This window comes from Schistocerca piceifrons, chromosome 8 (genome assembly GCF_021461385.2).
Source record: "Schistocerca piceifrons isolate TAMUIC-IGC-003096 chromosome 8, iqSchPice1.1, whole genome shotgun sequence".
Lineage (NCBI taxonomy): Eukaryota > Metazoa > Arthropoda > Insecta > Orthoptera > Acrididae > Schistocerca > Schistocerca piceifrons.
The window spans coordinates 183,364,278-183,508,456 of NC_060145.1; the positions used below are offsets into that span (position 1 = coordinate 183,364,278).

The 144,179-nt window shown below is 41.1% G+C and overlaps 1 protein-coding gene and 1 non-coding gene across 2 annotated transcripts; both read right to left on the reverse strand.

Annotated features, from left to right (window-relative positions):
• Positions 1 to 4,697: 4,697 nt before the first annotated feature.
• Positions 4,698 to 94,534, reverse strand: LOC124712171 (protein sax-3-like). The gene is made up of 22 exons (XM_047242466.1): positions 94,357 to 94,534; positions 86,019 to 86,196; positions 83,121 to 83,251; positions 78,556 to 78,822; positions 67,188 to 67,465; positions 58,486 to 58,690; positions 56,604 to 56,920; positions 55,308 to 55,541; positions 54,363 to 54,588; positions 53,599 to 53,714; positions 50,464 to 50,666; positions 50,212 to 50,372; positions 49,439 to 49,749; positions 48,834 to 49,002; positions 47,371 to 47,507; positions 42,277 to 42,439; positions 40,765 to 40,952; positions 35,428 to 35,623; positions 30,066 to 30,206; positions 25,407 to 25,597; positions 16,858 to 17,047; positions 4,698 to 8,872 (listed from the first exon to the last, which is right to left on the reverse strand). The coding sequence occupies exons 1-22, from the start codon at positions 94,532 to 94,534 to the stop codon at positions 8,661 to 8,663; spliced, it is 4,392 nt and encodes a 1,463-aa protein (XP_047098422.1). The 3' UTR covers positions 4,698 to 8,660.
• Positions 94,535 to 122,342: 27,808 nt separating this feature from the next.
• Trnas-cga lies at positions 122,343 to 122,417 on the reverse strand. The gene has a single exon. It is a non-coding gene; the product is annotated as a tRNA-Ser (tRNA).
• Positions 122,418 to 144,179: the final 21,762 nt, after the last annotated feature.

Here is a 144,179-nt window from a genome sequence, read left to right on the forward strand (position 1 = left end):
CCTGTCTGAGCATCACATTGTCACTGATATGCAAAAGGTTAGCAACCAATGGGTACAAATTAGCTGCACATGTAAGTAGAGGTAATATGATGAGAGGAGGAGTTGCCATATATGTCAAAAGCTTCCACAGTGTAAAAAATTTAGAAACTAAAAAATTTTGTGTAGAGCAACATATGGAAGCATGTGCCACTGAACTAAAACTAAATGATGGCACTTTCATAATTGTAACAGTGTATAGGTCCCCCTCAGGGAATTTCCAGCTATTTCTAGAAAACTGGGATGCTTTGTTGTGCTATCTGTCAGACAGGGGGGAAGCAAATTATCATTTGTGGGGATTTCAATGTTGATTCCCTGAAAGAGTGTAATAGGAAGAATGACCTTGTAGTATTACTTAGTTCTTTCAATTTGAGCTCCGTCATTGATTTTCCTACTCAGATAACAGAGAACAGCAGGACATTGATAGATAACTTTTTTATAGACCAAGATAAAAAATGCGTATCCTGTTGAGAATGGTGCACAGCTAGTTACAGTACATGACATGGCTCCATGCAGTATATCAAATCAGAATTTCAAAGCAGTGTGTTCAATTAACAATATAAATATTGCAAACTTTAGGGAAATCCTACAGCAACTAGACTGGGATGAAGTGTATAAGGAACCCGATGCAAACTTGAAATATAACTGATTTCACGATACATTTTTAAGGGTATTTGAAAATTGTTTTCCCAAGAAAATAGTTAAACATAATTCCAAGAAAACATATAAAAAACATTGACTAACTAAAGGAATAAGAATATCTTGCAACCATAAAAGAGAACTGTATCTAACAGCAAGAGGGAGTACTGACCCCATAATTGTTCAATATTATAAAAACTATTGTGCGGTACTAAGAAAAGTTATTAAAAAGCCCAGAAGCATGTGTATCATGTCTGAGATCAGTAACTCTGATAATAAAATTAAAGAAATTTTGAATATTATTGAAAGGGAAACAGGGCAACCAAGAGCACAGGAAGACTTTAGTGCCATAAAATTGAATGACAAGTGTACTAACAAACAATCAGAAATTGAAAATATTTTCAATAATCATTTTTTAAATGTTGTGGAGAAAATAGGATCTAGATCTTCACTAGAAGAGGCAAGGCTACTAATAGAAGAGGCCATACCTGTGCAATTTGAAACAACTGTATTTCCACCAACCTCTCCCTCTGAAATCAGTAAAATAATAAACTCACTGAAAAGTAAAAGCTCTTACGGAATTGATGGCATTTCCAGCAAGGTACTTAAAGCTTGTTCCCCACAGATAAGTAGGATTCTCAGCCACGTATGTAATAGCTCTTTGGAGCAGGGTGTTTTCCCCGATAGACTGAAATATGCTATTGTAAAATCATTGCATAAAAGGGGGATACGTCGGATGTCAACAACTATCGCCCAATCTCTCTTCTGACAGCTCTATCAAAAATTTTTGAGAAAGTAATGTATTCAAGAGTAGCCTCCCATATTTGTAAAAATAAAGTACTAACAAAATGTCAGTTTGGTTTTCAGAAAGGCTTTTCAACAGAAAATGCTATATACACTTTCACTGATCAAATATTAAATGCTCTGAATAACCGGACATCACCCATTGGTATTTTTTGTGATTTCTCAAAGGCCTTTGATTGTGTAAATCATGGAATTCTTTTAGATAAGCTAAATCATTATGGTTTGAGGAGGGCAGTGCACAAATGGTTTAATTCATACTTAACTGGAAGAATGCAGAAAGTTGAAATAAGTGGTTCATGTAATGTTAAAACAACAGCTGATTCCTCAAACTGGGGGGCTATCAAGTACGGGGTCCCACAGGGTTCGGTCTTAGGTCCTTTACTGTTCTTGATATACATTAATGACTTACCATTCCACATTGATGAAGATGCAAAGTTAGTTCATTTTGCTGATGATACAAGTATAGTAATAACATCCAAAAACCAAGAACTAAGTGATGTAATTGTAAATGATGTTTTTCACAAAATTATTAAGTGGTTCTCAGCAAACGGACTCTCTTTAAATTTTGATAAAACACAGTATATACAGTTCCGTACAGTAAATGGCACAACTCCAGTAATAAATATAGACTTTGAACAGAAGTCTGTAGCTAAGGTAGCATTTTCAAAATTTTTAGGTGTATCCACTGATGAGAGGTTAAACTGGAAGCAACACATTGATGGTCTGCTGAAACGTCTGAGTTCACCTACATATGCTATTAGGGTTATTGCAAATTTTGGTGATAAGAATCTCAGTAAATTAGCTTACTATGCCTACTTTCATTCACTACTTTCGTATGGCATCATATTCTGGGGTAATTCATCATTGAGTAGAAAAGTATTCATTGCTCAAAAATGTGTAATCAGAATAATTGCTGGAGCCCACCCATGGTCATCCTGCAGGCATCTATCAAAGGATCTAGGGATCCTCACAGTTACCTCACAGTATATATATTCACTTATGAAATTTGTTGTTAATAATCCAACCCAGTTCAAAAGTAACAGCAGCGTGCATAGCTATAACACCAGGAGAAAGGATGATCTTCACTATGCAGGGTTAAATCTGACTTTGGCACAGAAAGGGGTAAATTATGCTGCCACAAAAGTCTTTGGTCACCTACCAAACAGCATCAAAAGCCTGACAGATAGCCAACCAACATTTAAAAATAAATTAAAAGAATTTCTAGATGACAACTCCTTCTACTCATTGGCTGAATTTTGAGATATAAATTAAGGGAGGGGAAAAAAAATAACTTAAACATTAGTGTCATGCAATATTTTGTGTAATGTAATATCTTGTACAGACATCTTTTATTAACCTGACACGTTCCACATCATTACGAAGTGTCGTATTCATGATCTATGGAACAAGTATTAATCTAATCTAATCTAATCTGGTACACAACTTTATTGTCGGTTGGATTTCAAGCCTATTGGTAGTTTCTCACTACATTTTATAGTGTCCTGGAAATGCAATACGTGGTGTTTCAAACAAAGTTGTATTCTACAGAATGAAATGAAGCTCTGTGTGATTTTCTGTATTTTGAATTGCACTAGAAACAACAAGTCTGCTGATATTTTGTATTAAGGTGTGTATAAATACATAATAAGCTTTATTTGTATGTTTATTCAGTAAAAATTGTAATTACTGTAAATAAAACAAATAAATATTTCTTAGTATTCCAGTGCTTACCCCAAGAACGGACAGAACAGGAGGATGGGAAACATCACATGTATCAGAAGTTTTTCAGTATCTGGGAGAGAGCAGCATCCAAGAAGAGTTGCTACATCCCTCTTGTCATAGTCTCAGTGTTTACCCATAGCCTGAGTATGTGAGAAAAGTTATTTCAAGTTTTTGGGCAATGCAGCACTGACATATTGAAAATGAGAAACATTACAAACACTGTAAAACATGTTTTCAGATATATATGACTTATTTGACAGGCAAGTTCCATGTAAAAAGTTTTTCCTTTTTTTATATTGGAAACTGAGTAATGATTCAGTAAACTGTTCACACTCAACAAGCTAAATAAACAACTATTATGAACACTCTTCAGAGACACATGTAGTGCTGAGACGAATATTTTGTCATCTTGGAATCTGATCCGTTTCACAATGAAAGAGGGGAAAAATATTTAACTGTAACTGATTATGCCAGTAATCTGGCTGTGTCTGCAACATTCTGGGAAAAAAATGGCATTGCCAATGTTAGGATTGGCAGATCATCATTTTTACACGACTCCTCACAAATATGAGTTCAGTGTGCCATGTGGTTTGGTTATTTTTCCAAATGAAACAAATCCATTTGTGAACAATGATGAAAAAGTATGTAAATATTAAATGGTTCTCTGAGTTCTTCATGGGCAAAGCAGGTGGTAGATTTCAGTTCAGTGGTAGAATACTTGGGATGTGTAATCAGTCTACAAAGGAGATTGCTTACAAACCACTTGTGCAACCCACCCTACAATACTGGTCAAGTGTGTGGGACCTGTACCACACAGAAAGGACTAATAGGGGATATCGAACGTATACATACAATGGCAGCCTGAATGGTCACAGGTTTGTTTAGCCCATGGGAGATTGTCACAAAGATACTGATGGAACTGAACTGGAAGACTCTTGGAGATAGATGTAAACTATCCTGAGAAACTCTGTTAACAAAGTTTCAAGGACTGGCATTACATGCTGACTCCAGGAATATACTACAGTCACCCTATGTATCACTCAATATGTATCATGAGAATGAGATAAGAATAATTAGTGCATGTACATAGGCATTCAAACAATCATTCTTCCTATACTCCATTCGTGAATGGAACAGGAAGAAACCCCAGTAACTGGTACAATGGGATGCACATTCTGCCATGAACCTCATTGTGGTTTGCAGAGTATAGATGTGGATATAGATGTAGATTGCATAAATGTGATAATAGTCCTTTTTTTGCTTCAGCATGAATATAGGGGAAAATTCAAATATTTTTGCTTCTGTACCTCTGTTCTCATTTTCTTCTATTTAAAAAGTGCGTTACAATTGTTAAAAGAAACTCACATTGATATGTTTTACTGGACCTTCTGCCAGATTCGAAAGTAACACCTCCTTTCTTTCTTGTATATTTGTGGTTAAAATTTCCATTTTCTCAAATTTTTCAGTTCAGCGGGAAAGAATGTTTTAAGACTCTCTTAAAAAGAATTGAATTTTATTTTACACTTGTGTGTTTGTTACATTATGTACATTATGTTACATTACATTGATATACAAAAGTCTATACAAAACTTTATAAAAGCCCAGCTTACTAAAATATATAACAAAAGTCAATGTAGTTCAAGTTTACTTCTACAAGAGCATGAGATGCTGACAGTAGTACGAAACATAAACACCCTTTCGGTGTGTGATTATTCATTACTTTTAAATTTGTTTCAGTTAAATGCACCACCATTTCATTAGCAGTTGTTCACTTTTTTGTAATGTGATGCTAGGAACAGTTCTAATGTCAACAACACTATTTATGCACCACAAAAAGTAACAACATTGACTATTATATATATGTATATCTGTTATTCAAGAAACTCATACCTCGAATTGACCTACTGAAGTGGAAGAACTTTTACTTTAGAAGAAGATGACCATGAAATTCACATTTTTAATTATCTGCACAAATATATATCAGACAGACTATGTCAGGACGGCTACATACATCGCTGAAACTATTCAGAGAAACACTGTATCAGTTTATTGAGTTTCACCTTTTATCACAATTTGTCTGATACTATAAAAATTTTTATTTTTCATAAATAAGGAAAACAAACAGCTCTCAAAATATGTTAACAGCTACAAATATTTTATTGCACAAATAAACTGTATGTTATTTATTGTATCATTTTTTCAGAGGGCATTTAATATATTCCATATTCTCAAATATAATTTTGAAAAAAAAAAAAAAAATCATATCAATCCTTGTTACTGGTTTCTTCATGCAGATCTATTTTTGTTGACTGTTCTAAGATGTATTCCTACAGGATTATTTTATTCTGATTTAGAACAATCAAATGTATTTTTTTGTTGCACACATCTGTTTATCAAAAGAGAAAAGGTCTAAGCCTTTAACAGTCATTGGGGTTTTATAATAGGTATACTCTTAAGTTGAGTTTGTTTCTGCACACTTATGGTACATACATAAATGGAGCAGGCAAAAATTGTAATGTATGGTACAATTGGAAGTACCCTCAGCCATGCATTTCATGGTAATTAGTAGTGTATGGATGTAGATGCAGACTTTTGATTGGTTACAACTTGACGTGAGAGTAATGAAGCTGTAAATACAATAGCCAACCCAAACAACGTCCAATGACTGCCTTTCTTCATAGTGCAATCAGTTGAATGTTGCCTCCTGTCAGATAATGTTGAAAACAAAGAAGCAGAAATTTCATGAAACATTATGATGTAAGATTAATTGAATAAAATATACACTACTAAAGGAAAAGAGGGTTTTGTTTTTCATTTTATCCATGAACACAGGCTGAAATTAATTGTACTGTGGAAAGTATTGAAATTTGGCATACATTTAGAAAAGTAACCTTAAGAAACCTTTGCTAAAGGGATATAAGTTTGCTGTTCTTCCTACAGACATAAAATGTCATGGGAAAGTTTACATCTTCTAGTGAAGAAAAGTAAGAAGCATTTTTGTGCTTAAACCTTAAAATAGGTGACAATTAGTTCATGAGATTTGCCAATGTTTTCCAAAGAACATGTTACCACAGTCTATAATATAATCTCAAAACACACAGTGACAAACAAATAATTTTAAGAATAACTTTTATAATTATACATGACAGCAATATTTTGAGGTACCTTTTCATGTCTGAGATAACTAAACACATTTATAAGCTACTGTATTTGTTAGGAAAAATGTATCTGTTCATGTACAGGGCAACTTAATTAGTCACGTGTGAGCTATGAGCAGTAGCTGAGTTAAGGAACCTGTGAACATGTTAGCTCTAGTATTTGTGGATTTTATGTATGATTCATTGGGAATAACAACAAACAATATGATTTTCTGAAATGTTGGGAGAGTGGGATAAATTAAGTGAAACTTTTTGAACCAAGACAATGGCTTCAGTGCTGGTATTATCTGCTGATACTTATCTACTTCCAAATAAACCAATGTTATGTTCACAATGAGTTTTTCATCTTAAACTATTGAATACACAGTAGTACATGATCATATGGTTTATGATACAATCTGTGTCTTTATATCAGAATATATATTAAGTGAGCATCTTCTTATTGTTTTAAAGCACTTTTATTTACAAAAACAATTTAAGAGCAGAGGAAACTTAAACTTGTCGTTAGTAACATCAGCAATCATAATCTGTGTGCAGAACCACTGTCCGAAGTTTACAGATCAGCACATATTTACATTTTGTGTAGGCAATACATCATTCCATTCATACTAATTACTTACAAAAAGATTTTTATGCTGTCATGGATTATTTCTGTTATTTACAATATAATACATACAGTACACTTGAGGTACAACATAAAATAACTGATATGCATGTCGTTCTAAAATGTACCACAGCGTTTGACACATACACAATTCCTCTACAGATTTCTTAAGAGGACACTAAAATTGTTTGACTAGTCAGCTTAAATTTAATTGCTTTCATTATGGTCTATGACTGCACAATGCAGCGGAATTGGTCACTAGTTTTGTGAAAAACATGTTACCAAACCAGTGTCACAAATAATGTATTGTATTAATAGCATGAACTGGAAAACAGGAGATGTGGAACAGAGTTTTTTCATAATTAGATTTATGTTTATTGTGCATTAACTATACTTTAAAATTAATTTACAATCCTTCATCAGTCCCTTGGAAAACAATGACATTAATGTTAACAAAATTATTCAATGTATGCTAACATTGTGAATTTCATGAGCATAAGTAATATGATTGTAAATGAATTCTCTAATAAACATATTGGTTTTCAGGTGACCTGCCACAATACACTCCAAATAAGTTAACTGTTTACTCTCTTTGGCCATTGTTGCTAAGGTTTCAATACATTATCCTTTATGATGCATGTGCATCAATGGCCAATCTTCACAATTGTTTTTAAAAGTCATATAAGACTGAAAACACATAATCAGTAGAATGAAATAACAATTCTAATCATCATTTGTCACATATTTCCATGCATATCATGAACTGAAGATCACCATAATACAATGACAGTATGTTACTTATTATTACAGAGTGATACTTTGTCACTTACTGTCTGTCTGTCCTGTACAGTGTTCCAGAGTATTCTAACAGAACTGATTCCACATATTACTGATTTCTGTCATTATGTCATTCAAAATTAATTCAAGTGCTAAAATACTATGTAATTAACTAAATTAGCATAAAACTTTTATTTGCTTTTTACGTATTATAGACTTTTGAACGAAATCATAGCCGTTTCAATAAATTATTTTAATACAGCCAGTATTCACCTTGATTGGTAGTAGGAATACCAATGATCGTATCTAAATCAGTTACCACAAAATTGCAAAATTTATGACATGTAGACGTAGCCCATTAATCTTAAATGGAGAACATTTCTACTGTGTAATACAAAAGTAGTCAGTGAGACTTTAGTGCACAGTGGCAACAGTACATATAACATGTGTTGTGCAGGTGTTATTATTCATAGTATTTGTTTTATTTGCTATATTAACAAGGAATAATCCAATATGTGGTGAAGATGTAAAGGACAGAATAAATGCCTTTTGGATAGTCCTTTCACAGAATTTTAGTTACAGGTATTTCAGAGGCAATATTATACCACCAATTCTTTTAGGCCTTTTAGGCCTTCAGTATTATTAAATTTTTTTCTGGTTAGACACTCCCCCTCCCATCCCACAGTAGGCCTCTTCTGGGTGCATGCTGTATAGAAATTCCATGATATACCAAATGTGATAAGCTATAGTTGTAATAACAATTTTAACATTTTTGCTACCAGTTCAATATACATCATTAAATACAAAATGGCAGTTAATCAGCTATAAAATGCAGTTTCAAAGTTCTATAAAATGAAAATATAATAAAATTACAATTTAGGCAGTCTTTTAGTTTGGTACGTCATTGCCAACAAACAGTATTATCGAATAGGTTCACTGGCATTTAAAGGCTGTTTCTCATGTTGATCTCCAGAACTGGAACTTGATGCTGAATTACCAAGTGGAAATGGTCCATTAGCAAACATGCTGGCTAGCTTGTTAACTCTCTGACTGCCTGTGCCACTTCCTAAAGTATTGCTGTTAGATGACTGTGACGTGGGATAGTTTGGTTTCTCGTATGCTGGAACATCATCTGTGAAATCAAAAGTTATGCTTTATTGCTGTGTTACTTATAATCAACAACAGTTTGCAAAAACTATAGGTGTGAATAATTATTATCCTGTATGAACATAAAATGGTACACAAACAGTGATTGGTCTCTTTCACGTTTTCCTATTGACCTGACATCAATTGCAGACCTTAGTTGACTGGGTTACTTTAAGAAAGAGAGCACACTAATGCTAATATATATATAACTTTTTATCTTGTTTTTGTTAGATCCTAACAGAAGAGCATCTTCTGCTGTAAGAGAACTAAAAATCTCAGCCAAGTATGAATAGGACTCATGCTCTGAGGGCTCCATACAAACTTAATTATTTATATTGATACTTCATTTGTAGGTCTTGATGAGTTTTTTTTTTTGCAAGTATCAAAGTATGTGATGTAAACGACTTCATTTGTGTTACCACCAGCAGTCCTTCGTTTAAATACAAAAAGTAAATGCTACATCTTAGTGCTATGTTTCACAACAGGCTCTATGGTGTGTCCCACAAGAAAACAGATTTATTTTAATAATAAAACACATAATTTATATGAAAATTGCTAGTTTTATTATGTCAATATGAAACACAAAGACTGTGACTAAACATGAAACAAAATATCAGGCAAATCATCCTCCATTGGTTTGTCTGCATGCATCCACTCTGTGGACAATATTTTTGACAACTCTGGACTAAAGTTCCACTTGAATTTGACCCAAGACATGTCTAACTTTTTCCTCTGAATTGAAGGACAGTTTGTGGATTGTTCACATAAACACAAGTTTTCATATAGCCCCACAATAAAGTCTCATTGCGTCAAATATCATATTGGTAGCCAGTTCTGACTGCCTTTGCGAGAGATGAGGTGAGCAGGGAACCATTCTCTCAGCAACCTTGTTGTTTTAACAGCGATGTGGCAGGTTTCCCTATCCTGTTAGAACCACATATTTTCCACATTCAGTTCTTCCAGTTGTAGTCATAAATGCTGTATTATCATGTGGTGTAACGATCAGAGTCACTGTCACTGCTCTTCCAGTCTTGTTTTCAAAAATAATATAGCCCAATTACTCTGCTAGCTCAAAACCTTCACCAAACAGTGACTCTTTCTGGATAAAGACACTTCTCATGGGCCATGCGAGGATACTCTGGGCCCCAAATCTGGCAAGTTTGTTTATTCACATAACTATTAAGCTGGAAGTGTGCCTCATCACTAAATATTATTTTCTTATGAAAGTCACTACAGAATTCTTGTTTTGTGATTACCCGCTATGCAAATGTTTGATGCTTCAAATGGTCTGTAGACTTCAACTTCTGTGTTAGTTGGACTGTAAAAGGATTCAAATTCAGATGTTATGTCAAAATTCAATGCAAAGTGCTTTTTGGAATCGCTAATTGTTGAGGACGATGGCAAATTGACTTCATTGGACTTGTAGCAGTGCTCTCACTGACAAGAGCGACATTCACTACTGATCAACAAGAACAAAGACATCCAGCTGATTTGATTTATTTATTTTTATTTATTTTATTTATCCACCCGTTGACAATAAATATTGTATGGATGTTGTCAAGGGTACATGTAAGCCATTTCAAAGAAATGGGACACCAACAATATATACGTAAAAAAGTACAAAACAAAATAATACAATGAAATTAATATAGCCTATATACATCCCTGCTTGTTATTTTAAATGCAAGGTCTGTTTTTCATAAGGCTTTAGTTTTTTCCTCCCGAAACGGCAAGTCCTTATATACACAACACTGCTTAAGTATATATTTACATCACACAACAGCTGTCCTTTAAGTATGTAAATGTAATGAATGGTTAGGTACAGATAGAGTATTTTCCATTTTGCCTTTATAAATATCATCAGAAAAAATTTATTGACCTACATAGTCATTTACAGAATAAAAGCATTGTTCTACTAGAAATATTTTAAATTCTGTTTTAAATTTGTTATCATCTTCTAACTGCCTGATGTTGATTGGCAGTGCGTTGTACAGTTTTGCACCGATATGGCTCACATGCCTTTGTGTATTCGTTCTTTTTGTTCGCTGAGTATGGAGTGCTGCACTATTACGGGTATTGTAGTTATGAAAGTCGGCATTTGTCTGAAAATCTGCAATGTGGGTCCTGACATACATTACACATTTGTATATGTATAATGATGGTATAGTAAGTATTCTAAGATTTTTGAATATTGATTTGCAGTGTGTCTGTGGATGACTGTGAGTTATTATTTGGATGGCCCTCTTCTGCAACAGCAAAATTTGTTTTATGCGCTCTGTTGCGGAACCCCAAAATATTATTCTGTGTGTGGCAAGAGATTGAAAATAGCCGAAATATGCCATTCTGGCACCCTCTGAGGTACAAACATTTGCAATAATTATGAGGGCAAAACAGGCTGAATTAAGTTTCTGTGCAAGTTTTATTACGTGGTCATTAAAATTTAAGTTTTCATCCACATGAATCCCCAGCAATTTTGTAGATATCACTCTGTCTAAGGCTTTGTCACCCCACACCAGATCGAGATTTACATTTTGACATCTTTTCCCAAACTGCATATAATTTGTTTTATTTACATTCAATGTCAACCTGTTTGCATTGAGCCAAGAGTGGATGTAATTTAGTACTTTATCAGAAGTGGTTGGTAGCAATTGCTTTGGTGCACTTATTATCACACTAGTATCATCTGCAAATATTATTGCTTTGGCTGCATCATCTGAGGTGTGAAAATCATTTATATAGACAAGAAACAATATAGCCCCTAGGATGCTGCCTTGTGGTACTCCTATTTCTACATTTTTTGTCTCTGATACTGAATTTATTTTGTGGTTGGAGTAAGTTGATGTCAGTCCCACAACCTGTGTTCTGTTTTTTAGGTATGATTCAAACCATTTTTTCCCCATCCCATGTATACCCAACGTTTCCAATTTTTCTAAAAGAATGTCCTGGTTCACAGTGTCAAAAGCTTTGGAGAGGTCTAGATTTACTCCTACTAAACTATAATCTTTTTCTAGATTTTTGATTATTTGTTCAGTGTAGCACATTACTGCTGTTTCAGTATTTTTATGTGCTTGGAAGCCATGCTGATTTCTGTTAAGTAAATTATGGTCATTTAGATATTTGTTGATTCGGTGCTTCATCAGTTTTTTCTAATATTTTTGAAAATGCTAGGAGGAGAGATATTGGGCGATAGTTTTCTACCTTATACTTGCCGCTGTTTTTAAATAATGGCTTCACTTTTGAAATTTTCAGCCTCTCTGGAAAAGCACCTTCACTGAATGATAAATTGGCTATGTGTGCAAAGGGCTTTGCGATTTGTGGTGCTGTCCTTGTTATGATTGACACAGGCACCTCATCTATGCCAGCCGACATTTTGGGTTTCAAGCTTTGTATCACTTTCAACACTTCACCCACATTTGGTGGCTCTACCCTCATCCTACAAGCTGTTTTTGGATATTCAGGTTTTTCTTCGCTTGTGAATTTTTAGCTTAATGAAGTTGTTGCATTTATGAAATAATTGTTAGTATAATTTGGCAAATCTTGTTTATTAATATTGACATTTTTTAAATTTTTGAGGCTAATGTCCTGGTTTTCACAACTCTTCCCCGTTTCAGTCTTCACAATACCCCATATGGCTTTTGATTTGTTTTCAGACTGTCTTATAAAACTATCATTACTCATGTTCTATCCTCTATCTTCAAATTTCCTTACCAGTCTCTGCACTGTTGATGTATTAGCCACATTTTGCTAAGTAAAAGTTACATTAAATATTTTAATGGTCTCTGAAAAGCATGCACCATATTTTAAGTGCACTTTCAAAATCTGGACATTGATCCACTATGTATCATTCAATTTTAGCTGATAACAATATGCACAAATGCCGACTGACAATTAAAATTGGTAATCATGGCTGGTATTGCAGTTACCAATATCAACAGAGAAAATTGCTTAAATTTCAGGTCCAGCAATGTAACAAGCTTAAAGAAGTGCTTAATTAATAAACTGCATTCTTTATGGGACACCCTTATCACATACACTAATCTTCAAACTCTGACAGTTTGTGAAGTGTGTGGTGCTATGTACTAATTTTAGGCAGTAGAATGCATTCATAACATTTCTTAATTTAATTATAAAATACCTCTAGTATCGCATATGAGGACAATGGGAAATCTTTTCAGACTGGCAAAGAGATGGTGTTGACAGTCATTATTTTTGTAATGGTATATGCTGTGTGTAAATATCGCTGAATTTTAAATTTTGGTACATCCTGTGAAATAATGTAAGTAAAATGTCAACTTAATCTGTGGAATGTTTTTTACATATTGTTAGTATATAAAACATTTCTTCACAATGTTTTAACCATTTTATCCACTAATTTATTAATGTAGGTGAGATATTGGTTTACAGCTTTATGTAAGAAGTGAAACAGCAATTAAATCCATGTGTGGAACAGATGGCTATTGCTTTCTGGAATTAAAAAGGGTTCTTCTAACTGGTTACCTACAAAAAGTAAAACAATGACATAATTTTAGGCACAAAGTAATGAAAGAATACCTGAGATGAGCCCAAACTGAAAACCAAAAGAACTGGCATTCATCAGGACAATGTAAACTCTTTGTTCGTGCAAATGGTGAAAGATTTGAAGTACAAATTGTTGCAACAACCACACTAATCAACAAGTTTAGCACCAATTGACTTTTATCTATTCCTGCAGCCAAAGAAATTTATTTAAAAAAAAAGAAGTGAAAAACTGCAGCAACTGTTGAGAACTTTATCGAGTCCACTTCCAGTTTAGGCTTTATATTATGTCATTTTAAAGTGGTTCTGAAAACTGCCGTAATTATGATAGATATATAAACATTGCATATAACAGAATATGAAAAAACACGGCTTACATATATAAAATATAAGTACATATAGACATGAGTACATACAGACTGTAAAACACATTATGCTGCAGAGCAACATCCAATTGATCAAACTGAAAGTCAGGTGGTTTTAAAATGTTATGTGCCCAATGATTGCATGAGTGTAATTTATTACATTATAAGTATTCTCTGGGTTGAAGAGGATTTCTGTTTTCACATATCTGAAATACCAAGTTGCATGTTTTCCAAATAAAAGGCTAAAATAGATTTTAGATTTAATAACAGCACAAAATAGTTGTAGTGGATGAGGTCTCCAGGTTGATGCTAATGCAATGTTCACTTCGCTTGATATAGCAGAGACATACAGAAATATTCCTATAAATGAAACAATTACAGCAATAAAAAATAATTTGCTGATGCACAAGACACTTCCTCCAGTAGCAATCATAGAAATTATTGAATTACTGGAAATTGTTTTCAAATACAACTGCTGTACTATTCATAACAAAAGCTACCTTCAAAAAGATGTATTAGCTGTGGGCTTTCCCACAGGAGGTATACTGGCAGATATTTTTATTAATTGTTTGGAAAACAAATTATTCAAAGAAAACCCTGATACTAACATTTGATAGAATATTATAAACATTATGTTGATGATGTCCTCATCTTATATGTGGCTCACAACAAGAAATGTCCTATCTGCAAATATCTGTAGCAAAATAAATAATAAAACTATCTTGTAAGTCAAACACAGCTATTAATTTTTTAGATCTTTCAATTACTATGAAGCAATGTACACATGTTTTTGGAATTCATCATATACCTACATCTTCTAACATCATAATTCCTGTTGCAGCATGCCATCCTGCTCAACATAAAAAGACATTCTTCTGTTCTGCAATAAATAGGCTCCTTAAACTACCACTAAATTCTAATGAGATAGAAAAGCCTGCTTAGTTGGGTGGTAATGTGCTTGCTTCCTTTGCAAGCGGGCCTGGGTTTGATTTTTGGCTGGTTGGGGATTTTCTCCACTCATAGACTGGGTGTTCTGTTATCATCGTTTCATCCTCATCACCAGCACACAAGTTGCCCAATATGGCATTGAATGAAATAAGACTTGTACTTGGCGGCCAAACTTACCCGAATGGGTCCTCCCGGGCAACGATGCCATACACTCATTTAATTTCATTTCAAGTAGAAAAGAAACTACATTAATTATGAAATATAGCCCATACTAAAAATTATCACAGTGTGATCATTGATCAAATATATAACTTCTTGAAACCTAAAAGGAATCAACTGGCACAGTAGAGTTGCTACATAAAAAAGAATTAGTGTTACTTTCTTTCTATGGTGAGGTCTCATAGAGGCTTAGTAACCTTTTTTTTTTTAAAAAAAAAAACACATAATGTACACATCATGTACAAATCACAATCACCTCTGTTATATTTTTTAATACACAACATTAACAAAACACATGTCTTATCCAAAATAATAGCATATAAAAAATATATTACTCTATTGTAAGGCTAGTTACATCAGACAAATTGGAAGGAATTTAAAATGTAATTCATAGATACACAAAATTAAAAAGAAAAAAAAACCATGGGAAATAAATCCCACCTTCACAGCTCACCTAATACAAGAGAATCACATGGTGCACAGTACTGAAAACCACCTTGTAATCCTTTGTACAATGAAGAAGGAATACTTTGTGAACATACCAGTACATGAAGAATTAGAAATCTATGCCCATCTAAAAATAATTCAAGGAAAAGATGCTCAGTGAGCAATGTACATATAAAAACACCAATTTCTTCAACTTCTGCCACCCCATTACTGATAACTTCATTTACAGTTAGTCCACAAATTTGTTGCTGTATCTACGTGTTTGTAAACATGCTCTGTAAGGAGTCCATGACGAGTCCAAGCTATGCTAACAACCTCTGCAGTTTCCTGGTGTTCAATTTTTGTATGTTAGAGGATATAATTCAACACAAGTCTGGGATGTCCAATCCACTGCAACTATTTTATGCATTTATTAAATCTGCAAACTATTTTTAGCCTTTCATTTGTAAAAGATTCAACTTAAAATTTTTGAAATCCTCTTAAACCAAAAGAATGCTAATAATATAATGATAATATAATGTAAATGGATGGATAAAAAATCTACTCACCAAGCAGTGGCTGGGGAACACAAACACAAAAGGGTTTAACTTTTTCAAGCTTTCAGAGACAGCGGCTACTTCTTCTGGCAGAAGAGTTGAATGAAAGGAAGAGGGGTGAAGGAAAAAGACTGGAGAGGTTTAGGGAAACAGGTACAGTTCAGAAAAGTCACCCAGAATGCCAGGTCGGGGGGGGACTTACTGGACGGGAGGTATACTCATGCTGTCATTGGGTACGTAACATTTTAACCCAGCAGACTTGCACTTCTTTCAATTGTTCATTGCTGTACAGCACAATATAAATTTTATACCCTTATCTGTACTTGTATTAGAAATATACAAGCCTCGATTTTTCATCTTCTATTATTAAGTACAAAGTTTATGTAATTATCATAATTATGGCAGTTTTCAGAACCACTTGAAAATGGCATAATAAGAAGGCAAAAATCTGCAGTGGACTCAATAAAGTTTTCCAAAGCAACAAACAGTTGCTGAATCAGTACATGGAAAAACTAAATAAAGAAATTTGTGGCTGGAAAATGTTCTGAGGTTATGGCAGCTGTAAATGGGTATTTTGCAGAAATTCTAGAATAACACATTGAAGATGGGATCTGCTCATTGGGGAAATATTGGATGGAATGCATTTTTGACCTAAAACTATAGTTTTTCACTCCCTGGCAAAGAAATTTTCATTTTGCTCCCATGGATGTAACACAAGTATAAGTAGTAAAGCTCTCCTTCTCTATCTTCTTTCTACAACATTTTCTCATTATATTTATTTTTGATGCTTGTTAAACTGAGTATCAAGACAGTGGTGCATTTTATTAAAGTATATAAAAAATAAACTTGCAGTTATAACTTTAAAAATTTCTTGCCTTGAATTGCTGACATTCAGTGCCAATGTTGTAAGATGATTTCTGCCACTAACATGTTTCAATCACCTGTTCGTGAATGGTGCTGAGGCTTGTGGTGTGGGGTCGACCTCAGATGTGGTGGGCGAGCACAGCTGTAGCTGGAGTCTGTGCTATAACACGGAGAGACAGGCCTTCGACAAGGAGCTTGACGAGAGCCACCCAACAGGTGGTGTGGTCTGTGCCGCCAGCCAGTAGTATTCGATGACTGACATTGACCCTGCAAATTAAGAAAAAGACTATTCAACTGTCGTATATGATATTGGCTTGAGTCACATTTTGTTTTCTGCTCCTTGCTTGCTCCACGTAGTGTTTCTTCTGGTACTGTAGCCATAAAATATAATCAATGGGTGGTTCAATAATGATTTTAAAAAAAACTATATCATGTCATTCACTGTATGAAGACTTGATTTTTCTTGACAGACTGTTGGGTCATGGAACTTTTTTTTGACAGATTAGGGCTGTAATTAAATATGAAACTCAGTTTTTAAGAGTTGAGGCTTTGAAACCATCTCTGAGATGCAGTTGTACGGGTCAGATTGTAATAGGATTACCAACTCAAAATTATTGAAAGCAGGACAGTGTTTCACAAATAGCAGTAAATATAGAAAAAAAGGCTGACAATTTATTTTAGAAGCAATAAAATGTTTACATTTTACATTTTGGAGTAATAAACATGTTCTAATCTCAATATTAGCAGGTAGGTCTAAGAACACTTTGAAAACCTGCTATTGTGTTAAACAATGGTATTTGTTTGTTCCAGATACAATGCAGTTACCGTGATGCACTTTGCAGTAGTTACCAATGCCAATGGTGTTTCCTGTCAAAGCATATTTTTCAATAGACTGTGCTGCTGAGAGAAGAGTTGAATTGTTATCTTGAAGGATATGGCTATAAAATTCCTCACAAGATACAACCTTGAAACTGTACTTGAACATTAAAATTCCTTTGACAGTGTCCATCAACAAATGATTCCTTTCTTTTGTCCATTGAGGAGGCATGAGAAATGCACAGGTTCAGTACATGCACTGCATCTAGGACTCACAAGGAAAACTTGACAAATTTCTGAAAACATTTTGACCCTTTTTTATCAAAGACCAGCAATGTTGATCTAGTATACAGTTTTCTCCAGCATTGTATATCTGGCACAATTCTTAATGTTGCATAACTAAACAGTTTTGAATCACTTATTTTCAAACCTTTGGTTTGTAAGTACTGAAGACATGGAAGAATGTCCTCAAAGCAAAGGTCCTTTAATCTTTAAGACATTTAAAGAACTTCAGTGCTTCCATTGGCTTCACCCGATTGCTAGGTATTTAGTGTAAGTTCATTGAAACAAGGTACATTTTCCATGTACCCCTGGCTTCTGAAAAGGACTTCAAAGCTTGTCTGACTTTGAGAAGAATGAACATTTTTTTATTCAGTTTTCTTAAATTTCAAACAAAAGTTTACTCACAATTTTGTTTCCATGTCTTTATTGGATCACCAGGTTACAAAAAGAAAATTTTACTTGAAAATTTTGGTAATGTTTATAGCTCATGCTTTTTTCCCATCAAACTATAATCTACAATTTGATTTCACCTTGACTGCCTGAATAAAAATAGTGAATTGAGAGTACTTTGCATCATTAGCTGAGTCTGAACATCTGAAGCCATTTCCACCTGTTTCCACCTAGAGCCACTGTGCTGTTCCTTACGGAGAGTACTTTGTGCCAGTATTAGTGATTTTCTCTTCTATTCCTTTTGTGTATGCACTGGATAATGACTGTCTGTGTGTACCTCTACATGCTGACCATGATCCATGTGCATGATAAACAGTGAACTGTCATACAGTCTGTTCCAGAATAAAAGTCAAGTGCTGGCACACTGGACAGAATGTTAGAGCAGAGAGGGCTGTGAAGAAGATGTCAGCCAATAGTATGCTGACTGACCCATCTCTAAGACAACAGCAAGACAGCAGCGGCATCTACATGAAGAGGACACAAGCGTCACACCACCTGGCTGCAGCCCAGTTCACCAACTTTGACAGTGGGGTCAAGATTAGGCACTTGTATAGCAGCTGCTTAGGAACTGTGTTATTTCACTTATATTAGAAATTGTATATACTGAAGAGATTTTCTTATTTTGTCTGTTGTCATTTGGTTGTGACACATCATTGTAAAGTCTCAAAGTTAAATATTGTCATTTATCTTACTGTAATAAAAATTCATTAATACAATTTGCTTCAGTTGTTGTCTAGCAATCCGAGAAAGCAGGTTTGATAGGCACCCCATATTCGACAAACAGGCAGGACAAAACCCTGCTAAAGATGGTGTAGCAGCTAGTGGCCAATGCTGCATGCCCAACAGAACAACAAACTACACCTTTTCACCAGTTTCATGAACAAGAAGAGGAATGGCTCGAGTGGTTGCAACAGTTTAAGCCTACATAATTCCTCACAATGTACTAGGTACTGTGAAACTCCCCCATTTATTGTCCATGGTAGGAAGTATAGTTTTTCAACTCATCCAGAAACTATTTCCTAACACCACTCCTAGTGAACTTTCCTATGATCTTGTTGTAGTAGATTCACTAACTAACTATTATGACCAACAAGTGAATGTGGTAGCAGCTAGGTATCAATTCTTCAATTGCAAGAGAAGGTCAGAACAAACTTATCATGAGTGGATAACAGATTTGCAGGGTATGATGAGGAAATGCAAATTCAAATGTGCTTGTGGTGCTTTATATTCAGATGTTATGTTGTGTGATGCAATCATGTACAGTGTCACTGATGTCAGAGTTAGATAACAGGTTTTGAAACAGTCTGATCCATCATTTCAATATGTTGTGCAAATACTAGACCAGTACGGTTCAGGTGCCATGTCAGCCAATAACTTTGTGCAGCCACAAATTTGTCAGGTTGAGTCGCCCCTTGCTCACGAAATTGGAAATTTGTGGTAAGGGCTATGGGACCAAACTGCTAAGGCCATCAGTCCCTAGGCTCACACACTAATTAATCTAACTTAAGCTAATTTATGCTAAGGACCCCCCCCCCCCCCCCCACACACACACACACACACACACACACACACACACACACACGCCCTAGGGAGGACTCGAACCTCCGACGGGGTGAGCGCGTGAATCATGACAAGACACCTCAGACTGAGCGGCTACCTCGTGCGGCTCCCTTGCTCACAATTAGCCCATTAGGCAGCAGCAGCAGCTTGCATGTGCCATACCGCTTTAACACTTCTCTGTGCCACATAAGCACTTCTCTAAACATGCGAATGGAATTAAGTCATGCCCACAGTGCTATTCATGGCACAAAAGCCAAGACTGCCCATCAAGACAAACACAGTGTTATGCTTGTGGCAAGAAAGGATATGTACAATCCATATGATTGCAATGGAACAAACATAAGAATTCTGCCCACTCACAAATCTAGTCACAAGGCCCATGTGATCAATGCCTTGTATTCAAAGCCTCGTGCAGGCATTAGCAAAACTAGCAAGTGAACAGTTTCTTCAGTGCTCTGCCAGTCCAACAAGCTTTTTGTTCATTTGCATATTAATGGAAAACAGGTGCCTCTCTTACAGTGCTAAATCGTAACACATATGAACTATTAGGCTCCCCACACCTGTCTAAAACTAGCATTCACCTGATGGCTTATATCAGACAAGACATTCCCGTTCTTGGAAAATGTACTTTGCCTGGCCTGCTATGTGTCACTCGCATACATGAACTGTAACTTTCACTATGCTACAATCACATTGTGAGAACATATTTGGCCTTGATTCATTTGATTTGTTTGGCTTTCAAATTCAGGACAATGAGTTGTCAGTGTCTGCATTCAATGCTAAAGACAGTGTAGTTAGCTTGCTGAAAGAATTCCCTGAACTCTTTTCTGAAGGTTTAGGCAAGGCTAATAATTTTGTTGCACATTACTATGAAAGGCAATGCTCAGTTGAGATTTTGCTGGGCCAGAACTGTTCCCATTGCATTATGGGACAAAGTCACTGCTGAACATAAAGAATTGCAATATAGCAGAGCTATTGTGCCCATACAAGCTAGTCAGTTGGCAAGTCCAATGGTTTTGCTCCCTAAAACTTCACTTCAAATTCACCTCTATGTTGACTTCAGGTCTATAGTCAACCCTTAAACTGTGATTGATACATATCCATTGCCACGCCCAGAGGATCTCATGGACAGATTAGGCACTGGTTGCTACTTTTCAAAAATTGTCAAATACCTCTTGATGAAGAATCTCAAAGAGTGTGTGTAGTTAACTCTCATTTAGGCTTGTTTAAATATTTGTGCTTGCCTTTTGGCAGTGCTTCCGCACCCGCCATTTTCCAACAGTATTTAGAATAGCTGACTGCTTAACTACCAAACTGATATTGTCACAGGAGGTCATACACCTGAAGAACACATTGCAAATCTGTGTGCTTTGTTTCATGTGTTATCTGGTGCAGGCCTAAAGTGTGATTTTTGTTTTAAACAGGAGTTACAGTATCTTGGTCATGTCGTAAACAGCCAAGGCGTACATCCTCTTTAGTCACGTTTGTTACCCATACGTGACCTGCCAGTTTCTCACAATGTCACAAAATTGCAGTCAGTTTTAGGAAAAATGAACTATTATATCTGGTTCATACCAAACACTGTACAAATCACCATTGCATTGCAATGCTTGTGTCATAAGAATGTCCTCTTTGTTTGGACAGAGAAGTGCCAAGAAGCTTTTCAAAAACTTAAAGATGCATTGCTCAGTGTTCGATGATTGGTTCACTTTGATCCAGTTGTGCTGCAAGTTGACGCTTCCTCTTATGGAATCGGTGCAGTGCTTTTGCACAGAACTGGTGATAAAGACAGGCATATTACTTTCATATCAAAAGTGATTCACAAATATAGAGAGAGGCATTGGCTATTGTGTATGGTGTCACCAAATTCCACAATTATTTAACAGCAGAAAATTCTACTTAGTAATGGATCACAAGCCACTGCAGTCCTTGTTTCATCTGGCGAAGATGGTTCCTGTATGAACTTCCAAAAATTGCAAAGCTGGGCTTTGTTGTTGTCTCAATATCAGTATGAGACTGTGTATCATCTGACATCTGAACATGATAATGTGAATGCACTTTTACATCTTCTGATTGGCCCTGATACCGACTAAGACACTTTTGCTGCATCTTGTTGTCACATCAATGCTCAGGATTCTGAATTGCTTCAATCCTTTCATCTGGACTGTAGGAAAATTGCACAGGCCATGGTAGCTGATTCAAATTTGAGCATTTTGCTGAAATATGTTTACATATCTTGACCTTGCTCATTGCATAGCATAAAGAACTCTGTTGTGTGCTGATACTTTGCACATCAGCATAGCCTCACTTTACTGCAAGGTGTGATTCTTGTTCAAAATGACAGTGGACAGTCATGTGTGTTGATCCCCAAAGCTTTGCAAAATGAAGTGTTGCAGTTACTTCACCAGGGCGCTCGGGGATTGTTTGTACGAAACAGTTAGCAAGTCGGCACTGTACTTAGCAGGGTATGGACACCCAAATAGAACAGATGATGTCACAGTATCACACAAGTGTGGAAAATCAGGCTGCTCCACCACAAAAATTCTCTGTTTGGCCTCAGTCACAATTGCCATGGCAATGTGTGCACGTAGACTTTGCAGGACCTTTATGGAGCACTCATTGATTGATTGTGGTAGACTCATACAGCAAGTTTCCTTTTGCTGTGCCAATGAAATTGACATCATGTAGCACAATTCAAGTGTTGTCCTATATTTTTTGTGTTGAAGGTTTACCTTAAGTCATAGTGTCGGACAACAGCCCTCAGTTCACGTCAAATGAATTTGAAACATTCTGTGAAAGCAATTGGGATACAGCATCTGACTAGTGCACCATTCCATCCACAGTCAAACAGTTAAGCGGAATGTTTTGTCAGGACTTTCAAGCACCAGATGGCCCAATTTTGCAATGCAGACACCAGGGATCAAGCATTGCACCTTTTTCTCACATCATATTGTTCACATCCAATATACGGACCACTGCGGGTAGAATTGCTTCACAGCCACTGCCATCAGACACTGCTCCGCCCTCCTCAGCATCTGGAACTGAAGGAAGGCCACAAGTATCACTTCACACCATATGATATTGTGTTTTTCAGGATTTTTTGCAGCAGCAGAAGATAGGCTTTGCAGCAGCAGAAGATAGGCGCAAGGTGAGATCCTTCGTCGCCTTGGCACTTGCATGTCCCTCATTTCAGGCCCAGACAGACTGCAGTGCTGACATCACAATCAAATTTGCTGCTGTCATGTGAATGGCGATCCTTCTGTGTCTCTCTCCCCACATTCACAGATCCTGAGGACAGTGAGGCCACAACAGCTGCCAGAGGGTGCCATCACGACACTGTGGGATGACCTCATGGAGACAGAGCCTTTGCCTACTCTTGTCCTACTGACGGAGCTAGACCCACTCACTCTGCAGCAGCCATCACCTTCTACATCTGGTTATAGGCCTCAGGAGGTGGACACATACCCTTCTGGCCGTTTTCCAGGTGATGTTTCCGCTAGTGCGAAAGCCGGATGGTGAGGTACGATCGGAAGCCTGATGACCCCTGCAGCCAAAGCTTCAAGTCCAGTGCCACATCCTGTCTCCCCTCCCATTGTTGAGCTCCTTATACGATGACAGTCTGTTGCATTGGGGGGGGGGGGGGGGGGGATGTTACGGCATAAAAGTCATGCACCGGTATGCTGACCAACCCCTCTCTAGGACAACGAGACAGCAGCGGCATCTACACGATGAGGACATAAGTAATGTGCTGCCTGGCCATGGCCCAATTTGCTGACTTCAACAGCAGGTTCAAGATTAGGCACTTGTGTAGCAGCAACAAAGGAACTGTACTATTTCACGTGTATATAATGAAGAGATTTTCTTATTCTGTCTGTCACCCATTGCCTGCGGCGCATTATTGTAAATTCTCAACGTGTGTTGTCATTTATCTTTCTGTAATAAAAATTCATTAATACAATTTGCTTGAATTGTTGTCTAGTGATCCAAGAAAGCAGGTTTCCTAGGCACCCCATATTCGATAAGTAGGTGGGACACAACACAGTCTTTCTCAATTAACTGTTCTCTAAATTTACCCAACATAGTTTTGCAGGAATAATGTCAATTTTCTCTCAAAGATTCTCATTTAAGTTCTTTGTTATGCTGACCAGTTACACTCCTAAAAATATGTGTCTCTGAAGTAATTTGATCTCTCTCTCTCTCTCTATCCATCTACTCTATCTATCTCTCTCTCTCTCTCTCTCTCTCTAATAATTAGAAATGGAGCTTTGAGAGATGAAATGAAGAGGGTAGTGAAGAAAAATTAGACAAAAATACAAAGTTCAGCATAAATTCTTGAGTAACACAATTTGATTAATGAAAGGATAAAGTAAAATGTAGCAAATGAAAGAAGCCAAAGTGGAATACAGGCACCTAAACAATAACATTGACTGGAATTGCAAAGTGGAAAACCAGGAGAGGCAGAGGAAAAAAATGCAGAGCAGTAGATGACACTTACAGGAAATTAAAGAAGCTCATGGATAATGGGACGCAACTATATAACAAAGAGTTTAGATAGCTAAGGGAATATTTAGAGGGGCTACATAAAGGATAGGAACTTTATGGCAGTATTATGGAAAACGAAGAGGAAATGGGTGACGATGTGCTTATATGTGTGCATATCATTAAACCATCAGTTTGATAACTCATGATTGCAAAACACTATCACAATTTATCTACACATGTAGACAGAGATGATACTGTTTGTATACTTGTCAGATTTCACATTCCACAATGCTGGAAGCTATATACAAATCTGAAAGGAGTAAGTGACATATTGTAGAGGATTGGTAAGTAGTTCTGTTACGTATTTCTGCAATAAATAATTCAAGCTTCTAAAAGAAACAAATAAATAGCTGCAGTGTCATTTGCCTGGACTTCAACATTTTTGTTGAATGTTTATACAGCTGATTAGTAATAAGTATTAATCATATAATCAAACTACTCTCCCAACTGTGATTTGAACACATCTGTCTTTCTTGATGTACTCATATCCATATGGCATCACTGTATCAGTTGTTTGCATGTCCCCAAATTGCAAAGTCTCAGCAGGAATTGCTGTGTATTGTACAATCTCACCCTTACCCTATACAATATATTGTGCAATATTATGGAGTAAGTGTCAATATCTTTACAGCTATGCAGCCTTATCTAATATACTGAGGAAACCAATGCTACTCTCTGAAGATTGGATGGGTGGATCACTAACGAAGAGGTACTGAACTGAATTGGGGAAAAAGAACTTTATTATGATACAACTTGACTAAAAGAAGAGAACTGTTTTTTTTTTTTTTGGGGGGGGGGGGGGGGGGGGGGTTTGGGGGTGGCAAGGGTTGAACATAGTAAGCACATCCATATGGATGTAGGGTGCAGTAGTTATCTAGAGATGAAAATAATTGCACACACAAGATAGACTACCATGGAGGGATGCATCAAACCAGTCTTCAGACTGATGGCTACTAAAAAATAAACAGCACCTTACCTGCAGAGGCCCTTGTTCACCATGGTCAACAGCACCATCATAGGGGCAGTTGGAATCACTGCATGAGCAACATGTATCACTGCTGCAGCTCCCCCGGTCTTCATCCCAGCTGCCGGCTGTCGTAGAACCGTGCCACCTCTCACAGTCACTGTAGTCAGAGTCTGCACAGGCTGGCTGGCCACTGGGAATGCCTGCACAAAGAAAGATTACATTACTGCGTAATAGAAACATTTTTCTGTGTTAAGACTTCAAGAATCCATTGTGTGTCTACTACATGCGTGTCAGAATTTGCAGCCTTAGCTTTAAAATTATAAGTTGCATCACATCTTATGCTGAACTGTGCTTCTTATTTTGTGGGTAGATGGCTCTGATTTTAGAAATTCTAGTAATTTTTCCTGAAATTGTGTAAGTACTTTCCAGTCAGATAGTCACTGTCTTTTCTAATACAGATGTCAGCTGTGTTTGTTGTTATATAGCCTGGTCCTTCCTGTGTGCACAATTTTCTTCTTTTTTTCTTGATCCTCTGCCCTGTATTGCACAGGGTTGGCATAGTTAGTTTAAGTTGTGGCCAGATGCCCTTATTGTCGTCTCCCTGCACAGGATGGGATATGTGTACCCCAACTGTCTGTGTGTAGTATTATTCATGTGAAAGCAAGCAAAAGTTCTAAATGTTCTTCCTGTGTGCACATTTACTTGCAATATTCCCAGATTTCACATGACAGTGGAGAAACATTCCATGATAGAATTTATAGATAATGTTTATTAACTTGTTTCTGAAGGTTGAGGTTCCACAACAGTCAACAGCTTTCTGCTTATTTCACTGGAGTTTAACTATTTGGCCAAAAATAAAATGCTATTTCATGACAGAAATGAATGTTTTCTGTTTGAATGAATGAGTATTGTCTGTATGGAGTTTGGAAAATTAAGAGAGAGGTATTGAGAGAGTGTAGCTTTGAACCAGGTAATGAGGTTTTGTTGGATCGCATAGTTTGTAAGAACATTTTCCTTAACCCTTTCACTACCACTGGGACATATGTTTCCAATGATAGTTTATCAGAGAACAAATGGAAATCTGCTGCATGTTATTGCTAAGTATCACTGTCTGACTACCAAAAGGGAGTCCACTAATTGTTTGCAGAATTATTATAATTACCAAGTGCACCTGTAGGTTGTGCTATCTTCAAGATTCATTGTTAACCCTCTGTTCACTAAATGTCTTACTCCTTATTATTCAGTATCATAAATGTCTCATATTTTATTTCATTAATTACAGTATTTTTATCATTTGAATTAATGGAAATTACCATATTTACTTGAATATAAGAAGGTCCCCTTTTTTAAAGGCTGCTTGAGAGAATTTTATTCCTAACATGTTCTGACTCATCAAAATTACAAACAGTTTTAATAATATAAAGCTTTTGTCCAAAAAGGTTAACATTATACCCATTCTCAACTTATCCCACTTATTGATTACCTACAGTTTGATAATACAAGGATAAATAAAATAAAACAAAAAGAAATGGTTTACATTAATTCTTATTTTCACATTCCTCTTGCTTACTTTGCCAATTATCTATGGTATCACTATTTTTCATCATTAATGTCATCACTGGTATCATTGTTTGGGATGATATTTTCATCTGACCAATTTGTATTCCTAAATATGAGCAGCAATCAAAATTTATAATCTTGGTTGTCACAAATATTTGTTTTTTTTTTTTTTTTTTCAGAATGTGTCATGATATCTGAGGTTGGGGTTACAGTGGAACCTGAGTACATAGCTATTTCTTCTGAATAAGTAGTGAATTTAACATCTATATTGATGTGATAATGTGACAATATTCCTTCATCTCCTTCTGCCTCGTGCTCTCTCATTGGCTGTGTAGAACCAGCAACTGACACACCATACCTGATGGCAAGCTTTGACATCATTGCTGCATGAAACATGCTTCTATTTAGACGTTTGCTGTCTCCTGCAGATATGTATACTGTTGCCGAAAAAGTCATTTCAGTTCCTACTGCAAATGGAATGGCAGTGAGCACAGAAACAGATTTAGTTGCTATCTCTTTTTTGTCACTACTATGAAAATACTTAGGTTTTGCTTTTGCTAATGTGTAATACATCTAGGTAAAATTGATGTTACATCTAGTTCAGTGGAGTTAATTAACAACTATTACTTTTGTGAAAGATTTTTCCAATCAATCCAGACTAACAATTAACAATAATTCATTCTTCAAAAAATAAGAAAAGTGTCTATGTAGTGTCATGGAGCTCATGCTATTAACATCTTTAGCTTGTGTGACAGGAACAACATCAGACAGTCTATATTCCACAGCTGATGAATCCCAGTTGGTCACAGCACATATTTGCCTCACATGAAATAAAAAACAACAACAACAACAACAACAAGGATCAAGTCCTTGTGAAAGAATTAAGTAAGCTAAATAATAGTCTATTAAAACAAATAGTAATCAAATTAGACATTGGCTGTGATAGCACCAGCAGCAGGAATATGAACACTAGTGTCAGCAATTTTGTGATGCTATGTAACCTTTCTTTATTCTTCAAAATAACTCTGCGTATAACCTCAGTTTCCAAAGCTTCATCTGTAAATGTAAGATGACACTTATACTAATCTATTACACTACATAAAAATATTGAAACCAGCAGCAATAGTTTATTTAGTTTATTCTGTGAATGTAAAATGACCCTTTATTTTTCAAATGATAGATCTGGGAAAAATCCTAGTCATATAATAATGTAAATGTGGTATTTAATTTTTACCTAAGTCATTTACTCATGAGGCACTGACATGGGGACATAGAACAAAAATCTTATGCACCTAGTGTCAAAATGCTTTGTGCAAAGATTGTTTAACACTGTATCACAGATAAGAGGATCGATATGACTGTCACAGGAGACACTCAAATTGTAGTCATAAATATGGTCCAAGTACTTTGCTGAAAATATATATCATAAATGAAAGTACAAGATGATCATTTATTTCATTATCACTGAGATTTATAGATCTCACAACAAAATTACAGTGGAACACACATGTCCCATCCACCCGCTGCAGCAGGGATGGAGGTTATGTTTTTTTTTTTTTCTAAAAAAAAACCCAGTGTATCCTGAGTCTTAAAACAGCTCAAGAGAGCTGGTTTCTAAAATATCTGATTATCAGTTTTTTATTCCTATTATTTCCTGTAGTAAACTTAGAAATCAACAAAGTTTGAAAATTTCTGACTCCTTGGGTTTCAAGATACAAAGAATCAAAATATTACATTAAATAGCCAATAGAAGAAAACTTAGTCCATCTACCATTTACTGCTCAAAAAGTGATAAGTGGTTGAACACTACAAAAAAATCACCAACATTCTTCTATCAGTGTTAATTTTTTTTAAACTCTGCTCAAACATCATGTCACAATCAAGGATCATACCACTATTTGGGCATTGTGAACAGTCAGTGCTAAACAGTGAAAACCGATTTTGGAGAACTCTGTTTTCATGTTGATTTCTCAAGAGATACAGGCAGATAAAGGTGTAATGTGTAGACACAGTCAACAGATCAGCTGCTCTCTATTTTTATTGTAAACTATGAATGAATTGCTAAGTTTTAAGTTTTCTCCTTATATGATATCACAAGTTTGTTGTGGCTCCTCCTGTTCTTAATCTTTTAAAGCAAATAGAGCATTGTATTTCACTGATACTGCACTTTGTAAAATACTTCCAGATTAGGGATGGTGCCATTCTGTAAAATGACTAATGTCTGATGATGAAAGTGTGAAAATGATGGGGCAAGTCTTGCATACTGCATGTATCATCTAGTAGACCACACCACATGGTAACAGGTACATTATTATTCTCAGCAATGCTATACCAATTCTTATGCCAAGTGTTTGTTGCTCGTTTCTGTCGGCATTATTATCAAAACAACACTGATTGCTTTTTGCATTTTCTACAATAACATAATATTTCAAAGCAATGGAAATTTTAGGAATAAAAAGTATTCATTTTTAGAAAATGTTAATTTAAAAGCCAAATAATTTAGCACTTCTGCTGTAGCCAATTGATATTTCAGTTTTTTACAAAGTATTAATAAAAAAAAATAAAAAAATCCATGTTTTGACATGGAAGAAAGAAATATCGAAAAATACCATTCATTCAGAATTATAATACCAGTATTGGTTTTAACTGGGCAGTTTATCTCATCCCTACACTTCAATGAAAAACAAAACAGCAGGAAATATTTTTTTCATATGGTTACTTCTAACTAGGATGTTAATTAAAGTAACCATATGTTAATGTTTTACATTACCGTCTGGCATAAAGCTCTGTCCATCACATAGAGGAGTTTATTTGTCAAGAAGTTTCACTACTGTCAACATTACACAGCACAGTGAACACCACACAACGGTCACAGGTTAGTCAATGTTTCACTCAGCTTTCTGTGATCTGATTAAAGGACTCCAGCTCCTAAACTGAAAATCTAAACTAATGGTGCTTCTTCTGTATAGAGCACATCAACAACTATAGATGATTCAGGATTTTTCTGAAATCCAAAAGCATTTTTGTGTTCACATGGACAGTTGCCAAGACTGCTTTGAGGCAACCTGTTGACATTCTAGTGCAATGGAAAAAAATTGTTTTGTGTACCTAAATCTTTCATCATCTGCTGGGCAATGTTCTGGTGGCACAATCGTGATGACAGGTGCTCTGAAGCTAAGCTTGGTAAGGATGACTGAACACCTCTGTCAATCGCATTATATCCTCCACTTCCATGCTGTGACCCTGTTGCTAAAGCAGACAAAAGGTAATATCAAAATATACATTGGTATACACTGTTTGTTCATACTGCTAAACAGGTTATTTTAAAATGAATTGTAACTAAACACTGAATTTATGGTATTTGGATTATAGCCAGAGCAATATGTTTCAGTGTAGAATACCTTGTTATTACTTTTTATGTCATAGTGTTATGAAGTTACATGTGCATTTTGAAATGAAAAAATATGTTCAACTATTGACTGAAAGTTAATGTTGTGGAGAAATAAATATTACATAATTTATAGGACTTTAGATACCCCTTGAATATTCCTATGTACTTCTTTACAGTTCACACAAAGAATTTTATCCCCTTCCTATATTCTGTTGTTCATTCCAAAAATGTGTGCTTTATTTTCTTTGACAGAAATAACACAACAGTGCAGTGAAACGTTTGAACCATGCCCATTAAAAACTGATTAGCACATGTAAAAGTCTAATAGTACAATAAAAAAGTAGTATCTTAAGTTAAGATCATCAACATAAAAGCTATTTTGAGTGAAACATACTATGATAAGTGGTTGTATTATATGTTGATAAGCTGAAAGATTTAACATTTCTGACTGATAAGCTTATGGAGGATTTGGTGAAATAACTTTTGAATTTTATGAAATAACTTTTGAATTTTATTACCCTAACATAGAACTTACTAGCACTAAATGTTGTGCATTATCCAGTGGATGGCATGACAATGCAGTAACTCTTAGTTAGCTTGTCTTGTTTTGCTGATGCTTTTCTCATATTTAAGAGCACTATACAACAATCTGTCCTTTAAAGAAGAGATCTATAATGATTTCTTTTTCTTTTTTTTCATCTGTTCTATGCTGATTTGACATAGTCAGCGATGGCTTCCTCTTCTGTGCAAATCACTTCATCTCAGGAAATCATATGAACCCAGTTTTTACTACCGGTATCATTTTTTTGTATATTTTCCAGTCTGACTTCTTCAAAATTTTTACCCTCTAGGGGACCTTCTAGAGCCATGGAAGTTATTCCCTAATGTCTCAACATACATAAGCAAAGGCTTCTGTGGCTGTTGTCACTATGAATTAAATTCTTCATGGTATGTGACCACACTGTTAATAAGTAAAAACAATTTGGCCAGCATTGTAAATGGCCTTCCTCAGGGTGTTCAGTTGTATTTCACTGTCAGTCTTAACACGTGCTATCACCCTGTTGCTCCCTCCAGTTAGTTTTTTACACACATGTTCCTTTCATCACCAATTCTGTGGAGAACCTCTTCATTTCTTATTTTACAAGACCACTTAATTTCCAGCATTCTTCTGTAAAACTATGTCTCACATGCTTTGATTCTTTCCTTTTTCAATTTTCCCACAATCTATGATTCACTTCCATCCAATTCTGTACTCCATTAGAAACTTCTTTCTCCAGCTAAGGCCTATGTTTGATACTAGTAGACTTACTTTGGCAAAGAATGTGTCACTAATATCCTTTCTGCTGTCCCTTAATATTTTCATGTTTCTTTGGTTTAACTCTCCATCTGTATTCTCTGTGCTGTAAATGGTTCACCCCATTCAGCAGGACCTGTCATTCTTCATAACTTCAGAGTTGACAGCAGTGTGATTGATATCTTTTTACTCTGAATTTTAATCCTACTTCTAAATTTTTCTTTTACTTCCTTTATTGTTTCTTCAATACAGAGGCCAAAAAATAGAGGAGAGAGTCTGCATTCGTGCCTTACATTCATTTTAAACTGAGCACGTCTATTGTGGTCTCCCATTCTAATTATTCCCTCATGTGTCTTATACATTACGTATACCAGAATGAAAAATACTCCTATCATAGCACAAAAAGGTGACTATATCCTGGGCAGAGTTAGGGGTATAAAAGAAGGGAACTAGCTTTTCAACTCATCTGGCAGCTTCAAAGCCTTTTAAATCAAAACATCTTGACATATTCATTCTTTTTTACTTGTTACTATTTGTACACAGGTAAAGTAATATAATGCGTCATGTAGTCCCTTCTTTTTGATCCCTAATTCTGCCTAGGACATATTCACCTTTTTTGTGCTATATCAGAGTATTTTTCACTCTGATTCCCAACCTTTACTGTATTATAATTTTGACATTAGATGGCCATAACTTAGCCTACCAATATAGATTTCTCTTGACTCAGACTGATGACCATTGCTGTTAAGTCCCATAGTGCTCAGAGCCATTTGAACCATTTGTTGACTCAGGTAACGACTGATCTGATACAGGTCTTTTTATTGTCTTTCAAACCATGTTGCTTATACTGTGGCAGTAGATCAAGTTTTCACAAAACAATGGGATGACCATCAATTGCATGTATTTGTCTACCTTATACAAAATTTGAACCAATTTGTACAAGTTTGAAACATAAAGCGGTGCACACAAAAAAAGGAAGTGGTTTTTGCATGTAGAATCTGAATGAAGCTAGGTTTTTGAACGTAGGTTTTCAATTTTATTGTAAGAATCGATTTTTTATTTATTTGATTCATGTTAGACCATTTCCATATGTTCAGATCATGTAAGAACAAATTTTACATTCTTCATTAAGTTTGACATTGAACCATTGTGTCTCGATAATGGATAAGATTATTGGATTAAAAAAAAAAAAAAATTACTTTGTCTATTTATCTACTCTCATGCAGAGTTTGAAATGACTCTTACAAGTTTAAAGTATAGAAGTGGCACACTTAAAACCTCTCAGAAAATCATGTTACTTGCACATTTTTGCAAGTAAAATAGTGCAGATACATACGGTGCCATTAGCTGATAAATACTTTCAGCCAAGTTAAAGTCTTTTGCAAAAGGAGATAATCAATTCACACAATTTGCCTGGCTCCCACTTTGATTCATTGTTCAAACCCTCCTTAATATACTTAAACATAGCTACAATAAGACAGATGTTTGAATCATTGCAAGTCTTCTAAAACTCTGTCATTCTCATTCTAATATTGGATCCCATATCTCCTGTAAACTGGAGTCCTCTTCTTCTTCTGCCACATTAGCGGGTAAGTCATCCCCCTCACTCTCTCCTGTGCTTTTAAAAATGAAATTCCTTTTGCTTTCTTAATATTGACCTCTTTTATTTGCAATTTCCTGAAAGTTGTTTTGACTTCTCTATATCCTGAATATATCCTTACAACAATGATTTCCTTTTCAATTTCTGTACAGTTTTTCTGCACACTTATTTTGCATTAAGTTCCTTGCAAATCCTTTTGGTTCCATACCTAAGCAACTTACTTTACCGCATTCCTTTCCCTTTTTGAATGTTTTCCTTCTTTATGTTTTGTTACCCACAGTTTCCTTGCAATTACCTTTCTTGTAACTATATTTGTCTGTCTAGCTTCTGAGATTCTTAAGGGATGTACTCCTCATCTGGCCTTCTCATGTGATTCTTGAATAGTGTATTTGCTACTGCTAGCTGAAATTTCCATCAGAACTCAATTAGTCTTTTTCCTCTCTCAGTCCTAATACTGAGCCCATATTCTTGATCCAAACTGCCTTCTGTTCCTTCCTCTACTACAGCACTCCAATCCCTCATAATTATTAGATTTTCATTTCCCTTTCCTTACTGACTTACCTATTCTACTCTATCATATACTCTGAGTATCTTGTAATCTTCTGCTTGCGATGCTGGAGTGTGTACTTAAACTACAGTATATAGCATTGGTTTGGTTTCAGTTCTGGTAAGACTAATCCTATCACTGAGCTGTTCACAGTAATTCAGTCATTTTCCCACCTTCCTAATCATAATGAATCCTAATCTCATTATACCATTTTCTGCCACTGTTGATTTTACACTGTACTGACCTGCTCATATAGCTTTATTTTTCTGTTACACCTCATGGACCCCTGCTAAATCTAGCTTTAGCCTTTGCATTAGGATTTTCTAATTTCCCCACCAAATCCCACACTCTGATCAAAGAATGTTATGTTTTCTTTGCTTCATTAATCTTTTTCTTGCTTGGCAGTCCACTCCTGGAGATCAAAATCCCCTGATCCAGAATATTTTGCCAAAGCAAATACTATTATGACACTGTTTCAGTTACAGACCACATATTTAGGACACAATTTTCAATTACAGATCACACATACTCGGGATACATATTTTGTGCCTTTAATACTTGCTTTCCAAAGCCTTCTGTGCCCTCACAGCACTGAACATTTCTGATTCTTCCACCCTTTAGGCACTGTTTGTCACCTGAAGCACAAATAGTTGCCCTGGATGTCTGTCCACTCCTCTGCCCTATTTTGACAGAGACACTGGCAGAATAATGACGGCTCCTTATACTGGCAGTCTTTGCCACCATTGCTCTTGGTTTTCATTCAAAATCTAAATGGTGGCTGGAATTGGACCAGGGACACAGGGCACTTGCATCAGTAGTCAAAGATGCTACTCTATGTCACTGTTACTATGATTTCCTACAGAGCTGACACTGCACTATGATTCTTCTTCTTCTGAGGTTATCTCATTTGATCTCATTAAAAACTTTGTTGGCTGTTGCTATTTACAATGCACAATTACTGACTGGGCTAAGAATACATTTTGTTCCATCTTCCTACGTAAGTAAAAGTGAATGGTTAGGATTTCAGTAAATAGTATAGCAAAAGGCTGTGGAGTTATTTGATGCGTCTGACACTTCAAGACAACTCTATATATATCAATTGTGTAGGTTTGGAATACTAATTTTTACAATCTACTAAGAGTCACATATGTGAAATCTTCATTTAAAAGAGTTCCAGGAAAGAGAGTGAAAACCATGATGGAGAATGTAATTTAGCTCTTCACATCTAAGTCTTCAAATCTGAGGTGTTAACAGATGACAATGATAAGGCCTTAGAAACACACCAGTCTTCTCCATCTGGTTCTGGCTGCTCACACCTTACAACTTTAAAACCTGATATATCATTGGTCAAGCTTTTCACTTTTCTATATGTTTCCACAGAAGCTGACAATATCTGCATTTATACTTTTAAATTTTAGTCTAAATTTCAGTCCCTGTATATGTATGTCTCATATAGTAAATGTAAGGTTTCATATTTTGATTAACACATATTTTTATTCATTGGATGATATTTAAAGTAGTCAATGTTTACTTTTAGTTTTTTATATTAATATTTTATTTAGTCATTATATAGTATGGGCACATACATAATGAGTTACACATGTTCATCAAGTTAACTTTGAAATGAAATATATGTACCTGAGTTGTTCTGTTGATTGTAATAAGTGCTAGGATTTTCTCCATAAAGAAGAGAGCCACTTTCATATATATTTTCCTCCTGCGGATTGTCACTATATGGGCTTTTACTAGCAGGCTTGTGTTGGAAAGATTGATCACTGTGGTTGCTGCTGCTTCTCCCTTGGTTGCAGTTAAATCCTTGAGGAAAATTTGGTACCTAAGAAATTAACAAATTTATTTTCGTATTATAAATATTTGCAAAATGAAATTTCAAAGAAGCAGAGTAGGACTTAACAGAATGAAGAGAAAAGGAATGAGATGGTGAGAAGTAGTGGAAGGGAAGCCCATGCAAGAGACCAGAGAAATACTAAGATGGTATGAGAATGTTAAAAGAGTGTGAGGTGACAGGATATCAAAATAGGCCCTGCAAATGATAATTGGTGTAGATGGGGGGTTAAGAGACCTAGAGCAAGAACAGGAGACAAATGGATTGTTGGATGTGATGGGACAGGGTGGAGCATAGATAGGAAAAGATGGAGAGACTTATGTTCTAAAAAGACCCAGCCAAGTGTAGGAAACTGTAAAAGAAGAAGAAGAAGAAGATGATGATGATGATGAATGTCTGCATAATGAGAATACAGTTAGTAAGAATGTCAGTAGAATGAATACTTGAAGACCACTTCCACTATGAGCAAAATAAAAAAAATATAAATATTAGATGAAACAAATTACATATCCTGATATTAGAGTGAACATTTAAACGTTGGTATTAGAGACAAAAGGAACAGTTTCAAATGCCATCATATACAGGGCGACTATAATTAATGTTCCAGTTTCAAAAATGATGTTAAAAATAACCACTGCTCAGAATGACATCGTATTTGAATGGAATATTATTAAAGAAGGGAGAAATATTATGGGAAAAAATTAATGAAAGTTTTACCACTAGCTGGTGCTGTAAGTATCAGGAAATGCAAAATGAAAGACTCGAGGTATGCAGCTGTGCCTCAGTTTGCACCTGAGACATTTCACATGATTGTCTCAATGCAGGATCACACGCTTCTGATAAAGCTCTTTTACAAGAACACTGACTGTGTGCCAGTAGCTCTGCAGAAGTTCCAGACACTCAAGGTGTTGGTCAGATGTCTACCAAAGATCAAGAAAAAATGACCGCAAAATTAAAAAAGATAGATTCCTTTGACACGAAACATGACAAGGGAGCAAACCACTTGATCTGATGTCAGTAGAAGATGTGGTCACAACACTGCAGGAGGGATCAGGCAGGTGGTGTGCAAACATGCAGTGCAAGGGGACCTAGCTGAACTTTGGACATTCAAAAAATCCTATAAAACGTCCTGAATTGCTATCCACACAAAGTTACTCATGTTCAAGAATTGTTTCATGCTGACCTGCCAATAAGATAAACATTTGTTCTATAATTTGTTGCTCGCATAGAAGTGAACAATGAATGCCCTTGGAACATCCTGTGGACAGACAAAGACGATTTCCATCTCCAAACACATGTTAATACACAGAATCGTAGAATATGGGAATGGAAAATCTGCTCGCACATCAACTAGTGCCACTTCATTCTGCAAAGGTAACTGTGTTGTGTGAGTTGACAGCACTGTTTATCGTAAGGCCACATTTTTTCGAGGAAGTGTGTCCTGCAAGTCCTTTTATATGTACCATCACTAGTAAATGCTTTGAGAGTCTTTTGCACACCAATGACATTCCAGCCCTTTAATAGGGTGGATCTGTGGGTAGGCTCATTTTTATGGAAGACGGCATTCCTCCACACATTACATAGCCACTGAAGCAACAGCTGTAGAGGCATTCTGGAAATACTAATGTTATCAGCTGTCACAGTCTGGCAGTCCAGATCACCTAAGACTCCTGGGTGTTTGGTTATATGAAAGATGCTGTGTTCAGTGTTCTGATTATAAATGTAGCTCAACTGAAAGCACACATTGTGCAATGCATTCTGGACATGTCCCCTGAGACACTCAGCTTTGTTGTGAGACATGCTGTTTCTCATTTTCAGCTTGTGGTGGTGGTGGTGGTGGTGGTTAGTGTTTAACGTCCCGTCGACAACGAGGTCATTAGAGACGGAGCGCAAGCTCGGGTTAGGGAAGGATTGGGAAGGAAATCGGCCGTGCCCTTTCAAAGGAACCATCCCGGCATTTGCCTGAAACGATTTAGGGAAATCACGGAAAACCTAAATCAGGATGGCCGGAGACGGGATTGAACCGTCGTCCTCCCGAATGCGAGTCCAGTGTGCTAACCACTGCGCCACCTCGCTCGGTAGCTTGTGGTAGAAAATGGTGGACAGTATACTGAACATCTTGTGCCAGTCTCCCAACAATTAAAAACCAATTTCGTTTTGCTTTTTATGCAGATTTGGCCTCAGGGCAGTTCAGTTAAAAACCAGTTTTTCCCATCCTGTGTGATACAAACTTGCCCTGGTGCATAGGCTCACCCAAAAAACAGTGTACAATTGTTGAAAACAAACCTGTGCAGTCATGCACATTGCACAGTATGGCTGGTTTAACATGCAGTTCAGACCATAGTTATCGTAGTGTGATTCATTTGTCATTTATAGCTGAACCCATTTAGTTTATGACACTTACAGTGCCATCTAGTGGGGATATCTTTGTTAACCCATTTTATTTTTTTTTGTTCCGTAACATTTTCCCTTTTTTGCCAATATTCTGTTCAAATTTGATGCCATTCTGAGCATCAGTTCTTTTTTTTACAATGTTTTGAAACTGGAGCTTTAATTATAATCACCCTGCATATGGTGCAAATACAGTGGAGTCACATGGTTTGTTTTTGTACTGCATGAAAGATAAATAACTATTAGAAAAGATGTACAATTTTTATAAGTTTTTAAACATTTGGTAATTATTTTTACACAATCGCAAGGCAAAAGTGCTTCAAAATGTTCTCAGTACCTTCAAATTGCGTAGTGTAGAAAAGTTGTTCATAACGTTCAGTGAGCACTTTTAAATAGTTGAAACATGATACATCCATGATCTAATAGTAGAGCTTAATTTTGTGAAGATATCAGGACTATTTAATAGTAAGGTGCAATACAAACACGTAATTCTACTTATGTAGGACTATTTCTCAATATAATTCTGATGTCTGCCTGACTTTTATCATAATGGTACAACAGTGTTTGCACCCCATACTCGTACAATTCTCTTTACTGTATGGAAAGGTATATTTTAACAGCCATTTCCACTTCTTCAGCAGTATGCTAGCTCTAGAGAAATAACTTCATAAAAATGTGGAAGATCATGATGTAAGACAATATTTTTCTGTTTTAATGAGAGCTGTGTTTAGGCCATAGTGTATGGTTATACATCACTATAAGACAATGAAATCTTGCAAAATAAGATTCATTAACTATAGCCTGAAGTCTACTAACAAAATGTTACAGTCTTTCCAAATCTCTCAAGTTATGTATTGAGAGATTTTTCTGTCTAGCATAAACTTACAGGTGATAATGGGTATAACCATGCCGCTGATTGCTGTTTTGTCTCAGGAATCAAATAAGAAGATCAAATGTCACATCTTATAGCTATATATGTCTTGTACTTCCTTGTTGTTACATGTCAAGATGACAAAATGACTAGCAACATGGAGCTTTTCACAATCTCAGAAAGTAACTTTGAAACTCATGTCATATAATTGTTTCTCAAAGGGTTTCAGTCCTCCACTGAAGAGTCCAGTAAATGAAGTCATCCTATAATTTTTTGTTGCAGGAGCCAACACATCATTGATTACTGAAGGTTAGACTGAATATTGTTTATCCTCAAAATCTTGAAAGATCTCACCTGTCTATCTCACTGGATGATTACTGGTCCCTACTCTCATATTTATTGCTGTCAAAAGCCAAATTACAGTTATATTTCTCTCATCCTGTTGGCTGTTCAGCCTTTCAACATTCCAATTGGACCACAGAAGAAATACGCTACCACTGTGGCCACATGTTGTGTGGGCTGTGTTGTGAGAGGTGCTCAGAAGTTGCATGTGCAGCTTGTATGAACAAAGTTTAAAAAGAAATGAGAGCTAGGCATGACTATAAATGTATTCTTCCAGTTCACTTCTGTTCACTCTTGACAATCAGTTTTTTGAGTTTCATCAGTCTCCATTAGTAACAACATTGACAACATAACAGATCGCACCACACCTGAAGGGCATTGTCTTGGATATTCTAGGCGAGTCTATGATGTTATATGCTGCATGCTTGCAGTGGCATGGCACATTTAAATATGTGCATGGGAAAAGGGGGTTCATAACTGGATCTCAAGACTACTTACACAAGTCAAAGAAACAAATTTGAGTTGCATTTTTATGTCTTGTGAATAATATACATTGATGCAGAAATAAAGACAATGAACACTAGATGGTTTAAAGAATTTCATTCTGACTTAGGTAAGAGTATGCTTTTTTAAAGTGTCTTGTACTCATTTTCAAAGCTAAAACAACTTCAGACACCCATATACTGTACAGCAAGGATTGCAGATTACTATACTTGGAGATACACAGCACAATGAGTGTCTGTTCATTTTATGTGGCATGATGTGCATTACTAATTTGATGGAGTAGTTAAAAGTGGTGACTACCTTCACATGTACCAAACAGCAGTCAATGAAGTAAGTGGCAGATTTTGCAGGCCAAAGTGTATCTATAAAGTTTACGGTTTCTTTAAGAGTTCATATTTAATACTAATTTTTGTTGTTTCTAGGTCCCAAAAAAATTCAACTCTACAAATGACACAGAGACAAGAACAGAGACAAATTTAAAAACAACTTTTGAAATCTGATGTTAAAATGTGACCATTGACCACCATCTGGCCTCAGCAGCCACAGACTGTGGTCATGTGTGTGTGAGTTGCATTTGCATGTGCATATGTCTGTGTCTGTTGTCTATTTCCAATGAAGGCTTTGTTGGCTGAAAGCTCACTTTCTGATGGTCTTTTGGGGTTGTGACTATCTGTGATTCAGTCTCTTTGCTATATGGTGAGTTGCAACTATCCTTTTCATAATTTGACCATTGATATTGACATACTGATTCTGATGCTTACTGTATCAGAATTGTAAGACTTTATTTTCATTATTTTTTCTTAATCCAGTGTTTATAATGCAAGTCACACTATTCAATGAATAACTATTTGCTGTTATGTCATGACCATTGTGTCATATGAAGAGTAATGTCTGCAGTACACTTTCTTGCGGAGGGAGGGAGTGTGTAAAACAGTGATGAAGGTGGTGTAATATAGGTCAAATTGTTGTTATGTAATAGTATTGATATACTTAATATTTTAGTGAATGTCTTCTAAATGCTTACCGGAGGAGGATGTTGTGGTGGGGGCAGCATAGCGTATCGCCCACTGCTGTTTCCATAATCTCCTTTTCCTGTGGAGTTGGCCCCACTTCCTCCCTGCTGCGGATTCCAGTTTGATGAGTAACCATTGCTGCCACAACTGCTGCCTCCTCTTACAGGAGGCACTGGTGGACCATGCCCTGAACTACCTCCTATAACCAAAGATGTCAAATGAGAAGTGAAGTTATAGTATTGGTCTCTGTTCAACTGACTGGCTTTAAATGAGACAGTTTAATATTTACTCAAAATGGAGTGCCTTAAATAATGGATAATGGGGGTCAGAAGGCAGAACACTATTAAGAAGGGATCTTTGTTTTCCATTAGTATTTAACTAAAACCATTTTGAGTGTTTCCTTGGTTTGACAATGTGCCGATAATAGAAATATTCCCTTTGATTACAATATATCCCTTTTATGTAGCAAGACAACACTAAATTCATGCATGAAAGAGAGTGCAGCTCCTCAGTCTTTGTATATTGTGAAGCAGAGAATAATAAACATAAAACAGAACAGTGAAGTAAATTACTTCATTTGGGAATGTGTGAATACTGAGATCCTGTGACAGAAAGTATCTGTTTGGATTCTAAAAATTCAACTACACCTCATTTCATGGCATACTCTAGTAATTACTTTCTGTCACTAGTTGTTCATGTATTTGCCTGAAATTTAAGCATTAGCAAGAAAGCAGCAAAGGGACAGTGCATCTGCAAAACTAGTAGTTTGCATAAAGTAATGCAGTTTCTATTATGATGTAATTAGATTATATTAAATATTATTTATAGATTTAATTCAAGTAGAATTGTGTAATTCTAAGTAATAGCTAATGTAGCATGCTGTTCCATGTTATGTCATTAATTATTGTCTCAAATCACTCCATGTCCTTGAAGATTCTGCTTTATACAAGCTCTTGAGAATGAGAATCACCAGAAAATTTTGTTTTAACAACTTCAGTAATATTCATCATTTGGATTTGCAGCTCCTTATGTTTACCGTGTTTGCAGTTAAAATTGTTGGATGTAAGGTCAGCCAGTTATGCCAGTTTTATGTAATCTGTAATGTGAGCATTTTTATTAAATGATTATAAAACTAATTTTGTAATCATTTAGGAAAAATGTTCACATTACAGATTAAATAAACTAGAAATCCACTGATGATGGCTCATTGGTGCTGGAACATGTTTGGGAACTCGGAAAAAACAGTGTTTTGCATTACTGGCAATTTCAGTAATTATAAATGAGTGAGATGGCATTTTGTTGAAGCACTGGAATCATTTTGGAGGAATGGGGTTCAACACTCGACCCAAGCCATTCATATTTAGCCTTCCCTAAATCATTTAAGATAATCACAGGGATGGTTCTTTTGAAAAGGGCACAGCCAATTTTCTTCCCCATCCCTTTCCAATTTGAAAACGTGCTTCATCTCTAAAGACTCAGTGACTGGACATTAAATGCTAAACTTGCTTTTTGTTAATAATTACCTCCACTTCCATCAGTAGGGTGCAGTTGTCCCACAGGAGTGCCTTCTCTCGAGCAGTTACTACGTTTGCCTAATAGAGGACTGTTTGGATTATATCCTGGTTGATGAGAGTGAAAACTGGGAGAAACTCCACGATTTGTAGAGTTTGTTGTTTGAGTAGGTGCCTGGAAACATACAAATTAGGCAAAAAATAAAATTTTCAGTTTATTTGAGTGTGCTGGTACATTCTGTTAAAACAGCAAATACATATTGCATTATAATGCAGATTACCTGTACATACATATTAGTTATGATATTTGGCAGTTATTAAAGGGCAATTAGAAATCATAAAGGCAAACTAGGAAGTCATTCTAAAGAGAGGTCGGAACAAAATATTATGTCCTGAAGTGAGACCACATTTATAATGTGATACTGAAAATTACCATGTGACAGTGCCATTCAGTTTACAATAGATGTTCAGAGTGGACTCTGTGAGATGCAGTGCATCCACTTACACATGACATGACACACCATCTCACTTGTTTGGATAGGCCATCCATTCTGTCGGTTTACGGTATCACGTGTTGCATAAAGATATTGCTTTTGTCTGTCTATCAACTATTATATTAATATATAAGAACTTCCAAGTGGATTCACAAGCAAAACTTAAGGTTATTTAAGTCTTGAGATCAGGTGGGCCATACACAAAAAGGCTGATCACTTATGGAGCTACTGAAATATCGTTGAATGATAACACAGTAATGGGCTAGCTCTACATCGTGTATCAGCCACATGATGAGATACACTACCAGTAGCACATCCCCAAACACAACGGATAATGTGTTCTGCAGGAATTTCAGTTACATTTGTCCATTAGGGCAACCTGGGAAAACAACTAGTCCAAGTAGATGGTTACCAATAGCACATACCCCAAATTCACTGATGATAATGATACAATCATAGTGCAATATTTTATTGGAGCTCACAGATGACAGTTGTCCGAGATGGTAATGCCATCCCAAACAAATGTTTGCTCAATGAAAAGCATTGATAACAAAAGGACCAGAATGTCAGTACTACAAACATGAAGGTTAGAATTGTTTGCACAAATGGTTAAAAATGGATGAAAAAATTTTACAAGTTGAGTGGTACACTTTATAGCAGCAATATACCTTACAAATCGGTGTGGGCTTCTACCTTTTTCCAATTAATTGGCAGCTTGTAAATACTGTTTAAGCTCATTCGTCATATAGAAAACATTCTGTTATGTGGGTACACTGCCAAGAGTTCAACCAAAACCAATCGTGAATCTTTTAATCCTTTCTCTGCCAGGAGGGGCCTAAGGAAGTTTGTCCCTGTAAGTTCTCTTCACCCCTTACAACACTCTGTAATGGGACACCCTTTTCAAAATAACTTTTTTTTAAGGAGTAGCTGATACCAGGATTAATCCCAAATCTGGTACAGGTGAACATTTTCGGCTGTTTCACTGAAAGAATTTAATTTGATTTTGTATATGATGCATGGTATTTCAAACTAAACTGTACAAAAAAATTAATTTGTTACACTCTGTATGTACGGTTAATATTTTTCTTCTTTTAGAAATATCTGGCTAACTTAAAATCATGTTATTAATTACACAATCTAATACTAATTATTAAATTTGTTTCTGGATTCATTTATTAAATGTTGTTGTAACTTGGTGATGATTCTTCTTTTGTCAAGACAGTATGTAAACTCTTTCGCTTTGTAAACTCTTTGCAATATTGTGTATACTGCAGAATGTGGGTAGTAGTGGGCATGTCTCTGATGAAAGGAAAACTGTTTTTTAATTTTGCCTACAACAATATAATTGATGGTTTTATGGAAATGCAGATTGACAAGTCAATGTGGTATAGATGAATGGGATAAAATAAAAATATATTTAAAAACAAAGATGATGTGACTTAGCATACGAAAGCGCTGGCAGGTCGATAGAAACACAAACAAACACATACATACACACAAAATTCTAGCTTTCGCAACCAATGGTTGCTTTGTCAGGAAAGAGGCAAGGAGAGGGAAAGACGAAAGGATGTGGGTTTTAAGGGAGAGGGTAAGGAGTCATTCCAATCCCAGGAGTGGAAAGACTTACCTTAGGGGGAAAAAAGGACAGGTATACACTCGCACACACACACACATATCCATCCGCACATACACAGACACAAGCAGACATTTGTAAAGGCAAAGAGTTTGGGCAGAGATGTCAGTCGAGGCGGAAGTACAGAGGCAAACATGTTGTTGAAAGACAGGTGAGGTATGAGCGGCGGCAACTTGAAATTAGCAGAAGTTGAGGCCTGGCGGGTAACGAGAAGAGAGGATATACTGAAGGGCAAGTTCCCATCTCCGGAGTTCTGACAGGTTGGTGTTAGTGGGAAGTATCTAGATAGAGGATAATGGAGATACTGTTGCTTGCTGGTGGGTTTGATGTGGACGGACGTGTGAAGCTGGCCATTGGACAGATGGAGGTCAACGTCAAGGAAAGTGGCATGGGATTTGGAGTAGGACCAGGTGAATCTGATTGAACCAAAGGAGTTGAGGTTGGAGAGGAAATTCTGGAGTTCTTCTTCACTGTGAGTCCAGATCATGAAGATGTCATCAATAAATCTGTACCAAACTTTGGGTTGGCAGGCCTGGGTAACAAAGAAGGCTTCCTCTAAGCGACCCATGAATAGGTTGGCATACGAGGGGGCCATCCTGGTACCCATGGCTGTTCCCTTTAATTGTTGGTATGTCTGGCCTTCAAAAGTGAAGAAGTTGTGGGTCAGCTCAAAATTGTCTGTACAATATCAGCAACATCTATGAATTTCCTCTTCAGGCTGTACATGCTTCTATACCATTTTCTCAGAAAGTTTTAATCATCCAGAACCTACCCTTTTGTTTTTCAGCATCTGTTAGCTCCCACACCCGCTTACCATGGTGCAGAAACCTTTCATTTAAATTATCACAAAACATGATATTTTTGTATGTTCTAAGGACAACAATGTAATAAAACTTCATTAAATTTCAGGTATTCAAGATTAACTTCTACATAAACTGTTATTAACATATTGCATACTGAACCATCAGATTTCTTATTTTTCTTCATTTGGCATGTTCTACTCTCTTTCAGCATTTTTTTTTCTCTGCCAAGGCAAAATCTTTTGCAAGTATTCAGTGCTCATATTATATCTTTTTTCCACACACCACAAAATCAATTATGTACATTCTTTTGCAAGTGAAATAAAAATATTAACACGGCTTTCACAAGAAGTCTTTATGATTGTTGCAAATGGTATTCACTTTGGATAACATACTTTTATCTGTCTCTCTGGTTTTGTAGGTCCATTCTTATGTGCATTATGTTGATGACTGATCGACCCATCTTCCAGTTAGTGAGGGTATTAACTTTGCTCACAGCCTGGGCGCCAGTCAGACTGTGAGGTACTGTTGGTGATGTACTGCTGTTTACAGTTGCACTTAACTTTTAACATCTAAAATCTTGGAGAGACATTTACTTCCCATTGAACCATGCCAACATTCTGTGAAATATACATACCTCAACAAAACTTTGGAATATCATAGAGTTTACTACAATGACTTCTTATTGTACACCCAATGAGGTTTGTAAAAATAAACATAACTCCTGCTGAAAACAAGAACAACTTTCGTTAACTTAAAAACAAAAATAGTGAAAATCTTTATCACATGATGATGATCATAAGTCTTCAGTAGTGTCCTCTCCACATCTGGATGAGTTCTTCCAGTCTATGAGGCATGATTTGGATGAGACCATCAAGTTTGTCTGGGGGCATGAGGTCCCACTCCTCAATGGCAGCTTCACTGAGGTTCTGAAGATTGTATTGTGGATTCAGATGTTGTGCATTAGTAACCTTCAACAGGTTTCATGTGTGCTCTATTGCATTCACGTCTGGGGACTGTGCTGACCAATGCATTTGGTTAATGTTGCATCTTTCAAGATACCCAGACAGAGCTGATGCCTCTACTGTCATAGGCTACATTTTATGATAGCATTCCAAAATTTGTTGAGCAGTGTACATCCCATGGGTATTACAGACTCATAGATGAGATGACTGGCTAGATCTTAATGTCTTGAGTGCTACATCGTAAACCTTGTTTAAATTGAAAACCTTTTTATTATATTTTATTACATGCTTATTCCAGTATTAACTTCATTAACATCACTCTCATCTTCCTCTTAATAGATACTGGTGTCAAGAAAGAGAAATTTTTGCAGCAAGCTAATTTTCCTTACATCCCAACAAACACTGCTATATGTATCCCTTCCACGGTGCCTAGATACCAGTTTGATACAAACAGAACCTAAAAAATGCATGTATGCTGGCACAGCAATATTCATTTCCTTCTGTTCTTTGACCCAACCCCCACCCAAGATTTTCAACTGGCGGTCAATTGGATTAGCTCCACTTTGTCCCCAAATACGTACAAATAGCTTGTAGATCACAGACATCTCATTATTTGTTACATTCATTACCTTCCTTTGCTCAGTGTTGTTCTCGAATATTTTCTGAGACGCATGCACTAACAACCGCAACCAAAGGTAAGTGTGACAAGAAAAATTCTATGAAGGGCAGAAACTATAAGCATTTTCAGGCACCATAAACACACTGCTATCATTAGCTAAGAAGGAGCTGAATAGATGTTATAGAAGGGTGAAAGGTTCAGTGTTAATGATAATTATCTATCAATATACAATTTCTGTTGCTGAGATGTCAACAGAAAGTGTAACAGGCTAATACATTTCTTTTCTGAGTTTTCCTCTTATTGTAATTAAGCACCTTATCTTTTTAAAAAATTAAAATATTCAGTTTATGTGATATTTATATAACAGCCTGTCTTTGGATGCTTTCACAGTAGTCATAGTTATGAACTGTCATTTCATTCATTACTAAAATCGAATGATACATTTAACTTACTTATTAAAGAAATGTAACAAAGAGAAAAAATGATGTCGAAATTTCTCACAGATGTATATTTCTGCTAAGAACCTCATCTCTCACTTACAGTATCATTTATGTAAACAATTATTTTCTAGATGTTTGCTGGTGATGATACTTACTTGACCTGGAAGAAGCCTCGTGCTGGCAGAAGGAGGGGAGTGCTCTGGTGGAGGTGGCAAGAATTCGGACCAGTTAGGCAGCAACTCATTCCCACGATGTGACACTGGTAACTTGTTAGCTTGAAGTCTGTTGTCATCTGCATTACAAAAGTGCAATGAATTTTACTGCTACAAGATGAAGTAGTATGATATTTTTTGCTGAAATATTATCAGTAATAGTCAACTATTGCCATTGAATTCCTTAGGAATGCTCACAACTCAATAACTACCTTTTCCTCAGGCTATGTCAAACTGTGCCACATAATATGAGTAATGTGTTGTGCTAATATGGGAATCATTGTAAAAATACTGAGAGGTACTGGAGAGAAATGAATGCAGATGTAGGGTATAACAAGTTGAAGTGTACGACAAATGGATATATATTGATTTTAAGCTAATAACAAATGAGACACACTTCCCAAATGACAAAAGAACTTTTAATTTGAATTTGAAAATAGTTTTATACTGACAAATAGTTTTAGCAACAATATTCACATAATTCAGTTTGTTTATGCCAAAGACTGGAAGAAATTAATTTGTGTTAGTGGTGTAGATCTTCCAACAAACCATAAGTGATGTGAAAAGATGTAGTAGCATGTATTACAGTGCCATAGCATACATGTGAAACTAATCAGCCACTAAATGTTTATCACAGTACGATAAAAAAACAATTATGCTTTGGCCGTACAGGGAATCAAGAAAGGGAGTGTTTGGTAACCCTTAATATTCAGCTGTTGTCTTTGCTGCATACTATGAATTTCAATAGCATTTTATGGAAAAAGTAAATAACATATTTTTCATTTAAAAATAATTTTTAATATGTTTCGGTTCTCAGATAGAAACTTTACATTTCCATAGGAATATAAAATATTAATGAACAGGTAGTGACAGAGAGTTACAGCATTTCCTAATGTACAGTGACCATTTTTGCATACGAAGCAAGCTGGAATGCATATCTTTCTGATGATGCGGTCATTAGAGACTGAACTCAACAAACTGGAAAAGGAGAGGAAAGGAAATTTGTATTTTCCTTGTTAAAGTAAGCACTGCAAAATTTGCTGTAAGTGGTTTAGGGACTTCATGAAAAACTTAAAACTAGATGACTGGATAGGTATTTGAACTTCTATCCTCCCAAAAGTGAGCCTGGTGTCTTACCATTGTGCCACCTCGTATATGTGTCTGCTTTCAATACCACTAAAATTCTCATATTGGTACATGTCCTCTATTCTCATAAAGCAACTTAAATGTGAAAATTTATTTCCAGGAAATTAACTGATGTGGAAAAAATTGAGTAGCTTTTGCAAAGGTTGAGGAATAGCTTCAATTCTTGCTAAAGCTTGTTCTAAGAATCCACATTCAGGAAAACTACTTAATGTATGTGCATTGCTACCAAATTATGAAAGTACAAAGCAGTTACTGCTTACCTGTGTAAAGACTTCCAATTTCTGAACTCATGCTGCTTGATTTGTTTCCAGTGTCTGGATTAGTTTCCATACTCGACAAATTGTGCTTCACACAAGAATCACTTGAACTAGAGGTTTTTGATTCACCTTGGTCAGCCACATTAACTGGTTCAAACAAATGACTGCTCTCCTACAGGAAATAATGTAGACTGGTTTTAATTAATTTTAGAGTTGAAACATATGTGCAAATTTTAAAATCATAAGCATAACTCAAATGATATTGTGCTTATATATTTTATCTTGGATTTGTGTAAAAAAAATTAAGATAAAACTATCAGACTCTTTCAAATCAAATCACAGCAACAACTATCACTTCCTCAAATTATGTGCAAACAGAATTTTTTACTGAAATAAGAAGGAGCCAAGTAAATTGTTTATTAAACAACATTGCTGCCTGATACAAAATACCAATCAAAAATATTTCTGGTAATTTTTACATTGAACTACTATTCACGTACTTTACACGTACTTTAATAACTTAGTAATCACTCTTCTCAAAATCACAGAGCCCAATTTCTACCAGTGTTCTGTACAATCACATAATGATATCTAAGTATAATACCTACCAAATTGTCCCTCCGAGGAAGTGAATTGATGAGAGTTGTTGTGGCATAAGGTGCAGGTATTTCCGGCTGCTGCTGATCCTTGCGGCAATTATAAAATGTGGTCAGGTTACGGCTGTCAACCTCAGCATAATCAGTTGTATTTGAACTGAGCTCATGGTTGAGTGTCTGATTATTAAGAAGCTTTGTCTCCAATAAACCAGATGAATCTTTGTCAGCACAATCAGTAGGTCTCCAGCCTCTATCAATCCACAGTGTTTCCTTGCCATTCATCAAGTTCAATTGAGGAATATCATTCCCATGCACAACAGGAACTGCAATACAACAGAACATATAAGCTAACATTCTTCAGATGATAAATTATAAGTCGATGAACATCTGTGACTGACAGTTGATAACTTCACACTATGTAATTGTGTGTGCGTGTGTGTGTGAGAGAGAGAGACAGAGAGAGAGAGAGAGAGAGAGAGAGAGAGAGAGAGAGAGAGAGAGAGAGAGAGAGAGAGAGAGAGGGGGGGGGGGGGAGGGGAGAGAGAAAGAGAGAGCAGAGAGGGGAGGGGGGGATGTGTGGTTGATTGATTTTTGAAATGCTGATTATTGACAGAGATCTCAAGACATGAACAAAACTAAACAATCTAGAAAAGGTTACAAGGAGTTATCATAACTTCCACCTACAGTGAACTGGAAAAATCAGAAAAATTCATCTAAAATGTGATATAATCAGTCTGTACATTTAGTGAGTTACTCAAGTCAAAAGAAAGATCAATTATACAAACCACTTAAATGACCAAGTTCTTTGCTAAGAGCCTGCCTCCTGCGAAGGTAGATAAAACCCACAAGACCAACAGCCATTGCAATAATGAGGACACCCATCAGGACAAGGAACCAGGTTTCTCTCACAACACCTCCAGCTGCGCCACTTTCACTGGGATGTGCCCTGCCAAAAGATAATTCAATTTCATAACAGTTCAGGAAAATGAGGTTGAACATTTCCTAGCATGAAATTTTTCTGTCTGAGTTTTACTCACCTTGGTGGATACTGGTGCAATAAAGCAGGATCCATTACCAGAGGGGCAGGTGCTGAGAATGGCCCCAGTCCTACCCTAGTGTAGGCTACAACACGTGCTGTATATGAGCTGCCAGTTGTCAAGTTGTTCAGCAAAACTGAGGTAGTTGTTGCATTTAGTGTCATTTGGGCAAGAACTTTGCTCCCTTTCCCTTTTATCTGAATCTAGAGTAAAAAAGATTATAATTCAAGTTAGTGACAAAAAAACTGAGCATCTGCAACCACAGATGGATGGCACATAGACACACGGAAAGATATGAAAATCATCCCCTCCCTCCCTCCCCCCCCCTCCAATCCCCCACCTACAGGTGAGTTGATAGCTACCAGTATTTTGAAAAACCTACTACTGTTCCTCCTCTTCCACTATTAAGCTGCTGCTTTTAGATCCTGGCAAAGTCAAGATCTGCTTAATATAAACAATACATAAAGTTACATTCATTAGTACCAATATTCTGATAATTTGTAAGTTATTTCTACTTGAATTTTCTATTATATACTATGATTGTCAATTTTACAAACTTAAATAGGTTGCTTTATTTCTTTTGCTCACTAAGACCATGAGAAAGAGAGAATCATTATCTGCTAGAGAGAATCATTATCTGCTAGTCTGGCCTTAATTAATTTTGATATTGTCACTTATGTGAAAGTAACTACATTTCTATGTTGTGATATGTAAATTGACATTGGGCTTTTCTTTGTTTATTCTTTTGTGCTGTAATTACTCAGTGTGATTAAGTGTTGTTGGGTACGTAGTAGTTGTTATGCATGTTCTGATTGATTAATAAAATGTTACTTCAGAAAGCTTTCATTTTTTATTGAAAAATTCTCAGCAAAAGCATATGGGCCCAGGCAAGCCTGTGAAAGTAAGGTTTTATAAATATTAAAATTGTGGAAATCTACAGTTTGTTTCAGAAGTTATAAGTTATGTGAGTGCTGATCATTCATTTTTTGTTGAGCGATCATTCGTGTGTGCAGAGTGCAATTTTTTTTTTCCTCAGTGAGAGCTAGAAATGAATGGTTCAGCCCCAACTGGACTTCCAGTGGTTGAAAAGTTGATCGGACCTGAAAATTATTCGACATGGAAAATTGACATGCAAGGGTATTTGGTTCATGATGAACTCTGGGATGTTGTTGAAAACCCTCCTTCGGATCTGATGAGATGGGATGATTTTTGAAAGAGAGAAAAAAAGAGCCATTCCTGGATTATACTTTCCATGGAACAGTTGAATTATTCCAATATAAAGGACAAAAAAATGGCAGCAGAAACCTGGGTGGACTTTAAAAAATCATTTGAAGACTCTGGACTCACTCACAGTGGGTTTGCTTAGATAATTAACCACAACCAAATTAGATAAATGCAAGTCAGTAGTGACCATGTGGCTAGGGCCTCCCATCAGGTAGACTGTTCACCTGGTGCAAGTCTTTCGAGTTGACAACACTTCGGCAACTTGCGTGTCCAAGAGGCACCTTGTATTGTATTGTATGTTAACCAGGGACCTAGAAACGATGGAGAGGCCCCGTCCCAGCCGCAGCCGCAGTGGTCCACAACCCCACAACGACTACCGCAGTCCACTTCACCCCTCCACCGCCCCACACCGAACCCAGGGTTATTGTGCGGTTCGGCCGCCGGTGGACCCCCCAGGGAACATCTCACACCAGATGAATATAACCCCTATGTTTGCGTGGTAGAGTAATGGTGGTGTGTGCATACGTGGAGAACTTGTTTGTGCAGCAATCGCCAACATAGTGTAACTGAGAAGGATTCGCCGAGGCAGATGGAAAACCGGACCTCGACACAAATCTGCTGGGCGGATTCGTGCCGGGGACCAGACGCTCCTTCCCGCCCGGAAAGCTGTGCGTTAGACCGCACAGCCAACCGGGTGGGCTAAGAGGCACCTTACCAAGGGACAACAGGAAGTCTTCAATATCTATCCCAAATCTCCAGACCTGATATGTGTTTTGCTGTAAATTTCCTTAGCAGGTATAATCATTGCCTTAAAACAAAAAACTACTGGACTTCCTAATAGTGGAGCTCAATATATGGTCTTGGCATCGACTATTCAGGATTTACTGTGGTTAAGACAACTTATGTCTAAGGTAGAACCAGGCAGTGTCATAAAGTCACTTACAGTATACTGTGATAATAAAGAAGCCTTCCAGTTAGCCAAGAATCTAGTGACAAACTCTAGATACAAGCATATTAAGTATAATTTTATAATAAGGCATGTTGACTCATGTGTTATTAATGTTGAACATCTGCTTTCTTAAGAAATCTTAGCCAATGCTTTCATAAAACCACTTAGTAATGGCAGACATGAAACGTGTAAGAAACTGTGGCCTTGTGAAATAAGTGAAGGAGTGACTGTAGATTTAGACTTCATACTTTTGTCGATGTCAGTTTATGGGGACATGTTGAGATATGTAAACTGATACCAACAGTTTCTTCTTCTTCTTCTTCTTTTTTTTTTTTTTTTTTTTTTTACTCCTTTGTGTTGTAATTCCTCAGTGGTGATTAAGTATTCTGGGAGTATGTCGTAGTTGTCATTGTGCACATACTCATTGATTAATAAAATGTTATTTCAGAAAGCTTTAACATTTATATTCGAAAATGCTCAACATTCTGCAACAAGATTAAGCTCAAAGGACATTTGGAGTTCATAATATGTAGAATTTCAGTGCCACTATTTATATTACAAAATGAAATATCATTATCATCATTTTGTTGAAAGAATAATGGCAACACTAAAACCTCAGTTTCTCGATGTCAAATGAAACTGACAAATCTATATAGTTAATTTTTGAGAAAAATGAAGTCACAGTTTATTCTGAAATACTGTAACTGGAAAAGTGAATGACATTCAGGACAAAAGGATCAACTGATTCTGTAGCAAGGGTTTTTAATTGATAATAGCAGCTGGTGTGGTTGGGATAGTCAGTGATAGTAAGTATGTGGTGGTAGTAGTAGTAGTAGTAGTAGTAGTAGTAGCAGAAAAAGAAGAAGAAGAAGAAGAAGAAGAAGGAATTAACATTGGCAGTAGTATTAGTAACAACATTTATGTTGATATACGTGGCATTTATAGGAAAATATTTGTAGTACCTTGTATCCAAGGAGAATTCCATTATGATGTTGTGGTGGAGGTGGAGACCAGCGAACAAATGCTGCAGTTGTGTTCAGCATACCAACTTGGACATTGTCCGGTGGAGCAGAAGGTACTGGAAGTTTGTTAATGATAATTGAGACTATATTATATCAATATATATAGTGTTTATTTGTTAATGACAACTGAAACTGCATTATATCAATATATATATAATGAACTGTGAAAAGTAGAATAGAATCTTAATTGAGATTCTCACTGTAAATTACTCAATATAATCTTAAGAAGATCAACACTGCATTAAGGAATTTTATGTAGGCCTACAATTATAAACAGTTTTACTTTATTTTTTAAAAATTTTGGTTGCTAGTCTACAGTCAAACAGAACTACATTCAGATGGTAATACAATGTTACAAGGCTTTTCATGGATGTTTTCTTTTCATGAATGTTTTATTGCAGAGACATATCATAAATAAAAGTCTATGAGGGACAGAATCATTAACATTGCACTCAAATAAAGACAGAAAAGCCACACAATTATTTTGTGGCAGTGGACATTAGGTAGAGAATTACGAGTTCTTCCTAAAATTAATATGTAGTTGGTAGTGAGTCTACTAGTTTTCAGCTTATAAGTTGGAGAAGTTCAATAATTAGAAATTTAATAAAACCATTAAATTGCTTCATTGAAATCCAATTACTAGTGGTTATTATATCAAACTATTTAATTTTAGAGATACTTGCAGTAATAGGAAATTCACATACCATCTTCCAAAGTTTGCACATGCTTTGAGTTTGATGGCTGTCCTTCCACAGATTTGTAGAATGGTACAAGAAAGAACTCATACTTTGTGAACTTCCTGAGGTTCGTCACTGTATTGGTAGTGGCGCCAGCATTCAGAACTGTTACCATATTGTATTTCTGAGAGCCACCAGAGAGATCACAGAATCGGACATACAGTCCTTCGACGTACTCCTCACCAGACAAAATCTAGACAATAAGAACATTATTACTCTCTATTTCATAGTGTAAATGTATCTTGTAGTAAAATTAGCAAATAAAATACTAAAGGTGCATTTGCAATTTTGGAATAATGAAAACTCAATGTTGTATGAGATCTATCAAAACCCTAGGTTCTTGGTGGATGTTTCTTTCTTAATGATATTCACCACAATTATCTACTTCCTCCTCTTTATCTCTTCAGATCTCCTGGTGGTGCTTTATCAGAAAACTGAAAAACCATTAATCTTTTAATGGGACTATTTGCTAAAAGAAAACCATGCCCCCCCCCCCCCCCTGAAGGTGTGCAATAACTAGACTTGGTATGTGTGAGTGTGTGTGTGTGTGTTTTTTTTTGTGTGTGCGAGAGAGAGAGAGAGAGAGAGAGAGAGAGAGAGAGAGAGAGAGAGAGAGACAGACAGAGAGAGAGAGAATGGAAAATAAGTAAGTGACACAGTTAATTTACATTATCATTATTTCAAGTGGACAGAAGTTAAACAGCCCTCACTGTGCTTCCTTTATTTGCACATTGTACTCTTCAATGGAATTTGAGTGATTTATTCATTCTGATAATTGTCTCCCGTTTAATATCATATCTCCAGCCACCATAATGAATCACCTCTAAATTATTGACAAGAAATATTCCAAAATAAAATGTGGCAACAGAATTGACTAGCAGTTTTGATTTATTCTGATTAACTGTAACTTACATCCCAAACAAGTCGCACTGATGTGGAGCTGAGAGGCATCACATCTCGCAACACAACCACCTTAGTACTTAGACGACTCCGGGCTTCATCAAGTTCATAACGAGGAACGGTTCTCTGATCAGCAGAACTCAGTGTTTTAGCTACACTTGAGACAGGGCTTGGTACTGACAGTCCATGGCTATTCTCTGCCCTCACAAGAAAAATGTATGAAGTGTCTGGCTTCAGGTCTGTTACCTGTTTAACAGAAATGCCAATATAAGAAAATACAATTGACAATTAAAAAGGAATAAAGAGCTCCAGCATCATAGATAATAAACATTCTAAATATTTAAAAGAAAACATCTACATCTGTATAGCACAAAGGGAAAAATTTAGATTTCAGTCCAGTATTTTGGCTTAGATACTAGTGTAGGCCAGTTGAATTCGGTGGTATTTGTGCAGCATGCGATACAAACATTGCTGCAGGTAGTCTATTGGCTGTACAAGTTAATTTTTTTAATATGGCTAGATAGTATATTACCATTGTCACAAATGACCCATATATGTATATATATAAACAGTTGAAAATGTGAAATTTAAAAAATTAATCCCAGTCACTCACTTTCTCATCACAAAGCAGGAATGAGACCTTCCCTGCCTGTACGGAATTTTTTGTCACAAAAGTATTAATCATTTTGATGTTAAAATAACTTCCAGAAATGAAAGATCATATTTTTGAAGTTTGTTCGCAATCCTGAAGTTTAAAATGAGAACTGTCCCTTTGGAAGGAAGAGCTGCAAACCCCATCTAGGCATCTTGACTTTTGTTATCTGTGGATTCACTGAATCAATGCAAACATATGCTCAGAAATTTCTTGAAACATCTGTGCTGCATCTGTATTTCACAAGCAACAATGCGGTTGTGTAAATGAGTTAAGTATGTGTTGCTTTAGACTTATCAGTATATTTCTTTTGTTGAGACATTCTTATGAAAGCTTAGAGTGATTATTTTCATATCATCCAGAAAATTTTTTTAGAGTATACCATTATAATTTTGTGATTACAGTAACTTCGGGTATTATGTAGGAATTTGTATGTTGTGAAATGTAAATGATTAATGCTGGATGGCTTGAGTATCCCTACTAGTGTCAAACAAAAAATATTTTCAGATCAGACTTCATGCTACATACAACATCTTTTAGTGAAGTCATACTGATATTCTTGCAATTATTTAAAAACTAATTCAGCATTCTGTTATCAGGACACAGTCAGATTACATATAAAATCAATGATACTTTTTAGCAAGGATGTGACGTACTGTGATAGCCTCTGATGTCACTCTGTTGGCAGCCACAACCCAGCCAGTCTGCAAGTCTGAACTGAAATACTCAATGGTGTAGCCAATGAGCGGTGATGCTCCTGGTCGACCCTGCTGCCATGACAATGCCACACTGGACTGTGTGGTGTTGAGGATGCGTGGCTGAGAGGGGGGCCCAGGAAACGTGCCAGGATCTGGTGTGCGGTGCAGACTGGGACCTGGACTCTTCTCCACAGTGAGAGATGCAGACCAGGATGTCTCACCACTTTCCGAGGAGGCCGTACAGGTGTATAGCCCTGAGTCCGACAACTGGAGGTCTGGTAACAAAGTAAAGTTGTCTCTGTTTTACAATGTCCTGTATTACACATTTACTCTCTCCCTTCCTCTATCAACAAAAATGAGCATCTGTTTAAATACAAACTATTAACTCCAGTTGCTGAAATATGTATGTTTTCTATTGTTATTCATGTATAAATGTTTCATTCTCTCTGTTAGTTTTATTTACAAATAGCTGTAGGAATGCGAAATATAAGTGAACATACACTCTATACTGCATGTCTCAACTAGGAAGTTCAAGAACATTTCTCTCCTTTCTTTCCTTTTTATTGTCAGCAGAATTCTTGGGAAACAACACTTGTTCTACAGACTGTAACTAAAAGGAATCTGGAAAGAAGTGTTCACACTTACAGACTGGGACAGTTAAAGTAAATTATAGGTAAAAAGTAAAGTCCAGAGAAACATCAGACAGGGATAGAACAGCTGAACTGTGAAAATAAAAATGTTGAGACAGTGATGTCTTTCATCTTTGCTCCTTGCCTGTCTCCTCTTATTCAATCAGTCTTCTACTCACTAATCATATTCTGTGTATGCCTCTGTGAAGTATAATCCTCAGAATTGTGGGATGAGTTAAGAAGGGTACAATATAAAAGAAAAAATATATAATTAGTCTTAGGTACACCAACTACAACAATGTACGATGATGTACTTAACAAAATAAATTAATTATACTTTATAATTGTTAATTTTAGCATACCTAATCTAATCATTGCAACAAATAGAAAACTTGTTACTTAGAAAAAAGCTATTTCTTCTTCAGTGATACTATCGTAGCTTCCAGGTGGCATCTTTCCGTTTGCCACCCTATCTCATCTTCTTTCCACATGCATCCTTCATAGACTTTTATGTAGTATCAAAGTGAAACATGCATGATCAAAAATTGTAACACATGAGGCCATAAAATCATGTAATAAATAACAATATATCAAATTTAAGGTTAGCAATGAGAGAATCAGATGAAGCAGTAATACAGCGACAATTTAAAGTACAAGAAAATAATCACTTACAAGTATGTGCAGGAAATTTGGTTTGAATAACTGTGACTGAATTTGAAGTACAGAAGAACACAGTACAATATTTCATCCTGGAAACCAGAAGTCAAGACGTAGGTTGTATGTAGATGGATCAACGGTCTAAGCATAATAATGCTAAGATGAGACACAACAGATAAGAACATTAACAGTTTTGTTCTTATAGACCCAAAGAATAATAATGACAGGAAGCTATGTAGAAAGACGACTAAGACTGGAATAGAAACAAATGAGAGTCACTTAGACTCTTAAGGCATAAGACCCATGGTAAGAAGGAAAACTGACATGGAAATGGCATGAAGAGAAACAACAGAGAGTTCAAATTTTACACAGTTGATAATATTTCTAGGTCAGATGTTCACTGGTTGATGATTGCGATCAGTGATTATAAGTGATGACAGTCTGTGATAGTGGTGAAATGATGGTTCATGAAGTAAACTAAGAAGGTGAAAAAAAAAAGTTGTCAAACAGAATAAATTGCAGATATTCATCACCTTAGATTTGCTGATACTCACTGTCAATATGAAGAGTCCCATTGTCTAGAACATTGATGCGAGGACCTTGGCTCACTAGAGGTGAGCCATTCTTGTACCAGCGCACCCTGGGTGGAGGTGTGCCTGTCGCCTGACACGGTAGTGCTGCTACAGATGACAGGGGCAGTGTCTGATTGGCTGGTCCCATCTCCACAATGGGTGGAGGTACATCAGCTACTGATGTTACCTTTAAAAATGAATTATCCATTTTACTTTATTTATCAATTTATTTAACCTTCCAAGGTTAGAACCAAAAATTCTTACTTACATCTAAGAAGGCATTATTCATATTTTTTACTGTGTCAGTAAAGGTGCATATTGCATAGGAGAGACACATCGAACCACAAGAAAATGTTGGAAACAATCTATGGAAAGTGATATGGATATTGTATTGCCAAGTTTGATCCTCTAACAATTTGTTCATAATATTGGACAAGTCAACTAATATAAAAGCTACTTTGGTTATATGAAGGTGCAAGGATATTGTAAAGCTGAGATGATGAGACATATAACACACATATTACTTACAGAAAATTTATTTATATTCCAGTACCAACTTTGGCTGTTGTATGTAAACACAGTAAGCTAAAACTCTTGTGACTGTAGTGCTGCCTGAGATACATTATTCAGACCAGTATTGTCCATGGTCGAAATTTGACCAATTGTGTTTATAACGAAAATAAACTCAAATTTTTTAAATATAAGTAATTGGAATTTATTCGTATGCAGATACTTAGTTCTTACCTGAACACTATGTAGATTTTTAGGTCTTATGAGAATGTTATGAGGAAAAGAGTAAGAAAGGACGAAGAGATTGCATGAAAGAATGAAAGACACAAATGATGGAAATAATTGCTTTATTGTACAAATTAATGATACGTAATCTCAGTATATTCAAATACTCTTAGTAAATATTCTTTCATTTGCTAAATGTCCTTTCTTGTTATGTTCACAAACACAAAATTTCAAAATGTCAAAAGATCTAACATTACTTGTTGCAGTGCATAACAGACCACGCATAAAAACTGGTTGTTTTAATAAAATCCCAATTTTTTCAAATGTTTGTCCTTGTGACTTATTAATGATAATAAAAAATACAGGAATAATTGGAAATGGCATTCTTTGAAACTGAAAAGGTAAAATAGTAGCCGAATAGTAAGTATACATTGAATCAAAATTCTCTTACATTGTGTGATGCCAATTAAAACTTTGTAATCAACAGCATTATTGTATGGACTTTTGACATGCATTCTTGTTCCATTAATTAATCCTCCTTTTGTGTGTACAGTTCTAATAAAAAGAAAACTGCTGCTGATTGTTAATTGTAATTTGTGTGGTAGTAAACTACTTACAGACACAGAATTCAAAAGCTCTTGTGGATATTATTTATCAATTTTGTATTCATTATCATAAATTTTTTATCATAGCTGTGATAAATTTTTGTTTCACATGGCATACCACTGAGTATATAGTTATTTATTATGGCGCATTCTTTATTTTTGGTGCTAGAATAACCGATTTAATGTAATAAATGTTTTCTGCAAGATTACCAGAAATATTGTTAATAATATTCTTTTGAGTACTGACTAATGCCATGAAATTTCAATAATAGCGTCACCAAACTGTGGAAATTTCCTTGCTTGGCAATTATCAATTTGATTCAAAATTCTACTTCATGTGGCAAAGCCCCCATATTTTGATTTAAAGTAAAATGATGAAATTTATGAAACTCATGCCAACTTTTAATGCAGTTCTCACGTAAAGAAGAATGTGATCCATGTGGAACAACTGGTAAAATCTGTCAAAACTCACTGCACAAAACAACAGTTTTACCTCCAAAAAGTTTATGTTAATTACATTTGTCTGTATACCAATCCCTAAATAATCTGTCTACAAGTTTCAGCACTTGAAGTGGACACATGGAAATTTTGTTGGTAAGAATCAATGAACATGAAATAATGTACTGACCATAGTTACTGCCTGATGTTATTTTGAGCACTGAATTTTGCAAAGTTGGTATGGTCAATGTAAATGCATTGTGCAAGAATGTTCTGTCTCCAATTAGAAGAGCTGAAGCTATGCCACTAAAGACTGTTGCAATGTAACAAAGATTCAGTGAATTTAATTTACAAGTAATTGCAGTTTGTGTGAATGTTCTACCACAACCTGCATGAGAAGTTAAGCAAAACACTTTTGAGCCAGTGACACGGTACCGAACTTCACAAATAACATGGTCAGTTATAGTATGCTGTTCACAATTAGTTCTTTCATAAAGTTAATTAAATTTTAACTCTTCATACGTTGAATCTAAATTATCTACTTCAGGAAATTGTGGCATTAACACAGGAACATGTAACTCAAGTAATCAAAATAAGTAGACCACTCAAAATGTCAATTTCTAGTGGTGCTCTGTTGCATCAAATTTCTTCATTGTATTCTCTTAAGAAATATTCACAAAGAAATATTCAAACCACAGTGCTAAAGCATCTGCTGGTATGTTCAGTGCACCAATTATACCAAATAAATGTCCGCCCCTGGTAGCTGAGTGGTCAACATGGCAGAATGTCATACCTAACAGCCCGGGTTCGATTCCCGGCTGGGTTGGAGATTTTCTCCACCCACACAGCTAGCACTCAAGCTTATTTCAAGGTGGATATTGAGTTTATGTTCAGTTGAAAATTCAAGATTGAAAAATCAACCTGTTACACAGTTTACATCAAGCTGTAAAAATTTAGCTTGAATTAAAATAATTTTCCCAAGCTTGAAATAAACTGTAATTTCCCTGGAAGGCTGTACAGCAGATGCGCGTGCAGCATAGCTTCCATAGACGTCCACAGGAAGCGCCACAAGTGTTTATAAGCCTTGCACTGACTTTGCTAGGTTTACGGCCATTTTACCTTTGTGACGCGCGTTAATGATTGTTGACTGTTGTGGAATTTGTTTTATACTGGAAAATAGTTCGTTAAGTGTGTGGTGTCTCCTGCCTTACTGCTACACCAGGTCTGAAGAGGATATTAGTGTATTACAGGTACGTTGGTGCATTTTTCTCTAGTAGTACGCTAATATTACAAATGTTAAATATTATTACGTAACGTAAAGAAATATCATATTCTTTTACATAGAAAAATTGAGCCTGGATGAAAGTGAAATGGATTACCAGCTAAGATTACATATTAAAAGTTGTTCAGCAAAAAGAGGTTATTTTAAACTAGCTCTCTAGTACTTAATGTTATTTTACCTTTTTAAAATCTCGTCTTTTTTTGTTGTTTTACATTTCAGTTCCACTGAACTGGTAATTTCTTAAATTCATTTCGATTTCATCTTTTATTTCATTTTGATTCAGGTTTACTCACCATAAAATAATTGTGGATAGAATAAAACGTCTACATTTTTCTAAACAGTAGTTTCTTTATAATTCAGATTAAATGGCCCTGAAACTGTTAGAAATAATGATGTGTGGCTTCTTCATGAAAACATCGCAAAATTACCCAAATGTCATCTTTACTTTAAAAATTTCAAGCAAAAAGTTATTTCAAATTGCTTTTAAACTCTTTGGAATGAAGTCACCAGAAGCAGCTGCTTACTCAGTGACATTTATACTAGTTAATGATTCTTACTACATCAGTGAGTTTGAAGTTATTTTGCTAATCTGGGGCATAAATTATATTTTGGTTGATCAGTTTGAACTTTTTACATTTTTTATGTTTAGGTATGGCTAACATTTTCTTTTACCTGTTACAGGATCATTATACCGGCAGAAGTCAGCGATATTTGATCCTGCTCTGGTCTGTGTGCTGGGGCCGGAGGGGCTTCAGAATAATTAAATTTTAAAATAAAACAATTTTAAACACTTTGAAAATAGAAAAATTTAAACATACATGTCTTGATAATTTTTTTTTCTCACACCATTTCCATTCTGATATTTATTTAATTAATTAGGTTCAATAAATTCAGATTAATAATTATGTAGCTTAAAACAAGCTGTAAATACCAGGCTGTATTCCACATGAGTAGATACAGCTGGAGCCAAACTTGATAAGTCAAGCTTGAAATATAGCTTCAACTCTGCCAACTTTGATGTTTGTTTCAAGCTTGAATCCAACTAACAGGCCTGAATATTCCAGCTTTGATCAAGCTTATATACTTGAACTTTACATCTGGAAACAAGTTTGAAACCGGCTTACTGTGCTATCTGGCCAGGGACTGGGTGTTGTGTTGTCCTTATCATCATCCTTTCATCCCCATTAATACGCAAGTCGCCGCAGTGGCATCAACTTGAAAAACTTGCACCAGGCGAACGGTCTACCCAACGGGAAGCCCTAGCCACACGACATTTGCATTTTACTAAATAAATTAAACATTTGCTTTAGTGAATTCAATTAATATGTTTCATCTGAACATTCACAAAATTCATTGTTATTTGAAGTAAAATTTTGTGGTAATGACAGTAAAAGACCACAAAGTTGATCTTAAAGAAAAGCAAGGGAAATAATGATGCGAATAAATAACATTATTTATAGATTTCATTACTATGATACTTTGATGCCCTCTGCTGGCAACATCTTCGACCTAACAGTTGTCGCATTGTAGCTGCCTGGTATGTGTGTGTTACTGCAAATGAACCACGTAACATGAGCCTCCCTACGATGCGATTTCAAGAAACATTGTCGCTTTCATGTGTCATTTGTACTGCAGCACCTGATCAGTATGCTGAGCAGGTTTGTGCTAACATACTGGAGAGTTTAATGCATGATAGAGAAGGTATCACCACAGTTATGAACATGAAAACATGTACTTCCTTTTACCACTCTTACCAGCTATGTAGACACATCTATGGCAAAGTTTGTTCAAATTATGTAAGTTCCATTGGTCTCCTTGTATAATTAATATTAAAAATTGGGGCTTCAATTTTCGTGTTCATATGTTAATATTATCATGATTATTTTCTTTATGAGTAGATAAAATTGACTCTAATTTGTCTTAAGGTATTCAGTTCTTTCGTTAGTGTATTTCACAAAATGTACCTATCAGAATGTGAACAACAAGTAAAAGATTAATTTTCTAAAGATTCTTACATGAAAGTTAAATTTTTCTTACAAGTAGTTTAATTATTAACTGAGTAATCTGTCAAAAATAGATCTTTTCTGAACTAGTTATCATTATATCCAGTGAATGAACAGTGAAAAAGTTATGGTCCATAATTACTGGGAGATTGATCTTCATCTCATGTACAGCCACAGTCTGACAGCTGACTGCTCCTAGTCCTTCCCACAAAGTGAGAAGCCATTTTCATAATGGCATCCAATGTCTAATGTTTCACAGTAAGTTCCTCCAAATTGAAATTGTGAGTCACATTGCAATTATAAAGTAATACAGGTGAACAGAATAGCTTCAGATACAAGCAATTATATTAATAAAACCAGTACAATTTTAAACAACATCATTTTCAAGTGGCAACATATACCTGACTAGCAAATACAGGCTATATACCAGGGATCCATACATATTACAAAATGAATGTATTTATGTACGTTCCACATCTCCTTCTAATCCACTGGATTGATTTCAACCAAACTTGGTACAAAAATCACTTAATCACTGGAAAAAAATTCTGTGGGAGTAAGAACCGCCTACCTCTCAAAGGGGTGAGGGTGATAAAGAAGCATAGCTCACGTCATGCAAATAGCCAGATTATATTCATCCAGTACTTGAGAATGAGAGCACATAGTGACTTGCAACAAACTTTACATATAATTTCAAACCTTTATGAGACCTAAGTTGAAACAAGGCCCCAGGAGTAGACAACATAACATTAGAACTACTGATAGCCTTGAGAGAGCCAGCTCTGACAAAGCTCTACTATCTGGTGAGCAAGATGTATGAGACAGGCGAAATACCCTCAGACTTAAGGAAGAATACAATAATTCCAATTCCAAAGAAAGCAAGTGTTGACAGGTGTGAAAATTACTGAACTATCAGTTTAATAAGTCACGACTGCAAAATACTAACACAAATTCTTTACAGCTGAATGGAAAAATCTGGCAGAAGCCGACCTCAGGGAAGATCAGTTTGGATTCCATAGAAATGCTGGAAGACATGAGGCAACACTGACCCTATGACTTATCTTAGAAGATTAATTAAGGAAAAACAAACCTATGTTTCTAGCATTTGTAGACTTACAGAAAGCTTTTGACAATGTTGACTGGAACACTCTCTTACAAAATCTGAAGGTGGCAGGGGTAAAATACAGGAAGCACAAGTTTTTTTGTACAGAAACCAGATGGCAGTTGTAAGAGTCAAGTGGCATGAAAGGCAAGCAGTGGTTGAGACGGAAGTGAGACAGGGATGTTATTCAATGTGTATACTGAGCAAGTAGTAAAGGAAACAAAAGAAAAAATTGGAATAGGTATTAAAATCCATGGAGAAGAAATAATAACTTCAAGGTTTGCCCCCAACACTGTAATTCTGTCAGAGACAGCAAAGGACCTGGAAGAGCAGTTTAACGGAATGAACAGTGTCTTGAAATGAGGATATAAGATGCACATCAACAAAAAGAAAATAAGGATAATGGAATGTAGTCAGACTAAATCAGGTGGTGCTAACGGATTTGGATTAGGAAATGAAACAATTAAAGTTGTAGATGAGTTTTGCTATTTGGGAAGCAAAATAACTGATGATGCTCAAAGTAGAGAGGATATAAAATGTAGACTGTCAATGGCAAGAAAGAGTTTCTGAAGAAGAGATATTTGTTAACATCAAGTATAGATTTAAGTGTTAGAAAGTCGTTTCTGAAAGTATTTGTATGGAGTGTAGCCATGTATGGAAGTGAAACATGGATGATAAATAGTTTAGACAAGAAGAGAGTAGCAGATTTCGAAATGTGGTGCTACAGAAGAATGCTGAAGATTAGATGGGTAGATCACGTAACTAATGAGCAGGTACTGAATAGAATTGGGGAGAAGAGGATTTTGTGGCACAACTTGACTAGAAGAAGGGATTGGTTGGTAGGTCACGTTCTGAGGCATCAAGGGATCATCAGTTTAGTATTGGAGGGAAGTGTGGATGGTATCACAGAAGGAGACCAAGGCATTAAAACACTAAACAGATTCAGAAGGATGTAGGATGCAGTAGTTACTTAGAGATGAAGAAGCTTGCACAGGATAGAGTAGCATGGAGAGCTGCATCAAACCAGTCTCTGAACTGAAGACCGCGACAACAACATGAGACCTCTGCTCGCTAATAACCCCCACAAAATGATGAAAGGAAAAAAATTTATTGCTTACTACATTTTCACTGTTCGTGCAATAAAACTGCCACATCAAGCATGGCATTTTAATTTATTACTTTGCTACTACTAACCATTAACAACAGATTTTGCAGACCGTATTCCCATATACTGCTGAATGTAACTGCATAAATACAGGATGTTTATAAATGAATATCAGAGTTTTAATGCTTTATAATATTTATTACATTAAACTTACAGTTATAAATGATATCTCAAATGAAAGAGCAATTCAAACAGTTTTACGAAGAACATTATAAGTGTTCAATGTAAGCACCATTTATCACACGGCACACATCAAGTCTATAGCCGAGTTCTTCCCAAACGTTGGTAACTCTGTCTTCAGTGATTGTAGCAACAGTTGCTTCAATCCGGTTCTTAATTCAGGGAGGTATGCTGGTAGTGGAGGCACGTATGCACGATCCTTGATGAAGCCCCAAAGGAAAAAATGGCATGGCAGTAGGTCAGGTGAACATGGAGGCCATGCAAAGCAAGCCCTGTCATTGGGCCCTTTGCGGCCTATCCAGCGCATGGGCTATAGAATTGATGTGTGCCCTATGACAAATGGTGCTCACATTCAACATTTATAATGTTCTTGGTAAAACTGTTTGAGCTGCTCTTTCATTTGAGATATCATTTATAACTGTAAGTTTAATGTAATAAATATTATAATGCATTAAAACCCCGATATTCATTTATAAACACCCTGTATATTGTTGTATGATTCATAGTTCAGGAGATATGACATCATACACATTGAGATGCAAGGAAACAAAACTACTGATGCGGGGATGATAATATGGAAAGAAAGAGGGGAGAAGCAGATAGAGAGACACAGATAAGGAAGAAGGAGGTGGACAGACAGTAGGGGAGGAGGAGATTAATAGAGAAAGGAAAGAGGAGGATATGAACTGAGAGAGGGGGGAGTAGAAGACAGACAAAGAAAGGGGAAAGAATGAGATGGACCAATAGAAAACGAATAAATACATACCAGGGCAACACTACATACTCAGCTAGAAATTAATAAAAAAAATTAGGAGGTTGCATTACGCCATTTCTATAAAAGAATGTATTAAAATCACTAAGTTCCAAAGCTAGAGTAACAGTCAATAACTAATATTTAAAAGTAAGTAATATTAAAAAGTAATTTTTGAGTATTATTTATTTTCAGAAATAATATTCATATATTATGGTATTTACATTTAAATATTGGTACTTGACTGTAGTCTAGGCATACGGTAGATTTTGAAAGCATTACATTATTCAGTGTAAGGCAATCACCCTTACGATTTCTGTCATTCCACGCATACACATATACCCTATTAGTTATCCAAGTACCTTTGGCCACTTGGAAGCACTATCACCACTGCAGACCCAAATGTAAATTGACGTGACTGACCTCTAGGAAGGCCCTCTCAGTTGTGGAGCCAGCGACACTCAAGGCAGAGCAGACTAGGAACCCAGAGTCCTCCCGGCGAACGCCTTGGATACGCAACGACCCGTCAGCAGCAACGTGTAGACGGCCGTATGCGTTACCGGGGAACATGAGCTGCTGCGAACCCTCACGTGTCCAGAACACAGATGGCGGCGGGCTGCCGGATGCTGCGCACTCGAACAGGGCTACGCCATTCAGACCCACTTTCTGGTCTTGTGGTTGCGTCGTGATCCTCGGCGGAGCTACGGCAACCAAAATAAACACACGTGTTACACAGTGGCCTGTGATACTAGTGAGATTAAAGGTACACAATTCAGTCATTTGGCCATGGTAAAATTTTAGAACGAATGTCTTGTCCCATTTCCAGCAGTTTTTGCGATATGTACTGAAATGTTCTTATAATTGCTTCAAAACCAAAATTCACTGGAGGATGAGAGGAATTTGGGAAAGTCAGAAAGGAAGTACAGGTCACTTAAGGATCCAGATGAGATGGAACCTGCCAGCCGAATGGTTCTAGGGGCTTCAGTCCGGAACAGCACTGCTGCTATGGTCGCAGGTTCGAATCCTGCCTCAGGTGGGTATGTGTGATGTCCTTAGATTTAAGTAGTTCCAAGTCTAGGGGACTGATGACCTCAGATGTTAAGTCGCATAGTGCTTAGAGCCATTGGAACCATTTTTTGAGACGGACCCAGGTGGTATGAGGACGCAGGGAGACAATGATCAGATCACAACAAAATGGGAGAAGATCTAAACCAAGCAACACAGGACCAAAACAAGAAAAACATGAGGAAAAACGATCGCCAAACAGAGGGATGATCGCCAAACAAAAATAACAGGTCGCCAAATAAAGAAAGAAATATCTCCAAACAAGGGAAAAGAGTTCGCCAAATAAAAGTAAAAGGTTGCTACACATACATCGCTAAGCAGTGTTAAAAAAACCGCTAAGTACGAGAAAACAAACTTAGAAACAGATCACTGAAGACCTAAAGAAGACCGGCATTTGAGGAAAGAAGCCGAAGAGTTACTGGATACAGTAAACCATCCGACGAAATAATGTGCAGAAAATAGAGAGCAAAACAGAAACAAGACAGTCTGTAAATATAATACAGATAACACTGAAAAACAAATACGACAGCAAAAAAATGGAAGCAGCTCGCTAAATGCAGAAACAACAACAGTCGAACAAGAAATATTGGCCGATGTACATGGGAAAACGATAGCAAAGCAGGCTTTGAAGACCACTACTCAACAATGGGAGTCGACCGGCAAACAGTGAAAATGAATATTATAAAACAAAGAAAAGAAGCAACAGATGACCGCTGAACATTTTTTCTCCCCTTGTCCTCACAGTACGTGGATTCCCTTCACCTAGAGGTATGAGCGCCTGCCCTTCCTTTTTTACCTTTCCCCAATCTATGCTTCTCTCCTCCCTGACGGAGGGATCAGTCGTTCCGAAAGCCAGGGTAATATCGTGTGGTTTTATACTAATAAATCCCACCCCACTTCTTTAAAGAATCCAACTCCCATGTATAAAAAGTCGTATCTGCCGAACTATGTATCGCACAATGGTACAATTTTACACGTAAAATCAGTGGTATATGGGGATACGTCTGCAAAATGTGTTGCCAATGGAGTTAGTAGTAAATAAGTTATAAATTAAAGCGTTATTCCTGGTGCTGCAGTTTAACTGCTTGAACAGAGTGAAAATGTAGTAAGTGATAAACTTTTCCTTGCAACATTTTGTGTGTGACTGTGGGAGGGGGTGGAGGGTGGGGTGGTTAGAAAAAGTTTCCAAAACGTTTGAAATTGTATATAAAGTATGTTAGAAATCACCAAGTACTCTCATTCTCACATACCGGATGAATATAGTCTGTATAATTCTGGCGCCATGAGTTATGTTGCCTCTTAATGCGAGGTCTAGAATAGTTGTCATTGTCATCATTTTTGACTAGTTTGATCCATTACAAAGTTTATTAACCTCCTACGATGACTAGAGGAAGTGCTCACCTAATAAGAATTGGTTCTCATTGTTGTCTACAAGAAGCTGCTAACAATAATTCGCATAAAAACGCACCGCTGCCAATAATTGTTAAACAGAAGATCAGCCAAGAGCCAGGTTTTTCTTCCATTCAGATATTCGGACGGACGAAGGCTAAGTCTACGAATGCTGCAGACCTACACACATGCGTCATATGGCGAATACCGAGGTCCTATATATGATACACGATAATCACGTGCAAAATAATAACAGGTAATGGTTCACTACATATTATTTACCCAAGAGCACTTGCAACAGCATGAATGTGTGGACGCGGATCCAAAGCGCTGCTTGGCCAATATTCACTCGCGGATGCATATGTATCAATTGCGCAATAGTGTTTCCCTACTCAACATTATTTTAGTGTTTGCCCGAGCCCCCATGCAGATCAACATGCAACCACAGTGCCAAGGATTTGAGTGGAGGGGGACGAGGACGACGACCTCATGTTACTTTCGCAGTGAGTGGCAAAATAGTTTGGGGATTTCACGAAAATTGGCTCTGTGTACACCTGCTACTACACTTCATTCATCACGCAGAGTGTAAACAAACACAAACGCGATTACTAGTCAGCAGCTGTGGCATAAGTAGGGGAGAGTGGGGGAAATACACGCACCTAAGGAAAAATCGATGTGAACCATTCGTTACGTCATTAAAACCTACGAAAATAAGTATATACCATACAATGGACATTTCTCCACATATTCCAATCGTCTATAAATAATTATAAACAGTACCTTAATTTTGAACATTAAAATAAAAAAAGTGCATATGCGTGGTATTCCCCACCCCTGAGGGTAATGACACGCAAAGTACTGGGTAATAACACGAAAAACAAACAAACCATAAAAATGTACAATACTTGCTATTTTTATTTGTTTATTAGTTACTACAAATAGTAAACAGTATATTTAAGAACGAAATAATGCAATTCTAGAAACATCTCTTATAATTTTCGTTTTTCACATTTTTTTATGTGAAAAGAGTTCATTTTCTCATACCATACAGCAAAGATCGCACTTGTAACCTTTTGGAGTGTTCCAGCCACTACATTCTTCATGACTCCATCTGCTACAAGAAATACATCGGTACCATAGTTCTCCATCCTTCCCAAACTCTCTACAAACTAAACAGGTATCTTCTGAAATCGTCACGTTTTTAAGCTTTTCCCAAGACGTGGCCCCACCTATTTGTTTAACACCTTTAGGAGCCGAAATTCTCTCGGACTTCTGTATTTATGCTCGGGCTTCTGTTTCATCGACGTTGAACACTCGCCCCTCTTTAAATTTATCAAATACATGTTCTAAGTTTTTGAAATGTGCATTAACCTCTTCGTCATTAAATGCCTGTATTCTATTAATACTAGTTACTTCAGGTTTTCTCATGCTAATACTTGGGTTTCTTTTTAAAAAACAGAGCTAGCCAGTCCTTGACAGCTAACCTAGGGGACTTATCAAAATTGTTTGCAATGTTGCTAGCCTCTGCACACTCAAATGCAATCTTTCGCAGCTGGATGCATGTAATGCCATTTTAATAACATGATCCCTAATCTCATTTTCCCGTTCTGTCGAAAATGTTGGGTTTCTTCCAAGTTTTGGACCCTCGGTATTTTTAACGTTCATTCTCGTTCGCAGAGTAGCTTCATCAATCCCGAAAGCTCTTGATACTTCTCTTATTTTTCTTCCAGATTTGATGGCATCAAGAGCCTTACAAAGTTCTTGCGTCCATTTAGCTTTCTGGTTTTTTCTTTTATAATATCTACCCATCTGAGATTAAAAAAAACTCGTTAGTATTGAAAATATAACCTGCAAGGGGGAATACCACGCACTTCAACAGCTGTGTGGCATTACCCCACTGTAAGTTCATGACTAACCTAAGCATAACTCGGCACCTAATTAAAATAGCGAGACAAATCTACAATTAAATTAAAGGTTTCATCTAGGGTTAGTAGTTGATACGCAAGAATTACATTAAAGGAACTTATAGTAGCACTTACCTTGCAAAATACAGCTGACCAAAATTACATGAGACACGCCGAAAATAAACAATACTTCACTACTCCAACAATGCCACTGGAAAATGGCTGGCATAAGCCGCATAGTAGTTGTTACTACCGCCGGCAGTGTGTAGCACCAACTGGGAACAGCTTGCGCCATTCAAACTGCGTAAATCAGTCTGCGTGGGATTACCCACATGCGTGTAATTCCCCCACCTTCCCCTACTGTTTGTTGTTACGCTCCTGAAAGTAGGTCGTACTTGCTTGTATTAGATATCTTATTGCTGGGTTTCTGAAAATGAAGCTTTAAGGTAGTTTAATGTATTAACAGCTATCGACGTTTTTCTTAATCACATTCTGTTACGTAGTTTTTATTTAAAAAATCGTGTACAGTCTGTGTCTATAAACGCTAGTTGTGCTGTTAACACGTGGCCTACTGTGGAGATGGCTGACGCTACTTCATGCTCCGTAGTAAAAGACGTGCATTGAACACAGTTAAAAATGGCGAGAAACAGGTTTACTTAATGTTTTCCGCGAGTTTACAGAGAAAATCGATCTGTAAGTTTTCAGAAAAACTTATCTACATACAGTTAATGTGTTTATGTAAACAAGGTATCTGCGACTTAACTGACAGCCCTGGAGAATTTTAAACGGGTATTTTGGGCATTGCTGGTTCGAATCTCGTGGGCTTTTCTCCTTTCTCAAGTTTTTTTCATGCACTTCAACTACCTACCTCATTTAAATATAAAAATTTATCAAAGATATGCTAATTAACACGTTTTTAATCATCATTTTTATGAAACATGCACGTCTTCTTGTTTCTAACTATATATCACATGCAAAATTCCAGTTTCCATTGCAAATATAAATTCTTAGTTATCGATATTTTATAAAGCATTATTGGTAAAGAGTGTTAAAGTTAAGTAAACATTACAAAATAACTTTTTGGAGAAAAAAAGAAGACTCAAATAATCTTTTTTTGGATTTGTTTTAATACTACAGATGTGGTCTCATACGAGCCAGAGTGACAAGCTTCGTAGAAACACGGGAATCAATAATTTTCAGGGCATCGATCACCCCGTACAAATGCGGCATTTTTACATTTGCTACCGTACCAACGCAATCTAAACCCAGAAGAACAGATCTGGGTCCAAGTTAAGGGATTAGTCGCGATAAATAAACAAAATATTTAAGCCACCAGACGTACTACAACTAATGTAATATCATCAGTGTAGCAGATGACAGTTCCAGTACTGAATTGTATTCCCCGATTCGGATGTGCAAAGGCTTCATACATCACCGCAAGACTGACCACCTTCAAGTGACTTCAATATTTAACTATATGGCGAAATCTCTGCAATATACTTTTTCGTCGCACATACATCATGCAGAAAAATTACCCCGTGTTTAAGTTAAGATTTTTCATCACTACTGTTACCTAAGAACGGGAGCATGTTATGTTTCCCTAAGAAGCGTACTGCCGGAATTTTGCCGTATATTATCTAATTCTGTTCACAAGTTAATTGACATTGGAAGCTCAAGTGTTGCTCTGCCCGTAACTTTTTACATGTTAACTGCAGCAGTTCAAGTCACTGCAGGTTAGTTGGACCTGCTGGTTGGCCCGTGCTGTCCAAGTTAAATGCGCCGTTCAACCTGTTCCACATTATAGCTGAGTCGATATGTGCGTAACACACAGCATAAAATTACCCTTATTGTCGCACTTGACTGTACTCGAAACAGCTAGGCTTCCACTACACTTGGAACGAAATCCGACGAGATTCCGTCAAACGCGGAAGAACACGTAGTGAAATGTTTACATCAGGTTTAATCGTACGATGAACGCAGTATAGTTGAGCTCAGGGGTGTCCCACGGCCCGCGGGCTGCATCCGACCCAAAGCTGGTATCAAAGCAGTGAGTGTCCGCAGCTCGCGGTCGTGCGGTAGCGTTCTCGCTTCCCACGCCCGGGTTCCCGGGTTCGATTCCCGGCGGGGTCAGGGATTTTCTCTGCCTCGTGATGACTGGGTGTTGTGAGCTGTCCTTAGGTTAGTTAGGTTTAAGTAGTTCTAAGTTCTAGGGGACTGATGACCATAGATGTTAAGTCCCATAGTGCTCAGAGCCAAAGCGGTGAGTAAAAGTTAATAAATAAATTTTCATAAAATTCCGTTTATCAAACACTACGTAAAATTGAATATTTTCAATACGGAACTCGCGCCAGACGATGCTATTCTCTCATTGGTCCACCGCGTTTTTATGTGGTTATTTTTAGTATAGGTGTATTATGTACTGCCCAAAAATACCCGATTGGTTCCAGTGTGGCCCAAGTAAGCTAAACGGTTGGGTACGTCTGCTTTAGATGTTCTGGCAGTCTACAACGTGACACTGAACTGACACACTGTCAGTTTGGCGAAGAGAAATGCGTGTTCGGATTGCTAAAGTTTTCTTTCTTTTTTTTTAGGGAGGGACCAAGTTGTCCTCCCGTGTCCCTCGCTGGGTTTTGCTCTTTTTTGCTGACATCGACTGCCAATCATAACTTTCTTCGGGGAATCGCTTATAATAAGATATTTCGCAGCTAAGTACGTACGTATGAGACTTACAGAACTCGATTCTCACTTTTAGAACGAGCACAAAAAGATTCGCCCGCTATAATAAAGACGGGCGTGGTGTTTTGGCTCTCACAGGCTATAATTGACCTCGAGGGCCGCCATTCGTTTCCACCTGACAAGTGGGAAGCCTCGCCCGTAGTTAACGGATGAAAGAGAAATAGCGCCATTCACGCCTCTAGCAATTTAAAAGCACAATTGCTCATCCAGAAACAACTTTTCTTTTCGTAGCGTGCGAGAGTTGAAGAAATATGTCTACACACACAATAATGAACTTGCACTCTGCCAGTTTAATACCACAAGCTTCAGCAACTGTCGCTTGGTGGAAAAATTTGATCCATGGATCTTGGTCGTTTGCTCGCGTATGTGAATGAGTAGCATCATGACAGAAAAAAATGGGTTTTGTCTTCAACTATGCAAAGAAATACTTTGTAAAGGAGCAACATGTTCTTAAGCAGTGTGACAGAAACCTCATACTAACCTTCAGCAATTCCTGTTAATCACTGATCACGTATATGTTTTTTACAGCATTGAAATAACACAGCATTATTTGCAGTGAAGCAACACATTCCAAAAAAGTATTGTAACTTACACCACTGACTAGTTGAGGTTCACATTATTCCAGAGGACGCAACTGGATACAATGTGGTGTCACTGTCCCTGCTGTAAACTGCAAAGCAGTCTCGCTCGGTGCATGCCATTTCTCAGGTTCCCAGAGCTTGCAATAACTTTGAATGCACCGAGTAACTGCTGTGGTCTTTGCGAAAACAGATGCATTCCGTTTTTGCATTGAACGTGAGCAGTGATACGTGCACGGAAAACCGATGTACAACAGCTGTTAACTCTCCACAAAACGTATTAATTCTACTGGTGTTCCGAAACGTACGCCAAATGCAGCCTTTCAGGCAATAAAATCACCTGCACTTTTTGGTATTACTCGTTACACGTTCTCGGAAAATTTTACTATAGTGAATATAAACGTTGTTGAAATAAGTTTGTGGTCGTAAGTTCTCTGGCAGCCATAATGTAGTTAGTCATTGTCCCTGCAGTTGTGAATGATACGTCTTATTTACATCTACACATACACTATTTGACTGTTAGTACTGCCAGTCGTCTTGTTATCAAACCCAAATTGGGCAATATGAGCACTGGATATACTCGTAGCCTACATGTGATACGTAGCTCATGTTATATATTATGTAACCATGACGACCTTCTACTTTAGTATGTACTCGTACACAACAACAAGAGCGACTCAGCTCAACAGATTATGAAGATGTGTAATGCCTGGTGGTTGATAAACAGCATCTCCGAGGTAGCGATGAAGTGGGTATTTTCCCGTACGACCATTTCACGAGTGTACCGTGAACATCAGGAATCCGGTAAACGCATCAAATGTCCAGCATCGCTGCGGCCGGAAACAAATCCTGCAAGAACGGGACCAACGACGACTGAAGAGAATCGTTCAACGTGACAGAAGCGCAGCATTTCCTCATATTGCTGCAGATTTGAATGCTGGACCATCAGCAAGTGTTAGCGAGCGAACCACTCAACGAAACATCACCGATATAGGCATTTGGAGCCGAAGGCCTACTCGTGTACCCTTGATGACTGCACGACACAGAGCTTTACGCCTTGCCTGGGCCCGTCAACACCGACATTGGACTGTTGATGACTAGAAACATGTTGCCTGGTCAGAAGAGTCACCTTTCAAATTGTATGGAGCGGACGGACGTGTACGGGTATGGATCCATGGATCCTGCATGTCAGCGGCGGGGTTGTTCAAGCTGGTGAAGGCTCTGTGATAGTGTGGGGCGTGTGCAGTTGGAGTGATATGGGACCCCTGATACGTCTAGATACGACTCTGACAGGTGACACTTACGTAAGCATCCTGCCTGATCACTTTCATCCATTCACGTCCATTGTGCATTACGACGGACTTGGGCAATTCCAGCAGGACAGTGCGACACCCCACACTTCCAGAATTGCTACAGAGTGGCTCCAGGAACACTTTTCTGAGTTTAAACACTTCCGCTAGCCACCAAACTCCCTAAATATGAACATTATTGAACATATCTGGGATGCCTTTCAACGTGCTGTTCAGAAGAGATCTCAACCCCTTCGTACAGCCGTGCAGGATCCATGATGTCAATTCCCACCATCACTACTTCAGACGTAAGTCGAGTCCAAATGGTTCAAATGGCTTTGAGCACTGTGGGACTTAACTTCTGAGGTCATCAGTCCCCTAGAGCTTAGAACTAATTAAACCTAACTAACATAAGGACAGCACACAATTGTAGCGCCTAAACCGCTCGGCCACCCCGGCCGGCAGTCGAGACCATGCCACGTCGTGCTCCGGTATTTCTGCGTGCTTGCGAAGGCCCTACACGTTATTAGGTGTACCACTTACTTTGGCTCTTCAGTGTGTTTCCCGATCGCGCCTGTTTGCCCGTTCCTGTGGCTACTATGTACGCCAGGGAAAGAGGCTGTCACCGGCATAGAGGTAGTGCACCGGTCTTTCCCTAATCCGCCTAAATGGGTAGTGACCTGGGCATGCGAGGTCGGTTCAGGGTCGAGCGATTTCCCCGTGGTGGCCAGTGTTTTTGAAACCCAATTGTAGACAGACTTCTGAAAGTCCTGGCGCAAAGTGGCACTATGCTGAAGCGGGAACGGGAAATGGCGAATGAAAACGCCTACATGTGTTAGGTTTAAAGTCTCCATCTCGTACAAAAATAATGTAATACTGTGAAATTGATGTGCGATTTAGATTTCGATTTTATCTCTAATAGTGTCAAAAATCAGTGCTTAAATTTAATTAGGGCCGGAGTTACGATGTTTCTTGAAACAAGTGAAATTTTCGCGTCTGGGAAAGTTTCCTACTTGAGGTCTGACAGGCACAATGCTTTGCGCAGCACAACGGGAGACGACAAGACTAGACTTCCGTTGGTGTGTTGCTGGCGGAAGCAGTCTAGCAGGCTCGCTGCGAAATGCTAAACCAGTTTAAGTCGGTCTATAAACTGACAAATGGACCAAGGAAGTTCTCGCTGGACTCCATAAGATAAGGAAAGAGCGAGAAGCGAACCTAATAGAAAGTTGACAGATGCCATTCAAACATTCAGGAATAACATGGATGTGTATGGCTGAAAACCGTAATAGACGTATAATGTTGGACGATATCAAAGAGTTGATGAAGGCGACTCTCCGTCACTGACTCACTGCACGCTGGCTTCTATACCTACATCTGCACTCTTCAAACTACTGAAAAGCACATGGCAGAGGGTACGTCCCACTGTATTACTTTGGGATTTTCCCCGTTCCAGTCACATATGGAGGAGCGATACTTAGGGGACTGTAGTATATTCCTAGAGTCATCATCTAAAACCACTTCATGAAAATGTTCAAATGTGGGTGAAATCCTATGGGACTTAACTGCTAAGGTTATCAGTCCCTAAGCTTACTCTCTACTTAACCTAAATTATCCTAAGGACAAACACACACACCCATGCCCGAGGGAGGACTCGAACCTCCGCTGGGACCAGCCGCACAGTCCATGACTGCATCGCCCTAGACTGCTCTGCTAATCCCGCGCAGCCACTTCATGAAACTTTGTATGTAGGCTTTCTAGGGTTAGTTAGTGTCTATCTTCAAGAGTCTGCCAATTCAATTTCTTTAGCGTCTCTGTGACACTCTCCCACAAATCAGACAAACCTGTGATCATTCGAGCGGCCCTTCTATGTATACGTTTCGTATTCCCTGTTAGCGCTATCTGGTACAGGTCCCAGACACTTAAGCAATATTGTAGGATGGGTCGTACGAGTGATAGTCCAAAGCATTACATCCAGGTATTTGTATGAGCTGACCGTTTGCAACCATGACTCACTTATACTATAGTAGTAGGATACTGCGTTTTTCATTTTATGAAGTGCACAGTTTTATGCTTCTGAACGTTTAAAGCCAGTTGGCAGTCTTACCAAGACCTGACGGAGTATTTATACTCTTTGTTGCAGACAGTACTTCATAGGGCCGGCCGGAGTGGCCGAGCGGTTCTAGGCGCTACAGTGTGGAGCAGCGCGACCGCTACGGGCCCAGGTTCGAATCCTGCCTCGGGCATGGGTGTGTGTGTGATGTCCTTAGGTTAGTTAGGTTTAAGTAGTTCTAAGTTCTAGGGGACTGATGACCTCAGAAGTTAAGTCCCATAGTGCTCAGAGCCAGTACTTCATAGGGATAACTGTTTCGCCTGTAAAAAGTCTGAGGGTACTATTAATACTGTCCGCAAGATCATCAGTATACAACATGACCTGCAATGGTCCCATACACCTTATGGTACACACCCAATGTTTCCTCTGCGTCTGTCGATGAGCGTTCAAGATAACGTGCAACTTCCTCCCTACCAAGAAAACCTCAATTCAGTTACAAATTTTGCTTGATATGCCATAAGATCTTACTTTTGATAGCAACTGTAGTTGTAGTTTGGATCAAAAGGTGTTTGAAAATCAAGAGAGACTGCATCTACCTGACTGCCTAGACCCAAAGCCGTCAGTATGTCATGTGAGAAAAGTGCGGTGTGGGTATCACATGATCTGTGTTCTCGGAATCCATGCAGATTGGCACGGAGAAGGCCATTCTGCTCGAGATACTTTTGGAGAAGCTGTGGATCAGTGACGTGTGGTACAGCGGAGTGATGAGGGAGGACTTACAGTGGACGGTGAGGGTGGCGCGCGCCGAGATGCTGCCGACGACGTTCTCGGCGTCGCAGATGTAGACGCCCTCGTCGGCCGGCACCACGTTCTCGATGCGCAGCGACTTGTCGTCGAGGATCTGGGCGCGCCCGATGGGCATCTTGCCGTCGTCGCGCCGCCACAGGATGTTGGGCGCCGGGTCGCCGCCGACGCGGCACTGGAAGTGCACCGACTGGTCCTCCAGCACCGTAGCGTCCGCAGGCTCCTTGCTGAAGAACGGCTTCACTGTCGGCACCAACAGAACACGGCATTACGAAAGGGCAACGGCGCTCCGGAGAGTCGCGTCTCAAGGCGCGTCTACACCGCCCGGTTTCTGTGATGGGTTAATGAACATGTGCATTTACAGATTATGTTGTTTTACCACGTTTGTATACGTGTGCTCGCACTGTGTAGCAGCGAGACGAATGTATTTAACAGGACTTACAACGACACACAAAACATCCGTCCTATCCTCTGTTATGCCAGCGTTGCCTGGATCTCCGCCCCCACCCGCATTTACAAGGCCCTCCAAATCCTTGAACGCCATGCGCTCCGCCTTGCCTTCCGTATCCGCCTTCCTTCCCCCACACGGCTCCTGTATGAACTGATCCGCTTCCCCCACCTCCTCCTGTTCTTCCAACATCTCCGCATCCTTTACATTGTCCGCCGGCTTGATCCCCCCCCCCCACCCTCTGGTTTCCTCCTTCCTCTCCACCCCCCGCCCATTGCCGCGCCTCTATCGCTGTATCCCTCCCTCTCTCCATCTCCACACCCTCCATCTCCTTCATCAGGGCAATTTCCAACGCCTCCCCCTCCCGGATGACGAACTTCGCCGTGACATCTACCCTTCCTTCCAACTATAACCTGGCCTTGTTCCCCCCCCCCCCCCTCCCGAAGGCCCCCTTTTTCCTCTTCCCTCCTTCTCCCAGAGCGGATTTTCCTCCTTCCCCCCCTTCCTTGAGACCCTGCACCCCACACTTGCCTCTTTCCTTCCCACATCCCTCCCTACCTGGCCCTCTTCAGCGCGCCCCCCGCTCATCTCCCCCATCTCTTCGCCCCCCTCCCTTCTTCCGGTCTCCCTCATCTTCTTGCGCCTGGCAGATCCTCTGTTTTGATCATCATCAGTGTGCCACATCAGTGTTGTGTTTAGTGCTGTTTCTCCTGTGTGTCAAGAGGTGTGATTTTAATTGTGTACTGCCTTGAGGTTTGCCGTCAGTGTTTGTTATGTGCTACGCCATCTGTCGATACCTTTTATGCTCCAGTCATACTGTGCCTTGTGTTCTTTTAATTGTCGCAGTGAGTGGCTTTTTGTGTGTGCTACTTTTAAACAGTTTTTTATCTCCATTTTACAGTCACCCCGTTTTTTGTCTATTGCCTTCCATGATGTTCCCCCTTTTTTTATATCTATGTTCACCATATTCTCTCCTTTGTTATTTTTAAATGTCTTCTATTGTTTGTTCTATGTCTTTCGGCTGAAGAGCAGCGCATATGCTGCTGCCAGCCCGCCCCGATGGGGAATTGAAATACAATAAAGAAGAAAAAAAAAAAAAAGACACACAAATGTGTCAGCTTACATTACGTTGACATAGCTTAAAGCCACAATATCAGCACTTGATAATGGCCTAAGACCGAAACTGCAATAGTGTAATAAAAACTTATAACAGTCACTGGCATAAAAATTATGCCTTTCAAAAAACTTCAGACATTAGTCGAGCCCATGCCACGTCGTGTTGCGGCACTGAGTCACCGTAAGGTTTATGAAGCTTCTCTTTAATCTCCTGAGGCATTTTGCCTTTCATAAAGTAGTGTTTGATCACCACACGAAATTTTTTTGTCCACTTTTTGACAATCACTCGACTTCCTTGATTAACACGAATGCCAAACACAAAGAAATAGACAAATATGGCTGAAACTTGGGGTGCGTTCTTTCCAAAGATTCTACTAACTAAACACGGCCTCGATACGCGCCAGTGGTGTCATCTCTCTGACTTTGCATGCCGCTCGTATCCATGTCACAAGGCCAGAATCGTGCTGTTGGGGCTTGATGAACATGATTTTGAACTAACGTTGACGTCTTAGCCACCAAATTCGCCTGGTATGAACTCGATGGTTCGCTATCGTCTGCCAGCTTCTCGCCGGTTAACTACCCCCTTGATCGGGAATTGCGTTACCTGTGCGTAGACAGCTGATACTACATCCGGCCGGATACATCCCAAGGACTTGTCGAATCCATGCTACGCGCAGTTGCTTCTGTATTGTATTCCAGAAATTAACCAACACGGTTTTAAGCAGGTCATAATGATGTTGTACTTGGTAGGCGACGGAGCGGAACTGTACTGACAAGCTTCCAGAGGACGAAGTGAGACAACTTCACAAAGGGTGAAACGTGTCGTTTGCCACGGTTCCTGTTTTTCCCTTGGTTTACTCCTGTTTGGAGATTCCGGGTTTTCCTAGGGGGCGTTGTGGAGCCTCCGCGAGCGCGCTGCTAGCGTGCCCGCTGAGAGGAGGTGCTGTGTGCCGTGCCGAGGGCAGACGAGGCAGTTGAGACGAGTGTTTGGCCCTGGACGACCGTTCTGCAGCGGGACGCTAGGTCCCTTTATGCTAAGTCTGGATGGGCCCAAAAACCCGGGGCGTGAGGACACAAGAGGACGTAAATCTGTGGACAACTTTTGGTTTCTGTTCATGGGCTGGGGAAGCTATGAAGTCCGTCTGCGGCCGCCAATAACCTCGAGAAGGTGGTGTCGTCACTGAAAGTAAGATTTTTCATCTAGTTAGTGCAACGGTCGTCGTCTGGCGGGGCCAATCTTCCGGTGTTGCGGGAGCTATTAATAACTGCGCGGCAACGTTTCTCTGCTTTCAGTTTGTGATCGGAAATTGCCTTGCGTGTGTGTTAATGCCCCCTTGCATGATCGTGCATTTGAACGCCATGCTGACTTAAGGGTCGCGTCGCAAACAAACAAAAAAAAAAAAAAAAAAAAAAAAAAAAAAAAAAAAAAAAAAAAAAAAAGAAGAAAAATTTTTTTTTTTTTTTGCTGTGGACCTTCTGCAAGCCGTTGTTTTCCCATGGACGGCGTAGGTCACTGTTTGGATAAGCACGTTGTAAAATGTTAAATAACCTTGTACCGTCTGATGGAGAGACAGAGCTGAGTGTAGCCAATTTTATGGATGTCTGAAATGCGAGATTATGTTAATGTTCGTCAACATCTGTTGTGTTTTAGTACGTAGGCATATTTAACTTGAGTCGTTGTTATTGTGTATATATTCTTGTGTTAAGGAGTTTAGTCCCTGTGGCATTTAATTGCTCTATTTAATTTTATTTAAGGTAGTGCTTGAGTTTCTATTTGGTAATCCGCCTAACCACGACTGCTGTCGGTTGCTTGGTCTGTCTGAAATGTTGGGCCTATTTGGTAGAGACCGTTGTTGACTTGCTCTCCTCAGCTCCGAAGTCCCGTATTCATACTACGGCGGTAGTTCTGCCAGAATCTCATTCGCGGAAGTTATCAGTTCCTGTGAGCACAAATAAAGCTACCTTTGCCTCTGTACTTTTCGTCCGCTGGCCAGCAAGCTTTGGTTAATGATTAAAAATCGCCAACTGGTCTTCGTCCAACCTAGTGGCTCGTGTTAGACGAGTTCCCTTTCCAGTTCGGGTAAATGTTTCCTTCTCCTGGTGGAGCCATCCTCTTTTCCCGAGCCACACTGGGGTAAGAGTTATCAGAGTGTCTATTGCCGCTCAGTGTTCCAGGAGAATGAAATAAGAGGTTAATTACCAACTCCACCGCTGTGCCCAAGGACGGCGAATTAGAGTAGTTCTGGATAACCTAAGTATTGTACACTATTGAGATAGTTCTAGGTTTGGAGAAATTGCTGTTTGGTAAAATTTAGCCATCTGTGTCGGTAGTCCGGCGTATTCCACGATCCAACATTGTTACAGAACTGAAAGATTTGGTTTTGATAAATTTGTTGATTATTTGCTATTGATGTTAATTATTTAAAAGAATCTTCTTTAATTTGTGGTTATAATTAATGAGTGATCGTCCTTAATGGTGTAACATGTAATGTACGTTTGATTGTCCCCTATGTCACCTACTGTCTTCATTCAGAGACTGAAAAGGTGACCCTTGCTCTAGTTCTATTGGACTTTATCAACCGTCGATCTTTATCGTTTATGGTCCTATAAATATGTTTGTTAAATAGGAATAATTTTAGATTCCTATTGTGTATTAAGCAATTCTTAAGTTATATAGCAAATATTACAAGTGCAAATATTCCCTCACTGTTACACTTACTTGTTCTGTGGTTTGCACTGAAGGGTGTGACAATGAATGCAAAATCTAAAGTGAAGCGTTGGGGCGAATTAATCGTTTCCCTTATCATTACTTTTAAAGATAACTGATTGTTTGTCGCTTGTTATTGAAATTGGTTGGCAGAATAGTTTATTGATTGACCCCGCAGAAAGAGTATATCAAAGGGAATTAAAGGAAGGAAGGAACCGCGGATGCGGCGCAGCTATAGCAGCAGTGAGCAGCCTGTGGCAGGGTACTTACCGTGGACGGTAAGCGTGGCCGGCGCGCTCTCCCGTACGCCCACCATGTTCTGGGCGACACAGCGGTACTGGCCCTCGTCCGCCTGCCGTACGTCCGTGATCATCAGGTTACCGCCGTCCACCACGCGCAGCCTGCAACACCGCCAACGCCGCTGCCTCACGGCTGTCTACACGTACTTAAGCTAACGATACACAGGTGGTTCACAAACAAACTACAAGGGCCATTCAATAAGTAATGCAACACATTTTTTTCTGAAAGCAGTTTTTTTTTTCAGGATTCCAATACACGATGTTATTCCCCAATCTTTTGGCTACAAATCTCATTTTATCAAAATAGTCTCCGTTGAATGTGACGGCCTTACCCCACATTACTGGGAGGGACTGTATGTCCGCTTGGTACCACAGTATTGGTCGACGTCGGAGCCAACGTCTTCATAACCTCCCCACCACCCACGTGCAGATTCCTGCGGAATGCATCTCTTATTGGGCCACACAGATGGAAATCGGAAGATGTGAGTTCCGTGCTGTAGGTTGGATGGGAAAGTACGATCCAGCAGGCACAAAACTTTGAGTACCCCAATTGGTGGATGAGTGTGTCAACATTACCAACAGAGACGTCAGGTTGAGCTGCTAGGTGTTCGTCTGTGATCTGTCGATCACCTTGAATTAGAATATGCGCACGTTGCAACGTTGCAGTAGTCACAGCTGTGTGCGACCTGCCAGCACGTGGAAGATCGGAGAGGCTTGCGCGACCTTGTTTCGATTATGGACAGACGCCTTGCCCAACGACTCACCGTGCTTTTGTTTACTGTCATGCCTTCGTAAATTAGACATTCTGCAAGCGCCTATGAATATCCCCCATGCTCTGTCTGGTTTTCCGCCAAAAGAAACTTAGGGACGCTCCCTGCTTGGAACGCTCATCAATTATAGAAGCCATTTTGAACGCTATCTATGGCGGCGCCTCGTCTTAGTACTTCATCAAACTATAGGGACTGGAGTGGGAGTACTCCACAGTGTCTCACAACAAATTTCGATTTTTTTCAGCCGTAACTGTTCGAGGAAAAATGTGTTGTATTACTTATTGAACGCCCTTTGTAATTTATACATGTTTGATAAGTCTCCATGCTTGATGCTGGTTTGATGCTGTGTTCCATTTTTTTTCCTATCTAGTGCTTTCACTTTCATGTCTACGGGACTGCTACACTGAAACGGATGAAATATGGCTCAGAAAGTCTTATTTACTAGTCAAATGACCGTAGTTTTTCGGCTCTTAGCCACGTAAATTTCCAGAGTTGAAACCAATAACCTGCTTTTTTCTGTTCAGGAACCACGAGTTTCAAAAAATGGCTATTCAAAATCTTGGAACGACAATAAAAAATTTTATGCCACACGTTTCAGCAGCTTTGGAAAACATCAGCCATAACCTAAGGACATCAGGTCAATTCAGCTAGTCACTATACAAGGTATGCACCTTGTATTCGATTCCTGGAAGTTGGAAGTGCTGAGTCTTCACAATTCTAACTACCAGTAATCAAAAGGTAATGAATAGTACACCATTCCTTGCAGACACATGGGACTATTCACGCTGAGACACCATCAAAACCGCGCAGCTTCATTCTAGGGCTGTTGATGTTTTTAACAATATCTGGAATCCGATACATCGATATTTAAAAACTGTCATTGTCAGCCGTCGATATATAGACGAAAAAAATATCGACCTATCGGCTGTACATTGCATATATACTCCCGGTTTTAGATCTGTGTATTTAAATATTGATTTATTGTTATATATTCTGTACGTCAACTACATAGTTGTCTGCCTATCCCCCTTAGAGCAAGCACTGAAAGGAAAATGAAGTACGTTCACGCTTCGCGATAACCACTTTGCTGTCAACGGTAACTGAATGTTGGTGGCACAATAAAAGTTGTCAGATAGGTCTGTCGTTCGGTTTCGTCACATATTGGATTTGTCTGGAACACTTCAAGCAGACTTACCTGTTATTCATTTCTGCAAACGCTAGCGACTTAGCAGCTGTAGTGTCAAAATTGCGTGGTGAAGTTAAACGTTGCAGTTTCTTTTGTTAGCGTCAAGCGCCGATTACGTCAGCACTTCCCCCAACTTTTTTTTTCTTTGAAGGATGCCAATGTGAAAAAATAGTTGCATTAGAAACTTACTTTTAAGCAACTGGTGTACTATTTCTCCATATCGGAACTCTTGTTACTCAATTCACCCCCCCCCCCCCCCTTCCCAGTGCAACAATCGGATTTCTTGTTTGTGCCACCGGTATAAGCTTCACACAGTGAAAGAGAAAGACTGGACGTGATGGGAGCTCAAAAAATAGTAAGATTCCTTCACACAGTGGAAGTAAAACTGCGCTCTATTACAATTTCAAAACGTCAATTTCATACGTTTCCCGAAAATTACGAAAAAATATAATATAAAATATCGGCACTCGATACTGCCATTTCGACTACATTTTCAATGTTGATATATAGATTTAGAGCAACTAACGTATATCTAAGGAATTTCGATATTGTTAATGAAAAATATCGTTATATCGATATTTTATTCAACAGGCCTAGCTCATTCACGGTGTGGTCGAGGGCACGATTGCTCCTTTCTGCCAGTCTTGTCACGTCTCCACACCGACCCATCACACTGAGCTGATTCCATGCAATCGACTGGCATATGGGTGCCACTCCATAGCAATGACTTACGTCAGCAGTGGAAGGTCACATACGTGGCTGGTATCAGAACTATACTCTCTACAGAGTTCCAAAGCGACCAGTGTACCTTTTTGAGGGAGTGAGTAATATTTTGTCCTGTGAGCTTAACATCGCCGTAACCGAGTACTTCCCGTCTCCTTTTTTTAAAGCGCTCTACGCGAGAGGCACTGACCTGGTGGAGGCCTCGAGGTCGATGGGCTGGCCGTCCTTCTTCCAGACGAGCGTCGGCTCGGGGTGCCCCTTGGGCGGCCCGCACTCCAGCAGCGCCGTCTCGCCGGCCGCCACGCGGGTGTCCTTGGGCTCCGGACGGAAGTCATCTCGCAGGACTGCAACACACAAGCCAGGCCAAGCTCAGACCAGCGCTTGTCACAGTCATGTCTTGTATGCATAATGTCTTTCTATAAGAAAGGCTCTGAACTGGTGCTACGATATCCAATTTGCAGAAAATAGGGACTGCTGGCTTAAAAGATCGGTGGGAGGAGGACATAAAAATAAATCAAAAACTGCGTAAATTTTCAAACGTTACGTAATTACATACTTATAAAATGTTGTAAACGAAATTGCTACACTGCTACAACAGTAGTCAAAAGTACTGTTCTGTTCAGCAAGAGAACCAATAAAAGATTTCCGACACGCTTCTGCAAAAATCAACAAAACACTAATACAGATTGGTGTGACACTAGAAGTCCAGGCCAGTCAATGGCAAAAGTAGAAAAGGGTAGGTTGAAACTCTCTTCAGAAAACAATGCCTTAGCGGTAATAATACAACCATGGAAGCCATACGGCTGAGCGTTTTAGAAACGTACATTTGGAATGTACGCTGAGAAGTCCCTTTAGTTTACTGGCTAATCACGACCTCCTGGCGTACAGTTTTCTAACTTTCTTGGTTACTCAAAAGTCGGAACACTTGGCGTCCCGCGGAAGGTTTATCAGTGACGATTCAAGATATCCCTAAATATCGAGACAGTCCGCAAAAATCGAGACATCTGGCGACATTACTCTGGGTAGACAAAAACATACTGTTCGTGTATTTTATAAAGATTACTTGCGCTTTTCTTGGCTGTGATTTTTTAAAATATCTGCATGCATAGCGTTCAGGATTGAGGCAACAATATATGATGTTCATCAATTAAATTTAAAAATTAAGAGTTTAAAGGGCAAAAATTGTGGAGGGAGACCAAGCCTAAAAAAATATAGTAAGCAGGTTCGGAGGGACGTAGATTTCAGTAGTTATGCAGGGATGAAGAGGGCTGCAAGGGACAGACAAGCGTAGAGAGTTGCGTTAAATCAGTCTTCGGACTGAAGACTACAAGAATAACAACTTTAAAACTACACTGGATAATAACAACAGGTATTCAACATGTGACAAGTTAGTTCAAAGTTTTTTCCCCGATGCAGTAGATTTTACGAAATATGTGGATGCCATGGGAGAAAGTTTAGTGTGTATCCCGATCACAGAGAATCCTGGTTCACAGTGACGAAGTCCGATTCCCCGGTGTAACGAAACTTTTGGACTCCATATGGAAGGAAGTTTTTGTTTCGGACTAATTACTCGAGTTTGGTATACGTCATTTTTTGGAAGTAAGTGGTTGACCACAAGTGGGGGGGGGGGAGGGGGGGGGGGGCGCGTCGCCCATCTGTTTCAGACGCCAACGTCGACAAGGTGCGACAGGCGTCAGCAAAGAGAGCGAGAAAATCAGTGCGTATGACAGCCAGAAAGTTAAATGACATGATCAACAATGCACAAAGTCTCGCATAAGAGCTGACGTCGTAATGCCTAGTAAGTACAGCTGCTTCAGGCACTAAAGCCGGCGGAGAAACCTCGGCGTGAACAGATTAAAGTGGATATGCTGGCCAGGATTGACACAAACATTGAATTTTTTGCAAAAAATTTTTTTGCTCCGATGAGTCAAAGTTTTATGTGCCCGACAAAGTGAACTGTTATAAAGTTTGTATATCGGGATGAGAGAGTCTTCATGCTAAACGTGAAATTGAAAGTAACTGGCCGAAAGTCAGTGTGTGGTCCCAATGTGTGCACAATCATTGGTCCATTATTTTTCAGCGAGCCGACGATCATCAATAATGTTTACATGGATATGTAACAGGAGTTTTTTGTGTGAAAATTGGAGCACCTGTAATCTGATGCCATTCCCAGCAGGATGGGGGCACCATCTCATTGGTCCCTTAATGACCGTCAATTTCTGGATGAAAAGTTTCTGGCTAACCGGTTTGGACGAGATGGTGAGATCGGCCCACCACCGAGGTCACCTAACCTCACACCACAAGACATATCTCTATGGATTTTGTAGATGATCAATATACCAAATCAACGTTACAGACCTACAGGATTTGACGACATGCATTCGCAGTGCATTTTAACGTGTCGTCGTGGGTTTTCCTGAAGTGTACACAGCGAAAAAGTCAATACCGACTGGACGTAGTTCCTGCCACTAGGATTGCACACACTGGCGTGTGCGACTGGGGGAAACAAAACCTTATGAGCTATCCGGTCCAATGTCGAAAACCAGCGTTGTGCACTGTGACGGACTCTTGTACAGATTTAAATTTATCAGAGTCGAAAGTCGTAAAAATTATTTGTGGCCTGTATTTATTTTCCACAGTCTATGATTCCCTCCGAATAAAAGCAACGAAATTTGCTGATTTGGAAAGTAAATTCATTATCGAAGGAAAGAATAAGGAGGATTATTGATGCTTAACGCCATTAGAAATAGGACTTGTCTCAAACTTTGTTGGATGCGAAACAGATGCAGGGGAGCCTGAGAGAAGGAGAGCAAGGTCGGATAAACATGGGTAACGTAGAAATGTCCCTCAACCAAATTCCTGGATAACTGCTTTCGGTATGACAGATGCATGTTAAGTGTACGTTATCACGTTGAAGTCTTCGGGTCAGTTACACTCCACTTATAGCCACCAGACGGCTGAATAGTTGTCCATAAATGTCAGTTACTAGTGCAGTGGCGGATACAGAGAAACCTCAAGGAGGGGACGCTAAAGATTTCTTGAGCTACCTTTACTTTTACCGTAATAAAACATAATCAAGTCACATGCAAAGATTAAGACATTTTTATTTATACTGATTATACACATTACTTATTCATTGCCGGCCAGAGTGGCCGAGCGGTGCTAGGCGCTACAGCCTGGAACCGCGCGACCGCTACGGTCGCAGGTTCCGGGCATGATTGTGTGTGATGCCCTTAGGTTAGTTAGGTTTAAATAGTTCTAAGGTGTAGGGGACTGATGTCCTCAGAAGATAAGTCCCATGGAGCTCAGAGGCATTTGAACCATTTTTTGAACTTATTCGTTCTTCAGTCTTAATATTTCTGCTTCTGAATGTAAACTAGCTTCCTATTCGGCGAATAGTCGGTATTTATAACTCTACGTATCGAAGGTTCTCTGTACAAGAAAACAGTAGAATATTCGCGACTTTTCTCGAAAAAGTGTCAGTCATAACAACGCGTCGAGATCACTAGAACGGCCGCGACATTTCTCGTAGATATGTGCCAGACAGAAACGTATAAAATACGATGACGTGGATGCGTGTGCTACATAGGAAAGTACAACTACTCGATAACTCGATTCAGTCGAGTCGACTGACAAATGAAACGAACGTATAGCGCGCGGTCTGACTGTCGGGGGAGGCGCGGGAGGTAATGCGGGCGGCCCCGCGCGGCCCCCATGTGTGTCTGCCACTGTGCTAGTGTTACATTTCTGGGAGCAATTCACGGTACTCAGTACCTTGTACACCCCAACGGACTATGAGGACAAATTATGTGGCTCGACAAAAACTTGCACTTTTTCAAAAAAAATAAAGTCTGAATCATACTTTTTGTTTTTTATGTTAATGTAAAGTTGCTGGTTTTTCTCTTTCGAAGCAATCTTATGTAGGACTGGCAGATGGTCAGGAGCAAACTATGGCGTGCCATCCAACGCAGTCAGTTCATCAAAATACCACAAAATACTGATACTTTTGTAAAAAAATAATTCTACAAGTGATTTCCTTGACCAACTAACCGAGAAATACCACCATACCCCAGCGATGAAGTGGACAGTGTTACGATTAACGAAAAACTGTGTAAACTCATAATTTATACTTATCGTAAACACAGGGTTTCACAATAATCACCGAGCGAGGTGGCGCAGTGGTTAGCACACTGGACTCGCTTTCGGGAGGACGACAGTTCAATCCCGCGACCGGGATTTAGGTTTTCCGTGATTTCCCTAAGTAGCTCCAGGCAAATGCCGGGATGGTTCCTTTGAAAGGGCACGGCCGACTTCCTTCCCCGTCCTTCCCTAATCCGATGAGACCGATGACCTCGCTGTTTGGTCTCTTCCCCCAAACAACCCAGCCAACAATAATCAGACAAACTTTGCTTTTCAGCTTTTATTTTCTTAAGGCACAGTTACAAATGTCTTTGCATACACAGTCATAGTGCCAAACAATACACATGTACTGACTCGATTATTGACTGGAAAAACTACCGAGCAGCATCGCCGCCTCCCCGCTCATGACACCTAACAATCAGCTTATTATAATGTATTGTTGTTCGGACTAATTAGGGTTGCTGTAGTTATTTTACGTCACTTACATATTCACTACATTGTAAGAAATTTAACTATTTTTACAATTATTGTTTTTGTAATAAATCGGTTTTTATACTATTGATTTTTTAATATATTACATCGCTTTTAATTTTCTCTACTGTTATTAATTATTTCGTTGATATCGGGATGTAGCAGCCGCCCACATGATTTCAATTATTTAATGTTGACTGGAATATGAAATTATCGGACTTCATTATTTTACCCAATCATTACGTTCAATGAAAAATTTTCTGAATTTTCTGTGAATTAAAACTGATAAATGTCCATGCAAAACTGCAGGACAATGCGAAAACAGAAGACAGTAGCTACGAAGCAGATATATATACACTGACCAGTCACATTAATATGAGCACTTCTCAAAAGCGTGAACAACCACCTTTTGCTGCGCGAGTCGTGCAGGAAGAGAGTCAGTGAGGTGCTGGAAGGTACCGACAGGTATATAAAGCCACGCCGACTCCAGTGTCGTGGTCAGCTGCGCTAGGTTCCCAGTTGAGTATCCATGGCACGTACAGCCTGATAAAAGTGATCCTACAGAGTCTCGGGTAGGTTTAAACTGGGGGAGTTTTGTGGCCAGGGGAGTTCGTAAACTTATCCTGGTTCCCTTCGAACGACTCACGAGCACTGCCAACTGTGTCCTCCTGGTAGATGTCATAGGGGGGAAGGTGGGGGAGGGAAGAAAAACAATCTGCATATAGGGGTGCACATGGTCCCCAAGGACAGATGCATACTTGTGTTGATCCATAGTGCCTTGCACAAGGAGATCACCCAGTGAACGCCAAGAAAACATTCCCCAGACCATAATGCTTCCTACTCCGGTCTGGAGCCTTCCGACGATTGTTGCAGGATGTCTGCATAAAACATTAGTCATCCGAAAAGTTCACCTGTTGGGACTCAGTGGACGTACAGTTGCGGTACTGACGTGCAAATTCCAGCCTTCGTCGCCAGTAAACAGCAATCAACAGGGATACCGTTCCTCACAAGCGACTATTAATCAAATCGCCCCCGGTAGCTGAGTGGTCAGCGGGACTGACTGTCACTTGTAAGGGCCCGGGTTCTATACCCGGCTGGGTCGGAGATTTTCTCCGCTCAGGGACTGAGTGTTGTGTTGTCCTAATCATCATCATTTCATCCCCATCGACGCGCAAGTCGCCGAAGTGGCGTCAAATCGAAAGACTTGCACCAGGCGAGCGGTCTACCCGACGGGAGGCCCTCGTCACACGACATTATTATTATTATTAATCAAACTGCGTGTATATGGAGTATCGTCTCAGTTCTGTGATGGATTCGTGATTTCCTCTCAGAGAGGTCACAGTTCGTAGTGATAGACGGTAAATCATGGAGTAGAACAGAAGTGATAGTGATATCTGGCGTTCTGCAAGGTAGTGACATAGGCCCTGCTGTTCCTGATTTATACAAACGATCTAGGTGATAATCTGAGCAGTCCCCTTACAATGTTTACAGATAATAAAGTCACCAGACGATCAATTCCAATTACAAAATGATCTAGAGAGAATTTCTGTACGGTGCGAAAAGTGGCAATTGGCACTAAACAAACAAAAGTGCGAGGTCATCCACATGGGTACTAAAAGTAATCCGATAAATTTTGGATATACGATAAATCGCACAAATCTAAGGGCTGTCAATTCGACTAAATACCTAGGAATTACAATTACGATTAACTTAAATTGGAAAGACCACATAGATAATATTGTGGGGAAGGCGAAACAAGGACTGCGTTTTGTTCGCAGAACAGTTAGAAGATGCGACAAACCCACTAAAGAGACATCCTACATTACACTTGTCCGTCCTCTGCTGGAATGATGATGCGCAGTATGGGATCCTTACAAGCTAGGATTGACGGAGGACATCGAAAAAGTGCAAGGAGGGGTAGCTCGTTTAGTGTTATCGCGCAATAGGGATGAGAGTGTCATTGATATGATAGCGAGTTGGGGTGGCAGTCACTTTGCGGCGAGATCTGTTTACGAAATTTCAGTCACCAACTTTCTCTTCCGAATGCGTAAACATTTTGTTGACTCCCATCTATGTAGGAAGAAATGATCATAATAAAATAAGAGAAATCAGAGCTCGAATGGAAAGATTTAGGTGTTCCTTTTTCCTACTCGCCATCCGAGAGAGTAATGGTAGAGAAGTAGTGTGAAAATGGTTCGATGAACCCTCTGCCAGGCACTTAAGTGTGAATAGGAGAGTAACTACAGGGTGGCGCACGAAATGTGTTACCATTTTGTTTCTGAATATAGACTTTATTGTCAATACAATGTGAAAGGAACATATACTGCATTGAAGAGCCGTCCATGGAGATTTGTTCTAACTCAGCACATGCTCAATATATCCACCATTTCGTTTCCTAACTTCCTTCAAACGAAACTGAAGTTAGTGATTACCCTACGGCACATGTCTTTCGTAATTTCACTGCAAGCTTGAAGAATAAGTCTTCTGAGCTCCATTAAATCACGTGGACGTTTCGGGAAAATTTTTTGCTTTAGGTACCCCCAAAGAAAAAAGTCACATGGATTGAGGTCTGGACTATTGGGGGGGCCAATTCTGTCTGTCATTGAAGCGACCTGAAAACCTGAGTGAAATGATCCGCATGTCGAAATGCTAGTGTAAAATCTCCATTAGTCCAGACCTCAACCCATGTGACTTTTTTCTTTGGGGGTATCTAAAGGAAAAAAAATTCCCGAAACGTCCACGTGATTTAATGGAGCTCAGAAGACTTATTCTTCAACTTTGCAGTGAAATTACGGAAGACATATGCCGTAGGGTAATCACTAACTTCAGTGTTCGTTTGAAGGAAGTTAGGAAACGAAATGGTGGACATATTGAGCATGTGCTGAGTTAGAACAAATCTCCCTGGACGGCTCTTCATTGTAGTGTATGTTCCTTTCAGATTGTATTGACAATAAAGTTTATATTCAGAAACAAAATGGTAACATATTTCGTACGCCACACTGTATGTAGATGTAGATGAACCAGGCGTCTGCTGCGGAGACCCATACACGGCAATGTTCGCTCAACGTTCGTTGAGGAGACACTGCTGGTAGCTCCTTGGTTCATGTGGTCGGTCAGTTTCTCAACAGATGCACGTCAATTCGCCCGTACACATCTCTGCAGTCGTCATCCATCCGTTTCATCTGGGCGGTCAGTTGTTCAACAGATGCACGTCTACTCGTCCGTACACATCTCTGCAGCCGCCATTCGCCCCTGTCCTCTATAGCCCGTAGTGCACCGCAATTGCCACGGTGGCTGTTTTGGGTAGCATCATTTTGCCATGCTCTGTATAATTTCACCACGGTGGCATGCGAACACTTTACAATCTTAGCTGCTTCGGAAAGGCTTCCACCCTTGACCTGAAAGCCAATGATCATGCTCTTTTTGCACGTCAGACATATCGCTCGGTTTCCGCAACACAACAACGACTGCACTGTTTTCCGTGTCTCCCCGGGCACGGCTTTATGTACCCTCCATTTCTAGTGCTGCCACTTGCCGTCTGTGAGTGGTTACTGCACATTGACGTGAAACATAGACGATGATAACTTTACCACGACTGCATCGTATAAGTTATTTATGTATATGGTTATGTATTAGTTTTGTGTATCGTGTTCTACAATACTGCTTGACACTGGCAGTTACATTATAGCAAGCAAAGACGCCCAAGTAATCACGTACTGGTATTTATTGGTATGTTGTTCAGCTAAAGTGTGTGGTATCTGAAGTGAGCTTTTCTTTATGCGCTTGCCACTCCGTCGTCTTTGGCTCACAAATAGCACAGTCCCGTCGGATCTGCAGAGTTCTGAAGTTACGATTCTATACTACAGGGAACAGAGGAACGTAGGCACAGCGGGAGCGAGCGGAGAATGGCGACGTACGACTTCCGGCGAGAGCCGGGAGCGCCGTAGAGACGGAATTAGGCGTGGCGAGCTGCGGCCGGCTCGGTGTTCGCGCTGGACCGTGGCGGGCCACGGCCGGCCGCCAGGGGAACACTTGTCGCGCCGTGCCGGGCTGCACGCCTCCGCGACAGCCAGCCAGCCGTCGCCCGCGCCGCATTCCGCCGCGCCACAACTCAGCCCGCCAGCGCCACAACACACGCTCTGTATCCGGCTCCCGGGACAGCGGGCTTCTGGGCGTATTTCGGGAGGCAGCTCTGCACTCCGTACTAACCTAGCCCGACGAGCCTGCCGCCCTGTGGGACATTCGACTACCGCCCTCTCTGCCCCATGTGTCACTGAAAGGCATGTGATCGGATACTAGCTCTCGCAGTCGTTGGTGTCGGTATCGTAAACTGGAGCCTGCGGTAATTCCCATTACCTGCTGCCTTTCATGCTTCACAGATCGATCGTATTTACACTGGAGCGCCGAAGAAACTAGTATAGGCATGCGTATTCAGTGATATGCAAACAGGCAGAATACGGTGTTGCGATCGGCAACGACTATATAAGACAACGAGTGTCTGGCGCAGTTGTTAGATCCGTTACTGCTGCTACAATGGCAGGTTATCAACATTTAAGTGTGTTCGAACGTGGTGTTATAGTCGGCGCACGAGCGATGCGACACAGCAACTCTGGGGTAGCGATGAAGTGGGGATTTTCCCGTACTACCATTTCACGAACGTACCGTGAATATCAGGAATCCGGTAAAACGTCAAATCTCCGACATCTCTGCGACCGAAAAAGATCCTGCAGGAACGGGACCAACGACGACTGAAGAGAATCAGTCAGCGTGACAGAAGTGCAACCCTTCCGCAAATTTCTGCAGATTTCAATTCTGGGCCATCAACAAGTGTCTGCGTGTGAACCATTCAACGAAACATCATCGATATGGGCTTTCGGAACCGAAGGCCCACTCGTGTATCCTTGATGACTGCATGACACAAGGCTTTGCGCCTCGCCTGGGTTCGTCAACACCAATATTGGACTGTTGATGTCTGGAAACACGATGTCTGCTCGGACGAGTCTCGTTTCAAATTGTATCGAGCAGATAGACGTGTACTAGTATGAATCCATGGAGCCTGCATTTCAGCAGGGAAATGTTCCAGCAGATAAATAAATAAATTTCATGTGACTAGGGTATCCCGTCGGGTAGACCGTTCGCTGGGTGCAAGTCTTTCGATATGACGCCACTCAGGCGACTTTCACGTCGATGGGGATGAAATAATGATGATTTGGACAACACAACACCCAGTCCCTGAGCGGAGAAAATGTCCGACCCAGCCGGGAATCGAACCCGGGCCCTTAGGACTGACATTCTGTCGCGCTGAGCACTCAGCTACCGGGGGCGGACTTCAAGCTGATGGGACCTCTGTGAGGGTGTGGGGCGTGTGCAGTTGAAGTGATATGGGGCCCCTGATACGTCTAGATACGACTCTGACAGGTGACACGTACGTAAGCATCTTGTCTGATCACCTGGATCCATTCATGCCCATTGTGCACTCCGAAGGACTTGTGCAATTTCTGCTGGACAATGCGACACCCCACACGTCCAGAACTGCTAGAGTTGCTCCAGGAACTCTCTCCTGAGTTTAAACACTTCCGCTGGCCACCAAATTCCCCAGATTTGAATATTATTGAGCATGTCTGGGATGCCTTGCTACGTACTGTTCAGAGGAACTCTTCACCTTCTCGTACTTTTACGGATTTATGGATTGTCCTGCAGGATTCATGGTGTCAATTCCCTCCAGCACTATTTCTGTCATTACTTGAGTCCATGCCATGTCGTGTTGCGTCACTTCTGCGTGCTCGCGGGGACCCTACACGATATTAGGCAGGTGTACCAGTTTCTTTGGTTCTTCAGTGTACGATGGGTATCATACACATCATTTTCCATTGGTGGCGTTTTGCCGGTACGCCGTTCCTCCCGTAATTATTTACGTATCAAAAACTATGACTGAAACAATAATGACGAAACATACACAATTAGTTTCAAGTTATTATTTTCATTAAAAAGATTTGTTTTGAAGATATTTTTATAAAGCCAATGTAGAAGATGCCATCTATTAGCAATCTGTTTAACTAACATGCCAGACAACTGAGATGGCATGGCAGAGTAACAAAATTCAGACTAGTAATCCATGAGCGAAAACCTGAGACCAAACCAGCGGCTGATACAATAAAAACTTCCCCGTCACTTGCCAGTAACTTGTTATTTGTTGACGATCGGTATCGAAGTCTAAAGTTTCATCTTCAGGTGCCACCAAATAACTATGGAGACATAGTAAATGTGTGGCCGTCTGGTCGGTCAGTCTTGGGGGTGTTCACGCCCACGTCAAACGCAACAGAGCTTAGGACCAGCAACCGTGGCGCCCCCTCGAGAGCGCGTCTCGGGCCCACCCCATGACTGACTGGCCCCGCCGCCACACATTTATGTCTCCATAATTATCTAGTGGCACCTGAAGATCAAGCTTTAGGTTTCGAAATCGGTCGTGCAATAAATAAAGTACTGGGAACTGAAGCGGATTTTTTATCCTACCAATATTTTCCTCAGTTTTCCCATCGGGAAGTTAGTTTAAAATGAATTGCTATATTTGTACTGAACAGTTAGGTAGAGAAGAAAGCGATCTAACAAAAACGTGTTAAATAATGGCTCATTCCACAGATAAAGAGGAGTATTGTGCAGTAAGTTGCCTTCTGCCATTGAAAAGGATCAGTGCTGCAACAATCCATACTGCGTTAGTAGAAGTATGTGTCACACTGTACCATTAGAAACACAGTGATTAGGTGTAACAGACGCTTGCAGTGTTATTAAACAAGTCTGAATCATGAAGAACGAAGCGGTAGACCATGTCTTTATGATTAACCGAAAATCACAAGAGAAGTGGACTTACACGATATTCTGAATATGACAAAGGGCGCTGCGCGCTGGATACTGTGACTGCTCAACACCTGTTCCAAAATCCAGTCAAACCTAGGCTGCAACAGAAATGTTCCAGCTGTTTCAGATCAACCCCAATGATTTCTTTGGCCGCCTGATCACTGTGTTTGAGTGCTGGTTGTATCATTATCAAAGGAGCAAAGCAGACAGTGGAAACGTGGATCATCAATACCGGAAAATTCGAAGATGTGGCCATCACCAGGCAAGGTGAGGTTGCGTTTTTTGGGACTATCGTGATGTGCTGTGAACAGGTTATACTCATGAGGGGTCAATTGTTTTCTTATAATTTTTGCTTTTATTTTGGAAGAATAAGAATTTTGTTGCGTTAAGAAATGTCATCTGAAAGAAGTACATTTCGAATCCTTTATTAATTGCACTGAATGGTAGAGATACATACACTCCTGGAAATGGAAAAAAGAACACATTGACACCGGTGTGTCAGACCCACCATACTTGCTCCGGACACTGCGAGAGGGCTGTACAAGCAATGATCACACGCACGGCACAGCGGACACACCAGGAACCGCGGTGTTGGCCGTCGAATGGCGCTAGCTGCGCAGCATTTGTGCACCGCCGCCGTCAGTGTCAGCCAGTTTGCCGTGGCATACGGAGCTCCATCGCAGTCTTTAACACTGGTAGCATGCCGCGACAGCGTGGACGTGAACCGTATGTGCAGTTGACGGACTTTGAGCGAGGGCGTATAGTGGGCATGCGGGAGGCCGGGTGGACGTACCGCCGAATTGCTCAACACGTGGGGCGTGAGGTCTCCACAGTACATCGATGTTGTCGCCAGTGGTCGGCAGAAGGTGCACGTTCCCGTCGACCTGGGACCGGACCGCAGCGACGCACGGATGCACGCCAAGACCGTAGGATCCTACGCAGTGCCGTAGGGGACCGCACCGCCACTTCCCAGCAAATTAGGGACACTGTTGCTCCTGGGGTATCGGCGAGGACCATTCGCAACCGTCTCCATGAAGCTGGGCTACGGTCCCGCACACCGTTAGGCCGTCTTCCGCTGACGCCCCAACATCGTGCAGCCCGCCTCCAGTGGTGTCGCGACAGGCGTGAATGGAGGGACGAATGGAGACGTGTCGTCTTCAGCGATGAGAGTCGCTTCTGCCTTGGTGCCAATGATGGTCGTATGCGTGTTTGGCGCCATGCAGGTGAGCGCCACAATCAGGACTGCATACGACCGAGGCACACAGGGCCAACACCCGGCATCATGGTGTGGGGGAGCGATCTCCTACACTGGCCGTACACCACTGGTGATCGTCGAGGGGACACTGAATAGTGCACGGTACATCCAAACCGTCATCGAACCCATCGTTCTACCATTCCTAGACCGGCAAGGCAACTTGCTGTTCCAACAGGACAATGCACGTCCGCATGTATCCCGTGCCACCCAACGTGCTCTAGAAGGTGTAAGTCAACTACCCTGGCCAGCAAGATCTCCGGATCTGTCCCCCATTGAGCATGTTTGGGACTGGATGAAGCGTCGTCTCACGCGGTCTGCACGTCCAGCACGAACGCTGGTCCAACTGAGGCGCCAGGTGGAAATGGCATGGCAAGCCGTTCCACAGGACTACATCCAGCATCTCTACGATCGTCTCCATGGAAGAATAGCAGCCTGCATTGCTGCGAAAGGTGGATATACACTGTACTAGTGCCGACATTGTGCATGCTCTGTTGCCTGTGTCTATGTGCCTGTGGTTCTGTCAGTGTGATCATGTGATGTATCTGACCCCAGGAATGTGTCAATAAAGTTTCCCCTTCCTGGGACAATGAATTCACGGTGTTCTTATTTCAATTTCCAGGAGTGTAGATCAGAATGATATCCATGTAAAAATGTTGAATTCTGTATTAACTTCACCACACCCTGTAAATGTGATATAATTTTCTCCACAAGTTATTTTCAGCAGCAGAAACTATTGTCTTTGGTTTTACTCTTTACTGTTTTACTCGTTATAAATGCTTGTTTTTTTTATAATTACTGTAGGGTGTACTTTTTCATGAAATATTCTCGTATTAATGGAATATAATTATGAACCCTTCCTAGTTCATTTCTCGCTTCATTTATACTTTTGCGATCTGTTAAGAAAATTCTTCTGAACAGTTAATGTAAAAAACTGATACTTAGGCAAAGAAATGGTTAAATAAAGTTGGTTAACTCTCAGACTACAAATTCTTGGATTGTCATATGACTTTTATAAGCCATTTATCACTTCTTTCACCTCTGGCAATGTTTTTCAATGCAAAAAATTGCAAACTGCTATGTGGATTGGAGCCCATGTTAAATTATTGGTCCCCCCATAAGTTGACGTGTAAGTCAATTCGAGGCTTGGAGGAAGGAAAAGGCCTACCATCTGTACTAGGACCATGCCTAGCAAAGTACAGTGATCTTCAAACAATTTTTTGGTTTGCGTAGCTTTACCTTTTTCTATGTTCAAGGAAAATAAATGACCGACTCCTGCAGACAGGAATGCCTTTGGACGCATACTCTATCCTACAGGATAAAGCAGATTTCAGGAACACCTCTCGTGCCCCATCTACCTTTATTTTCAGTGATTTTGGAATATTCAGCAACATTTATAATCTCTTCACGAAGGTGGGAGGAGGGGGAGAAGGAGATTAGCAGACAGTAGAACAGTTTTATCTTAATTAAGATTGTAAAATATTCTCCGTGGAGTATGCAAAATTTCACTTTTACAAAATCTTGGTAAGATGCGTTTTTAAATAATACACATAAAGTGTATGCCTGAGGTATGCGTGCTTTGGCTGAAGTTACATCAAGACCCGCTTCCACAACAGTACCACTTGGGGATTAAACGATATTGGAAGACGGGGTAACATCCCACTGAGTAGAATGAGTGTATCTAGAGGCAGAAGCACCGTAACTGGAGGAACAAAAATATTCGTTCTCTGTGCCCCATGGAAAAAGCGATAAAATTTACGATCCAATCAGCAGTTCACTCCATTTTCGTTACAGCAGAATGGGGGTGCCTACATCGTCTCCCAATTAAGACGGGACGGGTGTCAGGAAACTGCGCAGCCGTAGCTGTGCCGCATTATGTCCGGCAAAGTTTCACCGAAACTGCAGCAGGGACCGCCAGAAATGGATACAGTCCACCCTCTCTCTCCCGTGACGTTTATAGGTCCCCAAAAACGAACTGGTGGCATAACGACCGCTCGCCCGGGCGAGCGAATGCAAATGCAATAAAATCATTAACCCAGCCGGGTAAAAGGTTGGCAGGCGAGGGTTGTGAGGGTGGGAGGGGGTTGTGGGACAGGCGGAAGCAAATCCCGCCGCCTGATAAATATTTATAAGGGTTTAATTCTGAGGGAAATAGACGAGCCCAGGGGTAGCCGTAGCCGCTATCTGTGCTAATGCGACCAATTCAGCCCGGCGACCGTCCTCTGGGGTTCATTAAGGCGCGCAGCGGATCGGCGGCGAGCACCGCGCAGAAGGCGGGCGACGCCGGCGAGGCGCCCGTTGGCACCGAATCAGAGCCGAGGAAACGGCGTCTGTCGGCAAGAGGGTGGGGGAAAGCCAGGCAGCGAAGCGGCGACCAGGAGTGGTCCGTTTATATCGGGCCTGATTCGGCTGGTAGGGTGGGCCGCAGTGAGAAACTCTGGTAGCCGAAACACGTCCGCTGTAATTGGGCTCTTTAGGCAGAAAACTTGGTGAGCTCCTCCACACAGAGTTCGATCGGCTCGCTGTAATGAGATACCGTGTCTTCCCAACGATCACACACTCGCATTTTCCTCCAGTCGTGTCATTAGGTTTTACTTGTGGGCAAAAATTACTCCTTTTAGCGTTCCATACCTCAGTCGCTAGAAACGGAACCATGTAGGATTCCTTTGTTGTCTGTCAGACTGTTAAGACCCCTTTTTCTTAGGAACGGATAGAGCTATCGAATTGAAATTTATGTCACGTACTAAGGTCTACGGTCACTTGGCGAAATAAGCTGCTGGAAAACCATTCTGGAGTGTAATTAGCAGTCTTCGAAAGGGAGGTAAGAAGGAAATGACAAGTATTTTGGACAGGTCAGGAAAACTGCTGGTGAATCCTGTGGATGCCTTGGGCAGATGGAGGGAATATTTTGAAGAGTTGCTCAATGTAGGTGAAAATACGATCAGTAATGTTTCAGATTTCGAGGTACAATGGGATAGCAATGATGATGGAAATAGGATCACGTTTGAGGAAGTGGAGAAAATGGTCAATAGATTGCAGTGCAATAAAGCAGCTGGGGTGGATGAAATTAAGTCAGAACTCATCAAGTACAGTGGAATGTCAGGTCTTAAATGGCTACACAGGATAATCGAAATGGCCTGGGAGTCGGGACAGGTTCCATCAGACTGGACAAAAGCAGTAATCACCCCAATCTTTAAACATGGAAACAGAAAAGATTGTAACAACTACAGAGGTATCTCTTTAATCAGCGTTGTGGTTAAAATCTTCTCAGGTATTGTTGAAAGGAAAGTGCGAGTATTAGTTGAGGAGCAATTGGATGAAAATCAGTGTGGGTTTAGGCCTCTTAGAGGTTGTCAGGACCAGATCTTTAGCTTACGACAAATAATGGAGAAGTGTTATGAGTGGAACAGGGAATTGTATCTATGCTTTATAGATCTAGAAAAGGCATATGACCGGGTTCCTAGGAGGAAGTTATTGTCTGTTCTACGAGATTATGGAATAGGAGGCAAACTTTTGCAAGCAATTAAAGGTCTTTACATGGATAGTCAGGCAGCAGTTAGAGTTGACGGTAAACTGAGTTCATGGTTCAGAGTAGTTTCAGGGGTAAGACAAGGCTGCAACCTGTCTCCACTGTTGTTCATATTATTTATGGATCATATGTTGAAAACAATAGACTGGCTGGGTGAGATTAAGATATGTGAACACAAAATAAGCAGTCTTGCATATGCGGATGACTTAGTTGTGATGGCAGATTCGATTGAAAGTTTGCAGAGTAATATTTCAGAGCTAGATCAGAAATGTAAGGACTATGGTATGAAGATTAGCATCTCCAAAACGAAAGTAATGTCAGTAGGAAAGAAATATAAACGGATTGAGTGCCAAATAGGAGGAACAAAGTTAGAACAGGTGGACGGTTTCAAGTACTTAGGATGCATATTCTCACAGGATGGCAACATAGTGAAAGAACTGGAAGCGAGGTGTAGCAAGGCTAATGCAGTGAGCGCTCAGCTACGATCTACTATCTTCTGCAAGGAGGAAGTCAGTACCAAGACTAAGTTATCTATGCATCGTTCAATCTTTCGACCAATTTTGTTGTATGGGAGCGAAAGCTGGGTGGATTCAGGTTACCTTATCAACAAGGTTGAGGTTACGGATGTGAAAGTAGCTAGGATGATTGCAAGTACTAGTAGATGGGAACAATGGCAGGAGGGTGTCCACAATGAGGAAATCAAAGAAGAACTGGGAATGAACTCTATAGATGTAGCAGTCAGGGCGAACAGGCTTAGATGGTGGGGTCATGTTACACGCATGGGAGAAGCAAGGTTACCCAAGAGACTCATGGGTTCAGCAGTAGAGGGTAGGAGGAGTCGGGGCAGACCAAGGAGAAGGTATCTGGATTCGGTTAAGAATGATTTTGAAGTAATAGGTTTAACATCAGAAGAGGCACCAATGTTAGCACTGAATAGGGGATCATGGAGGAATTTTATAAGGGGGGCTATGCTCCAGACTGAACGCTGAAAGGCATAATCAGTCTTAAATGATGATGATGATGATGATGAGCTTCTAAGCCAATGCAATCAAAGATACGGCTATCTTCTGATACTTGCAAACTCATCAATACGTGTGGGGCATTTCCCGTTGACCTAGAATCATGACATTTTGCAAGAATCAGTAAAAGTAAAGAAAGAAATTCGAAAACTGTTAATTTGTAGCTATATCAGAAGAAAAAAATTTTTTTTGCCATTACGAACTTCGTAGTCTGTCAAAAATCTCAGTGACTACTGCAGGGATTTTGGTCTGGTCTTCAGTAATGGGTAAACTGATTCAAGAGGAAAGTTTATGTGTATAATTTTCAAATATTTCATGCTAACTGACTAAGCTACGATGAACTGAAGTCCCCTGTTACTTTGAAAACGATACCTTTGCCATCTAGCCGTGATAGGTGTAAGGCCGCCCAAATACAGCGCCACGTCAGTGTTAGCATGCAGGTCATTTACGAACTGCTCATACTACTTACTCGTACAAACATTCCCTGGCCGTCTATGCCTTTGGCAGGTACAACATTTGTAATCTTTCAAAGCAAAGTAGTATTTCTAATTTATGCGCGATTGCACTTCCATTGTTTGGGACGAAGTTCTGATATCCAATAAAATATCCGTTGAAGCTACCCACAGAACAATTCGTCACTTACATTGCAATAGCTGTATGGTGCAACAGGGACGAGAGTAGAAGAAGTCAGCGCATGTGCAGTTTCCAACTAGAGTAGCTTGTTAACGTAACTCCAAAATTAATAAAATAAGTGAAAACTGACAGTAGCAAAGGCGAAATTACATTAAAAAATTCTTAAAAGTCTGGGAATTCCCAAGACCAATGTCTTGTCAGAATCGATATCGATAACAGGCAAAAATCATAAAGATTCTCGGTTCCCGGGATGGGAGAACTATCTATATACACAATTAAACTTATGAGGCTTCCTCGGAATGCGGGTCCTGCTTACATTTGTTCACTCTTCTGACAGTTTCATCTCCGAGCAGCACTTGCATCCAATGTCTTAGATTATTATTTGTTGGATATATTCCAAGTTCTGTCTTGTCGGCTCCCACTACTACAATAGGAGTTATTCCCTGAAGTCTTAATATATGTCCGATCGTCCTGAATCTTCTCCTAGTCAGTGTTTTCCACACATTCCTTTCCTCGCCGATTCTGCGCAAGACCTCATTTGCTACCAGCCCACTTAATTTTCAGTATCGTTCTGTGACACCAAATCTCAGATGCTTCGATTGTCTTCTTTTACAGTTTTCTCACAGTCCACGATTCACTTCCATACAATTTTGTGCTATGTACTCATTTTCTCAGAAATTTCTTCCTTGAATTAAGGCCTAGTGGACTTCTTTTATCGAGGAATTCCCCCTTTGCTTGTTCTGTTCTGTTTCTTATACCTTCCTTGTTTCGTCCTTCAAGCGTTATTTTGTTTCCCCAACTTTGATATCAAGTTTTTCACTACTATTCTTTCAGTTTATCCTCATTACTTTAGTCTTTCTTCGGTTTACTCTCAATACATATTCTGTGCTCAATTGGCTGCTCATTTCACTCGACAGGTCCTGTAATTCTTTCACACCTTTACTGAGGATAGCAACGTTACCGGCGAATCTTATCACTGATATCATTTCATTCAGAATATTAGTCTCACTCCTCAATCTCTGTTTTTTCCGTCATTTCTCCTTCGACATTCAGGTTGGAGAGTAGGGAGCAAAGACCGCATCCCTGTCTTAACATCCTTTTTAATCCATATACACCCCTGGAAATTGAAATAAGAACACCGTGAATTCATTGTCCCAGGAAGGGGAAACTTTATTGACACATTCCTGGGGTCAGATACATCACATGATCACACTGACAGAACCACAGGCACATAGACACAGGCAACAGAGCATGCACAATGTCGGCACTAGTACAGTGTATATCCACCTTTCGCAGCAATGCAGGCTGCTATTCTCCCATGGAGACGATCGTAGAGATGCTGGATGTAGTCCTGTGGAACGGCTTGCCATGCCATTTCCACCTGGCGCCTCAGTTGGACCAGCGTTCGTGCTTGACGTGCAGACCGCGTGAGACGACGCTTCATCCAGTCCCAAACATGCTCAATGGGGTACAGATCCGGAGATCTTGCTGGCCAGGGTAGTTGACTTACACGTTCTAGAGCACGTTGGGTGGCACGGGATACATGCGGACGTGCATTGTCCTGTTGGAACAGCAAGTTCCCTTGCCGGTCTAGGAATGGTAGAACGATGGGTTCGATGACGGTTTGGATGTACCGTGCACTATTCAGTGTCCCCTCGACGATCACCAGTGGTGTACGGCCAGTGTAGGAGATCGCTCCCCACACCATGATGCTGGGTGTTGGCCCTGTGTGCCTCGGTCGTATGCAGTCCTGATTGTGGCGCTCACCTGCACGGCGCCAAACACGCATACGACCATCATTGGCACCAAGGCAGAAGCGACTCTCATCGCTGAAGACGACACGTCTCCATTCGTCCCTCCATTCACGCCTGTCGCGACACCACTGGAGGCGGGCTGCACGATGTTGGGGCGTCAGCGGAAGACGGCCTAACGGTGTGCGGGACCATAGCCCAGCTTCATGGAGACGGTTGCGAATGGTCCTCGCCGATACCCCAGGAGCAACAGTGTCCCTAATTTGCTGGGAAGTGGCGGTGCGGTCCCCTACGGCACTGCGTAGGATCCTACGGTCTTGGCGTGCATCCGTGCGTCGCTGCAGTCCGGTCCCAGGTCGACGGGCACGTGCACTTTCCGCCGACCACTGGCGACAACATCGATGTACTGTGGAGACCTCACGCCCCACGTGTTGAGCAATTCGGCGGTACGTCCACCCGGCCTCCCGCATGCCCACTATACGCCCTCGCTCAAAGTCCGTCAACTGCACATACGGTTCACGTCCACGCTGTCGCGGCATGCTACCAGTGTTAAAGACTGCGATGGAGCTCCATATGCCACGGCAAACTGGCTGACACTGACGGCGGCGGTGCACAAATGCTGCGCAGCTAGCGCCATTCGACGGCCAACACCGCAGTTCCTGGTGTGTCTGCTGTGCCGTGCGTGTGATCATTGCTTGTACAGCCCTCTCGCAGTGTCCGGAGCAAGTATGGTGGGTCTGACACACCGGTGTCAATGTGTTCTTTTTTCCATTTCCAGGAGTGTAGTTCTTTCTTGGTCTTCCATTCTTATCTCTCCCTCTTGCGTCTTGTACGTAGTGTAAATTACCCGTCTTCGCCTACACCTTATATCTATTTTTCTGCTTATTAATCCATGAAGGAGAGTAGCTGTATCCTGTGAAATAATTCGTACTACGCAGACAGCTTCGAAATCCAGCTGTATTTTGGCGATTTGAAGATTATCACTGCATCGGCCTGAGAGAATGATTCATTTACCCAATCATATTAAATGGATGAAATATAAATATACATATAACAATAATAGTACGCTATAGAAAACATAGATTGGCTTCATCCAAAAATTAAACGATTCAAGATTATAAAATAAGCTGACGAAAGTTGATGCTGAAGAATTTATTTATCCTCCACAATTACCCTTCCTCAATTACAATACAAACCAGATATACTGGAGAACAATAAAGAAAGTGAAACAGATAAATAAATAATGATAGCCTACAGCAAAGTAAACAATAAATTATCAGTGCCTCCACATCTACAAAGATGGTTCATTAATGGAAAAAGAAGGAAATGTTGGCGAAGGAATACACAGTAAAATTTTCTCTTTCTTTCAAACTTTAGGACCACACTGCTCAAATTTTGAACGTGGAGTTGAAACTGTAAGTACTGCGATAAATTCATCAAACAACATGTCACACACATTCGACAAAGCAGCCATGTTTTGTGATTCCAGAGCAGCAATATCAGCAGTTATCAGCACAGAAGATCGAAAACTCCTTCAGGTTAAAGAAGTTTAAGAAGTAATTAAATCTCTACAACAAAGGAACAAGACAACTATAATTCAGTGGGTACCATCTCTCTGCGGCTTTGACTGTTATGAAGAAGCAGACTTTCTAGCCAAAGAGAGCACAAAAACTAAACGGTCTGGAAAACTAACACATTGGATTCTGCAGTGAAACGAACTATTAACTACATATATCAAGGAGAATTAAAACGATCCAACAAAATTTCATGCGAGGGGAAGGTTCGGAAAAATTTGGACGCCTCAGCAGTAGCAATATTCCGCTTAGCTACTGTACATGGCTGTTTGGCTGCTAAGCTGCATAAGATCATCCTGCCGCCTCCAAAACGTGTTCTGCGTCAGAAGATTCGTTCGATCATCACCAATAAACATTTAGAATGTACAAAATTAAGTGATTGTAATTTAGGTTTAATAACTTTATCCTGGGAAGCAAGAAGGCAAATGGCGATAGGTCAAGTGCCAGAACATTGAAATTGTAATAAAAATAGTAACAGCCTTTCAAAATAAAACAGGCGTACGACAAGTTGACGGCCTATCCCCAATTCTTTTTAATAGTGTGTTAGAGAAAACAGTGAGAATTTTGAACGAAAAACTTATTGAACTCAACATTTCTCCGGTAATGTTAGGAAGAGGAAGCAAAAAGATGGAAATCAACTGTCTTGCATTTGCAGATGATTTTTCTATATTTTCCTTAAATGCGGTGTCTGCTACAACACGAATAAATCTCCCGGCAGAAATAGCCGGGAGAACCGGTTTAAGAATTTCTCTAGAAAAAAAAATTCTTTAGCAAACATTAAGGAAGCTCCAAGATTCCTGAAAACATATTTGGTCAAATAGAGAGGGTAAAACAGTTCAAATATCTAGGGGAGATAATCCAAGAAAATGCTTTGCAAAAATCTGCAATAGAGGAAAGGTTGCATAAAATGGAATGAGCGTATGGTATGACCAAAGAACTATATAATAAAAAGTGCCTATCCACAAATGCAAAAATAAGGCATTAGAGCACAATAGTGAAGCCAGAACGCCTATATGCAAGCGAATGACTGGCATTAAACTATATTTTGGATAACTTAGAAGTACTAGAAAGGCGAATTATAAGAAAAATATTAGGACCACAAAACACAGCACAAGGTTGGAAATTACGAAATAGTGTTGAAATATACCAAAATACAGAAAATGTTTCAAACATAATGAGGAAAAGAAGACTAATGTTTTTTTGAGCATTTATTTCGAATGCAAGACAGTAGATTAACTAATAAGATTTTCAAATATTTGTGTGGTAAGAAGTCCACAAAAAGCTGGGTCAACGACGTGAAACAGGTTTTAGAAATAAACAATATAAAAAGATTAAATGGTTCAAATGGCTCTGAGCACTATGGGACTTAACTTCTGAGGTCATCCGTCCCCTAGAACTACTTAAACCTAACTCACCTAAGGACATCACACACATCCATGCCCGATGCAGGATTCGAACCTGCGACCGTATCGGACGCGCAGTTCCAGACTGAAGCGCCTAGAACCGCTCGGCCACTCCGGCCGGCCTATAAAAAGATTAGATATGAACAACAAAGAAGCCTTTCGGGAGAAAGTATTGAAAATGGAAGGATTCCAAGACTGTTGCAAAGTGGTTTGAAGACAGAAAGAAGACACATAGTGAACAGATGAAAACATACTGGAAGAAAAGAAACGAACAAAGAATGAAGAACTTAAATCGGAACATGGACCTCAGATGACCTATTTGCAGTAAAAAAAGAAAAAAAAAACATAATTTTTTGGGATGTAAGATATAGGCTGCTACATTCTATCAATAATAACTGCTAATTCATTAACTTTAAGCATTCACTGGTGAGCATAACTTAAACACGAAAGCAGTTTTCGCATGATATGTCACTACCAAGTAATATATCTCAATGAAACTTGGAGCACACATGGAAAGAACTGCTGCAGTATAGTACAGAATTGTCTGAAAAAAATATGCAATACGAGGAACAGAAATTACACTTTTATTCAAAGACAGTAATTGCATTTTTTTCTTAGTAGGTTGTGTGATCACCACAGACGGTATTCCACGCTCTGCAACGTGCTCCCATGCTATTAACAAGGTTGACAACTGCTCGATGGTTGTTGGTAGTGTGGACGTACTGCGGCAGTCCGTCTCCAACACGTGGTCGATGGGACTGAAGTCGGAAGAACGGGCAGGCCAGTTCATTCGCCGAATACCCTTCCGTTCCAAGGGCATCCTACCTCAGCCGTTCGATGCCGTCGCACATTGTCATCCATAAAAATGTAGTCAGCACCTAATGCATATCTGAAAAGACGCGCATGGGGAAGGAGTAGAAGTGCCGCAATAGCGTTCACCGGTAAGCGTACCGTGTTCAAAGATTTGGAGACCAGTGCGCCCATGCAACATTATGCCTCCCTACAGCGTAACAACTGGACCACCAAAACGGTCATGGCCACAATGCTGGACGTACCCTCATCCGGCGAAAGACAGAGAGACGTAATGCGCTCAAATACGTCGTCGAACATGATCGTTCTGGTGGCTCATATGCTATGTCGCGGGGAGCCGTAATTTTACATCCCTCTCTCCAAATCGTTGAATACGATACACTCACTGATAGACAATGTGACACTGTATTTCTTTCCGATTTGCGGGTGTACATTCGACCCTGACTTCATTTTTATGGAAGACCGCATCGAACTACGCATGTGGAGGACCTCTTAGAAAGAGAGGATATTCAGCGAATGGACTAGCCTTCGTTGGGAAGACGTACTGCAGTATGTCCACATGCGCCAACAGTTGTCAACGGAACTGGAAGAGGAATGAAGCGATCTACCACACGAACTTCTTACCAGCCTTGTGGGAAGAATGAGAGAACGTCGCACAGCTTGCACTGTCACCCGTGAAGATCACACACCTTCTAAGAACCATATCCCACCACATTAATTTCCAGGGGGCCACCATAAATCACAATGACTTCAGGGTAATTATTGCCTGTTCGTCTCACTGCGTATTTCTTTCAGTTCCCGTCTGTGCTACACTGTATCAGTTCTTTCAATGTACGAAGTGCGACAATAAAGTAATGAGACTGATTGTCTTTGCAAGATGTGGCAACGCTACAGGCTTGCGTAGGCACAATATCTTTGACCTTAGTCTATAAGCTCTTCTAGTCCAAGCGGTACATTGATCCAACTGCTCAGTGGTGAGTTGTGCTGTAATACGTTAACACGTGTTTGTGTGTCTCGTCACGGAAATGGAACCGCATAATATTGTGCAACGGTCAGCCATTTCTTTTTGTGTTAAACTGGGTGAAAACGCGACGACATCTTACGGTAAGCTTCAGAAGGCTTTTGGAGAGGAGGTTATGTCAAGAGTTCAAGGTTTTCGTTGGCATAAAATGTTTAGTGAAAGAAGAACGAATATTGAAGATGAAGACCGCAGTGGACGACCATCAACCACACGGGCGGATGTCAACAGGCCAGGGTGCGTGAACTCGTACGATCTGATCGAATATTATCCGTAAAAATGATTGCAGAAGAACTGAACATCAATTGAGAAACGGTTCATCTAATAATAACTGAAGATCTTGGTATAAGAAAGATTTGTGCAAACATGGCCCCCAAAAATCTCACACCACCACAGCGAGAAACACGAAAAAATATGGCAACCGACCTGTTAGAGCAAACGGAAATCAATCCAGAATTGTTGAGCCGTGTTATCACTGGTGATGAAAGTTGGTTTTTTCAGTACGATCCAGAGAAAAAACGCCAAAGTTCGCAACGGTGCTCACCCAGACCAAAAAAAAAAAAGATCGCATGTCAAAGTCAAAAGTGAAATGCATGTTTGTGTGTTTCTTCCAAGGGAACTGTTCATAAAGAGTGGGTGCCTCCCGGACAAACAGTTAACCAATATTACTACAAAGAAATTTTAGAAAGACTTCGTGAGAGAGTTCTTCGTGTCCATGCCAACATTGCTGATAATTGGATTCTGCGTCACGATAATGCGCCATCCCATACTGCCCTGTCAGTACAGCAATTTTTATCCTCAAAACAAATTCCAGTACTACCACAGCCACCTTATTCACCAGATATCGCTCCGTACGACTTTTCTTCTATTTCCAAGAGTCAAAACGGCGGTCAAGGTACACCATTTTCAAACAACACAAGATGTCCAAAAAGCTGTGACAAGGATCTTGGAGAATATTACAGAAGATGAGGTCCAGAAATGTTACCACCAATGGCAGAAGCGCTGGAAAAAGTGTCTGCAATCAGAAGGGACCTACTTTAAAGGAGACAACAATAAACATGACTGAAACGGTAAGCAACATTTTTTTTTTCACACCAGTCTCATTACTTTATTGTCGCACCTCGTATGGTCAGCATTTATATAGCTATGTTAGTCTGCAGTGAAACTTGCCGCTGAAGTCACTCTCGTCCTTCAGTATTGCACACAAGTGTACTCAACAGAAATCAACAACACATTTCGAGAGACTGTGCTCTCATCATCTGGCTTTTAACCCTCAAAATAGACTGTTCAAACGGTAAAACTCCTAAAAACAATTCAGAAGCGCCATGCAGGAGATAGAATGATAGAAAACACACTGGACCTTTTACTAAGTATTATTTAAGTGACTGAACGCTACCAGATGTTATTGATATTTCGCCGGCGGTAGGCTGGCGCAGACAGGACTTTCGGCGCACCTCGCTTCGAGAAGCGAGCGGAAGGTTCGTCGTTTCGCGCGCCGGGCAGAGAGAGGGCAGAGCCATGGCGCCTGCCCTGTCCGCCAATAAAGCCGGACGCGAGAGCAGGTCCTTCCGCCAGTCTGCCGCTCTCCAGCCAAACATAAAAACGGGGCGCTCCCTCCCCCACTTTGCGTGTTATCAACTTTCATATTCCGGTCGTAAAAAAGGCGTCCCGTCTCCGATAAACGTGCATATTTTCTCTTGCATATATTTAGAGTTATAGCCTTCACTTCTGTTTTCCGTAAACGACCGGTTCCTGCACTAAAAAAAAAAAAAAAAAAGAAATAAGTTTCAGTGCAGTGGAGAGGGTCGACGGCGCTTCAGTTTGTGACAGAAATCTCGTCGCGCAATCGCGAACTGCCCACAACAAATATTCCCTTGTGGAAACATCTTACAGTCTGAAAATTTGCTGCCGTTCTCAGTGGACGAGCGGTTCTAGACGCTACAGTCTGGAACCGCGCGACCGCTACGGTCGCAGGTTCGAATCCTGCCTCGGGCATGGATGTGTGTGATGTCCTTAGGTTAGTTAGGTTTCAGTAGTTCTAAGTTATAGGGGACTGATGACCTCAGAAGTTAAGTCCCATAGTGCTAAGAGCCATTTGAACCATTTTGAAAAGCTTGCCACTGTGTGCGTCTCGGTGGTTAAATGGCTTTCAGGCTGCAAATCTATAAATTCTGAGTTAAATTCTTTGCAGTTCATCTCGTTTGTAACCATATCGGACAATTTTGTGTGTGCTGTTGTTCAACGAATACATATTTTTTCATTATTGAAGTTTTTTGTTCCTGCTCACACTGCCACTGCGAAATTAACCTTGCCATCAGAATATATAAAAAAAAAAGAAAAGCCAAATTGTGCTTATGACGTCATATCTCCTGAAATATATGTCGTACAATGGTATAATTTTGCAGATACATTCTGTAGAACAGAGTGGGCCACACAAAAGTGGATCGGACTTCGGGGCGCTACATTGACAGAATTTTCACTTGTGGAAGATTTAACAGAGGAGGAAAAGGTCTACAGTTACTTCTAACGGGATGGAGCAAGTGCCCATACAGTCAGCCGAACCTTGGAGCACATTTACACAATCTTCACGCCTGACTATGTACACTTTCCCGGCGTATTAGTATATCAAATTCTTGTCGGGTTCCAGCCGGATCAAACTGTCATCTGAACACAATATTTCAGCTGTCCATCTGGCCACCATCATCAGGTGAGAAAAGCTACGCTGCTCTCGCCGATAACTGATTCCACTCGCAAATGACTACACCTTTATATGCATCGGAAGCGGTGTTGTACTTCCGATGCATATAAAGGTGCAATCATTTGCGAGTGGAATCAGTTATCGGTGAGACCAGCGTAGCTTTTCTCACCTGATGATGGCGGCCAGGTGGACAGCTGAAATATTGTGATCAGATGACAGTTTGATCCGGCTGGAAACCCAACAAGAATTTGAAATCTTCACGCCTGACGGAGTTATTAGCAGAGGCCAGTCTGGTCGCAGCCCTAGCTGGCCACCCAGGTCACCTCATCTGTCAGTGTGCGATTACTTTGCTTGGGGAACCCTCAAGTCTAAAGTGTATCACAACAGCCCTCATTGTCTTCAAGAACTGTAGTGGAATATTTCGGATGAGACTGCAGCAATTCCAGCAGTCCAGCTTCGATCAGCCTTCAGCAGCTTGGTGAGGAGGGCCCAAAAGTGCCAAGAGATGAATGGTGGTCACTTTCAACATCTACTACAGTCAGCTTAGTACTGTATTTCCTTTCCTCTGCTCTGTTTCTTTGTACTCTGGAACTCTGTTCTACGGGCCCTTTCATTTGCCTGTATACATGGGTACTGTCTGCAAAATTTGTTGTGAATGTAGTTAGTAGGAACGCTAGCCGGCCGAAGTGGCCGTGCGGTTAAAGGCGCTGCAGTCTGGAACCGCAAGACCGCTACGGTCGCAGGTTCGAATCCTGCCTCGGGCATGGATGTTTGTGATGTCCCTAGGTTAGTTAGGTTTAACTAGTTCTAAGTTCTAGGGGACTAATGACCTCAGCAGTTGAGTCCCATAGTGCTCAGAGCCATTTGAACCATTTTAGTAGGAACGCTACCGGCTTATTGGGTGAACTACACCTCCTGAGGACTGTTCCAACGAATCTCAGTCTGGCCTCCGTCTTATCTACTATTAGTTTTATCTGATCGATCCCCTTTAAATCGCCCTTTCTTTTGCATACTCGCACGCGATTCCTACTGGGAGGATTTTCTAGATCTACATTACTGGCCATAAAATTGCTACACCACGAAGATGACGTGCTACAGCCGCGAAATTTAACCAACAAGAAGTAGATGCTGTGATATGCAAATGATTAGCTTTTCAGAGCATCCACACAAGGTTGGCGCCGGTGGCGACACCTACAACGTGCTGACATGAGGAAAGTTCCCAACCGATTTCTCATACACAAACAGCAGTTGACCGGCGTTGCCTGGTGAAACGTTGTGATGCCTCGTGTAAGAAGGAGAAATGCGTACCATCACGTTTCCGACTTTGAGAAAGGTCGGATTGTAGCCTACCGCGATTGCGGTTTATCGTATCGCGACATTTCTGCTCGCGTTGGTCGAGATCCAACGACTGATAGCAGAATATGGAATCGGTGGGTTGAGGAGGGTAATACGGAACGCTGTGCTGGATCCCAGTAGTCTAGTATCACTAGCAGTCGAAATGACAGCATCTTATCAGCATGGCTGTAACGAATCGTGCAGCCAAATCTCGATCCCTGAGTTAACGAATGGTTCAAATGGCTCTGAACACTATGGGACTTCACTTCTAAGGTCATCAGTCCCCTAGAACTTAAAACTACTTAAACCTAACTAACCCAAGGACATCACACACATCCATGCCCGAGGCAGGATTCGAACCTGCGACCGTAGCGGTCGCGCGGTTCCCTGAGTCAACAGATGGGGACTTTTGCAAGACAACAACCATCTCCATGAACAGTTCGACGACGTTTGCAGCAGCATGGACTATCAGCTCGGAGACCATGGCTGCAGTTACCCTTGGCGCTGCATCACAGACAGGAGTGCCTGTGATGGTGCACTCAACGACGAACCTGGGGCACGAATGCCCGGCCGTGGTGGTCATGCGGTTCTAGGCGCTCAGTCCGGAACTGCGCGACTGCTAGGGTCGCAGGTTCGAATCCTGCCTCGGGCATGGATGTGCGTGATGTCCTTAGGTTAGTTAGGTTTAAGTAGTTCTAAGTTCTAGGGGACTGATGACCACAGATGTTAAGTCCCATAGTGCTCAGAGTCATTTGAACCATTTTTTTGCACGATTGCCAAAACGTCATTTTTTCGGATGAATCCAGGTTCTGTTTACAGCATCATGATGGTCGCATCAGTGTTTGGCGACATCGCGGTGAACGCACATTGGAAGCGTGTATTCGACATCGCCATACTGGGGTATCACCCGGCGTGATGGCATGGGCTGCCATTGGTTACACGTCTCGGTGACCTCTTGTTCGCATTGACGGCACTTTGAACAGTGGACGTTACATTTCAGATGTGTTACGACCCGTGGCTCTACCCTTCATTCGATCCCTGCGAAACCCTACATTTCAGCAGGATAATGCACGACTGCATGTTGCAGGTCCTGTACGGGCCTTTCTGGATACAGAAAATGTTCAATTGCTGCCCTGGCCAGCACATTCTGTAGATCTCTCACCAATTGAAACCGTCTGGTCAATGGTGGCCGAGCAACTGGCTCGTCACAATACGCCAGTCATTACTCTTGATGAAGTGTGGTATCGTGTTAAAGCTGCATGGGCAGCTGTACATTACACGTCATCCAAGCTCTGTTTGACTCAACGCCCAGGCGTATGAAGGCCGTTATTACTGCCAGAGGTGGTTATTCTGGGTACTGATTTCTCAGGATATATGCACCCAAATTGCGTGAAAATCTAATGACATGTCAGTTCTAGTATAATATGTTTGTCCAATGAATACCCGTTTATGATCTGCATTTCTTCTTGGTGTAGCAATTTTAACGGCCAGTAGTGTAGAAAGGTCATTCCAAGCTGAGTGTTGTATTGTCTAATGCCCCTATTTGTTTCGCCCAGTTGCACACCATTCACGACAGCCAGAAAGCCAGTGACCGACGTCAGGTGGAGTGACTAACACCCTGCAGTCTGCATACAGCCGTTGAGGAGTACGGTCGTTGCGTCGGGTCATCGGCTCTGTACGAGGCGTGTCCACAGCCGCTGGGGATGAGGTTGGCACGTCCCAGACCGCTCAGCGTGGAAGGCGCGGCCGTAACGAGGCTGGGGCCGCCGTAAATGCAGATTCCTTAGTGCAGAGTCACGGACTTTAACTGCATCGGACTGGAACAGCTCTTACTGCGCAGATCGCTTTGATGCCGTGACGGAGGTATCTGGTGTCGTAAGAGAGGGGTCAGAATATATTTTCTTGCCATTTGCGGGTGGAATAGAAAACAGTGCATCATCAACTAATTGCTCACCGGAAAAGGACGAGGATCCATGCCGCATCTGTTGCTTTTGGACGTTTCCTACATCGAGTCTCCCAGAATAAAGATCTGACGCTGTGCACCAAACTGATGATGTGTCGAGCAGCTGTTGTTTCGACCCTGCTCTATAGTTGCGAAACCTGGACACTATATCGCCGTGATGTTAAGAAACTGGAACGCTTCAACCAACAGAAGGTTCCATACATTATGAACATCACATCGGATGATTTCGCATCAAGCACTGCTGTTCTCGAGAAGGCAAAGATGCACAGTATAGTTGCCACCGTCATTGGTCACTAACTCAGAAAGTTTGGGCATGTCCAGCGGAAGAGAAACAGCAGACTTCCTCGACAAATTTTGTAAAGTGAAGTGAGCACAGGTAAAAGGCCCCGTGGTGCTCCTCGGAGGCGTTAAAAGGACCAATTCAAGAAGAAGCTAAAGAGTCTAAACATTGAACGGAATAACTGGTGCTGCGCAACAGAAGATCCTAAACGTTCGCCCACAGCTACTTCATCTACTGAGCAGGAACGCCAGAGGCACGAAAATGTGAAACTTTAGAGATCCAAACTTCGCCTGATCCAGCCACGCTCTCCACCCTTTATTATGTGTAATGTATGTGACCGCATGTTTCATGTCAGGATTGGTCTGCTAAGCCATCATATGCATCTCCGTACAAGAAGTGCAATGCAATAATGGAAACGCAGGAGAGAAATGAAAACTCGGATACGATCGAACCATCCATTTGGTATGTAGAGCTAGGCTATTATGATGATAAGCGTTCCAAATGACTGGAACAATGCGCACTTGTTCCCAATTTCAAGACGCGTCGTTGAACACAGGCCCAAAACTGCACGCCTATATCCCTGACGTCAGAATTTTGGAATACGTATAATATTCGGATATTTTGAGATTTCTGTGGAGCGGCAACCTCCGCTATAGGAAAGCTGGCATTCGTGTGGCACGCGCTCAGAGGGGGAAGACACGTGTTGCTGCACTTGTACGACGACGGTCGACACTCCGTTGCCCGCTTCGCTCGCTGTATGTCAGCCGGAAGCTGCACACTTGTTAGCGGCCTCTCGACAGACATCAGACTGCTCGCAGACACCAGCAGAAGGGCGAGCGGAAGGCAGGCGTCAAAGTGGTCCGGACGCGGCGCACGAATTCCGGGCGATCGTGTGCGGCGGTCCGGAGCGGGCGAGGGAACAGGGCGCTTAAACTGCCGCCGCCATGTCTTCATTAGGCCCTCTCGTTTCCTCGGCTCGCCCGTCCCCATCCCCGCCAACCCCCTTACAGGCGGCAGTGTTTATCTCCAAGTTTCTTGCCGGCGGAGCAGACTAAACTTTTTGCCGCCGTTCTGTCGCCCGATGACGGTGGAGGAATGGGGGTTGCGCCGGCGACGCGGTCGGAGTTTCGGAGCTGGTCTGGTCTGGGGTAGGGTGGGGTGGGGTGGAGCCCGCTAGCTGGCTGCGTTGCCGCCATATGCCGCTCCGACAGGCTGGCGCCTACGCGTTTCCCCAAACTGTCTGCCCAAGCCGCAGCACTTGCTGCTTCCTACCAGCCGCGGGGCTCATTTCAGCCTCCAGCTGACTCTGGCAAAGGGTAAAACTGCCACTTACTGACAAGGAACGCCTTAAGTGCGAAGTCGCAAGTTTAGTCTTTAGTAAGGCTCATTTGGAAGTGTTGTGTCAACATCTATGATAGGAAAAATATTAGCTGCTTATGGCTCACCATGTGCCTCAGGAGGGCGAGAGAAAATGAGTGTCGTGGAGGTACAGATATCAACCTTCTATGGGATGTGTGTATTACACTTCGTCACATGGAGATCGTCGACATTCAAGAAATGTTCAAAACAAATCATTAACACCGAATGAAAAATGGCTCGCCACAGTGATCACAAAGGTCCGCGCCATCAAGATCGAAGGCGAACTCCTTGGGAGTTACAAACCGTGCGTGACGTTCAGCTAATATCCACTCTTGATGAGTGTATACATAGTGTAACGGGGTGATGAGAACTGATGGAATGTGATGGCGTGCAACCGAAAGCGAAATAGTCTGTCGTGGGGCTTATCGTGAAACTGACTATCCTTTAAGGCGTAGCTGCAAATAGTGCGATAATACATTTTATAGGCACGGAAAAAACAAACATTCAAAGGCTAAGTTTTTCCCGTTGTTCCAAGTTGTATGAACTGCAATATCACACACTTTTCAGGAGGGATAGTTGGCTCTAAAGCAGTGCGTTTTTCATGCGGAGACCAGAAATCAAGCGAAAGCAAGTTTTTGCCGGCCGGAGTGGCCGTGCGGTTCTAGGCGCTACAGTCTGGAACCGAGCGACCGCTTCGGTCGCAGGTTCGGATCCTGCCTCGGGGATGGATGTGTGTGATGTCCCTCGGTTGGTTAGGTTTAATTAGTTCTAAGTTATAGGCGACTGATGACCTCAGAAGTTTAGTCGCATAGTGCTCAGAGCCATTTGAAAGCAAATTTTTTGACAAGCTAAAAGCAATGCTCATATGATAGTTGCATTTATCTTCCGTCTATTTACTTGCAGTGACGTAAATATTCCCTACTGCCCTACTGCAAGATAGTGCACACGAAAAAGAACCGTGGGGAGCAAAGCACCTACAACTTCTCGCAGTGCAATAAATAACTTTCTAGCCAGTTTACCATTTAGATTAATAGTCGGCATTATTGTACACGAATATGTTAAGGCATTGATGTTAGTTGGTGTTGATACAACTCTATTGGTACCTCTAATTTCCAGGGTTCCTTTCATATTCATTTCCTCTTCAAACATCGATTGGTCGAAGTTGAAAATAAATTCCTTACTGGAAGATGGGATAAGTTTATTTATTTCACTTATAAATTATCTGAACTATTCCCGCAATTTGCTGTGCATCGTCAATTGTTGTTTGAAATTTCGTTACCTTACGTCTCCCAATTCTGCAGCACTGCTTGCCTCGAAATCACTATAACGTGCATGACGTAGCAGGACGCTTTCTTACGCATCGAGCATCCTTGAAATGCGCAAATGTCAGTTTTGTAACAAGTACACCATGGCCTCCCTTGAAAATTCGTGATTTTTCTTACGCGCTACACGATCATACTTCTGCGGAATTATTCGAATCTGTTCGTAATTGTTATTTTACTATGCTGCGGATGAGCTCCCGTGTACGTAATTACGTTTAGTACCCGCTCCTTGGACAACGATTGTCCTTGACTACGTTTCACTGGAGACGGGACTTGTGGTTCCTTGTCCGACAAGTATGATGAACTACATGGTTCGGCACTTGCTCCAGTACCACTTTCAGTTATTAAGCACTTACCGTCGTCATTATACTTCCCCTGTACATTGCCCCCCAGTCGAGCGTACACATCACACATTCTACTGGTTACTCTGGAAACAACGCTATTATCTAATCTCTTATTTCTCACTGCGAAATTCCTTAGGTTCGTTTCTGACGAAATGTCAACTTCCGCAGCTACTGTGCACACAATGCAATGTTTGCTTTTTATATCTTTGCCACTGCTTTTCTTTGCATCAATACCACTAGCGCTGTAGTACTGTTGTGATCTACTCGTCGACTTAGCATTTCAGTTACGCTCCAGCGTCATGCTGTGCTCACCACTGGACACCTCCGGTCCCGCCCCCTGTTGCCACTAGCAGCCAATACTGTGGCTGCGTGGTATACAATACGTGTGGCGTCGAATCCTGTAAACGACATCGGCCTTCTGTGACCTCACACTCAAGGGGTTCCTTGTGAATGAGTAAACCTCGCAACACACACTACAGCGGAAAATGAAAAATCAACATCCTGAAGCTATGCTCTCCGAAAGTGATCTTTATTCCTACGTTGTACACTTTGCACGCTGCATATGATTAGAAACACACAGCCCTGCACCTATGGGCAAATTGCTTTGGTAAACAATTTCAGTATCTTTGTAATGTATCATTTGTGAATCTAAGGGGTTTAGTATTGGAAAGAACAGTTCTCCTATTGGTTAGTAATGCCATATTTATTTGGGTCTAATCTGGCAGAGGGCCGCGACTTCATGACATAAGCGTGGGATTCAACGAACCAAGAGTGTGTGGATCTGTTGGGTTGTCCGCTATCTCCCCCCCCCCCCCTCCTCGCCCCCCTCTCCCGCCAACATTCAACCTGCTTTTTTCACCAGTCCTCTACATCTACATTTATACTCAGCAATCCACTCCGTCTCTTTTCCCCTTTCCTTATTCCAGTCACGAAACGTACGCAAGAAGAACTATTGTTTACAAGCCTCTGTACGAGCTCAAAACTCCCATATTTTATCTTCGAGGTCTTTTAGCATGGCGTACGTAGGAGGAGCCAATATATCTGTTGACTCTTCTGTGAACCAAACCGTGAAGCAGAACGCCTTCTTTGCAGCGTCTGCCTTTGGCATTGGCTGAGCATCTCCGGGACACTTCAGCGCTTACTAAATGAACCTGTAGCGAAACGCGCTGCTGTTCTTTGGCTCCTTTCTACTTCCTCTATCAGTACTAACTGATACGACTCCCAGACTGACAAACAATATACAAGAGTACTGATGGAACGAGGGTTTTGTAAGCTATCTCCTCAGTGAATAGACTACACTTTTTGAGGATTTTCTTACGCAAATAAAAGCATTGCAGTCGTGTGAGGAAGTTAAAATTCATCTCAAGTAGGTACTTTCATTCATGTCTTGTGAAATCGGATGAATCTTTCACAAACGCTCTGCATATCACATATATAACACTATCTTTACGATTACAAATTAGTTAGAAAACTTAAAAACAATTATAACAGTCTAAGCGCTAGGTAAATCACTTAAGCAATTCTGAAAGCGACTCGACAATTTTTAATAATATTACTACATATTTAAACGATGTTTTTACGTGTTGCGTGTTGCCGTTCCAGAAACAATATTTTCATCAAAACGCTTTACAGATTTAACCTAAATTTAATCTCTCAAATCCGATGTTTCATCTGCTCAGCACGTGCAGCAATTAGCCCTAGCGCAGGAGGGAAAATTATGTATATACGCATGTTATGTATTCCTGTTACTACAATTATTCTTTGTTAGAAAGCGCGATCTGTGTTGAGCGTGATAAGTGAAACTGCAATTTTCTTCGGGCTGCATTATTTCCTCTGTGTTTCAAAATGTCTCTAGTGATAAATGGTAAAGCGATATCATTCAAAAAGGCATACATAACAATTTAACTAAAGAAGATCAGTGAATCGGTAACATGTATTTCTGTGTACCTTGTAAATAGCGCGATGTATGACGTTCGGAAATAGGAAAGAAAATTTCAAGATTTGGTTGATCAAATGGCCTTAACTTTTCGTAGTTGAGGTTCAGCCTCCGTATAACTCTTAAGGAAATGCTAAATGCGGTAGTTTCAAATGGTTCAAATGGCTCTGAGCACTATGGGACTTAACATCTGAGGTCATTAATCCCCTAGAACTTAGAACTACTTAAACCTGACTAACCTAAGGACATCACACACATCCATGCCCGAGGCAGGATTCGAACTAGCGACCGTAGCAGCCGCGCGGTTAAGAACTGAAGCGCCTAGAACCGCTCGGCCACCACGTCCAGCTAATGCGGAAGGACATAAATACATTTTACAGCTTTGTGTGCTGCAAAGAGGAGCTGTTCTCAGACGGTGGTTGCTTGTACCAGGATGACAATGCACCCTGTCATAAAGCAGCATCGGCTAGGTAATGGTTTGTGGGCAATAACATTTCTGAAATGGACTGGCCTGCCCAGAGTTCCAACATGGATCCAGAGAAAAACCTTTGGGATGAGTTAGAACGTCGACTTCTCTTCTGACCTCAGCGTCCAACATCACTACCTTCTCTGATTTCGGATCTTGAGGAAGAATGGGCTGCCATTCCTCCACAGAGATTCAGACACGTCACTGAAAGTGTCCCCAACAGACTTCAAGGGTTCATAAATGCAAAGGCCGAACACATCGCATGTTAATGCCCACAAACAGGTGTCCAGATATGAGATTTTCACTCTACAGATGAGTGTGCGCTGATATGAAACTTCCTGGCAGATTAAAACTGTGTGCCGGGCCGAGACTCGAACTCGGGACCTTTGCCTTTCGCGGGCAAGTGCTCTACCAACTGAGCTACCCAAGCACGACTCACGCCCCGTCCTCACAGTTTTACTTCTGCCAGTACCTCGTCTCCTACCTTCCAAACTTTACAGAAGCTCTCCTACGAACCTTGCCAGGAAGTTTCATATCAGCGCACACTCCGTTGCAGAGTGAAAATCTCATTCTGGAAACATCCCCCAGGGTGTGGCTAAGCCATGTCTCCGCAGTATCCTTTCTTTCAGGGGTGCTAGTTCTGCAAGGTTCGCAGGAGAGCTTCTGTAAAGTGTGGAAGGTAGGAGACGAGGATTGGCAGAAGCAAAGCTGTGAGGACGGGGCGTGAGTCGTGCTAGGGTAGCTCAGTTGGTAGAGCACTTGCCCGCTAAAGGCAAAGGTCCCGAGTTCGAGTCTCGGCCCGGCACACAGTTTTAATCTGCCAGGAAGTTTCAGGTGTCCAGATACTTTTGATCAGGTAGTGTATATTCGGAATCTTTAAGAAATTCGTTGCGTCGCTACAACGGTTTGGAGTAGTGCGAAGTTTAACCCTGTGTCACAGATCAAAGCGAAGCTGGTGACTCTTATTTTAGAGCATGGCAGCGCGAAGATCCCCCAATAAACGTTAGCTATTACATCTGCTGAGCTGTAAGTCGCATAATTTGGTTTGCGCGACGTAAGCCAGCGAGAGCGCGTAGATTCTGGCGGCGGTCGCGATTGGGACTTCGCGTGACGCCTCGGAAACTCCGAATAAGAAACGCAAGGAGCGCTTCGTGCTTGCTCGGCGCGCTGGGAGATGTAGTCGCAGGCAGGAACAGGCGGGACAGATGTGAGGAAGGGCAGGGCGCAGCAGGGCATGCCCTCCAGCCCTCACGCCTGGCCGCGAACTCGAGGAGACGGCTGCGGCTTATCGCGGGCGCCGCATCTCGCCTGCGCTCTCTCCGCGCTCTCCAGAGCAGCGCCGCGCCGCTCTGCGCTCGCACAAGTGGTGTGCTGTTGTGTTGTGTTGTGTCTCGGGCAGGCAGACACCCTCCGCAGCCCGAGGGGGGAGCCAACACGCGGCTTTTCACGGTCGGCTCTCTGGGCGGAGCGCTCGCTGCTACGGCCTAGGCTCTCAGCCCCACAGCGGCCAACACGTGGGCCGTCGCCGCATCTGCCCCACCTGTCATCGCGCCCTTGCCTGGTTTAGAGCGCTCATTCATTCTCCTCCTCCTTGCGAGTCCTGTCTCGCTACATTGCTTGAAGGGCTCCAATCTATTCTCTACAGCATACACAGTGATCATTAAAAATTACAACACCTGCAAAGACAGCAAACTTACTTACCTACTTACTTACTTACGTACGTACGTACTTACTGTCTGTGTACAGTGTAGCTGGGAGAATACGCGACTAAAATTTCCGATGATTTAGGAGTATACACAAAGCTGAACCACATGTACGAACAAAACCAATATACCGGTATCCAGCTGAACTGAGCTTGGACGACGTAATACACTACTGGCCATTAAAATTGCTACACCAAGAAGAAATGCAGATCATAAACGGGTATTCATTGGACAAATATATTATACTAGAACTGACATGTGATTACATTTTCACGCAATTTGGGTGCATAGATCCTGAGAAATTACTACCCAAAACAACCACCTCTGGCCGTAATAACGGCCTTGATACGCCTGGGCATTGAGTCAAACAGACCTTGGATGGCGAGTACAAGTACAGCTGCCCATGCAGCTTCAACACGATACCGCAGTTCATCAAGAGTAGTGGCTGGCGTATTGTGACGAACCAGTTGCTCGGCCACCATTGACCAGACGTTTTCAATTGGTGAGAGATCTGGAGAATGTGCTGGCCAGGGCAGTATCCGAACATTTTCTCTATCCAGAAAGGCCCGTACAGGACCTGCAACATGCGCTCGTGCATTATCCTGCTGAAATGTAGGGTTTCGCAGGGATCGAATGAAGGGTAGAGAAACGGGTCGCAACACATCTGAAATGTAACGTCCACTGTTCAAAGTGCCGTCAATGCGAACAAGAGGTGACCGAGACGTGTAACCAATAGCACCCCAAACCATCACGCCGGGTGATACGCCAGTATGGCGATGACGAATACACGCTTCCAATGTGCGTTCACCGCGATGTCGCCAAACGAGGATGCGACCATCGTGATGCTGTAAACAGAATCTGGATTCATCTGAAAAAATGACGTTTTGCCATTCGTGCACCCAGATTCTTCGTTGAGTACACCATCGCAGGCGCTCCTGTCTGTGATGCAGCGACAAGGGTAGCCGTAGCCATGGTCTCCGAGCTGATAGTCCATGCTGCTGCAAACGTTGTCGAGCTGTTCGTGCAGATGATTGTTGTCTTGCAAACGTCCCCATCTGTTGACTCAGGGATCGAGACGTGGCTGCACGATCCGTTACAGGCATGCGGATAAGATGGCTGTCATCTCGACTGCTATTGATACGAGGCCGTTGGGATCCAGCACGGCGTTCCATATTACCCTCCTGAACCCACCGATTCCATATTCTGCTAATAGTCATTGGATATCGACCAACGCGAGCAGCAATGTCGCCATACGATAAACCGCAATCGCGGTAGGCTACAATCCGACCTTTATCAAATTCGGAAACGTGATGGTACGCATTTATCCTCCTTACACGAGGCATCACAACAACGTTTCACCAGACAATGCCGGTCAACTGCTGTTTGTGTATGAGAAATCGGTTGGAAACTTTCCTCATGTCAGCACGTTGTAGGTGTCGCCACCGGTGCCAACCTTGTGTGAATGCTCTGAAAAGGTAATCATTTGCATATCACAGCATCTTCTTCCTGTCGGTTGAATTTGCGTCTGTAGGATGTCATCTTCGTGGTGTAGCAATTTTAATGGCGAGTATTGTATGTACGTGGTTTCATTGCTGCTCAGACTCTGCCACAGTGCTAATAAATCGTTGTGGTTGGCGTCCCTGTTTCTCGGAAATTCGACCAGATGAGTGCAATGGGAGACGGATGTAAGAACGTACAGATCTGTACTACAATCGAGTACCCTCACTTAAGAAGTAGGCGAGGACACGTGGCCTGCGTTATCTTGGTGAAAGACGAAGCTGGGATACCTCACAGATAGGACACAGCCACCGCCAGTAACACGTCAGAAATGTAAGCAGCTGGTGTCCAGATTACCAGGTGTGTGAACCAGAGGTGATCATGTTCTGTACCGAATCACGCCAGGTTTTGGGTCCATACGATGATGAAGAATGCTGTCTGGAAACGTTCCTTCTCCTCGTTTTTCAACATAAGGATATGCAAATTTTGATGCTATGTACTAGATTACATCATGGTCAGGAAGAGATTCCAAAATCAATACTGGATTGTAGGGCATACCCTTGAGCAGATATAGATTCAGATCACATTTTAGTAATGATGAAGAGTAGACTAGTCAGGAAGAATCAATGCACAAAGAAGTGGGATACAGAAGTACTCAAGAATGAAGAGATACGTTTGAAGTTCTCTGGGCTACATATATTCCGATAATGAATGGCTCAGGAGGCGGTTCTGTTGAAGAGGATTGGACATCTCAAAAACGGCGATCACAGAAATTGGAAAGAAAGAATTAGGTGCATAGAAGGTAACTGCGAAGAAACCATTGGTAACAGAAGGAACGCATCAGGTGATTGACGAAATAAGGAAGTACAAAATTGTTCAGCGAAATTCAGGAATATTCAAATACGAGTCACTTAGGATTAAAATGAACAGGAAGTGCAGGGAAGCTGAGGCGAAGAGACTGCATTTAAAATGTGAACAAGTCGAGAAAAAATGATTGTTTTCGGAAGGACTGAGTCAGCATACATAAAAGTCGAAACAACCTTCGGTGAAATTAAAAGCAAGGGCGGTAACATTAAGATTGCAGTGGGAATTCCACCGTTAAATGTAGAGGAGGTAGCGGAGAGACGGAGAGAGTATATTGAAGGTCTCTATGAGGGGGAAAACTCGTCTGACTACGTGATAGAAGAAGAAACAGGAGTCAACGGGGAAGAGATAGGGATCCAGTATTAGCATCAGAATTTAATAGAGCTTTACCGACTTAAGATCAAACAGATAACATTCCATCGGAATGTATGAAATCATTGGGGTATGTGCCAACAAAATGACTATTCATGCTGGCGTGCAGGATGTATGAGACTAGGCACATACCATTAGACTTTCGGAAAAACATCATCCATACAATTCCGAAGATAGCAAGCACAGAGAGGTGCGAGAATTATCGTAGAATCAGCTTAACGGCACATGCATCCAAGCTGTTGACAAGAATAATACACAGAAGGTTGGAAAAGAAAATTGGGAATCTGTTAGGCGACGATCGGTTTGTCTTCAGGAAAGGTAAAGGCACCAGAGAGACAGTTCTGACATTGTGGTGGATAATCGAAGCAAGACTAAAGAAAAATCGAGACACTTTCATAGAATCTGTCGATCTCGAAAAGGCGCTCGACAATGTAAAATGGTGCAATATGTTCGAAGTTCTGAGAAATATAATCGTAAACTACAGAGAAAGACGGGTGATATACAACATGAACAAGAACCAAGAGAGAAAAATGAGACTGGAAGATCAAGAACCAAGTGCTTGGATTAAAAAGGTTGTAAGACAGGGATGCAGTCTTTCGACCCCTGCTGTCCAATCTATACATCGAAGAAGCAATAGCGGAAATAAAAAAAAGTTGATGAGTGCGATTAAAATTTAGGCTGGCGGGATATCAGTGACACGATTCGCTGATGACACAGCTATCTAAGTGAAACTGAAGTAGAATTACGGGGTCTCTAGAATAGAATGAATAGTCTAATGCACACAGAATATGAATTGACAGAGTATAGAAGAAAGACAAAAATAACGAGAAGTAGCAGAAATGAGAGCAGCGAGAAACTTAAAATCATAATAGGGGATCACGAAGTAGATGAAATTAAGATATTCTGCTATCTACGCAGCAAAATAACCTTGATGGATGGAGGAAGGAGGATATAAAAAGCACTGGCAAATAGGGCATTCCGGGTCAAGAGAGGTCTACTAGTAGCAAACATAGACCTTAATTTGAGGGAGAATTTTCTGAGAATATACGTTTGGAGTACAGTATTGTATGGCAGTGAAACATGGACTGCGGGAAAATCGGAAAGAAGAATTCGAAGCATGTGAGATGTGCTGCTACAGAAAAATGTTGAAAATTAAGTGGCATGATTAGGTAAGAAATATACGGAAAACACTGACAAGAAGGAGGACAGAATGATAGGACATGTGTTAAGGCATCAGGGATTAGCTCTGATGGTGCTAGAGGGAGATGTTGAGGGGAAACACTGTAGAGGAAGACAGAGATTGGAATACATCCAGCAAACTATTAAGGACATAGGTTGGCACAGGACAGCAATTCATGGCGGGCCGCATAAAACCAGTTAGAAGACTGATAAAAAAGACAAGTAAGTTCGATACATAGGGAAGAAGCTGAACTTCATGTAAGAACAAAGGCAATAATCCGGCTGGGTAGCCAATCGAAGTGAGCTTGGACGGGATATACAGGTACGCTATTCATTTCTGCTTCAACACTGTGGCAGGGTTGATGAATCATAGTGGTTGGCGTGCCTGTCTCTCGGAAACCTGTGACCAAATATGTACAGTGGATGTGGGATTTGGAGAACTTATTGACCACGGCAACAGTTGAGAACCCTCATTAACCAAGTAGGCGAGGAAAGCACTGGAAACACGTGGTGCTGCGTTATCTTACTGAAAGGCAACGATGCGTAGACCTCAAAGACAGGACCCGAATGGCACCCCATAGAATCACACCAGGTTTTGGGGCCGTATGACGATGATGAATGGTATCTGGAAAAATTAGTTAGCCTCGGATCTACAGCATATGGATATGTAAATTATGATGCTGTACGCTGATCTGGAAGGAATGTGTCCCCCTGAACCTAATGGTTCCATATTCGTGTGAGAGTCGAGGGATTTCGACTGAATCGAAAAGCAGTCTCGTCGACTGACAGACAGCAGTGTCGATAAGCGACTATCGTGCTGCTGTTGAATTCCGGCTTGTCCTTCTCAAACGAGGAATAATACTAGCTTATGATCTTCTCACAAACAGCCAATAATCAAAACCTATTTCTGAATTAGGTGTTTTGTGCTCAGTTATTGCTTTCCCACCAGACACTGTTCGTTAATTAATACACTCTAAGACCAAAAAAAAAAAAAAAAAAACGACACACCACGAAGGAGTTATTCGAATGGGACGGAAATTGACAGATGTGATTGACAGATGTGATATACATGCGCAGGAAAAAAAAAAAAACATTTGAACCATTTGAACAAAAAAAATTGTTCAAATGGCTCTGAGCACTATGGGACTTAACATCTGTGGTCACCAGTCCCCTAGAACTTAGAACTACTTAAACCTAACCTAAGGACATCACACACATCCATGCCCGAGGCAGGATTCGAACCTGCGACCGTAGCGGTCAGGCGGTTCCAGACTGAAGCGCCTAGAACCGCACGGCCACACCGGCCGGCACGCGCAGACAAACAAACGATCACAAAATTAGAAAAATCGTATGATTTATTAAACAGAAAGAGCTTCAAAAATTGAGAAAAACAACAACGCGTTGGTCCACCTCGGGCCCGTATGCAAACAGTTAGTCGGCTTGGCACTGATGTACAGAATTGTCGGATGTCATCCTGAGGAATATCGTGCCAATTTCTATCCTATTGGAGCGTTAGATTGTCAAAATCCCGAGCAGGTTGGAGGGCCCTTCACACATTGCTCCGAACGTTCTCAGTTGTGGAGAGATCCGGTGATTTTTGTGGGCAAGCTAGGGTTTGACATGCATTAAGACAAGCAGTAGAGACTCTTGAATTGTGTGGGAGGGCATTATCTTGCTGAAATACATGCCTGGGATGGCTTGTCATGAAAGGCACACAAAACAGAGCGTAAAATATCGTCGACTTAGCACCGTGTTGTAAGGGTGCCGGGGGTGGCAACCAAAGGAGTCGTGTTATGAAATGAAGTCGCATCCCAAACCAATACTCCTGCATGTCGAGTCGTATAGCGGACGACAGTCGGACTGGTATCCTACTGCTGTCCGGGGCGTTTCCAGACACGTCTTCGATGGACATCGGGGATCAGTTCGAAGCGGGACTCATCACTGAAGACAATTCTACTCCATCCAATGAAATTTTACGCCGAATGTGCTCGACACTACTGCAAACAGGCTTATTACTGTACAGAGGACAATTGTAGTCGGCTCAATGGGCGCCGTGAGCTCAGCCCCATTTCTGTGAGCCGTCTATTAATGGTCCATGTGGTCACTGAAGCATCAGTTGCACGTCGGGTTGATGATAATGATAAATCCATAGCTCTTAGTGCCTCTCTGGTGATTGCTCGGTCCTCACGTTCTGCGGTCTCTCTAGCTCGATCTCTTTCTTCTTGATGCTCCGTTCGGCCGTGGTTCACTCATTCCTGCCATCGTCGAATAGTGGCACGGTTCCTATTCAAATGTCGGGCGATTCGGCGAGCAGTCTAATCAGCTTCATAGAGCCTAACAACACGTCCTCTCTCAAATGCTGACATCTGCGTATATTGTTCATGTGTCTGTCTGCGACGTGTATTCGTGCTTACTATCCATCTGAGTACACGGAATGAAATTCGCGAAGACTTTGTGCCCTGGTATAGACATGTCGCTTGTATTCTATCCTTGTCAACTGTGCGGTGAAATTCCGCCGCAGCGTCACACTATCAATCATCGGCCACCAAAGTTTACAGTTTCGCATTTTCCATCGGTACCTGCATAAATATCTATTTTTCATTCCTTCGTGGTGCATCTTTTTTTTTCTTAGACTGTATATTCTTGTTACTCTTGCTCTGTTTCCCTTTCCCACGAATCAACTGCATACTGTAGTAACACATGTCTTTATGGTATCTAAGACGTTTTTGTTGTCAACTGTTCGGAAATCTCCTTGTCGTCGCAACTCACACTCTCTAGTTTCCTCCATACCCACATTTTCAGTACCTCCTACCTTCTTCTCATGTTTTCGTAATGTTCCTATCTGCAGCTCCATCTCCACCCTCCCCCCACGTCAGTCCAGTGTAATAAAGAAAAATCTGGACACAGTTGCAACATTACCGCAGGAGTCGAATATGTCAGCAGGACTGCAATCATGTGTCTGCTTACAAAAGAAACAGTAATTACTCTGTTTTATTTTTCGAGATGACACTTAAAATTTTGTGACGTCCCCTGGTACATGCTAAACATTTCACACACTTATGTGTTAGAAGAAGAAAATCGAGGCGACGTTCGGAAAAAAAGTGTTCTTAAAAGAGACTCACGGAGCACAGTGGATCGTATGCCACGTTCTTCAAGAGAAATATGGGTAAGAACTGGAGTGGAATTTCTTGCAGTGTGTGTCGTGGGTCGTGGTTCCAAATGGAGTACTAAGTCTAGAAAGAGTGCTTTATTGACAGCCAACGACGGCTCGGAACGTGCAGTGTGGCAGAAAGAAGCCGAATGTATTCACTCGCCCTATGCCTGAGAAACGTATTCGGTGCAAACACACTGGCGTAGGCTTTTGGAAAGCCTCCTGTGCAGCTCATTGGAGCTCGGCGCTGGCTGTAAAAGCCTCTTCCAGGAGCTACGTGTAAAAGTCTCTATCAAGAGCAGTTCCCATGACGGGAAGTGTGGCGGGCCATTAGAAAGCCGCGCAGCTGCGACTCCCCAGCCGGGAGGAGGGTTGGGGCACAAATGCGTGTGACAGCCCCCGAGGGACCGCACCCTCCGCACTGCCTCGGCTGCGGCCGTATCGACACGGCAGTAATTTAGAAGCGGCTAGGGATGCCGGCTAGCCCCTACCACTACTGCCCGTATGCAACCCGCATTGCTCTACTGTCGTGATGGTTATCTACAACAGGACGACGAAGGCGCAAACATCAAATTAAAGGCTTTTCTTCCTCTTCTTTGTGGGCACTTTCTAAGGTTCCGATATCTGTAAGATGCTTCTTGAGTATTCTAATGTGCTCGTTCGAGATGTAAACTAATAAATTTCACCAAAACCGTAGCGACTCTTAAGGGTACAAAAGCGTTAACTGAATACTCTTACCCTCACAAACAGATAATGGTATGCAGTCAGATGGCCAAGAGTGCGCACGTGAAATCTTCGTCAGAGGTCACAGAGATAATCACACCTTCATAATCTGTACAGTCTTATGGGACAATTCTTTGCATTGGTCACGCTGTATTCAGGCACATCAAAATGACATCCGCAAATGGATTTTTTTATTTACTTACTTTTTTTTACTGGATCAGTTTTCTGAGGAGCTATGAGCAGTTTTCTTTCTGTAGATGAGATTTCCTTTTGCCCCAAACATTATTTTTTTCCTTTTTTCTCTTCTATAAGGTTTTTCTTCTCATCTTTATCCTTCTCTTTCTGTTCGAGAGCGTTCTCCACCGGTGTCGAGAAGAGAATTTCCGATTTTTTATCCCTCTGCTTACTTATGTCAACTGACGACAATTTTGGTGAATGTCAGAAATGGACGCTGGCGTTTGGGCGATTTATGAGGAATAATTTTATTTATTGCATCAGAATTTTTATTCTTCGTATTATTCTTGTGAGCTGGCACTGAATACTAGCAATCCAGTACAAATTCCAGTCTGAGGTTCCTTCGCTATACTACTGTCTTCATTCGCGTTGTTGTACCCGATGACCTGAATCGTAGTTTCGTCGCCAGCCGTTGCACGAGAAGAAGCAAAATACTTCGCCGAATGAACATTAGGATTGGAAGGGTACATACCCCTTATTCCAAACGCTTTTTTCTGGCCCCTCTACAGTTGCTTAAATTCCGAGGCGCATTTGTTATTTTGGATCCTAACAAGAACTATTCCTTACCTGGATACGAAGAAAGAAGAAAGGGGCTACAGCCGTTGCCCACTTTCTGTCACTATGCACTGATAGATGGCTAGCCAGTACCAGTTTACCGGCATGTGCGGCCAGTATGTAAAAACTTAGTAGTGCGTACTCTTAGGCGATGAATACAGTACTTGGCTAATAACCCTAAATGTAGTTTCTTCCTTTTTTGATTCTGTCGACACTGAGGTCTTTACTTGGAGAGCAACAGTCGATTTGAACAAGGGGAGGAAAAGGATAAGCAAAAGGCGTGTTCAAGGGAGGTATCCTGTGTCAAGCTAAATTGATTAAGGAAAACAGTTGGGAACTGACGTCTCAGGCTTTGCATTATCTCTCTCCATTCCTTTAAGCATAGCTATGATTGTAAACAAAAAGAGACAGAGATGTCGTAAAGGCATCGGAGCTGAACAAGCCTCCAAAACAATGTAAATCAGTGTGTTTTACACCAGTTAAAAACAGGGAGGAAAGCAGACTGTTACTAGTGGGCGATTTGAACAAGGTGTGATAAAAAAATGTTTCGTTCTTGTGCAGACTAGGCTCATATGGAATAATTATTAAAACTTACAGACACCTATCCACGAAAACTGAGTAACCAAAAGTTAAGGTATTCTGTAGTGCTGCGCTGCGGTGTGTGTGACGAAAAACTATCGCCAACGTATGGGAGACGTCACTCGTTTGACGTACTGGTTTGAGGAAGTCGCGAAGAACTTAAGTTTTCGTGATGTGGCTGGGACCTGCATATAGAAATCATCCCTCCAACTTATTCCATGGTAGAACACTTGGTGCCGCGCTGGAAGGACACACCCATACCAATAAGGGAAGCGTACGGGTCATGCTAATGTTTCGGAATGTTGTAGTACATACCTAGAAGTAATTAACACTGCTCTAGCGTTTACAAGAAATTATTGTTGTTCCCTCCATAACAAACATGATTCGTTGTAACGGTAAACGTGTGTTTTCGAAGATAAGGGAAAAAAGCTTGTGCTTCACTATGTGTGTCTGTTGCGCTAACGCCACTGCTCGACGGCTAGCAACGTTGTGTGCTACAGAACAGGATCGGAAAACCCTGAACGTCGATTTTTAGAAAACGCTTAAGGCTTGCGTCGTACCAGAGCAGCATCATTCGTTACACGTAAGGACGTACTACAGTGACGAGAAAAACGAGCAAAATCGGTGACGCTTTGGGTGTATGCTTTCCTTGGGAGAGAAGACAGCATGCGGAGCAGAGGGGGCGAGTACGCCTGTTAGCAAGCGTGAGGTAAGGGCTCGTGGGCAGCCGCTGCTAATCCGTTTACCCGTAACGATTTTAAGATGGCAGGCGGATGAATATTCATCACGGTGGCACCCGTCGTGCAGAACGTAATTTAGAAGGGGAGGGGAGACAAAGAGAAAAACGAGAGGGGAATGTGCGAGCTGTATTGTTTGCGACACAACAATAAAGCCCAGTTAGCGACCAAGCAGACAAAGTGAATACTGCATAAATACTCTCTCCCCCTCTCTCTTTCACAAACACACACACACACACACACACACACACACACACATACAAACAGATTTCTCACTTACGTTAATGACGAACATAGAGTTTTGTTGAACTCCGAAGATTAAAATTCCCCTCTCCCTGCTTCATTTTCTCTTCTACTACGTCTGTCTACAGAAATCGTAACGAGCTCATCCACCACACTGTTTAGAATCTACACCTACATTTATGCACGTACTCCGCAAGTCACCATATGATGCATGGCGGAGGGTACCTTGTTCCATTCGTAGACGGACCGAAGGAAAAGAAACTCCATACGAGCGCTAATTTCTCTTATTGTGTCTTCTCGGTCCTTACGCTAAATTTGGGTTGGCGGCAGTAGAATAGCTCTGGAGTCAACTGCAAATGACAGTTCTCTATATTTTCTCGATAGTGTTTCGCCAAAAAATCGCGTCTCTCCCTCCCCCCCCCCCCCCCCCCCCCCCCCACCACCATGGATTCCCATTTGAGTTCACGGAGCACGAGCACATCCGTAATACTCGCGCGTTGGTTGGATCTAAGTTGGATCTACCGGTAACAAATCTAGCATCCTCCCACCAATTGCTCCGACGTCTTCCTTTAATCCGACCTGATGGGAATCCCAAACACTAGAATAGTACTCAGGAACAGGTCACATATTGCTTTATAAACGGTCTTCTTTATAGGTGAGCTACACTTCCTTAAAATTCTCCCAATAAACCGGAGTCGATCATTCGCCTTCCCTACTATTGTCCTTATGTGCTCGTTCCATTACAAATAGCTTTGCAAAATTACGCCTAGATATTTGACCTACGTGACTGTGTAAAGTAGAACGTCACTAATACTTTATTCGAACATTACAGAGTTGTTTTGTCTGCTTATCTGCATTAACAATTTTTCCCTACATCCAGAGAAAGCTGCCTTTCATCGTACCAAATAGAAACTCTGTCTAAGTTGTCTATAGTAACCCGACCATGATATTTTCTTCTGTTCTACAGCGTCTTTAGCAAACAGTCGCAGATTGCTGCTCACTCTAGCCGCCAAATTATTTGTGTATACAGAGTACAACAGCAGTGCTACCACACTTCCCTGGGGTATTCCTGACGATACCCTTTCTATGATACGTATTCTTTGTCAGGGACAGCCTACTCATTTCTATTACTTAAGATGTCTTCGAGCCTCTTAGTCGTTTTACAATGTTCCAGTGAATAGTTCGTCGTTCCTTTGCTACGTGAACTTTTGTTTCTTTTACTGCACTTAGCTCGCATTCAGTTGTGTCTGATTTGGTTCGTAATGGGAAAATATACAAGGTAAAGTAGAGAAAGCAACCTGATTAAAAGGCCGGAGCAGAGTATAATCATACGTCGGAAACGCACCGTTGTGAAGCTGCAGTCACAAAACGACGAATACACATAAATGTGCGCGTTTAAAGTAACTGGCCCCAACTAACACTTATCCTTAAAAGCGCAGTTACTATTTAAAACAGCTGAAGATAATGGATTCAGCTAAACAATCAAAGCTAAGCAGATTTTAAATGCCTACCCATGTGTGGTTACGTTAAACACCGTTTTTCTAAGGTGTTTACTGGGTAAGGCTTGACTACGATTCTACTGTGTGGCCATTAATTTGTTAATGCAATAAGCACAACACATCAGCAGCTTAGATGGACAGAACCATACTGCTAATCACACCCAAACACGTTCGCTTGCAAGACAAACTTCCGCCAGCTCGTCGGTGAGTGGTTGACGTTTTGTGGCCGTAGTTCCACAGAGGTGTATTTCCGAAATATGGTTAACCCGACTGTGGAAAGCGATGGAGATCAGAGCGGCGATAATTTAATCAACAGGGACTGAGGTTCGATCTTAAGTAAAGCTTGAGATCCGGCATTCAGTTTGGTTAAATCACGTCGGAAAACATCTCAGTTCTCTCTATTTGCTCGTAGATAAATGACTATTACGTGTTTTTTTTTTAGTAAAGGGTTTTGCCTTATGGGAATTTCCGCACGTAGTTTGATAGAGCACAGAAAGACGGGTCGAAACAAGGCCCCTGGAGTAGATGACTTCCCCTCACAATTTTGAAATCTTAGGGACAGTCAGTCATAACAAAACTATTCCATCTTGTGCGCAAGATAGATGACATAGACGAAATATCCCAATTTGAAGAAGAATGCAATAATTCCAGTTCCAAAGAAGGCAGCTGCTGATAGGCGTGAAGATTATCTAACTACTTGTTGAATAAATGATCGTTGCAATATCATTTATAGAAGAATGGAAAAGCTGGTAGAAACCGACCTCTGGGAGGATCAGTTTAGGTTCCGGAGAAGTGTAGGAACACGTGGGGCGTTACTGATCCTAGATGTATCCTAGAAAATAGGTTACAGAAAGGCAAACCAACGTTTATAGCGTTTGTAGATTCAGAGAAAGCTTTTTACTGTGTTGACTCGGCTAAACTTTGTGAAGTTTTAAAGGTAACAGGGATAAGTACAGGAAGCGACAATTTATCTGCAACTTGCACAGCAACCAGACTACAGTTATAAGAACCGAAGGATAACAAAAGAAAGTAGTAGCTGAGAAGGGACTGAGAAAAGGCTGTAGCGTATTCCCTCTGTTATTCACTCCGTATGTTGAGCAATATGCGAATGCGAGTGCAGTGTGCTAGCCACTACGCCACCTCGCTCGGTAAGTCGCTGGAAGTCCACTGTAGAAGGAAGTCTTTTCTCAAGGTGTGTGTCTGTAGTTTAGCCCTGTGTGGAAATAAAAAAGGGACGATAACAAAGTCAAAGAAGAATGGAAAATAATCCTTAGCAATATTGTGCTACAGAAGAATGACGAAGATTAGGTGGGTAGAGGGACTAAATAATGTGGAGGAAGGGAATCGGATTGGGGAAAAAGAAATTTATGGCACAGCTTCACTAAAAGAAGTATTCGGTTGATAGGAGACATCTTGAGGCATTAAGAAATCTTCAGTGGAAAGAAGTGTGGGGATCAGAATTGTAGAGGGAGACTAAGGGATGGTTGGTGCAACCTACATCAGTTTGAACCTGCTTCCGTAGTCATATATAAATGAAGGTGCTTGTTCATGTCAGATTTGCGTGAAGCACTGCATCATAGCAGTCTTCGGAATCAACACAACAGCAACAAAAACATAAGTTATTTTCAACTTAAGGCATAGTGTTTCTGTTGTATTTGAATTTCTATTAACAGTTTTATTGTATATCTACTACGAGAAACTGTTGTAGGGCAGCGCACAGCTTGTCCCCTTCACAGTATGGCTGGAGCAGAAACCACAGGCAACGAATCCTGCACTCGCCAACTGATCATGAGAAATATGGAATTCGCGAAAAGATCGTGTATAGATAAAGTGGCAACTAGGCTGCAAACCCAATAACTTGTAAATCATGAATTTCGCCGAGAAAACCTGGAGTATTGGAGTGGTTTTCATTTTAGTACCCTGAGGTGACAAAACTCGTGGAATACCTCCTAACATTGTGTCGCTCCTCCTTTTGTCCGGCACAGTGCAAAACTTGACGTGGCAGCGACTCAGAAATTCGCTGGATTGGTTGGTTGGTTGACTTTGGGGAGGGGACCAAACAGCGAGGTCAGCGGTCCCATCGGATTAGGGGAGGATAGGGAAGCAAGTCGGCAGTGCCCTTCCAAAGGAACCATCCGGCATTTGCATGAAGCGATTTAGGGAAATCACGGAAAACCTAAATGAGGATGGCTGGAAGCAGGTTTGAAACGCCGCCTTCCCGAATATGAGTACAGTGTGCTAGCCCTTGCACCACCTCGCTCGGTAAGTTGGTGGAAGTCCCGTGTAGAAATACTGAGCCACGCTGCCGCTATAGCCGTCGATAAGTGCGAACGTGTTGCCGGTGCAGAATTCTTTGTCCGAACTAGCCTTTCGGTTATGTCCCATAAATGTTCGATGGGATTCACGTCGCGAGATCTGGGTGACCAAATCATTCGCCCGAACTGTCCAGAATCTTCTTCAAACCAAACATGGACAGTTGTGGCCCGCTGACATGGTGCATTGTCATCCAAAAAATGAAATCCGTGAATGACAGAAGACAGTCTCCAAGTAGCGAACAAAACCATTCCAAGCCAATGATCGGTTCGGTTGGACCAGAGGAACCAATCCATCCCACAGAGAAACAGCCTGCAACAGTATGGAGCCACCACCAGTTTGCACAAAGACTTGTTACAATCTTGGTCCATGGCTTCGTGGGGTCTACGCTACACTCAAACCTTCCCAGCTCTTCCTAACTGAAATCGGGACTCATCTGACCAGGTCACGGTTTTCCATTCGTCTAGAGTCCAGCTGATACGGTCATGATCCAGGAAGGCCGCTGCAGGCAATGTCGTGCTTTTAGCAAAGGCGTTCGCGTCGGTCGCCTGCTGCCGTAGCCCATTAACGCCAAATTTCGCCGTACTGTCCTAACGGTTACGTTCGTCTTACGTCCCTCATTGATTTCTGCAGTTTTCCATGCAGTGCTGCTTGTCTGTTAGCACTGACAACTACGCAAGAGCAGCTGCTCCCGATTGTTAAGTGAAGGCCGTAGGCCAATGCGTTGTCCGCCTTGAGACGTAATGCCCGAAATGTGGTGTTCTTGGCACACTCCTGACGCTTTGCATCTCAGAATATTGAATTCCCCTGCTATTTCAGAAGTGGAATTTCCCATAATTCTAGTTCCAACATCTACCACGCCTTCAGAGTCTCTTAATTTCCGCCGTGCAGCCATAATCACGTCGGAAACGTTTTCACATGAATCACCTTAGTGCAAGTGACAGCTGCGGCAAGGCTCTGTCCTTTTATACGTTGTGTACACAATACGATCATCATCAGTATACATGCCTATCGCTTTTCCATGACATTTGCCACCTCAGTGTATTTCACGTGATTACAAGTACTGCAGTAGTAATGACATGTTACCGTACTCCAGCCTATTGATTCAGTCTGGGAGATTTCCAGCAAAAACACTCGCGGGGACACGTGGCAAGGGATGAGGGCCGGTCGCAAGCGAGGCGCTGCACGCGCCGAGCCGCGGCGCGCCGTCAGATACGTGGCTGCCCGGAAGTCGGGAAACAAAAAGAGGGAAGGCCTTGTTAGGCCTCGGCGGCCACTAAGTAATTGATGCCGGGGAGCATTAGCCCACGGCCCGCCGAGCGGCAGTGCCGGGACGAACGAGTCTCGGCCGCTTTGCTTGCTTCCCGTCTCGTCAGATCTGCGCGCCGGACGGAAGCGAGCGCTGGTGTGGGAAGTGGGAGGTTACTGGAGAGGGAAGGAAGGGTGGAAGGAGAGAAGTGACGGAAGAGGGAGCGGCTGTAGCCAGCAGCGCAGGCTGCTCTAGGGGAAGGGTGCACAGAATCACGCCGGGCGTGTGGCGTTATGATTACGTGGCACGCTCAGATCCCAGTCATTCCAGTAGGCATGCAGGCAACACAGCCAACTTCTGGACAGTGGTAGAAGAAAATGCTGTCAGGACGGGGCGTATTTGTTTGCTTGTCTCAAACTCTTGCCTCCCCCCCCCCCCCCCCCCTTCACCGTCACTCTGCCTCTGTCTCAGTCTTTCTCTTTCTCTTTCTCTCTCTCTCTCTCTCTCTCTCTCTCTCTCTCTCTTGATACCGAGTGGGTACCGCTCTCGGTACCCACTCGGCTATTTTACCTTTCTCCGTACCCACCCACTCTCTTTCGTTTGATCGTGCCTCCACTTTTCCAGCTCCCACACCACATTCTGACTGCTTACACCGCCATTTTCTCACTTCGTGGCAGAAAGTGGAAATAGTCTTCTTTCAGCATACTCCGAGAGCGCACCGATTAATGAACATACCTACGATGTTCCAGCGTCCTGCGACGTACGCAGGCCGTACTCCAGCACTCGGTTGTGCACAGCTCTCGCTGCAGCATTCGGAACACCATCAGTTTAACAACACTTACGAAAAAAATATCGCAACACGAAGAAGGAGTCATGCCACATAAACGGAAGTGATGGCCATGTCAAGAATGACTTTAAGGCGATAAATATACCATTATCAACACATTATTGAGTCTGGACGAGGTTGTGTAATAGAGCTACGAGGAGATAGGTGTTCCTTCTACGATATTGCAGAAAGACTAGGCACGAATGTGATTGCTATATATGACTCCTGTCAGCTGTGGTCACGAGGATGTACGATCGCGAGACGGGCTGAAGACGGCTACGTGAAACTACTGAGAGGGAAGACCGTTTTATTCGGCGTATGGATCTGTCGCATCGTGCTGCATCTTAAGCAGAAATCTGAGCAGCAGTTGGTACCACAGTGACACAAGGAATGTTAATTCTGGGACAGCTCCGAGCCAGACACGCTGTTGCGTGCATTCCATTCATCCCAAACCACTACCATTTTCTACTTTCGTGGAGTAAAGCGAGAGCTCGTTGGGGGATATGGCGGAGGTCTGTTGTGTTTTCTGATCAAAGCTGGTTCTGGCTTCGCGCCAGTGATGGCCATGTGTTGGTTAGGAGGACGCCACTTGTGATGGTTCAAATGGCTCTAAGCACTATGGGACTTAACATCTGAGGTCATCAGTCCCCTAGACTTAGAATTACTTAAATCTAACTAACCTAATGACATCATACACATTCATGCCCGAGGCAGGATTCGAACCTGCGACAGTAGCAGTCGCGCGGTTCCGGACTGAAGCGCCTAGAACCACTCGGCCACCGCGGCCGGCCGACCGCAACACCAGCGCGCCTAGAACCGCTCGGCGACAACGGCCGGCGCCACTTGAGAGGCTCCACCGAACTTGTCTGTGTGCTAGCCGCGCTGGATTAGCCGAGCGGTCTAAGGCGCTGCAGTCATGGGCTGTGCGGCTGGTCCCGGCGGAGGTTCGAGTCCTCCCTCGGGCATGGGTGTGTGTCTTTGTCCTTAGGATAATTTAGGTTAAGTAGTATGTAAGCTTAGGGACTGATGACCTTAGCAATTAAGTCCCATAAGATTTCATACACATTTGAACTTTTGTCTGTGTGCTACACACGCAGGACTTCACCTGGAGTTGTGACCCGGAGTGCGATTTCGTATGACAGCTGGAGCACTCTCATGGTTATCCCGCGCACCCTGACAGCAAATTTGTACGTCAGTCTGGTGATTCGACCCGTTGTGCTGCCATTCATGAACAGCATTCAAGGGGGTGTTTTCAAGCAGGATAACGCTCGCCCAGATACCGCTGTTGTAACCCAGCATACTCTAGAGAGTGTCGACATGTCGTCTTGGGCTGCTCGATCACCAGATTTGTCTCCAATAGAGCACATATGGGGCATCGTCGGACGACAACTCCAGTGTCATCACAAAATCATTAACTGTCACTCTATAGACCGACCAACTGCAACAAGCATGGAACTCCATCCCACAAACTGGTATCCGAAACCTGTACTGTGGCATCGATAGCTACGATGCCACGGCGTAGGTACAAGTCCTTAGGTTGGCACTACGACACAGACGACGACGACAGTCCCCTCTAGCCGGCGCTGTGCAGCTCTACGAGCGCCGCTCCAGATTCTGCCCAATTATTTCCGAGTAGATGACCAAGCAACTTAGCTTCTACTTAATAGTGGGCGAGCCACTACAGATTTTGCCTGTGTAACTTTTGTGAGCTATGATGTACAGCTTGGCACCTACGTGCTCATCTCAGCCAAAGTTAACTTACATTTTATGTATTCCAGTTATTGTGTAGTGGTATAGTAAAACCACTTTTAATTACAGTACCGAAGCATTTCACCTTTTTCTGCTCCTACTCACTTCCTACATTCGGCCTACCCTTCAGTTTACAGGTGCAGACCCACGCGCCGCCTTCCAGGCTGGATACAAAATGTACCACACAATGCAAGCATGTTTGCATGCTTGCATTGATTTTTCTGGCGCCAACGGCCTTGTCGCAGTGGAACACCGGTTCTCGTCAGATCACCGAAGTTAAGCGCTGTCGGGTTGGGCTAGCACTTGGATGGGTGACCATCCGGTCTGCCGAGCGCTGTTGGCAAGCGGGGTGCACTCAGTCCTTGTGAGGCAAACTGAGGAGCTACTTGATTGAGGAGTAGCGGCTCCGGTCTCGGAAACTGACATACGGCTGGGAGAACGGTGTGCTGACCACATGCCCCTCCATATCCGCATCCAGTGACGCCTGTGGGCTCAGGATGACACGGCGGCCTGTCAGTACCTTTGGGCCTTCATGACCTGTGCGGGAGGAGTTAAGTTTTTTATTGAACTTTCTGGCGGTTACGCCGGTTATTAACGTACCAGAATTTCACATTTGCAATGGCTTTTCTTGCGCTTACATTAATCTTGATCTTGCAATGTTAATCACTTAAACATATTACCTAGAAAAATATATTCCCGAAATTTCATTGCTTTGCTTTAATAACTTTTTGGTGTTACGAGTTTTCTTCCTTCAGTGTATAACCACCCGATCTCTCAGCCGGGAAGTTTTAACTGAAGTGAACACCGGACATGAGAGCGTACATTACATAAACATGCATTCCACTTGTTTTGACATCCATCCACTCTACTTTTCTCCACACTGAACCCCATCTATTTCTACGTGTTAAAAAAATGACGAAATTCCTCCTGATGTATCAAGGTGTTGGTTTTATTGGCAACTAGTTTCGATGTTGCTACAACATCATCTGCAGGCCCATACTTGTTGACAGCAACCGTATGTGTCTAACACTACTAGTCAGTGGTGAGATAGGCGTGTTCCCGCATGGAACACGCCTGTCTCACCACTGACTACTAGTGTTAGACACATACGGTTGCTGTCAACAAGTATGGGCCTGAAGATAATAATGATGTAAGAACATCGAAACTAGTCGCCAATAAAACCAACACCTTGATACAGCTGGAGGAATTTCGTCATTTTTTAACATATATTATACTAATTGACGTCCCAAATCGTCCATTTCTATTATGGATATACGAAGACCATCTATTTCTTTCTCTATTTGCGTTGACACCTATAAAATATGTCTCCAATCCACACACTCTCTCCATACTCACATTCGAGATGTAAGTGACACCACCATATTCCGGCAGGAGAATCTTCCTTTCGTTTCCTGCTATAATCTAGTATACTCCCAACATACAAAACATTAGAGGCAGAGGCAAGACGATCAAATTTATTCCTCTCGATGCCTGGGGAGAAGGGCACCGTGTGTTCTTGGAACTCGCAAGTGCTGAGACCCCTGTTCTGTTGTTTAGCCTTAAGTCACGGGCGAGTGCAACTCTGGGGATGGGGAGGACGCAACAAAGCAGAGGGTGGGTCTGGAGGGAGACTGCCGCGTTATCGCACGTCACAGCCCACCGCCGCCGCCACCAAACGGCCGGGGCGCCCGCATGGGGCGGCGTCTGCGTCGGCGTCGGCGTCGGGTGGTGCGTACCGTGTGCAGCCAAATGAAACCGCCACCAAGTTGCACACCACCCGCCGCGGGCTGTCAGATCGCTGCCTGCCGGCGTACCGCGGGGGTGCTGTTGGTGGGCGGAGCCGTGAAGAGTGTTTGTGTGGGCGGGGGGCAGCTGCTCCTAGCGCCACCAGGCGCCACGCAGTCGGCGGCGAGGCAGCCTTATTCCCTCCGCCGTTGTCTGCGCGCTCACGCTGTTTGTATCTCTGCCGGCTACGAGCACTATTCCTTCCCTCGGAGCACGGGACAGGGTGGGCTACGACAGTTTAAAAGCCCGCATGTTTTCGCGTTATTGCTCCGTTACTACTTCCCTTTTTGCGCTCTGTACCTTTCAGTTAGCGCAGATGTCTCCAAAGTAGAGCAAAGAAAACATTATTACACTACTGGTCATTAAAATTGCTACACCAAGAAGATGACGTGCTACAGACGCGAAATTTAACCGACAGGAAGAAGATGCTGTGATATGCAAATGATTAGCTTTTCAGAGCAATCACACAAGGTTGGCGCCGGTGACGACACCTACAACGTGCTGACATGAGGAAAGTTTCCAACCGATTTCTCATACACACAGCAGTTGACCGACGTTGCCTGGTCAAACGTTGCTGTGATGTCTCGTGTAAGGAGGAGAAATGCGTACCATCACGTTTCCGACTTTGATAAAGGTCGGGTTTTAGCCTATCGCGATTGTGGTTTATCGTATCGCGACATTGCTGCTAATGTTGGTCGAGATCCAATGATTGTTAGCTGAATATGGAATCGGTGAGTTCACGAGGGTAATACGGAACGCCGAGCTGGATCCCAACGGCCTCGTATCACTAGCATTCGAGATGACAGGCATTTTATCCGCATGGCTGTAACGGATCGTGCAGCCACCTCTCGATGCCAGAGTCGTTTGCAAGACAACAACCATCTGCACGAACGGTTCGACGACGTTTGCAGCAGCATGGACTATCATCTCGGAGA

Bases quoted from the DNA above. Each gene is read 5' to 3' on its own strand.
- LOC124712171 (XM_047242466.1), bottom strand. From the start codon at position 94,534: ATGCGGCGCGGGCGACGGCTGGCTGGCTGTCGCGGAGGCGTGCAGCCC. The intron at 83,252-86,018 runs GTCAGTGCCTCT...GCGGTGTTGCAG, and splicing joins GACCTCGAGGCCTCCACCAG to GCTGCGCGTGGTGGACGGCG. The intron at 58,691-67,187 runs GTCAGTCACGTC...TCATTTTTAAAG, and splicing joins CTGAGAGGGCCTTCCTAGAG to GTAACATCAGTAGCTGATGT.